Here is a 144179-nt window from a genome sequence, read left to right as displayed (position 1 = left end):
AAGGGAAGAAGATAAAACTTCTCCCTCAAATCCCATCAGTTGCCTTTCCACAGGCACTACAGAATAGTAAGATGAGACTGGGTTCACCCTTTGCTGGGGAGGGCCCTCAGATTGAGATGACCAAGAAAGGTAAAACAGAAAGGGACTACAGGAAGGAAGTCTGGAGTGAAATTTAGTCTTAGGAGAGAAACAAAGAGATGTCAGGAAATTTCCCCATTTTCACACTATCAGTTCAGTACAGTGGAAAGGAAGAAGGATTCTAGATATCAGACAAAGCTGGGTTCACTCAGTTTCAGTACAACTGGTGTCCTGGGTTTCTACTGAAACTTCTAGGGAAATTGAAACATGGTGCTGGGGTGGGATGTGCCCAATGGCAAGCCAGTAGGTCTAGATACATGACCAACAAGCATGGCATCCATGAAAATCCACAGGGTGGTAAGAAGTAACATCACTAAATGTCACTAACAACTTAACGCAGAGTGCAACACGTGTGTCTGCAAAAAGCTACCCACCCCTCCATGGAAGATAGCCAAGACAACAATGGGAAGGAAAATTATTACTTGAAATAAATTTAATAACCATAGAAAAAAAGAAAAATATGGTCCCAATATATTTATTAGTAATTTAGAAAAGAAGCAATAAGCTAGATAGCATCTGAATTAAAAAGGAGACAAAATAAATAAGAAGACATTGGAATCAATAAACTAAATGAAAAACTAGTGCATTAGATGCTCCAGAGAAACAGAGCCAAGGATATGTACATATATATGCGTGTGTGTGTGTACATATATGTGTGTGTGTACATATGTGTGTGTGTGTGTATGTGGGGGTGTGTGTACATATATGTATGTATATATATATATATATATAGAGAGAGAGAGAGAGAGAGAGAGAGAGAGATTGAGATTTATTTTAAGCAATTGGGTTGACAAATTCAAAATTTGCAGGGTAGGCTGGCAGCCTGGAGACCCAGGGAAGATTTCCAGTTCAAGTCTGAAGGAATTCTGCTGGCAGAATTCCTTCTTGCTCAGTGGAGTCAGTCTTTGTTCTATGAAGACCTTCAACTGATTGGATGAGACCACCTACATCATGGCGGGCAATCTGCTTTATTCCAAGTCTGTCTATTTAAATATTCATCTTATTTTAAAAACACCTTCACAAAAACATCCAGAATAATGTTTGACCAAATATCTGGGCACTATGGCCTAGCCAAGTTGATACACAAAATTAATCATGACAACTAGTTTATAGAACTAATCTTTATTTTGTGCTTTATAGTTTAGTATACATTTACAGCTATTATTTCCTTTAATCCACTCAACTTTTTTTAATGGATTAGCAAACTGAGGCTGAAATGCTGAATAACTCTCCAAGCACACACAAGTAGGAATTGTCTTGAACAGGTTTACCTGAATCCCCTCTGCCACCCTCATGGCAACAGCAACACGAACAAACTCAAAGCCAGCATCTCACTTCACAGCTGTGCACTTCTGTGGTTTCAGGCACTTCTTTGAAAATAATAATACCAAAAAAAAGAGATCAATATGAACCTCTCAGCAGAAATAATGTAATTCCCTCACTGGGGGTGACAGGGAGGTAGGTATAGGACTGAGGAATGCCTTTCATAGTTTTCTTTTTTAAAAAGTTACCTATTAGCAATGGTTTCGCTGATGGCTTTGCTTTTCTTATTAGAGAACATCTGTTTCTGGCCCTGAAAGTCTTTTCTTTTAAATAGATGTTCTTTCGAAAATCAGCTACATAAATGGAGCCTTTACACATTCATTTTACTGAATATGTGTTCAGTGCCCATCATATGTCAAAGAAGAAGGTGAATTCCCAGCAGAAAAACTTGAAAAACCAGGCACAAAACTGTATATCCTGTATGATTCCATTTACATGAAGCTCAAAAGCAAGTAAAACCAAACTGAGAATAACAATTACCTTTGACGGAAGGTGCTGCTGGGCTGGAGGCATGCAGGAAGCTGGGTGCTAGAATGTTCCATGTCTTAATTAGAGCGATTCTTGCACAAGTGTGTGTGTGTATGCAAAAATCACTAAGCCATTCACCTGAAATTTGTGTACTTTATTGCATATATATTATATCTCAATCAGGAAAAGAAATAAGTTATACTAGAAATAAAAATAAAAGGAAGAAAAAGCATTGAGAACTGCTTGTTTCCATTGTGGGACTTGAAAGTGAATGTGAGCAAAATAAGAAGGGACCTAGTGGACTTTTGTGGCAGAAGAGAAAATAGTCAAGACTCATTGGAGGCAAGGCCATAGAAGGAGGACCTTCTGTTCAGAAGAAGTTTGCAGAGCCAAGCCCAACTCCAGGATGAGATTGTGGGTGAAAGGGAAGTTAGGAAATTTTGCTCACCATAAGCAAACCACAAATACAGTATTTCATGAACATCCTTCAGAAGCAGGGACTGCAAAGCCCCTATATTTTCTTAGAAGATTTTTAAGTAAAAAAAAGTAAAGTGAAACGTGGCCTACAGTACTAGCAAGGCTTGAAAAGCTAAACTGCATTTTATCCAAAACCACAATGTTCAAAAATCTGGAGCTATCATGTGTGAATGAACCAGTGGTGTCTCCTGTGACTTCCTTAAGGAAATGGTATTTGGTATAGTGAGGGATTCAAAGCAGTTACCTAACTTGTTGGTAGAATGTTCTGGTAAGATAAAACCTCCTTTGTGAACTCATATGTCCTTGACCTCAAAGCCCTTTCCAGGGTAGGAGCAGATTTCTGTTTTGTCTAGGAACAAAAGAATTAAAGAAAGATGGTGTTCCCTCCAGAGCCGGTTCTGAGACAAAGGAAAACTTTGCTGCAGGCATGGATTTCTGGATGGTTTCTAAGAATTTCTTGGGTTTTGGTAAAAAGGATTCTCCCAAATAAGATTGTCTGAGATTTTCCAATTACACGCTCTAATTACAGCAGAGATCCCAGGCTCTAAGTCATTCTGCCAGCTGCAGGTTGTGCTTGACTCACTCAACACACAAGCCTGCCACGGCCCACAGCCCAGCAACTGCCTTTGATTGGGCTCTGCTGCCAGACCAAGGGTGGAGGGGCCTGTCCAGGGCCCCTAAAGTCTGTGAGAGGCAACAATTCTGACTAAGAAGGACACATGGTTTCTGGAGAAGCATGCTCTGGGTCACTGGGGCCACTGGCCAATGGAGCCAGCAGGGACCTCACCAGGTTTCTTCTGAGCAGTTCTTATGGGGCTGGGTCCATCTTGGTCACAGATTCCTGGATGCCAGGGCTTCCTGGTGAGATGAAGAGTGTGGAATTTTTCTACTCCCTTCTATCCCCCAACTACCACCACCAATCTAGGGACAATGACCCTGTCTCCAACATCCAGCATCCTCTAGGGATCCTAGATGAGTGTAGGAGGAGCCTGTGCAAATTTTACCTAGTTCTACCTCTGTCAGAATGTCCCCTGACCCTGTCTTATCCCATTTAGTCACCCTGCCTCTAATCTCTAATTCCCGTTTTCTCTCTCTCTCTCTATCCCCTTTCTGTGTTTAATCATAAGCTTATTTCCCTTCTCCTCTAAAGTAGCTAATTCTTGACATTTTAGCTGAATTTCTCCTTTTAAATATGGAACTTTATTTCAAGGAAATCCTTGAAACCACCATGACAGCAGGGGAAATGACCATCCAAGCTGTCATATGACATTCCACACAACACAACATGGTTTTAGTTCAACAATATTTACTGCCTCTCTGCCAGGCATCAGGTAGGAGGCTTCAGAAGACTGAGGTGGAGAGAGGGAATAAAAAAATGAATGAAGAACTGATAACAGACATTTACTGAGCACACTCTGTCAAGCTCTGTGCTGAGCTCTTCGTATCTATTAGCTCCTTCAATCCTCTCAAAACCTTATGAGAAGGAACCTGTTGGTTCTTCTATATTACAGAAGAGAAAACTGAAGCTTAGAAGGTTAAATAACTTGACCAGGCTGAGCAGCTAGTTAGTGGGGAGGCTGTGTGATCCCACAGCACTAACCTGTGTGGCCAAGCCCTTCATTCATGGTATCTTACTCTATCATCACAACTAACTTGCAAAGTAGGTTGTATTATCCATGTATCATAGATGATGAAATCAATTCAGAAAGGTTGAGTAACTTATATAATGTCACACACTTAACCAATGACAGAAAAACTTAAACCCAAACATCTGTCTCCAGAGCATTGTTTTTTCCACCAAACAAAATTACTATGGTCTCCAAAATCAAGTAGTTATTAATTTACTAAGAGTACTAGGACACATAAACAGCTATGATAATGTTATTTAGAAAAAACAAGATGTGAAGGAGGAAAGGCCACCTCTGTTGAGGGGCAAAGAAATGTCTCCTCAGAAAGGAGGCACTGAGATGGGTTGAAATGGATCTAAAAACATGGCCTGTCAACAGTTCTACATCTCAGGACTAAGGATTTGCCTTATTCTACTTCAGCCTGAGTTGATGTATAGGGTTGCTAGTTTTAATTTTCCTTGGTTGAGCCCTTTCTCCTGGTAGAAATTTTTAAGGACATCCAAATAGAAAAAGGAAATGGAAAAAATATGGAGTGAAAATGACTTTCCAAGAATATTACGCAATAATTTCCATACCATAAAAAAGCAAAAGAAAAAATTGATAGTAATAATGAAAACAATAATAACCACTGTGAGCTGTGATGGCATCTTTCACCAAACGCCTACTGCTAGTCAGCCTCATTATCAATAATGAGCCTCCCTCCTCTGTCCTGATTACTATCTTAAGATGGGGAAATGGCCTTTCAGGCAGCCAGGATGGGTTTCTGCAAATGGGTCATTAAGTATTGTAGAGAAGATTGGGAAAGCTCATGGGATCCTCTGCTCACTGAGCTTGTTTTATCATCTCCCTGAAACAGCAGATCTGTGTTGAGTGCTTGCTTTGAACCAGGAATTCTACTGGGGCTGGGAGATATGATGGTTTTGGTGGAAATGAAGCAGAGGTGCTGTCACACCAGAAATAGCCTCCAAAACTCTGCTCACAGTGAGGTCCTCCTGCCCATTGCACCATGCAAACAAAGCTTACATAACTCTCATTTGAGCAATCAAGAATCTTGCTTCAAATTGCAGGTTTCACAACTGCATAGCTGATTTCTAGCCGCCTGCATTGCATTTGGTCTGACTGTCAGAGGCTGGAGAAGAAACCAGGTCAACTCCAAGAATTTGAGAAAACAATAATCATTTCTTGAGAACTCATTAAATGGGCCACGTCCTGAGATTTGAAGCCAAGTCTGTTGATGGAATAGAGAGAGGGTAAAAATTAGGAATGTCTTCACCGAGGGACTTTGAGATGAGGTTTTAAAGGATGAATAGGGAAGTGCAGGAAAGCAGGAGGAGGAATAATTCCTCTAAGCAGAGGGAAAACATGTTCAAAGGTGGAGCGGCATGAAACTGTATGATGAATTCATGAAACTATGGTAGTTTGGCCTGACTAAGCCCTGGTGGGTTCTATTACATTACTGTAGCATAGGGGAATTCCTGCAACCCCCTTGAAAAACTCTGGAACATCTGAGATGCTCTTCAAGAGTCTATTTGCAAAAACATGCTATGGCCTCCTGGGAGAAATGTTGACGCCAACTCCCAACCCTTCAGAGTGACTCAGGACTCCAAGACTACTAGAATTAAAACGCTGGTTTGTGGAGATTATGAAGTTTTCCCAGGTTTTGTGATGCTTCCTCAAGAGATCCTGGAACCCATCTTGGGCTCTACGACTCAAAAGTAATTGGCCTCACATGGGGTTTCTGGATGATTGCTGGTGAGGAGTTTTCCTGAGAATGGCCATCAGTTCTGCTGTTGATATGCTCTCCTCCTCAATCGCTGAAATGGAGAGAGATCCAGTCAACTGAGAAAGAGACCAAGTGGGATCTACCATGGATCAGAAGCCCTGCTGATGTTGCTCATGGGAACTTAAGAAAGCCCATTCCCAGGCCTTCTCTCTGTGCCATAGTCTCCGCTGCCATTATTCAAAAGAAAGTCAGAATCCTTCGATCTGCTCCTGATTAGGTGGGGGACTTATTTATAAATCTTTCCAGTGATCAGTGCTATTCTAGAGCCTGTGAAATGTGTTAATGTTGATGCTGCAATCCCTCAGTCCAGAACACCAGCCCCAGAGACATCACACAGGGAGTGGTGTCATGGCTGGTGATTACTCAATAGTAATGAAAATAATCAATAATAACTAACATGTGGATATCATTTTACCCTTTAACAAATGCTTTTAATGCGTAATATTTCCTTTATTACCTGTAACATCAATTTCAGGTAGGTATCTCTAACAATATCTCCAGTTTACAAATCTAGCCTCAAAGAGATTAAGCAAATTACACACTGACCTATAGTTAGTGAGGGACAAGGCAAAGATGCCGGGCTAGCTCTCTATGATTCCAAAGCCCACTGGCTTTTTCAATGTGTTTGCTACTAAAGTCTTCTAATGTTTTGTAAAATAATACCCTTCAGTCCTAGGCCTGGTGCTGCTAAATTTCCCATAGTTAGACTATCGTTTGCTCAAGTTCAACTGCTCATCTTAAGGTGGAAGAGAAGCACACTAATATTTTTTTTTCAGCAACCATGTGCCATGCTACATGTGTGCTCAATATCGCTGAATACGCACAGCAACAACCCTGAAATGCCTCTGTCTCTGAGGGGGGCAATTGTGTTTTTTTTATCCATCATTGTATCTCCAGCAAAGTGTCTGACACTTGGAAAAAATCGGTATGTATTAATTGAATTGAGGTGAGCATCTTTATCTTCATTTCTTATTAAAGGAACCTGAGACTCAGAGGAACTAGGTAGCATACCTGAGATTACCGAGCTTGAGAGAGGTGGATATGAGCTCAGATGCAGGTTCCCTGTGGTCATGGCTCCCATTCTCCACTCTTCCTTTTTCCAGGAGCCAAGGCTGCCCAGCAGTCTTTCCAGCTATAAACTTTTTCTTTCTCTGAACTGAAGAGAGCTGATGTGTTGCCCAGCTTGCAGGTCAAAGGTGCGCATGTGCGCGTGTGCACGCGTGTGCATGTGCTCATGTATGCATGCATGTACTTGTCTGTTTGGGGTGGGGTGGGGTGGGCGGATTTATACATGATAAAGCAGTCTCTTCTAAATTGTATTTGTTTATTGTCAGGAGGCATTACATTCCTGAGAATCCGTTGCTAGGAACACTTCTAGAAGCCTGGTCATTTCCAGGTAACTCAATAAATCCTTTCATGCTCACTTGGATATTTACCTTAGAGTTAACTAAGACTATCTCCTTTATAATTCCAAGACATGTCCTTTCCCCACCAACTTGACAGTCCTTGAATGCCAAGCAAAGTTAATGTCTTAGTGTATGTAAGCCCCAACTCTCTGAAATTGTCATGTAAAAAACACGGATTTTACCACGTTGACGGGTCTTTCATCCTTGGGGGTAGAGTGGGGGTGCCTGCTCCATCTCAGAGGCAGCAGACGTCTATGATTAACTACACAAAAATGCCAGTTTGATGATAAAAGCTGTACTTAGCATTGACTCCTCTGCTACAGCAGGAGTCTGGGGGATGCAGCTTATGAGAATTTTTTTTTAATGGAAGCTTTTGTTAACATCAGATATCTAATTAACTTAGGTTTTAAAGCTACAGAGGTGCTGCGTCCTCAAGAAAGATGGTTATCAAAATAGTTTCATCTAACATAATTACCCTAAATCTACTATGGAAGAAAGAATTAAAATGTTTCTTTTTTAAGAAAAGCCAATGTACTGGATAACATGAAGGCATTTTGTTGTGGGATCCCTGTCTATGCAGTTGAGGCTAGATCAACTTACTAACCAGCATAATTATCATATCCAGAGTTTGTCTCAGGAAATGGCTTCCAGAATGAGGGAAAACACAGCATCTGTGCCCACAAGGATGGTTTGGGCCCCCCGACGATGAAAGGCTCCAGCTGCTCTGCAGTTATAATCAAACTGGCTCTCCCCCAGCCTCCTCCGCCTCATCCTCCACACAGTAATAACAGAGTTGCTGGCTGCTCATCCCCAAAATGGTGTTTAGGACATCAAATGCTTCAACTACCACCTATGTGCATAATGACTCCCAAGTGTCTCCAAACCAGGTCTTCCGCCCCCACCCCGAGACTCCAAATCATGCTCTTCAGCTGCTTATCAGACATCTGGACTTCCTAGCAGACCCTCCAAGGCAATATCTCTAAAACCAAACTTGCCATCTTCCTCGCTTTGTCACCCACCACAATGGCCTCTTTTGCTTAGATTCCCTACCTTATCAGCCCCACCAACCTGCCAGTCACCCACGACCCTTATTTTTTAGTAGATTTTATATTTTAGAACAGTTTTTAATTTATAGAAAACAATTGAGAGGATCTTACAGAGAGTTCCCATATACTCCATAATCAGTTTTCCAGTTAATATCTTATATTACTATGGGACGTGTTACAATTAATAAACCAGTATTAATACATTATTGTAAACTAAAGTCCATACTTTATTCAGATTTCCTTATATTTTACCTAATAGACTTTTCTGTTCCAGATCCCATCTAGGACACCATATTACATTTAATCATTGTATCTCCTTGGCTGTGACAATTTCTTGGGCTTTTCTTATTTTTTGATGACCTTGACAGTTCAGAGGTACAGTGGTCAGGTATATTCTAGAATACTCTTCCACTGGAATGTGCTGATATTTTCTCATGATTAAACAGGGGAGATAGGTTATTAGGAGGAAGATTGTAGAAGTTAGGTGCAGAGATTATTTTTAAGACATTGTTTGGACATTGGGCAGGATTGGTCACAGCCTTCATTTGACAGAGGAAGGGCTAATTACTAATTCTGATATCACCTTAGCATATATAGCACTGGGTATGAAATTGAGTCAGGGCTTGATGAATATTTGAAGCCTTGGTGTGTCTCCTTATCAGCAGAGTAGGGTAATAAAATTTACAGGAGTTTCAAGATGATTTAAATCAAAATATTAAAATCCTTGGGTCAGGGCCTTGCACATAGTATAGTAAGCACTCAAATATTTCGGCTACTACCATTTTTGTCACCATGATTAGGATCTACATGTTATACAAGATATACTGGAAGGCCAGGCGCGGTGGTTCACACCTGTAATCCCAGCACTTTGGGAGGCTGAGGCAGGTAGATCACCAGGTCAGGAGATCGAGACCATCTTGGCTAACACGGTGAAACCCCGTCTCTACTAAAAATACAAAAAATTAGCTGGGCGCAGTGGCGGGTGCCTGTAGTCCCAGCTACTCGGGAGGCTGAGGCAGGAGAATGGCGTGAACCCAGAAGGCGGAGCTTGCAGTGAGCTGAGATCACGCCACTGCACTCCAGCCTGGGCGACACAGCGAGACTCCGTCTCAAAAAAAAAAAAAAAAAAAAAAAAAAGATATACTGGAAACCCAAAAATTTGACTTTGACCACTCCACATGTGAAGAAGTAAATTTAGTGATTAGATGGAAACTAGAGAGGCCAAGCTCAGCTTTACACTTTTACACTTTAAAGAACAGTCTCCTGTAAAATTAATGTTGCATTTAGTTCACTTTGATAAGACTTCAAGGGCCATCAATTTTGTTCTTAACAATGATGCAGATCCAAAAGAAACATAAGACATGGCTCCTAGTTTCAAGATGTGATAAATTTACTGTCAGATAATAATACAGGACAGCATTTGATGAGGAGCCAAGCAGAGGAGATGTAGGTGTGGGAAGTTCAGAACAGCGACTGTGTCCATGTGGGCTATATTGTTGCTAAGGTCTCGAGAGGTGGGTATTGAATGATGGATGGTCAGAGAGAAAGGTAGAAAGTCATAAACAAGGATCTAGAAAGAATCAGTATACAGAAATCCACTGATCCAGTGCCTGAGAGAGTCCAACCTCCCTGGCATTAGGCTTTACGCAGGAAACAGTAGGAGGTGACATTGAACAAAACATCACAATAGTGGGGTGGTTGTGGTCTGAAGCTCTCCTCAAGAGTAATATGGAGCCAGTTACATTTTTGAGCCAGGGAGTAAGAGGATGAAGATGGAATTTTCAGGAGGTAGGTATGCTTGCAGCAGACATGACTAGCTAGAGAGGGAAAAACTGGTGGCAGAAAGATCAGCATGCTAGTTCATTCATTCATGTATACATTTATTGGTCATGTAAACACAGGAAATATTATGGAGCTCCTATCAGACTCTGGGGCATATGGAGGCACATAATTATTGGTACCTGCCCTAAAGAAGCTCACAGACTAGAGGGAGAGAAATTAGGTTTCTGTTATCATCCAGAATAGATCACAGTGAAACCAGAAAGAAAAGGATGGAATAATATGTGTGTGAGAGAGAGAGAGAGAGAGAGAGAGAGAGAGAGAGAGTGAGATACATAGATAGATGACAAATAATAGACATAATATATGTATCACAAAAAACAAATGTGTCTATATATATACACATAGGCTATGTATATTATATATTATAATAATTAGGTTAGTATATATTGTATACATATATATTATAAGCACACATATTACATATATAATATATATACATATTACATATACACGTTTGTTTCTATAATAGAAATTTGAAGAACTAATTGTTAGAATCAACATAGGGAAGAAAGCAAACTGCTAGGAAAGGATAATCCCAAATTGTAAACCTGAGTGAGCTGCACAAAGGTTGCCACTGACAAAAAGGGACTCCTGCAGGTTGGAGCTGATAAGGCAAGAAGATGAATGTATTTGGAAGCAGTTGAATGTTATAAGAGATATTCATACAGTCTAATTATTATCATCTGGAAACAGTGGGAGGGAGGGCTGGGCTCAAGGGACAGGCTTGGAAAGTATCATCATGCTACAGTAAGGGCGGAAGAGCACCCAGGGGAAAAGAGTGGGCAGAGAAAACCAGAGCTAATCCACGAGTCCTCAGAAATCTCCACCCCATCATGGGTTCAGAGAAGAGAAAAAGCCAAGAGGTGGTATCAGAGGAGAAAACAGAGAAGTTGGAGTCCAATAAGTAGGAGAACTTCATAGGAGGGAAGTCTAAGAAGGGATGTCAATGATATTGAATCCAACTGGCACAAGATAGCAAACCTACCCAGGAACTATGATACCCAACAGCAACAACAAGAACAATAAACGATTTAAATAATAGTAATAATAATCACATTTTTAAACAGTTACTATGAGTCAGATCCTGGCGCTGTTCTAAGGCACTTAAGACATGTTTTCTCATTTTTCTTTGTGCCCAACCTAGCATAAGCCACATAGTAGTTCTCAATAAATGACTAATGTTCTAAGCCAAACTTGAGAGCCCTTAGGAATCTGGATGTTTTGATACTTTAGCTGGTGCTGGAATGGGTTGACAGAATAGTAATTTCTTTCCTCGGGTCATACTGTCTAGGTTAAATCATTGGTTTATTCCTGGCCAGTAAAATCCTGTCTGATAAGATTCCTTTCCTCCTGTTCTGTATGAGAGTGCACTGTTTACCCATGTGGGGTTGGGTGGAGCCCAGAATATTCTTCAAGTCAACCTCGCTAGTAAACGGAACATCTGAGCAATAGCTTTGACCTTTGGGGGAGAAGCCATTCTTTTTCCAATGACTTACGAAGGAAAGGGTGTTCTGAACATGGGCTAGATTCAGACATAGGAGTATGGGGGGGTGGGTGGGAGTTGCCTGTACACACAAGGAAAGTTGGCCAACAGACTTGTTCTTGCTTCTTTCCACGGCATCCTTGAAGTTGCTTTACATTCATCTGAAGGCCAACCTCAAATTAGAAAAATGGGAGGAGATTGCTGCCTGAGTGGCTTTCAGTTTAAGGAACTAAATCTCAATTCAAATGCAAGAGGAGCATCGCACTAGGAGGAGACTGTCAGCATTAGAGAACCTTCAATTCAGACTAGGACTCACTGTCTCATTTGTTCAGTAAACCTCATGGAATGGCTTTCCACATATATGAGTTTCCTACACAACAAATGCCCTTAGATTCTTCAGACATGCAATTGGTATATTGAAAGTTAAAGAATACAAATAAGAAAAACAAATGAAGGTGTTTTTATTTAAAATCCAATTTTTTAAAGGAGCAGCAGAAATTCTGATGCTAAAATAAACCTTAACAATTTCTTTAAGGCAGGAACCCTACATCCTACTCATAGGGCCTGCTCCAACATAAAACAGGCTTCCAAGTCTCTCTAAGTCACAGTTCTCCTTGCTCTGATTTTCATCTGCATCTGCAAGGCAGAGAGCACCACATAGGTATTTTTCAGAGTGGAAGATTTCATCAAAGGTCACTCATGCAGAGGAGGGAGGAGTCAGGATTCAAGCCTGGTTTTGCATTTTCCCAAGCTCTTCTTATCCACCTGGTGGACTTCTGTAAGCTGACATTGGTCCCATGATCAATCAAAGGTCAAGGGCAAAATCAGATTCCTTCAGAAAGCATGAACCACTTTGGAAGTGAGATGTGGGGCAGTGGCTGGGGGAATAGAAGGGTTAAGCAATGAAGATCAACACTAATGGGTACTTTGGTTAGGATGAGGGAAACGACTAGTCCCTTAGAGCTGTTTTCCTTCTCACTTTCAAGGCCTTCTCTTTACCCTGAGTTTCCTATATGAACATCCTCTTGTACATGATATGTTGAAATCACATGTCTACCAGGTGTATGATTTGTTTCAAATTTTACTTTCTAAAAATGTGTCAGGACATGAGTGATATAAGAAAGGTGGTCAGAGGCCATGCCTGCAGAGGTTACAAGAGCAAGCTTGATGGGTGTGTTCTGCTCCAGCCCTTGGAACACTTGACTCTTCACAAACAGAAGAATATTTTAATACCGGCCGGAAGGAGGTGTGGAAGAAAATGCGTGGATGAGGCTGGGAGCAGTGGCTCATGCCTGTAATCTCAGCACTTAACCCTTTCTCTACTAAAAATACAAAAAATTAGCTGGGCATGGTGGCAGGCGCCTGTAATCCCAGCTACTTGGGAGGCTGAGGCAGGAGAATCGCTTGAACCCGGGAGGCCGAGGTTGCACTGAGCCGAGATTGTACCACTGTACTCCAGCCTGGGTGACAGAGCAAGACTCCATCTCAAAAAAAAAAAAAAGAAAGGAAAAGAAAAGAAAAGAAAATGCACAGATGAGCTGCTGCAGATGAGAAAGCATAGCAAGGAGAATAAAAACCTATGTGGTCAAAGTAGCTGAACAGCCCTCAGGAAGCTGCCTCCAGGGCCAGGGCTGTGAGGAGACTCTTGGAGTTTTGGCTACCTGAGCCTGGGAAGACTGTCTCAGCAGTAAGATATGTGCCTGGTTCAGCATGGGCCTAGCTTAATTTTAGTTACATATCTTCATGCAAATCCTGAGTGAATGGTAGAAATGGAATGGGGTCCCATCAGCAGCAGGTTCTCACAAATGGGAGTCCCAAGCCCTTTTTGCTTACTTGATAGTACTTTTGGATTTCCATAAACTTCTAGTATCACACATGCAAATGCACACACGCACAAATTTTCCTGAACCTCACCCCTCTCTAATATCAATACAAAACTTGAGAATGTCCCTCAAATGCATTGTCCTTAAAATAATAGCAGAGTCATTAAAAATGTAACGAGATGGATGGGAGGAAAAATTGGGCCACAACTTAGTAATTCAATTTGGAAAAACTCAAAGATTTTTCAATTTAACTCAGATGTTTATGGAGCAACCAAGCAGGTCTTGGTATAGTAAAGCAGACAAGGTTTCTACCCTCAAGGAACCACAGCCAAATTGACAACCCCCAAGCCAATGTTTCTTTCAATGTAGCAGTTAGATCATCAACCTGAGATTCATCTTGGAAGTTTACTAAAATACAGATTTCTTCATTGCATCCTGACTTCCTGAATTAGAATTTCTAGGTTAGCAGGGCCCAGAGATCTGTGTTTTAAAAAGCCACCCCAGTGATTCTTATGCACCAGAAACTTTGAGGTCCTTTGCCTTAGACTCATGACTAGCCATATTTTTATTTCCAGATCTCAACACAAAGAACGTTCTAGTGGCCCACCTGGTGATGATGAGGGACAGATTAAGGGGCAAGTTTTGTCATCACTACACATTTCCTGGGCCTCTAACATGCAGGAAATTATAGCTGACTTCACCTGAAATTGCAGAGCAAAAATGCATTCAATCAAAAGCTCCTCTCAGCTCCCATACCACAGAAGCAACCTATAGAGGAAAAGACAGGAGTGTGACTTGAGGAGAGGATCAGAAATGGTCCCAGATTCACATGAAGACGTCTTTGTTGCAGATTGAACCCATCTCTTCTACCTCCCATAGCACCTCGTTTTGAAACAAGTATTTGGACTATGTGTGTTGAACTGAATGAGGATGCTTGCTCAGCGATGTTGAGTGACCTGCTCATGCTACAAGAATTTTAGTCTAAGATACCTTAACTCCAAGTCCAAGGTTGTTAGAAGTTTCCAATTTTAGAAGAACTTTTTCATGAGGCCCATATGCAAGGACGTAATATCTCAACTGGAGCAGAAGGATTTCAAGCCCTGCCACTGGGAAGAGCTGTGATGTGTTACAGGTCATCACCCAAACCTTGGGTCACAGGCCTGACCCTCCTGGTTACTAACTAGGTGGCCTCAAGCATGTTACCATTGTCCCCACAACTCCCCAAGCTAGACATCCAGGCATTGTCCTTGATACCTTTTTCTCTGTCACCCTCTACATGTAAGCCATTCTTGTATCTGAATATCTTCAAATTGGTACATCTCTCTCTGCCTCCACTGCTATCATCCTAGTCCTGAACTACTGAAAGAACTTTTAACTGATCACTGCCCTTCCATTTTTGCCATTCATCCCAATGCATTCTCCCCACAACAGCCTAAGTCATAGCATGTCACTCCTTTACTTAAAACCTTCAACAGTTTGCCATTTGTCTTAGGACAAAACAAAATCTCCTACTGCTGTCTACAATATCATACCTGGCTTAGGTCCAGTTTACCTATCCAGACTCATCCTCAGCCACTCTACACCTTGATTTCCAGGCTCCAGGCACATTGGTGTTTTTGTCTTTGCAAAACTCCATGCTCAGAAGCCTTCATATAGTTTGGTCCTTCCCAGGAGAGCACTTTTCACATCCTAATTCACTCACTTAACTCCACTCATTCTTCAGATCTCAGTTCATTATCATTGCCCTCGGGAACCTTCCTCATCACTCCTGCCTCTTCCTCTCCACCACTAAATCATTTCCTCCTGCTACACACTCTCATAACTCCCCACACTTACTGCAGTTTGCAATTATATATTGCATGGTGATTTCCTGTCTTATCCACTAGAGTGTGAACTACATTAGGGTGGAAACCACATCATTTTTATCTACCACCATCTTACCTGCAGCATCTGAGCACAGATTCTGGGACAGTCCAAAAACAATAACAACAATGGTGCTATTGCTGCTGCTTGTGGCTATATTGAGTGCCCAGAATGTGTCAGTCAATAAGAGCCAAGTGACATCCCTGGGAGTTACAACATTCCATTGTAGACTTAAGGTCCATCTTAAGATTTCTTTTGAAGTATGTATTCTAGCTCATATGATGGACTGATTTGTTTCACCTTGAAAATATATTATTTACTATTTTTCCATGATGTTAAGTGGTATAGATAGTTGTAGATTCTCCATACCTGACCAGCACTTTTGCCTACTCTCTCACCCAGGGGTACCCATGCTCTGTTTGAGATATAGAAGTAGAAAAAGTGACACAGAATTGGGTGTTTGAGAAATTAAAATGAGAATTCTTATCCTGCCACATACTAGCTGTGTGACCTTGAACAAGTATCTCGAGCTCTCTGATCCTTGGTTTCTTAACAGTAAGAGGGGGCTCCTACATCTGATTTCCATTGTGAAGATCGAATGAGATAAAATATATAAAGTACATAACAGATTCTTAACAGATAGTAGCTTACTTTATTTGGAGTGAGGGAAGGAAGAAAAAGAGATGTATAGAGGAAGAGAAGTGGTGGCTGATGTATTAGGAACAACCTTGGCAGTTCAATATTTTGAAGCTTGAGGAAGGTGGCATTCCAAGAATAAAATAACTTTGAACATTATCAACTGGTTCAAAGAGTGGGGACAAAGGCATCTGAGAAACATCTGGAATGGTATTTCAGTTGTTTAGCTGTGACCTGGAAGAGCAGTGGGAGGAGGCTGATGACGATGGAGTCCAACTAACCAGCAAGTGGAGAGTGAATTGGAGGTGGGGGGAAACCGAGACCGTTGGTAAGGAAGAAAAATGCCATGGTATGGCAAACAGCAAGGCTGGAGAAAGTCATGAGAATGAACTTACAACTGACTACCCAAAATTCAGAAAGATCTCGAAGAGCTAACGGCAATAGAACCTGAACGAAAAATCCATTCACAGGTCATTTTATTGGTTATAGTCATGTGCCTTGCAGTTTTTTTTTTTTTAGTGAAACCTTAGAGAATCATTATTGCAGATTTCTTACATTGTTGCACACACATACACACATGCACACTATGATTCTGTGGTCAATAAAAGTGTAACAAATGCTGTGTTTATATAGAATTGGACAGAACAGAGTTTCTTTATTGTATTGTAAATCTCCAAAACAAAAATATGTGCCATATTCTAGAATTAGTATACAATGGAAATTTTTTGCCTCAAAATATTTCCTATAACTTGTGTTTGGAATATACTTTTAAACACTTCCACCTTAAGCAACTAGCTGCAATCATTTTAAGACATCTAGTGTACTGCAACAATTCTTCAGCATACTGAAATCCTCCAGCATCATAGCTCACATATTCACAAACATGGTAAGGTCCATGGAATCCTTAAGCTGGTAAAAGATCTCTATGTCTAAAAACATCTGCAGCTCTCTACAAATGTGTTATTTTGGATAAAATTACAGTATACAACCAAGTTGATGACAGCGAAGTTTTGTTGTAATAACTATACTGATAGCAATTATATTTTTAATCATTGGGATCAAGAGTTGAAATAAGGTTAATATCAGGTCTTCCAGGTAGGTGCTTACTGGAAAAAAAAACATAATCTTTTAAAACCTAGCAGGGAACATTGAGAACATATCACTTCCAGCTAGTCATCTTATAAACGCCTAGATTTTGTCCTTTCAGGACAAAAAGTCTTTCAGACTTTGCCATGGAGAACAATTTGGGATGCCAGTAAGCACCTGTGAAAATGTTCAGATGAGGAGAGGTAAGAGAAGTTGAATGAAGGACAATTTCCATTTGCTACCAGGACAACAACTGAGGACATTTTGACCACAGCTGGCTCCCATTGGGTCTTCATTATAGAAGACAACTCTTTTGTAGAGTTGGAGTGGAATTCTTTTTATTTAGGATTTCTTTCTTATGCAAAATTTATTGTGATCGATTTATTTAAAATCAATGAATTTATTTAAAATTCAAAAGCCAAAACCTTCTTTCTACTGATTTTGAGTACTATGGGAAAAACTTAGGGGTCCTGTTCTTTCTGGAGGCGAGGACTTGCTACTGATCTTTTCTTTGATTATTTCCATTTATCAATTCTAGAGCATGGAAATTCCCATGCTCTCTTGTTTAAATACTGAAGAGCTCATCTCCTCTAGTCAATCACAAGAGTGATAAAATGATAATAATCCACCAAACAAGTTAACACATTCTCTGTGACCTCAGCTTGTTTTTAAAGCCTGTTTTGAAAGAACTCTGAGATAGGCAGGACAGAAAGGCATTGACATCACTTCTGTGCTTGGCTGAGGCACAGCCCTTACCAAGAGGACAGCAGCCTTTTCCTATCAAAGCCTGAAGCCACAGCAGTGGTGAAGAGGCTATGTCGGAGTCCTCCCAACAGCTGGCTGGAGTCAAAGGGTGGGGCAGCTATACAGAGGCCAGGGCAACTGTGCTGACTTCCTTGGTGGCTGGGGAAATGGCCCATACCCGCCTTCAGCAAACACCCTGAGTTTACCCCAGGTGACTGCCCTCTCTCTCCTTCCACACACAGCATTAGACCACCAGGGGCACCTCTCTCACCCCTAGGAGACAGGGGCCACGAGGCCCCATGAGTCCTCAGCATCTCCTGCCTGGATCACTGCAAGAACTTTTTAAATTGTCTCCTTTTGACTTCTCTCCCCTTCTCCCATCCACCTTTTATGTGACCTTTCTAAAGCAAACTTAGAATGTGTCATTCATTGGCTTAAATATCTCCAGTTGCTCCCCATTGCCAAGGGTGTAAAACTCATTCTTAATCTGCAATAGAAGAAACTTCTCATCACGGCCCCTGCATTTCTCTATAATTTTACCTTGCATCTCTTCTTTACTACTCATGGTGTGCCAGCCCCACCAAATCCCACAAGGTTTCCAAGACAATGATGCCCCTTTGCAACTCAGTGGCTCTGCTCAGCTATTCTCTCTACCTTGGGTACCCCTACAACATGTCCCTATGGGGAACACCATCTCAACCTGCAAGTACCAAGCTCAAAGGTCATTTCCATAGTAAATTCTTCACTGAATCTCCCTCGCCACCAAGGACAGAGAGAATTTTTCCTTCTTGTGTCCCCAAATCAATTCCTGCATGCCTGTAGGAGAGAGGCAGCAGAGCATCATGCTGAGGGAACATGCTCCCCAATACCCTATCAGGATGCAAAGCCCAGCTCTGCACATGCTCTCTTTGATCTTGTGCAAATTACCTAAACTATAACTTAGTTTCCTCAACTGCAGAATGAGGGGAAGAGTAGTATATACAACATAGAAATAAACGTGCCAAGGTACTTTAAGTCCTCAGAAGAGTGCCCCATTGCTAAGTGCTCAGTAAGCACTGGCTATTATGACCACTAAAATGTTAATACTGTCACCATATGCTTAGATGTCTCTATCCTTGTCTACAGAAGAGGGTGAGATTTTATCTTGTTCATGTTTATATTCCTGGCGCCTAACTTCCACGTAATAGGCCCTCAATAAATGTTTATTGAATAAGTAGATTATTTTCTAGGCAGTAAAATATTCCCGTAACTCTACAGGTTATATCTCTAGTAACTTTATTTCGTTTCTTTGCTCAATGGGAAGGAAGTCATTACATAGATCCATAAAACGCTGTGTCCTGAACAGAGACTCTAGAAGTCAATTCATGAGTCCTTCATTGACGTGGGAGTTTGGCAGCCTGGTTCTGCCAGGGCTAAGTGTCTTTGAAAGAGTTACTTTCAATTCATGTGTTCAGTAAATACCCATTGAATGTTAATCATGTGCTGGGAATTGTTCTAGGAGCTGGGGAAAAGCATTGCACAAGACAGGAAAGATTCCTGTTCTCATGGACTTTGATGGGAGGAAGATAGTGCATTAAATGGTAAGAAATAAAAGAAAAGTAAGTGTTAGATAATAGGTATTTGAATTAAAAGGAGGAAATATGCTACAAAGTGCCTGCGAAGGCAACATTTGAAAAGGAAATCAAGGAAAGTTTTTTTTGGAGGCCAGAAGTAATATTTAGACTTGAGTTTGAGACCTAAGAGAAAAACATTCCAGGCAGAGGCAGCATCTCTTACAAGAGCCTGATGTAAAACCAAGCTTGGGATGTTCCAGGAATCAGAAGAAAGCCTGTGTGCCTGGAGCTCGGGGAGTGAATGTAGGAGTCATTCCACGTGAGGTGAGGAAGGCAGGGGCTCCACAGGCCTGGGGAAGAATGGTGGTTTTATTATATATGCAACAGGTGGCTGAAAGGTTTTTGAGCAGGAGAATAATATTATTTGATTTACATATTTAAAAGCATAGGGAGAATGGATTATGAGGGAAGTGGAGACCGGAATACAAGCAATGAGACCTGTTAAGAGGCTATTCATTGATGTAGGTGAAAAACAGATAGCACAAGTTCAGATAGTGTCTGTAGACCAGGACTTGATATATGTTTATGAACTAGAGTCCTGGTGCTGATGGGTTAAATGTAGGGGTGAGAGAAAGAAATTCTAACTTTTCGCCTAGCTTCAGGGGCAGTCCTGTTGGCAACATATTCAACACACAGGACTATTACTGCAGTTCATATGCCAGGCAACAGGGAAGGTCGTCAGTTACTGGGCAGGGACAGCTGGACAAGGTATAGATAGGGTTGGGGGAGGAGGGAGACCAAGATTTCCACCTTCAAAATGTCTAGTTTGAGACACTCAAGTGGGGAAGACATAAAGTTCATATACGAGTCTTGAGTCCAGTTAGAGGAGATCAGAAGTGTGGTTATGCAAGTAGGAATCATTTGTATGATGACAGAATTTAAAGCTATCAGAGTAGATGTGATTCCTAGGGAGAGCATATAGTTGAAGAGGAGACAAAGTCTCAGTGCAGAGCCCTGGAAAGGCCAGCATTTGGAGTTGGAGTATTGGGGGCCAGGAAAAAGACTGAGAGGAATCAGACAGTACTGGAAGACAAACTCTAGGAGAGTACATTGTCATGGAAGCCAAGAGAAGAAAACAACTCAAGATGGAGGGAGTGATAAACTGGGATCAAATGCTGCCAAGAGGTTGAGTAGAAAAAGGGTTGACTTTGGCAACATGGAAGTCTTTGTTAAAGGGATTAGTTTCACTTTTCATCTCTTGGACCCAATTTGCCTTTAAAAAAAAAAAAAAAAAGGGGTGGTGGTGGGGGAAGAATTCTTTTTAAATACTTTTATTAGGCAGACGTACTCTTTCCTTAAAATAAATCATTCAAAGAATCCCAAGATATAAAAGAGAACAAAATCAGAGTTTCCATATGGAAACAGAAATCCCAAGAACTTACTTAGCCCCATTTTCTTGCCCCTAAGGTTGATTCTAAGGCAGCTTGGGGTAATTCTAGGACTGCCTTGAAGAGAAGACAAAAAACACTGGACTGGAAGCTCTGTAAAGGGCTCTCTGGCCAAGAGAATCTAAGTGGAAAGATGTGAGTAGTTCTTAGCCTGCTGAACAATAGGCCATCTTCCGGTTAGCAGCTTCCTTACATGTGGCTAGATTTTCTGTTGTGAAGAATACAGCATCTCTGCCTTATAGGTAGGAAAGCTTAGGAACTTCTGTAATCATGGTTCCTTCTGGTTTCAGAACTCAATTCCTTCCAGAGTAGGCCACTGGTTGCTTAGGGGTGCACCCATTCAACTGGTTTGCCCAGATCCTGTCACTCAGACACACCTCCAAGAAGTATCCAAAGCCCTTCCTTTGTTGCAAAATGATTCAGTGTCATTTCCATAAAATGTGGGGACCTGAGCAGGTGTTCACACACGCAACCTGTATATTAGGAGATGTAAAAGGAGACATTCTTTAAGGGATCAGGCTTGCCATAATAAATTTCTGATTGACTTAAAGGAGTCACCAAGCATATCACAGTTTGCATAGTCTATGTTCATTCAAAGGTGAGCTATATTGCTGCTCTAAGTAATCACAAAAGGGATATTTGAGTGTGGTTAGTGGGAGAAGAGGAATAAAAGAGAATGTGAGAGATCATTAGGAAGTACCCAATAAACTGATACGATACAATAAGATTCTTAATTCATGAGATGCCTACTTTGTGTGAGGCACTCTACTGGGCCTGGGAAAAGGTAGGTTAGATCCAAAAAGATAAAGTCTCAGGGACATCCTTTTTGCTTATCTGAACGGAGTCGTCTTCCTTCAGTCAGTTCTAAAACAGCTTAAAATCAAGCTATCCATTAGATTTTCAAGGTTTTCCCAAGAAGTACATTAAGTACATTTTTTCAGGTCCCCAAATATGAGACCAAGAGTGCCTACCTCACAATGGCCATCTGCACCTATGACATCTATGTGCACAGGCACTTTACAATTTACAAAACTCTCATACACATTAAAAGGTGGAATGTTCCTTTAACTTTGGGTTTGCGGAGACTGTGTTTTCCTATCATTTTCTCATTTGCTGCTATTGTGACTGTTAGCTTTCTTAGGGCTATTTTGTTGTTGTTGTTTGTCTCTCAGCTGCACATGGCCTGACTCAAAAACAAAGACCTGACATAAGAAAGTGTCATCGTGGGGTAGATGTAAGAGTGGTTATCCCAAGACTCTTTGCAAAATCACTAAAGTTCATTGGGCCCTGTCTGATATCTGCCCTAAAGAAGAATGAGAGCAGTCAGGGAAACTTTTAATGGGAGATTTCGTAGAGGTATATAAATAATTTGATCAAGATAGTAAAAGTCAAATAATCGTCATTAGGAAAGACCCCTAGAGTGTGAACTACCTGACTTCCTCACTAGATCACCCACCCAGGGGAGCCCAAACTCCAGGCTAGACCGTATCTCCCCAGCCTAGCCTCTCAGCGTGATTGTATTCTTGGGGTAAGGGAAGCTGTGCAATAGAATCTTGGGAGGAGGTATTTTCTGCTGGTTCCTGGGAGCCAGAAAAGTGGGCAGAGATGACAGAGCTTATAAGTGTGATGTATTCATTCTCTGTACCTTCACTCTGTGCTCACAGACAGCTCACATTTGTGAGACAACTTCCTTCCAATTTATACCCAATGATTATAAAAGTACTGTTATCTCACAATCACCCTAGGAAGAAGATACATATATATATATATATATATATATACATTCATATTCTCATTTTACAGAGGGGCACAGGGAAACTAACTTATATGAGCAAGGTTACAGATCTCTTAACCTCAGTGTGCTTGTTTCCAAATCCTATGGTCCTAGCTACCATATCCCCAGGTCATACACAAAGCAAGAGCAGGGCTGAAATTAGAACCCAAATCTCCCTTACTAACCTCACAGCTGCTTAAAGCAGTCCCCTGACATCCTTTTGCTCTGTGTTTAGATCTTGAGTTCAAGCCTAAAGTTTTGATGTTTGCATGCCCTCCCCCAGCCTTTTCTTTCATCTTTTACAAATTTTGTTGTCAAGATATTAGTTTTGGAAAGTATCTTGTTTGGCAAGTTTCCATGGCCACTGGGGATTCAACTTGAAGGGAAACACTTGGAAAACATTTTGGATGACTCCGGAATCAAGGGAAAGTCCATTCTAGCTAGATTTCACCCAGAAAAGCTTCCTCAAGTCTCAAGTTTTGTGGGAGCCAGAGCAGGGGGCACGGAAGTAGTGCATAGAGCCCATGGGTAAAATGTGTATATTTGAGGTTACCTATGGTCATTTGTAGCCTGAGATTAATGGGCCATGGATCCTAACGTGACAATGATAGAGATCACACCCAGATTTTCATCTTAACCCATGGAGCTGAGCAAACATCAAAAACTCAGCAGGTTGGTTTAGATAATTATGATAATAATTAATAACACGCTTGTTGACAGAACTTCTATCTGCATGGCTTGCTGTTGTTTTTATGGAGAACACGGTTGCATGAAGGTAAAAACAGCAACAATACTGGTAACAGAATGAGTTTCCCCAAAGTAATCAATCTGTCCGTGCTTGTACACCAACTCCAGTCCTGAGAACCCGTACGGCTTAACGTCCTTTTACTCCATTGATTCAAAAGCCAGTTTATCCATGTGCATGAATACATGGAGAATATTTCATAGAATAATGGATGGTAGAGACTTCTAACATAGCATACACATTGTGTTAACACCATCCGTATCTGCTTTTCCCTCTAGTTTCTGAAAACTCAGAAGATACCACTAGTTGTGATTCACCTTTTCATTTGCAGCATTTAATTCAATGTCTTAAACATAGTAGATGCTCAATAAATGTTTTCTGTATTGCCAAACTTCTAATAACATAACTATGAGGAAACTTCTGGCATAAGCCCTTCATTTTACAGAGAAGAAAACCGGAGTCCAGAAGTGGACAGGAATTATCCAAGGTTACTTAGCTAGTCACTAAGTCTAGAAGCACTGTTACTTGACTAACCTCTCACTGCTCTTTCCACACTATTAAAGCCTGGAAATGACAGGCCAATCAAAGATACCAGCCTCCCAGGAAATCTGCTATCAGAAAGGTCTGAATAATATGACCTAGTGTAACCTCGTTGCCAAATCTCCAAGCCTCTCCCAGAGCCTCCCAAGGAAAAGTTCAACAGCACTGGGTTATTCCTGAGATGGAATTGTATTAGTCAGGCTTTAAACTGTTGAGCCAGGAGCAGCAAGAACATATTCTCCTTGTATTCTAACTCACTAAGAATTGAAATGGAGAGAAATAAAAATGAAATCTCATCGTTTCTTTTTAAACATTGCATACAAATAGAAGTATTTCTAAATAAGGATAGAGATTAGCATTGCTTATCACATTAGGAAGTAATGAGCAAAGTGCCAGTAATTCTTGGTGCTACTCATTCAGTAACAAAAGGAAAGTCTCAGGTGGAAAAAAAAAAAGAATGTCTGGGCAATTACTTATTCATTCAAAGAGCTTAAAGAAAAACTCTTACCCTTCTAACACAATCAAAGCAAAAACAGCTTCAATTGTTTCTAACCCCAAAGGGGCCGAGGAATACCAAGTTTTACCTTGGAAATCTGCAGCCTTGAGGACTGGCCAGATGGTCTGTCTCTCCGTCTCAGACCATTAGGCCTGTGCTGGGTTCTGATATGCTGGTCATTGACCCCAAACTTGGAATGCTTACTCTTGTAGACGGATGCATTTGTGTTTAACAGTACACCTTCTCTCTAGCCTCTCTGTTGCAAGCTGTCAAGGGAAGAATATGGTGAAGCTAAATGGATTAGGAGAAGATCAGGCTCATGAATTTGGTCTTATTAGCCCTAGAGCATACTCAGCAGAGGATGCACAACAGGTCTCATTTCTGAAGGCTGACATTTATCAGCACTGTGGATCCAGCCAGCTGGCATGACATGTATTCTTCGGGTTCTTGTGGAAGGAAAGCAATAACACGTACACCGACTATTCTTCCATTGCTCTGGTCTGCATCTCAACCAGGTCCATGATTGATTTATTCGATGAAAATAAAAGTTGATTAATTTGATAAAATATGTAAAATGTATTTGATAAAAAGTACTGTAATTGTCCTCCTCCATTTTTATCATTATTATCGGAAGAAAAAGCAGCTGTTTATTGCATGATTCAGTCCTTGATCTACACTGTGGGTGACCTTGATTAGTTGTTTAACCTCCCTGAGCCTCCATGTCTTCACCTTTAAAATGAAAATAGGAATTTAGCCACCACAAGTGTTGCTCAGAAAGTTAGCTTTAAAATAATATTAAGCACACAGAACACCAAGAGGATGTAATAAATGTTTCTTTTCTTCTCCTCCTGAAATCTTTGGTTTCCTATTCTTAAAAACAAAAGAATCAAAAGTCCTCAAATAAATGGATTCAAGTGCGTGCCTTTCTTTTTAACATCTTAGCCAAAGCGAAGGATGATTCAATTATTAATGAAAGCCTGTGATTGTAAGTATGGCATATTCATCAGTGAGGCAATCCATCAGCTAGCAATGATTGATCACCCCACTCATATTAGGGGAAAACTTCCTTTGCTGCTAATGAGCCCCAGATTAAACTTGTGTTGTAAGATGCGGGTGTGTTCCTGAGGGCACCTGGGTCATTTTCTCTGTGTGTAAAAGGGTACGTATCCATTTGGTTGCTGCCACACCCAACAGGAGCACCTGTGTGCATGTGGGGAGAGGAGGTTGTGACCACGTGTGTGGTGTGTGTCCGGGTCTGAGTGTGTGAAGTCTGTGTAATTGCCTCCATATTTTCATGTGGATTCCCCAAAATACAGTACTTGGATTCTGACCCCCTTTCTGGGAGAAGGGTTTGGGGATGGTCCTAATATGACCAACAAGGCTTATCTTATTACTGGCCCCTGTTTCCCAGAGCCTCTTCACAACCTCTGCCCACCTGCTTGTGTATATGTACATGTATAGGTATACATCATTTTAAAATCACAGTGAAGTATTCATAACTTCCTGATTATAGGTATGATCCTGATGATATGCAAGATATGATGATATGTAGAGTTCTTTCACTCTGTCACATCTTTGCACATGCTGGTCCCTCTGCTCAGAACAGAACACCCCACAGCCTTTCACACCTACTCATCTTTCTAGAATCAGTCACGTGGTACCTCCCCTCAGAACCTTATCTGACTTCTCCAAGGTAAGCTGGGACACTCCTTTGTCGGCTCCTCCTGAACATTTTTTTATTACAGTACTTTCACATTGTAGGTTAATCACCTGCTTGTGAGCCCAACCTCCCAAACTAACAGTGAGTTTCTTGAAGACATAGAATATATTTATTTATCTCAGCCTCTACCATGCTCAGCACAGCACCTGGCACACTAAAAATCTCAATATATATTGAATGAATGTATGAATGAGTAAATAAATGGGTTCAGGGCCAGGGCCAGACCTCAGTGCTGGGTTATAGCCAAAAAGGACTGAGAGTTTTATAAGGCAGGGTGGGATTTCACTTAGTAACCCCTACAGCATTAAAACTTCAGAAAGAAAACAGCTTCCTATGGCAGGTGCACTGACTTACATAACACTGTGATCATGGAATGGCTAGTAAATCAGGTAATTTGTCCACTTTCCTGGAGTGAAGTTTTCAGCTTGGGCTCATCTCAACTCGGAAAGCTGAGTGCGTGATGCTGCATGCCTCCTTCAATGGAGTTCAATTAAGCTTAATATCTTATGACTCAAGAGTTTGCACAGCAAGGCTTGGCACTTAATATTATAATTACCCCCTTTTGATTACAACTGCCTTTCATAAGCAAATCGACGCAGTGGTTTGACAAGCTTGAGGAATTGTTTTTGGAGCTCACCCTACAAGTTCCACAGGGAATTATAATCATGGTAATTACTATTGAAGCGAGATTCCAGTTCTAGATGTACTGGGAGGTAAGTGAATAAGAGTCACACGCTGCACCCTTTCCCATCTGAAAACAAGGAACAGAGGTGGAAGTAAACACGATATGATCACCAATTGGCCCACAGGCTGCGATGTTTCTCCTTTGCTAGGGCTCAGCCTCTGGGGGCTCAGTTCATTGAAAAGAATTCTTTTACTGCCAAGTGCTCTCCCGCTCCCTCCATCTGGACACATAGTTGGTGGTACCTACTCTTCTGGTCTCTGCTAGCTTTTGGCAATACATCGATAAGGCAGATGGGAATCCACAGGATGTCCTTTGAAGAACTCAGAAACTAATATTAGGGTAAATGTGGGAACCTAATCCTGTGAGAAGCAGGGTCTGTAATGACCCAGGACTGGGCTTGGCTCGGAAGCTTTGGAGTCTCAATTTATAGATAAAACCGCTCCCTGAAGAATGAGTTCAGAGCGCCACTGGAGATGCTCAGAGTGTTCTGGGCTGGTTTGTAAAGGACAAATGCTTCACCAGGGACAAGCACCTAATTCCAAACCACAAAGACTTGTAGCCACAAAGATATTTCACTTACAAATGAGCAAAGCTGCCCTTCTGTTTCCCGGCCACATGGCTTCCCAGGGAGGGTGGAACAAGTTGCAAATGTCAGAGAGGACCCTTTCCCCATGGGACTCAAGAGGGGACTCCAGGAAATGATTGTTTCTTTTTTCTTAGAGAAATTGTTTACGTTTGGGGGCCCTGCTCTCAGGAAACGTGATCTCCTGTGCCTAAACTCTGTAATTGTGGCTCCCTTCTGTCCACGCTTTACAGAGTTCCTCCCCCACCCTTTGCTTTTTCCTCCATCATCCACAGCCCGAAAATTCATTTAAAATTAACAGCACAAGGAGAAAAATGCCACAAGACCCAGATTGCTAGCAGATGCTCTGGAGATGCTGGCCAGAGGAAAAGGCAAGTGGAATAGGCATTGTGTGGCCAGGGTTCCCATTGCTACTTTTTTGAAAGGCTTCACAGAAACAGGTGAGGGTCTTTAGAACACACCTTCGGCCACCTACTTCCTCACTCATTCTTTCAACAAACACCCTGTGAGTAACAGAATGTGCCAGGTCTGCCACTGGGTTCTGCAGCCGCAAGAATAATAATAATAAACATTTATTGAGTGCTTGCTACATGCAAGACACTATTCTAAACATTTCCTATTTAATAATATGTTAACCCAGTTTTCATAACAGCCCTAAATTAATCCTCAGATGAGGAAACAGTGACACAGAGAGGTATTTTGCCCAACGTCACGAAGGTAGGAGGAAGAGGGTTTGGCATTTGATCCTAGGTAGCCTGATTCTACAGCCTAAGCTAGGGGTTGATGAACTTTTTCTGTTGAAAGCCAGATAATAAATATTTTGAGTTTCATGGGCCTGATTTTCTCTGTCACAATGACTCAAGTCTGCTGCTATAGCTCAAAAGCAGAGTCACTGATAATACATAAATGAATGGCACAGCTGGCTTCCAATAAAACGATATTGATGCACACTGCAATTTAGTTGCATGACATTTTTGTTTCTTAAAATATTATTCTTCTGTTGATTTTTTTCCCAACTATTTAAAAATATAAAACCACTCCTACCTCATAGACCATACAAAAGTAGTCATCAGGCTGGATTTGTTCCATAGACCATGGTTTGTCCATCCCTGGCCTAAGCTATGCTATCTCTCCATAAACAGACAAGGAAGCACTGTTATTCTGAAGACTCTCACAGCCTAGTGGAGGACACAGTGCAGTGGCAGAGACATGTGAACATGAACCCTTCTGAGAATCCTTTCATCCACATACGTTGCCTGCTTTGCCTGAAATACTCCATCTCTCATTCTTACCCTCCTCCTGGCTAATTCCTAAGTGCCTTTCTAACTCCAGCTTAGCATCAGCCTCTTTCAGGAAGCTTTCCTTGACATCCACCCTCTGCCCAGCCCTCCTCTGTCCTCCCAGTAGCCTATTCTCTCCTCCATCATCACATCCTTGCAGGTCTCTAATTATGTGTCTGCTCCAGGAAGGCAGCCATGTCCTCCTGCTTCCCTGGGTCCTGACCTGGTCCCTGACACTGGTGGGCACACAACACATATTTGTGACATTCACCTATAGATGTTAAAGGTGAAGGGTGAAGGGAGAAGGAGACTTTCAGACTTCAGGTTGAGTAAGAGAATACTCCAAGCCAATAAGATGGGAAAGAACAGTGTTCTGGGGATAAAATGAACATGACAAGGCAAGAGGCTGGGACAGAGGAAACAGAATGTGCAGAGAACTCCTAGGGATTGGCAGAAATGCCCATGTCAAGAAAAGAAGCAGGGCCATGCACGGTGGCTCATGCCTGTAATCCCAGTGCTTTGAGAAGCCAAGACAGGAGGACTGCTTGAGCTCAGGAGTTTGAGACTAGCCTGGGCAACAAAATGAAACCTCATCTTTACAAAAAATAAAAGCCATTTGATGGGCATGGTGGCACACATCTGTAGTCCCAGCTACTCGGGAGGCTGAGGTAGAAGAATGGCTGGAACCTAGGAGTTGGAGGGTGCAGTGAGCTATGATCATGCCACTGCACTCCAGCCTGGGCAACAGAGCAAGACTCTGTCAATAAATAAATAAATAAATAAGACATGAGGTAGACAAGGTTCATATTGACAAGGGTCTGATGCCTGCAGGAAGTAGCATTAAGCATGAATGCAACAGGCTCAGATTTGTGCTTTAGAATAGAAGTCAGCAAATGAGACCCCATGGGTCAAATCCAGCCCAAGATCATACAGTTACAAAGGGATGGAGCTGGGGGTGGAACCCAAGGATGTGCACCCCATTCTGTACTCATTCGGTGCACTAAGCTGCTTCCCTAGTGTGGGGATCTGGTCCTGGATTGGGACTGGCTGGATGTATTTAGGAGCCCTTCCGTCCTAGGCCCAGTTCCAGCTCACACACCAATGAAGCTGACCTTGGAAGGAGTAAAGGACAGGTTGTATGAGTCTTTCCAGCCTCGCTCCTAAATGCAGGGATGATGTGTAACTTGAGGCTCATGGCCACCTTGCCACTGTTCTCTGGCCATGTCCCTGCTTCTCCTGGGTCTGTGTCTTCACCTGTGCAATTAAGAGTTCGATTAGATACTCTTTAAGGGCCCTCATTAAGCTAGGATTCTAAACATTATAAGGATTCCATAGGCTATATTAAAATACCATGGCTAGTATTTGAAAGTCCTGGAAGTGGAAGACAAGAAAGCTAATGGTGTGGATCTTCCTCTTCCATCCTAAATCCCTAGAGAGCTGCTCAAGATACAGAGGTGAGCAACTCACAGGGGATTTAGGATGGAAGAGGAAGATCCACACCAGATTAACTCCAAGGGGAGGGAGCTTGTTAAGGGGATTTAAAGTCTACTGTTTTAATAACCCCTTGTAGCTCTTTGGAGCCTCTGTTTTCTTGAAGCTCAAAGTATTTTGCAAACATTAGCTCTTTAATCCTGCCAGCAGCCTTGTGAAGTGGGTAGGTGTGAATGTCTTATCCCCACTTGAGAACCATGGATTTGAGGAGAAAGGAGTTCCAAATGGTGATGACTGCAGGGTGGGAGACAGGTTCCAGGGGATGGACTAAGTTAACTTGTCATTTTTTTTCTTCATCATTCTACCAGAGGAGCAGTGGATGGTGAGAGAAGCATGAGCTCTGGAGCCAGTCAAATCTGGAGACAAGGTCTAGCTTGGCTATTCTATAGCTATGAGACTTTGAGTAAGTCCTTCAACTTCTGTGAAATTCAGCTTTCCTTTGGGAAAGGGGGTTAATGATATCTACCGTATCACCAACTTACAGGATGAGAATATAAATGTAATATGCATGTTAAAGACATTTGAATATTGAAATTCTTAATAAACATATTTAAACATTTTTAAAATTAAAACTCATCAGACATTTGGCACAATAGTCTGTGGGATTTTGTGTTCTTGGAGTGAAGCTCAAGACACTTACCTTAGATCAGGAGTTGGAAAGAGGGCACAGTTGGGGATGGCTTTCCAGATTCAGGAACTAAGTCCTAGAGACTACACTGGACTGAGCTTGCTAGAGAAACCAGCCAATTACCATGAGCAGAGTTGTCTTGAGATACAGATTTTAAAAAGCAGCTCAAATCCCACTATTTGGGGAAGGTATTAGGACTATATTCTACCTGGGGATCTTGGAAGGCTTGAGTAGGAAACCAACATGGTCACATCAGCAGTGTGAAGATAGTTCTGGTTCAGCATAGAGAACCAATGAGAGCAATGGTCTTGCAACCCATGGACAAGATAATCTATTGTGGTATGGAAAGAAAAATCTCAAAACATCTCCTTACATCTTCTCAATATCATTCTTTTAAAAATTATTTTTGTGTATATATCCCAAAGGCAAATAATATATTTTAGTAGTATATTTATCTACCTAATAAGTGAAATATATTACATATATATATGTAAATATTGGGAGTGTGTATTCAAATTTGTTATTGGTTGGGATACATAATTCAAAGTTCAGAGACCACTCACCAGATTAGAAGGGAAGAAATTAAATACAGAATCCCATTCAAAAGTTCTTGCTCCTTCCACCATCTTTCCCCACTGCCACAGTGATGCACATGAATGTCCTGGCCGAGCTCTCAAGATCACCAACAATGCTGAAAAGAGAGGCAAATGCCAGGTTCTTACTAGGCGGTATTCCAAATTGGGAAATTTGAAATCACTGATGATCACAGAGCTGGGTGAACTGTGAACCTCTCAGTCAGGTAATACAAGTGTGGAGTGATCAGCCCCACATTTGATGTGCAACTCACAGATCTAGAAAAATGGCAGAATAATCTGCTCCCATCCCACCTGTTTGGTTTCATAGTACTGACAATCTCAGCTGGGATCATGGACCACGAAGAAGCAAGACAAAAACACACAGGAGGGAAAATCCTAGGATTCTTTTTCCAGGGATGTAATATATATTTACAAATAAAATGCCCCAATGGAAAAAAAAAAAAAAGTTCTCCAAGGCATCTGAGAGAGCTAATGCAGGCCTCGATAGAACAGTGGTTTGTGTGGGAATAAGGAAGGAACAATATAAAGAACCTGAGAAAAGGAGGAGAAAGGGCTGGAAGTGGTCATTTTTGGGCATGAAGAGCAAGTGACTAGAGAAGAAAGAAGGTGAAGTTTCAATCATTGGCCAAGAGAAGATTGTGAAATTCAGCTTTCAAGTTTCCCTGCCACCATGGAAAATGAGGAAGGTCAGAGAGGACATGGGTTCAAGGGAAAGATTATGAAATCCCCCTTGGCCAAGTAGGATTTTGGGTAAAGACAAGAGAGACTAGGGAGTTGGAGATATAAGGCTGGGGCTTGGAAGAGATGTCTGGTTCAAGGTGGAGGAGATAGATGCCTCCTATGGAGAAGAATCCCAGATAGAAAGAGGGGGCACAGCAGGAACCAGCTAAATGGGAAGAGGTGTTCTTATCCCTAACCAATATTCAATCTTAAGAGATTCCCCTGTCAGAGTGGTTCCAGAGGTCAGCTGCCATTTCGTGTGGTCTTTGGCATCTGGCTAATAGTTTATTTCCACAAGTTAATGAACTCAGAGAACATCAGAATTTGAACGGCTCTTTAGAGACTATCTAGTTTATGGTTGGCTTAGTTTAAGTGACTTTTTAACATCACAGTCTTCATATATCCGTATGTATGAGTTAGGGTTCTTAGCTGCAAACACAATTCATTCTGGCTAATCTAAGCAGAAAATGGGTTTACAAAAAGATAAGTAAAAGGATATCAGAGAATCCTTAAGAAGGCTAAAAAACAGACTCAAGGCTGTGCCCACAAAACAAAAATTTTCTTTCTGTTGTTACTCAGCAACAAAAAAAAATGAAGTATGATCTATGCTACAACATTGATGAACCTTGAAGATATCATCCTAAATGAAAGAAGCCAGTCATGAAGGACCACATACTGTATGATCTTATTTATATGAGATGTCCAAAATAGGCAAATAGGCAGAAAGATGATTCATAGCTACCTAGAGCTGGAGAGAAGAGTGGATAGAAAGCTGGGAGTTGGCAGCTACGGTAGGAGATTTCTCTGGGAAGTAATAAAAATATTCTAAAATCCATTGTAATGATGAATATGCAACTCTGTCAATAGACTAAAAAAAAATTAGATTGTATCCTTGAAATGGATTTATTGTATGGATGCAAATGTATCTCAATAAAGTTCTTTAAAAAAAAAAAACACACAATGAAAGGCTGTTGAGAAGGGGGTCATGACAGTCACTGCTACCAATATCAAACAGAAAATGCTAAGAATTTAGCTTTAATGCAACCTCCACGATCACATCCCTGATGCCAGCTCTGCCTCAAACACTCAGCTGGGCAACCACCGGTACCGAAGAAAACCTCACATCTCTGCCACCACTTATGTAAGCACATGGGGTGTCTGAGACTATCTGATTTTCTCAAAATTCTCACTTTCAGTTTTTGTCCTGTGTGGACATATCCCACTGATGAAACCTAGAACGCACTGTGTGAATTAACCATAAAAGACTGAAAATTTTAGTTCGGATCACTGCACTTGGAATCAGGGGGATGTCTCGGGAGAAACGCAGCCATAGATACACAAACATCTAGTAGTAGAATATATTAGAGAACGTCAAAATAAAACTTAGTAGAACTTGATAGTTTTAACAGCCCCTCTGAGATGATTTTTTTTTTTTTTTTAACTCTAGAAGTAAAAAAGCAGCCAAGTAGAGCATGAGGAGAAGAGGCTTCAGAGCCCACCAAACCTGGCTTTGAATTCCAGGGCTCCCAGCTATTTGATGTACATAGGTCACTTAATGTCACTGAGTCTCACCTGGAAAATGACAGCACCAAAGTCTACTTCGGATGATTATTTCCAGCACTGAGATAATGAATGTTAAACAAATCTTGGTTTCTACCAAGAAAAAAAAAGAAAAACAAATCTTATTGTATTTTTTCTGTTGATTTTTATCAGACTCAACTGTTATCCTGATTTTCATGTTTTCATAATTTTTAAAAGATATGTTATTGATTTATTTTATTCCTACATTGAGCTTTTTCTTTATAGGTGCCCTCTTGTTTCTTGTAAGAGATTTATAAGCTCAATTGTATAAAAATCACACAGAAAAAATGCAGGAAGTAAAACACTCTGAAATGTCACCATGATTGTCTCTGGTGTGTGAAAGTATGAACAACTTTTTTTAATTTCTTTCTGCTTTTATTACTTTCCATTTTCTTTTGTTCTTTCGCAATAGTGAGCATGTACTTCTAAAATTAGCTACAAATAAATAATCAAACAAAGAATAAAGTGAAGTTGAAAGCTCCATGAGATTAGCATATAAAAGAAAAACTAACAGCAACTTCTCCATTAAGTAGCCACTGATGTGCAGAAGTGAGCTTTAATTAGTAGCCTGTAACATCATGTGATGGACTAGCTCCAGTCTGATGCTAGACATCTGATCGACTCATCCTGTCATGGCATTCCAGATACTACTCTGTTCAGAAACTAGGGGAACTCTTCACACATTTTCCAGGAGCTTTTAGGATTTAGCAAACTTTCAAGACTTTGTCTCTTAACACCTGGGGTCCAAGTCCCATGTTACTCATGGGTTATTTAGAGCAGGATGATAACTCTAACCCCCTGTATCCTTAGCATTCTCCTTCTCCCTTGTCAAATCTGACCCTCAGGGAACTCCTTTACCATAGACTGTAAATAACCAATCAATGTCTCCCATGCTAGATCCTTCAGGGACCCCCATGAATAGTGACACAACTCTCCTGATTCCAGTACTGTGCCTTTTTTTTTTTTTTTTTTTCCCCCTTTTTTTGAGATGGAGATCTTGCCCTTTCGCCCAGGCTGGAGTGCAATGGTGTGATCTCGGCTCACTGCAACCTCCGCCTCCCAGGTTCAAGTGATTTTCCTACCTCAGCCTCCCAAGTAGCTGGGATTACAGGTGCCCACCACCACGCCTGGCTAATTTTTTGTATCTTTAGTAGAGACGGGGTTTCACCATGTTGGCCAGGCTGGTCTCAAACTCCTGACCTCATGATTTGCCCACCTCAGCCTCTCAAAGTGCTGGGATTACAGGTGAGAGCAACCGCGCCTGGTCGTTCTGTGCCTTTTTGATGCACAGTCCTTTCTTAGTTTCTGATGGCCTAATTAGCAGATCTTCTTATGAATAATCATAAGAATATTTGATATTTAAGAATATTTAAGTAAGAATATGTAATAATCACGATGACCTTGATATTTTGGTAGTATTTGATGGTGCAAGGGCCAGGATGTGGAAGGCTAAAGTTTTAGGAACCAAAGTTATCTAAGTAGCCATAAAGGTCAAAACACTATACCACAATGTCATGGAGTAACTTCCCATGTTTCTATCTGACTTACACACAACTTCTCAGAAATACGTCTTACTGTATTTGACCATGTCCTTGACCTTCTTGCTGTCTTCTCTTGACTCTATTTCCTTTAAGATTCACACTTCTTAGCATGTCAATGAAGTCCTTTTATGTCTGCTTCTCTTGGTCTATTTCCTGCTTCCTCTCAGTCTCATTTGTCTTCTCCTTCAACCACATCAAAATTTTGGCCTTTGTCAAGTACACATACTCTTATCTCTCTACCTATGGCCACAGCTCCCTCTGTGTAAAATGCTTTTTCCTTCTTCTTCACACTCTAACTCACTCAATTCCAACTATTCTGGAAGACTTCCTGACTCCTCCAGAGAAAGGCAGAGGCTCTCTCCTGTTTGTTTCCAAAGCACAGAGGCTTCATTCAATAGTCAATCCACAGATATCTGTCTAGGGCCCTAGTGTAAATTCTGCACTGTGCTTCCATGATCCCTTGCATATTTGTCTATTACAACAAGTGACACACTGGGTATTGTGTGTTTACCTGTCTTCAAGATACAGTCTGGTGACAGGCAGCCATGTGGAATGTTTGGTTAAGACAATGACACTGTTTCCTCTCTTCTCCAGATGCACCCAGCTAGAGTTACCCATGCCCTCTGTCTCTAAGTACAGCCCAGGACATGGAGAGCATGCTACCTCAGATCCAGCCTCACAGAGCCCTGGGGAAGACCACACGTCCCCATGCCCATCACCCATCACCCATCAGTCTTTCCCACATCCCTTGTGTGTTAGTGCAAACCATATGATTGGGTTTCTATCTCAGTTTCTCTGTCAAGCACACTGCTTCCCTGCTGCCACTGGACTCTAACTTGCTGGGTAGATCTTTCCAATCTACTTGCTCATGCCAGACTCTCACTGCAGCAAGAGAGCAGAAGTGAGCTTTTGTCTTGTTCCAGGTAGACCAAGGGGTGGCTGGGGTTCCGCTTGCCACATGTTGGGGATTAGGGGCCTCCCAAGTAATGTTGTAATTGCCTGCTCCAAGGGCTCTTTTGACTGTGCACTCAATGAAGCATCACACTGGAGCATGCTCATCTCTCCTTCTCCACCCTGAACTGGGTGTTTCTCCAAAAGTAGCATGCCTCTTTGGACCATAGACTCTTAGGTATTTCTTCTGCCTAGGAAGGTTTACTGTCCCCTGGCTTCTAAACTGCCCAAGAAGCTGCCTTGCTCACAGCAACTTCACTAAACAAGTGCAAATAAAAAGGTTAAAGCTGAATAATTTTTTTTTTTTTTTTTGAGACAGGGTCTCACTGTGTTGCTGTGGCAGGAGTGAAGTAGCTATTCACAGACGCAATTGTAGCTCATTACAGCCTCAAACTCCTGGACTCAAGTGATTCTCCCACCTCAGCCTCCTAAGTAGCTGGGACTACAGGCACATGGCATCATGCCCAGCTCAAATGGAATATCTGTCATGTTCCAGGGAGAAGCCAAGATGACAGGAAAAGTGGGTGATTAAAATAGTCCCAGGGAAAGACTTCTATGGAGTTTATCTGAAGGAAAGGGGAGCATAAGAGGGAAGGAAGATGTAGTTGGTATGAAAAGTTTAAGAGAGCAAAAATGTCAAGGTCTTTTCATGTTTAAATCTGAAAAAGGATTGTCCACACTAGTAAAGCATTTTATGAAAGATAATTATAGTATCTAATATTTATTGAGCACTTAGGATGTGTCAGGAATTCTGTTTTAGATAATTTTCTTATTTAATCCTTACAGCAGCATTATGAAACAGGTTCTGTTTGTAACCCATCTTTTTAGAAGAAGAAATGGCTTAAAAAAATGAAGATGTGACCAGGCATGGTGGCTCACACCTGTAATCCTAGCATTCCAAGAGGCTGAGGCTAGTGGATCACTTGAGCCCAGGAGTTAGAGACCAGCCTAGGCAACATGACAAAACTCTGTCTCTACCAAAAAATACAAAAACTGAGGTGAGACGGTCACCTGAGCCTGGGGTAATCGCACCACTGCAGTCCAGCATGGGTGACAGAGTGACATCCCGTCTCAAAAAAAAAATAAAAATTAGAAAATATCTTAAGGTTAAAAAAAAGAAAAAAAGAAAAATTAAGATGTTGCCTTGCAATTAGTCGTCAAAAAGAATAAATTCCAACTACCCATACTGACTTAAGAAAGAATTTTCTAAGGTAATGTTGAGTGAGAAAAGCCAGATTCAGATAAGTGCATAAAATATGATCCCACATTAGTTTGTGAACTTAATAAACCTCTTATCTGTATGTATGCGTACATATTTAAGTACATAGTATACAGAGTAACATGCACACTAGGATTGTATTCAGAAAAGATTGAACCTTATGTATGTTCCTTTTATTTGATTATGCATGAATGAGAGGAGAAAACAATGGAAGGATCCACACTGATCTGTTGACTTCACTAGCTGGGAGACCAGAGACAGAATAGGGTAGGAAAAGAGAGCTTTGGGGTTATATACATTTGCATTCATTGGTCTTCTTATGACAAGCATATATTGCTTTCTTAATTTGAAACCACCCAATGAAATGGATGATTTATAATAAATACATATTTTTCCCAAAGTTACACGTTTTTCAGTTTGAACAGTAAAAAATGGTCTGTGCTCTAGTGATTCCCCTTCACCCAGGACTTCCCAAGATGGTTTGGAAATTCATAAAGCACCTTCAGAGTCCATTCACATCTGACATATTCTCAGCTTCACTGGCACATAAAGCCATTTATATTTTAATTTTAACTTTTTAGAGTTTATGTCTAAGGTCACACAACAGACACTAAGACAGAAGACTAAATTGTGGCCCAGAGCTTTGGACTACAAATCTAGTGGCCTTGTGTTAAACATGTAAAATTGTGTAATATAGAAACACTTTTTAAAATATCAATTTTTGGCCAGGTGCAGTGGCTCACACCTGTAATCCCAGCACTTTGGGAGGCTGAGGTGGGAGGATCACGAGGTCCGGAGATCGAGACCATCCTGGCCAACATGGTGAAACCTCGTCTCTACTAAAATACAAACAAAATTAGTCAGGCGTGGTGGTGCATGCCTATAGTCCCAGCTACTCAGGAGGCTGAGGCAGGGGAATCCCTTGAACCCAGGAGGCGGAGGTTGCAGTGAGCCGAGATGGTGCCACTGCACTCCAGCCTGGCAACAGAGCAGAACTCCATCTCAAAAAATAAATAAATAAGTAAATAAATAAATAAATAAATAAATAAATTTTTAAAATGGTAGCTGCACATGCTGGCTCACGCTTGTAATCCCAGCATTCTGGGAGGCCAAGGCGGGCGGATCACCTGAGGTCAGGAATTCAAGACCAGCCTGGCCAACATGGTGAAACCCTGTCTCTACTAAAAATACAAAAATTAGCTGGGTGTGGTGGCGAGTGCCTGTAATCCCAGCTACTCAGGAGGCTGAGTCAGGTGAATCACTTGAATCCAGGAGCAGAGGTTGCAGTGAGCCAAGATCATGCCACTGCACTCCAACCTAGGCGACAGAGAGATTCCATCTCAATCAATCAAAAAAATAAAACAAAATGGTGCATGAATCAATCTAGTTAGCCCATTGAAAAGTTTTAGTTATATAAAATCTTAAGACATATCATTAGTAAAATTAACCCTTAATTTCCTCTTCGGCTATCACTAAGGCAAGATGTCATTAGTTACCTGGGTAGTGGATCCTTAATCACAGCCTCACACATACTCATTCAACAAACACTTGTTGAGCACCTAACATATGCCCAGCACTCAGTTAGGTGCTGGGTCAGCCTTATAAACTAAACAAACAAACTTCCCTCAGGCATTTGGCCAAGAGCTGTTAATACATGCCTCCAACATTTGTCCTTTTAAAATTAAAAAGGCTATTTAATTAAACATGAAGTTTAGTAACCACAAAAGACTTTTTAATTTCAGAATCATGAATCAGAAAATGCTGAAAAGAAACATGAGTTACAGAAACACAGACTATAAATGAGGGATGGTGACTAGAACTAGCATTTTGGAGTCCTCCTATGTGTGAGATACTTTATAGGTATTATTGTAATAAGTGCTCCTGATAACCCTATACGGAGGAAATTATTAGTATTCAGCTTACAGTGGGGGGACTGTACCTTAGTGGGTGCAAAAGGGTTTTCCCAGATCATGGAGGAACATTTGGAGCCAAGAGTTGATTGAGTATAGACTCATCAAACTATGGAAATCACGGACTGATTTTACTACTTGTCCCCGTTTGCAAAGAAGACTATTTCTCTAAATGGCACATCAAGTGTACATGGCCAAGGTGAAATGGTGGTTGAGCATGTCTGTCATCTGGGCCATGCATACCAAGTGAAGAAAAAGCAAGGGGGCCCCTTAGCCAGTGATCTACAGCACTTGCTGTAGATCATTTCCACCTTACTGGCTAAGTGACCTCCTTGCTTCTTCTTTACTTGTCTTCCTACAGCCTCCTGCAATGCAACAACTACAGGAGCTTCTTCACATTTAAGTCCTATCAGTTCCCTCCTCTGCTCAAAATGCTCAAGTGGCTTTCAATTTTACTGAGAATGTACACAACGACTTTATAGTGTCCTACGGGTTCTACATATCCTGCCCCCACCTCCTTGACCGCAGGTCCTACTGCTGTTCTCTCACTCCTTGATTCTGACCCTTTCCTTGCACGAACTTGAGTGTCCTAATTGGCACATTCTTAAATTTTTAATTAAATTTGTAATATATAATTATACATTCATATGCAGTTATAAACCTCCCTGCAGTTCCACAAACATACCAGGCCTGCTCCAGCCCTGAGGCTTTGTGCTGGCTAGTCCCTCTGGCCGGAAGCTGCCCCCCCAGGTATCCAAGGTATCCAAGGGGCACATCCCCTTACCAACTTCAAGTCTTTGCTCCAATGTCATCTTCTCAGCAAGGTCCCCCCGACCACTACATTTAACCCCACTTACCCCCACTTAGCACCGGGTATCCCCGACTGCCATAATTTTCTCCAGGATCATGTGTCACCTTTGAATCTATTCACTGACATATTTCCATCACTGACAGAAGTGTCTGGCCCATAGCACACAGTCAATAAACACTTGCTGAATTGATGAATAAACCCTCTCCTCAACCCCATAAGAATGACCATTATTATTCCCATTTTAAAGCTTCAGAAGATCCAACTTCCATGTGCAAAGCCAACAAGCAGAGAGTGACAGAGCTAGCACTCAAAACCATGGTGTTCCCTCATGGAGGAAGAGAGGAAAGAGGAGGAAGGAGGGGATATCTCTCTCATATTGGACTCCTTGTTCCACTGTCCCCACTAGCAACTCCAACCAGTGGGGCATTTGTCTTCTGCAGTGACATCAGGTAAGTGGGTGGAGACATCCTCTGTCATTGCTTTTGGTCTCTAGGAGCCCAAGCTGGGAAACATGCTGTAATCTGTTTTTATGAAAATAAATAAAAAAGAAGTGCTAATGATACATGAGAATAATATAGGGGTGAGCCCAGAAATCGGAGTGTTTTGAGTCTTTCACGTGAAATGTTCCTTATATGTACTTAATGCCAAAACAAAAATTAACAGATGTCATGAGAGAGGATCAGCTCTACCAGAAAAGTTCCTGATTGCCCAACACAAAGTGGCTATGGTTGGAACAGTCAAACTTCCCTGTCACCCTCTGACATCAAACACTTGCCTGGACAGTGAGTACTGAGCACTGACCACTCTAAGCTAAAAATCAGCACAGACTCCAGAGGTCATGCATGTGCTTGTCTGTTTATTAATTTATTTTTAAGCATGGTTGTGTGTCTTTTCTAGGCCCTGTACTAGGTCCTGAGAACACGGTATCAAAGCAGATTACTGCTTTCGGGAAATTGATGTTATAAAGGGAGACAGACACATAGATAATCGCAATGAAGACCAGGTGAGCTTGGCTTGAGAAAGAGAGGGGAGCAAACAGCTGATGGATCCCAGCTCTAGAAGGTTTCTGAAGAAGATGATATTTAATTTAGCAAGGTTCCCTTAGGAGGACATGGGTTGCAAGGTCTTAAGAACTGCTACATTCATCTCCGAGGCTGAGACCTTTAAAAAGGATATAAGGAGTATCCTGCACTGCAGGTACCTCAAATGGATCTTTGAGAAGCAAGTGGTCTACAGGTACCTGTTGTGAACCAGCGGTTAATGATTAACTAGAGCCAAAGTGTCCACTCTGCCCTATCCTAAGCTCAAAGAATCCCTAACAACATCCATATTTATTGGACTATGGACTAAGCCCTATGCTAGTTACTTTTCATTTATCACCTAATTTAATTGTTACAACCACTATTTCACAAATGAAGGAACCGAGGCTCATAGAAATGAAAGGCTTTATGCAAAAGCCTCAAAGCTAAAGACGAGATAAGAGTCCAGGATTTAGATCTCAAATCTAGTGCTCTTTGCTCAATACAAAGTCCTTCCTCCTCCCACTTAATGCTGACATTGCTCATAGACCTGCTCTTATTCTTAGCTCTGAAATAAATGTACTGGAGAACTTGGAGCAACACTTGCTGCTATGGGGTAAAAACAAGACAGAATTTTGTGACTGGAGTGACTCAGGTTCAAATTCCAGCTCTCTTTAACTCCCACTTGCAACCTCAGAGAAGTTGTTTTACTTTCCTAAAACCCGAGATTTTCCTTCTGGAAAACTGACATCTCTGTATTGTGAGGCTCCAGTGGAATAAAGTCTATGTTATTTCTACTCTTAGTGGGAAGTCAACGTAAGTGAGCAGTGCCTTTCTCCTGGAGAACTTTATGCTAACTTGCTTCTCCCATGGGTCCCTTTTGGGAGACAAATGAAGATAGACAACGACCATATCCCAAACAGTTGTCATCACATCATTCTTGAGTTGGCTTTTGTTGTTGTTGTTGTTTTGGTAATAAATAGGGAAATCAAGCACTATTTTGAAGCTATTATCCTTGAAAACAAACCACAAACTTATTGTTAGAACATTCCTCACAATTTTCCCAGATATCTTGCTAATGGTCATGATAAACCCAAAAGAGATTGTAGACTGCTACCCAATCCTGCCTGCAAATTAAGCTGATTTCTTTATTTCTTAACAGCTTGTCAGCCATCAATTGCAAGCCATCCACTGCCATAGGTGCTTGCTTCTGAGTAATTACTAAGGGAATGTGATGATTTCCGGCATGAGAAGTATAGTGTGAGTCCCACTGTAATTACTATGGAATCCATGGGGTATAATTACCCAACTGGCTGCACAAGTGGCATCTGCTGGCACTGCCAGATCATTCTGTCTACTTGCTATGAAGCAGCAGTAGTCAACCCTTTTTATTGCATGAACTTGAGTAGCCTGTGTTTTTTTTTAATTCAACTTTTTTTTAGATAATTGTAGATTCACATGTAATTGTGAGAATAATACAGGTACATACAATGTACCTTTTCAGGAGTTCCTCCCAATGGTAACATCTTGCAAAACTGTAGTACAGTATCACAACTAGGATACTGACATTGATACAGTCAAGATATAGAACATTTCCAACATGACAAGGATCCTTCATGATGCCCTTTTGTAGCCATACCCATTTCCTTCTTGCCCCCAACCCCCATGCTCTGCCAACTACTAATCTGCTCTCCCTTTCCATAATTTTGTCATTTCAAGAATATTAAATAAATAGAATAAACAGCATGTAATCTTTAGTGGTTGTCTTTTCCACTCAGCGTGATTCTCTGGAGATTCACCTACATTGCTGGATGTATTTGTAATTCCTTCATTTTTGTTGTTATAATCCTACAGTTCTCTGGGTTTTGGGTGATTTATTTATTTATTTATTTATTTATTATTATTATTTTGACAAAGTCTTGCTCTGTTGCCCAGGCTGGAGTGCAGTGGCACGATCTCAGCTCACTGCAACCTCTGCCTCCCAGGTTCAAGCCACTCTCCTGCCTCAGCATTCTGAGTAGTTGGGACTACAGGCATGCACCACCACGCCCAGCTAATTTTTGTATTTTTAGTGGAGATGGGGTTTCACCATGTTGACCAGGCTGGTCTTGAACTCCTGACCTCAGGTGATCCGCCCACCTCGGCCTCCCAAAATGTTGGAATTACAGGCATGAACCCCCACACCCGGCCAGTGATTTTTTTTTTCAGGCTCCTTTCTCTTTGTTGTTTAGGACAAAGATAATTTTACTTCTTCTTTTACAATTTGGATGTCCTTTCTTTTCTTTTTCTTGCCTAATTGCTCTGCTAGGACTTCTAATATGAGCTGTTGAGAAATGACAGAATATTCTTATAAGGGATTGAATAAAGGTGGAAACTCCTAGAGGCTGATAGAGCCCTGGGGCTGGCTCCCACATCCGTAGCATTTGCCAAGCCTGATGAATATGACCATCATCTTGCTGCCTTGTGGTGTTTGAGTGACAGAAGCCTACAGTTCTGAGGAGTCTAATAGGAATCCATAAAGCTGGGCCCTCTGAGTCTATACCCTCATTGTAAAGATAAGCTGGAAGTCAACTTTGCCTCAGGAAGTCCCTTGCCTCAGAAAAAACTGCATGGAAAACTGCATCTCTCACACACTGGTACAGAGTGAAGTGGGGGCAATCTGCCATAAGAATTTACAATCTTAACAAATTTGCAAAGTTAGGGGGGAAGAAAGGAATCAACAATCACAAACCACCCATTCATGGCTGTTTGGCCTAAATTCATACTTACTTGGTGGTCTCAATAACCACAAGTAAAAATTTATTTTTAAGCACCTATTTTAAAATTTATTTTAAAGCCAGTAGTGCCATCAGACACCTGACAAAAGCAAATACAAATCCTTTCTTCAAGAACTCATATTTGTTCCAAATCTTAAAGAATTTACACAGATAAATTTCCAAAGTAAATGAGCAAATCACATTAAAAACTCACTAAACGTTTAAGCAATCCAGGCACCATGAATGAGAGTCTTCAGTAACAGCAGACAGCAGAATCAGACTTCAAGTACTAGAAGTATAAGACAGAATATATAAAATAAATGTTATTTAATTATTTCAATTAAAAACAGGCTTGAAAATGTGTACATTTGATATTAAGACAATTTTTAAAGAACAAAGCAGAACTTCTAGAAGTAAAAAATATAATAACAAATGACTGTAATATAGATTACACATATTATGTATTGAATTACATGTAACATATAATTTAATTTTGTATTGTATATTTTTTCAGAAAAAAGAGACTATTAAAAGTATAATAAAATGATAAGAGACTACAAATTTGGCTAGGTAGTTATAAAAGAACCAAATAGAACTTCTAGAAATAAAAAATACAGTCATTAAAATTAGATACTCAATGTATGGGTTAAACATTAGATTTAACAGAGCAGAAGAGAGAATTAGTGAACTGGAAAATGGACCTAGGAAATCACTCAGAATGCATTCCACAATGACAAAAAGTAAAAAGTTATGAAAGAGGGGTTAGGGGATACAGATTATAGAGTGAGGGAGTTGTAAAGATTAGAGATAATGGATATAAAGTATCTAGCCTTTAATTGGCACCTGAAGATGGTCAAGAAATTGTAGCTATGATTATTATTCAAGTTTTGGAATGGTTTCAGAGAGTCATACCTCTTATGACATAGAGATTCAAATATGTCCAAAAATGTAAAAAAAAAAAAAAAAAAAGAAAGAAGAGAAAGATAGTTGTGAATGATTTTCTGAAAATAAAAAAAGAAACAAAAAAAAGTGCCCACTCAGACTTTAGTAGTTCATAAAGGAAAATGCCATTTTAGTATTGAGACTTGTCTTCTGAGACTCTCTTTATTCATTCCCCATGCCTAGCAAATCTGTTTGGTGGTTCAATAATTTATTTAATGGGCATTAGTAAGTCTGTCAGTCTGCTCTCAAAACACACACACACACACACACACACACACACACACAACTATATAGTCAATTCTTAACTCTCTTGTAACCAGAAAATTACATATGAACTTACATGGACAAATTTCTACATGGAGTTGTATTCAGTAACAGCTTTGACCTCTAAAATCCTTAAGAATTTTTATGGACCTGTATTCTCAGTTTGTTTGTATGTTTTTACAAAGGAATCAATTCAAGGATTTGGAAGAATCAAACAAATAGAAACAAAATTCTCTCGACATCATTCACTACTCTCCATCTTTCTTATTCTTTCTTCTATTTTCCCCTGTTTCTCTCAGTGCTGTGCTGTATTCATTTCTTCATCTTTATCTTTGCCCTTGGGCCACCCCATCCTGCCCCTTGACCAGCTGTGACTACCAGAATTTCTTTCACCACACACAGCCCATTTTGAACCAATCCGTGATGACTAGAGATTCCCAAAGCTCCATCTTCCTGATCCTCTGTCATTCCCTTTAAATGGCAGACACAGGGCCCCCAGTAAAGTAAAATTCTTTGTATGATTCACCACTTCTCATGTTGAATACAATCTTTACTTTGTTCTACCACAAAATCTAATCTACCATGTTAATTAAATAACCCACATACACCAGCAGCCATACAGACAGAACCACAGTTTCCAACATTCAGCACCATTCAAGTGCATCCCTGTGTAGCCTGTTAAGGGAAACTAAGGCTTACAATCCTAAAAGAAGGGGGAAGTTACCAGAGTTCTTGTGTAGGAGAAAGATACACATATCATTGTAAGACCAAAAAAGACCATTATGTGTACCATAAAAGTATACCATGAAATATAAACGTCCAAAAGGTATTCCAACCATTGCTACTTTGTGTGAATTCAAGAATGCTAGGAAATATTATGTCTAGGAATACCTGCAATTATAAAGGACAGTAATTATCCCTGCAACAGTCACCAGATGTTTCATCCTCAGAATTGCCAAAGTTCTTATTGCCACACTCAATTAGCTATGCAGTGACATGGGTGCACTCCCTCATGTGTTTCCTTTCTCTGGGGTATGCTAAGGTGACCTAATACAAAGTGTAATTTTGTCACAAAAACATCACACAGAACATGACCTAAATATCACATTCAAATGCAGTCACATATATTGAGAGTCTACTCACATCCAATCCTTACAACAGCTACGTGAGTTGCCTGCATTTTTTAAAATATTTTATAAGTAAACTAAGGCTCTGACAGTCTAAGTAACTTGTCCCAACCCAGACATACAGTAAGTGTACCTGAAACCTTAGACCTTGTCTCTCTGGCTTTAACTACTGTACTGTTTTGACTGACCAACCTGGAAATTAAAGCGGGAGAATTAGACCATCTACAAATAGAAAAATTGTGTAGTGTCAAGAGAACCATGCCATTGTGGTCAAGGTCATAGACCTGGGCTGGGTCAATTAGCTTTTCTCTTTCCCAGTGGTTTACACTTTAAATCCTGCCAGAGTTAAAGCAGATTAGTCACAATAGCAACTGAGTAGGAATTTGTGGATGGCTGACAAAATTAATCATTTCTTACGTGTATGTGTCATTTCTGCATTTTAAATTTTCCTTTCATATTTACTATCTACATTAAACCTCCAAAATAGGATAAAATAGGTTTTACCATCCTTAATGTACAGATAAGGCTCAGAAGAAGAGTGTACTGTGACCACCCTGGGCCACATAAGTGGTAAGTGAAGGGGACTGGAACTAAAATCCAGGGTCTCTGACTGCAAGCTCAGTGCTCTTCCCACTGGGCCAGAAGTGCCATGGATAAGCCCAGACTCTGCCTAGTGCTCAAAACATTGTTTCAAAGCCCAAAGCTTTGAAAGGCAATCTAGGAGAAGAAGACCATGCATTTATATCTTCCCAGTTGATTCCATGTTGCTCACCGTGGCCCTGGGGCTCATCTGACTTCCTATGCATTCCCTCCCACCAAAGAAATGCCAAATAAATGATGTCATTTAAATGCCTGATTTCTCAAGTAAGATGTAAAGGCTGGAGCCCCACTCATGCAGCATGTGTGGACATTTGGTGGTTGTCCTCATCATCCCATGCTCCTTCCCCTCTTCCTAACTCTAATTGACTTCCATAGTAAGGTATTTTGAGTAGAATTAATGCTGAATGCAGACTCCATGAAAATATCATCAAAATAGCCAGTTGATAAGACAAAGCTGAGTATATTCTTATCAAAATAAGGGGGAACACTACCATAATAAAGTCTTAGTAGCATCACAGGACAAAGTTGAGATATTTATAAGATTTTGGAGTCTGACCTAAGATGAACTTTCAATGGGAGAGGCCTAATTAGGATTGGATAAGTATCACAATATAATACTTTAGGATTGGTAGACAATCAAAGGCTTCAAGCTATGATTCAAAAAGTCTTAGAGAGTAAACAGTCATTTGATGCTGTTTATTAAAAATTTCAAGTGTGGTGTTTATATAAATTATTTTTGTTTATTTGTTTTGTTTCTTCAGTGGAGACTGGGGAGAAAATTCCTGAAATGAACAATAAAGTAATCTGCAACTTTTATCTTCCTGGGGAAGAGTTCCCTGGAGGAGTAATGCTACATTGATGAAGACAGTGGAATAGCAAAGTTATGTTAGTGAAGACAGTCAAATAGTAAAGTCAGGTTAATGTGGATAATAAGCTGTGTGAGTGTAGATGGATTCAGTCCTGAATTCCATTGCAATTCCCTGCAGTGGGCCCTGATTGACTTAAATGAATCAACACAGTCCATCCCCCTGGTCCCAGTGATTGACCCAGCAATTGGTGCAAGAAGGAATTGAGGCCAATGGACCCTCATCATTCAGCTGTATGCAAGGCAGAGTTTCTAATATCTACTCAGTTTGAACCTGAGTCTGTAGCCCCACTAGTTGTTGGCAGCAACCTTGCAACTGTAATTTTAAGTCTTTGAAGAGGGCCAGTGTTAATGAAGAGAGGCTGAGAAGGAAGTGAGAGAAGCTTTGTTTCAGTCTAATCACTTGAGCCACCAAATCAAACCTTAAGCCAGCCCTACTGGGACCATATATATATTTCCTTTATAAACTAAGCCATTTAAAGATGAATCTTCTTTTATTTACAATGCATGGCATTCTAATAGATACAGAGCATACATGAGAATTTCTTTTCACATTTCCTACATGTATGACTTTAGAAAAGTTATTTATTTGCTGCCAATCTTGTTTTCTACATCCATGGGTAACAGGATTCACCAATGAATCAGATTGTGAGAACGAAGATAATGTATGCCAAGTGCCCAATGCCTAGGACATAGCTGTTAATAAATGGTAACCCTAGCCATGGCAACTCTGGCTATGACTCTGCAACTAATCAGCTAAGTGACCCAGGAAAGTCACTAATCCTATCTGGGAAGCTGATCATTTCTCTATAATGCTTCAGGATCTTTAGCTGGGTTTTGAATCCCCAACTAACTCTCAGATTTCATTATTTTGTGCATTATCTTTCTATACACTAGAATAAATTAAACTGGAAATCCCCCTCCAGGCCCTGCCACATGATTCAATAAGCCAGTCCTCGAGACATGATATATTGGCATTTGATACCAGCCTGGGTTCTTGGCTGTGAGAACAAACAGGGCACTGAGATAACTAACGCTTGATCACCACTGAGCAGATTCCAAATAGCAGGTTGGATTTGGGAAGCTGGCTGAATAAATATTAGCCTTTATCACAGCTCAAACAACCCCAACTGCCAAACCAAAGAGTTCTTGGGAAGGAATTGTGTTCCCTCTTCCGCTTTGGAGAACCAGAAATCACAATGTAATTTTGTCACACTGCCCAGCAGATAACTCTTTTCTAGCTAGTAAATAAAGGCAGGCACTGCCCTATGTGTTTAAAGGCATCATATGCCTACATTTACTCTCTCTTTCAGATAAAGAGGAGTAGGGCTGGCTTAACAAGAGATACTTCCAAGAAACTGGAGGTGGGTTTTGCCTTTGACCGGTTGAGAACTTTGGTCATAGGAAGAATCCATCCAGTCTGAAGAATCTGAAGAATTATTAAAAGATACTGCAAAAAGCCACGTCCAAGACAAAGAAGTTTCCAATTTCATGTTCATGGAGGATCTCCTTTTCAAATTCCAAAAGCTGTGTCAACACAACCAATGGGAGTTGGAGAGCCTAAGCAAACATCTGGGTGATTCGAGTTAAAAATATTTGTCCCTAAATCACTTAGTTGAGGCAAGAATAATCTTCTCTATGAATTAAATAAGCAATCACCTTAACTGTAATTAGAATATTATATTTGGACAGTACTTTATACTTTTCAAGGTACTTTCACTTATTTCACAATTATCTCATTTTCTAGGAAGGTGAAGAGCAGAGAAGTGAAGGGACATGTCCAAAGACACAACCATGAGATTGTAGCTGGGATCCAAGGGGTGGATGATGTGAGAGGAATCAGAGAGTGTTTAAAGTTATTTCTAAGAGTCAGAGCCAGGATTAGAGCCTAAGTGCCTGCCATCTTGTCTCTCTAGTGCCATGCTGCATCTCACCTCTCTCCTCTAGAGATGCCATATAGTCAATTACATTACGGACATCAAGATTTATCAGCGGCACCCAGAAATTGACATCAGGGAGAAGATAATGAAGCAACTTAGTCACAGAAAGGAAATACTGTTTACTGAGCACTTTTTATATGCTGGGCCTCTTGCTAAGCCCTTTAAATATATTAGTGTATTTCATACTGTCAACAGGTTGATGAGGTAGAAATTATTATCTTAATTTAAGCCTTTGCAGGCTTAGGAGAATTTGGTGACTCTGCAACTTCAGTACAATGCTGAGGGTATCATTGCTCTCCAACTTCCAGTTAAAGGTCTCATACTTCCCAACAGGAGCTTGACTAATTAGTAAGGCCAGTTTCTCGCTGGATCCCTCTCATATGCACCTTTTGGTTGTTGGAATCAGCTGCACCCTGAGCAGTAAGGATGCTGAGACCACTGAGGAAAGGAGTATCTTTGCCTGCCCAAGTATCTAAGTGGAAGGTCTTGCCCTCGGGGATACTAGTGGAACCAGCACAGCTTAAACTCTCTAATGTGATCAACCAAAGGTTTGGTGTCAAAATCCAATTTATGGATACCATCTCCAACTTCAAAGGCAAAAGAGCTTATGGTTGGTTCCTGGTTATTTCTTTAAATATTTAGATGTGTATTGCAAATCTCCTAAACCTCTTTTTGCCACTAAATCTCCTGTTATCCCTTTCTCCATCCCTCTGCCATACTTCTTGCTAATGTTATCTTCATTTTCTTACTTCCCACTCACTGTTTAGCCCATATTAATCTAGTTTCAGACATAACTCTACCAGCCTGGTGCTCTCCAAGTTCACTGGTAAACTTCCTAATTGGCTAATTCAGTTGGCCCTTTCCATTGGTATCTTCTGGGCCTTTCTGCAGCATAGACGCTGCTAATCAACCTTCTTGACTTTCTTACTGTCATTACCTTCCATCCCACAAGCTCTCTCTGGAATTCACTCTTGGTTCTTATTCCTTCTTCACTTATTTTTAATCTCTTTTTTTTTTGTGATGACCCCTTAAATGCCGGAGTTTCTTAGGTTGTGTGCCTTGTCCTGCTCACTCTTGTTTCTACCCAGTCTCATAGAGCTACCATGCCTTCTAGAAGTTTCACTTACCACCTGTCTCCGGAGGCCCTGTAGATGTTTTTTAGTTTCATTTGGTTTGGGGTTGTTTTTTTTTTTTTTTTCTGAGACAGATTCTCACTCTGTCACCCAGGCTAGAGTGCAGTGGTGCGATCTCAGCTCACAGCAACATCTGCTTCCAGGCTCAAGTGATTCTCCTGCCTCAGCCTCCCGAGTAGCTGGGAATACAGGTGCGTGCCACCACACCTGGCTAATTTTTGTATTTTTAATACGGGGGGCTTCACCATATTAGCCAGGCTGGTCTTGAACTCCACCTGAAGTGATCCACCCGTCTCAGCCTCCCAAAGTGCTGGGATTACAAGCCCAGCCTATGGACGTTTATCTCCTTCACAAACTTTTTCATGTGCTCCAGGTGCCCCTCAAAATGCCTCAACTTCCATATGTTTCATATTAAACTCCTCGTGATTGCCCAAGATCTGTTCCTCCTCCTGTGATCTCACTCTCCATGAGCACAATCCACCCACCCACTTTCCCAAGCCAGACCCTTGGGAGTCGTTCTTAATATCCTTTTTCCCCTCAGTGCCTGGTCTGCTGTCACATACAATCAATTATCAAGTTTTCCATATTTTTTCCTCTTAAATGTGTCTATAATTGGTCCTCTTTTCCGCATTATATCTGTCCCCATCATGACTTGAACCCTCATCATTTTTGCCTAAATCAATACGACAACCTTCTAAATGAAACTGGAGCCTCTATCCTCTGTTCACCTCAACTCCATCATTCACACAACATCTAGAGTGATTCAAGCATCTAGATATAGTTCGAACACACATTATGTGATAGACATTTTTTCAGTACCAGAAAAACAACAGTGGAAAAAATATATATACACACACACATACATATATACATATATGTTATCTTTCTCTATATCTCTTTCTAAATATTCTCTCTATATCAAATATTTTCCATATATATTTCTCTCTAAACATGTATTTTGTATATATAGATATTTTTCTCTAAATTTTTTCTATATATATATATGTAACTGTTTTCTATATATATTTCCTCTCTCTATACATATGTGTGTGTGTGTATATGTATATATTCTCAAGAGAGAAAAATATATATTTTTTTGAGAGAGAGAGAATGTCCTGGTTTCATTGATCTATGTTCTATGGATCTATCTGGAGTGAAAATTTAACCATGCAACACCCTTCTAAGATGTTAGTCAAGGCCTTCCATCCTCTCTTCTCTTCCATGTCCCTCATCTCCTCCATCAATGCTACCTGCTTGACACTTAACTCCAGCTCATCAAACTACATGCAGTTTCCTGAACAAACTGTGGTATTTTATAATACCATGTCTTTTCTCATATTACCTTCCTTTCCTCATCACCTCTTCCGAATGACCCTTTAAGTTTCAGTTCAGTTATCATCTCATTTGAGGAGCTGTTGCAGTAACAATGCTATGTGATTATCAAACCTATTGTATTTTCCTCTTTCTAGGCACCTAAGAAGACTACATTTCCCAGCATCCCTTGCAATTGAGCTCACGTGATTAGCTCTGGCCAAGAGGTGGCAAGCAGAAGATACTCGAGTCTCTTCCTGGTGAAATAGAATCAAAGCACTGAACACAGATGTGAAGTCTCTGTGCTTTTACTTCTGTCACTGTGGTGAACTGGCATCCAAATGTTGAAATAACATCACAAGACAGAAACAATTAGGGTCACTAAGTCACTGCAAGAAAGAGAGCTGCCCTGGAGAGTCATCTAGAATCACAGCACTCTTCTGTATATTCAAGAAACAGTGCACCAGCATGGCACATGTATACATATGTAACTTACCTGCACATTGCGCACATGTACCATAAAACCTAAAGTGTAATAATAATAATAATAAAAATAAAAATAAAAATAAAGTTTTTATTCAAAATAAAATAAATAAATAAATAAATAAATAAAATAAAATAAAATAAAATAAAGGAAACAAAGCTTTGTTTGTACTGAGATCAGAGGTTGTTACTGTAGCAGAGTACAGCCTATCCTAACCATTGCAGAAAATATGGTAGGCAAAATAAGGGCACCCAAAAAAATGCTCATTTCCTAATCTCCAGGACCTGTAAACAAGTTATATCATATGGCAAAGATGAATCAAAGTTGCAGATGGAATTAAGGTTGCTAATCAGCTAATCTGGAGATGGAGAGATTGTTCTAGATTATCTGAGTAAACCCTATGTAATTACAAAGGATCTTAAAAGCAGAAGAGAGAATCAAAAGAATCAGAAAGATGGCAGTATGAGTAGGACTTGGCCCAATGTTGCTGGCTTTGAAGATGAAGGAATGAGGCCATGAGTCATCGAGTATGGTAGCCTCTATAAGCAGGAAAAGGCAAGGAAATGGTTCTACCCTAGAATATTCAGAAAGGAATGCACCCTACCAACATCAGTCTTTGCCTGGGTAAGGTATATGTTCCACTCCTAAGCTACAGAACTATGAATAATAAATCTGTGTTGTTTTAAGCCACTAAGTTTGGGATAATTTGTTGCAGCACTAATAGAAGACTAATACAGAGGCATTTGTAGACCTCAGGCTCATTCAAGAATTCTCATCTGTTTCCCCATAATGCTCTAAATATATTTTATTAATGTACTTCCCATATCATATCTTGATGATCTCTGTGTGTATGTGTCATTTTCTTCCCTAGAGTGAAAGTTTTCTTGAGGGCAAGAATTAAGTCTTCTTCACTTTTATATCTTTTGGCAATGATCTCAGAGACAATCTCCTTGACCAAATGTATGTGCAATACAATATAAAAAGTGTTGCGGTTGCAATATATGCACAGTGGCATAAGAGCAGAAGGAGAGAATATTCTACCTGGTAGGGAGTAAAGAGGCTTCTTAGAAGAGTTAACAATGGGGCTTGTTGTGAAGCCCACAGAGAACAGAAATCACTGTGAAAAGCCTTCAAGCACGCAAGGTGGAGACTGAAATGCACTAAAGTGTCATGCTGTTCTAAAATGGACAATTGCTACTCAGCCCCTATAGATAATTACTTTGCACAAAGGCACAGTTGCCTAATCTACTTTTTCAAGACAGGCTGAGAATCTGGACTCTCATGTGAAATGTAAGAAACAAGGTAAAACACTGTGAAAACACACACGTGCACACACACACACACATACACACACACAAACCTGGTAAGTTTTTGGGCAAGATTTAGCACAATTCCTAAAATAGATCTCTAGGTGAAGAAAACTGAGAGTGGTATTCTAGGGAGAGGGATCAGAATACACGAAAGGACAATGCTGTAAATGACAAAAGAAGGCATGCTCAGGGAAGAGCTGAGGAACCTCAACTCCTAGTCTCAACTGGCCTAGGCTGCCTGGGGAGAAGCAGAAAGAGCTGAGCCTGGTGAGGTTGGCAGGAGTCCTGAACCACGTGCTGCAGATCTCGAATTTCATCATGTGAGCAGTAGATTTTGGGGTCATGAAAAGGTGTTAAGGAGAGAAACAGTAAGATTTGTGTCCTGGAATAATCATTCTGGCAATAGGTGGAGGAGAGAACGAGGTAAGGGACTGCATGGAAGTGGAGAATGAGAACAGAATTGTAACATTCATTTTTTTATAATGTGCAGCACCAAGTAATACTTTTCTATGGGAGCAGCCCAGAACGCTTGTTCAAAACACCAAAAAAAAACTGTAGTAGTCTTTCCAAGTGAGATGAATTCCAATGCCACACTGGCATCATGGGCCACAGCAAGTCTGTAGCCTAATGGAGGAGCTCATTACTAGGTTTGAAAGAGGGAGAGAAAGAGCAAGAGAGAGGGTGAGGGACAGAGAGAAAATGCGCATATGTGGATGTGTTTGTGTGTCCCACAAACTCACTTTTCAGGCCCAGAGTGTCTCATAATCCTTTTGGATGGGAGTCAATTTTGGACCATAAATCACAAGGGTTATCATTTCTGTAGGGAGATGTCTGCAATGGGTCTTGGGTTAGAAGGAATGTAAATTTTCTGGAAAAAGATGAATAAGCATTTCTCCTCTGGTTATTCATGTAGAGTGCATGGTCCCTCTCCCTCCTGAAATAAAACAGGACTGTCAACTTCACATGCTTCACTCTAGGTTTCTGGAAAGTGTAACATATCAGGGCCCAGGGAGATATGCCCCCCAACTGCCTCTCCCTATATGATCAGTGACAATTGGCTATTCCGAGGCACAGACTGTTGGACACAGGAGAGCAAATCTGAGCCACGTAGAGCTCAGTGTGGTAGGAGAAAGGACCACTTTAGCCACGTGCCTCTCCATCCAGGACATCTTGAGGCACAGGGGATGAATGGGTAGAAAGTGAGAGGTTTCAGACATGAGAAGGCATAAATGTTCTTAAAGCAGACGTTGGCCTAGGGGCTCCAGACCCAGCTCTGCTATTGCTAGCTCTGAGCCTCCAGGCAAGTTACTTGTCTCTGTGTTCAGAAGTCTTCATACATAAGACAACGAACTGAACTGGTTCAGCTTAGAGATTCCTTCCATTGGGAAACCTCTATAATCAATGAACCAACCAATCAGCCAGTCAATCAAACCAATGCACAGTCAGTGAGCACTTCCTGAGAGCTGGGCTCTGGCTGAGTGCTAGAACTGTGCTTGGACATTAAATCCAGGGCCTGACCTCAAAGAGCTTTCACTCCAGTGCCTAAAAGAGACCAAACAATGCCTTACAGTTGTCAAAAGTGGCAACAGACACATGGAAAAGGGAAGGGATGGGAAAAAAGAAGTTATTAACATTGTCTGAAGAGTAGAGAAGGGAAAGCCTGGAAAGAACTTCTCAGGGAGGAAAGATATGAACTGGACTTCGAAGGACTAAGCAGAATGACCAGTGTGAACAAAACCTGGAGAGAGAAGAGTGCTGAATGTGTAAAATAAGGGAAGATGTCCAGCTGTAGCTCGAGCATTCGAGGGGATGCTCCCCTCCAGGGCTGCCCCTTCCAGCCCCACGTGTCCTCACAGTGTCCACTCAGCTAGGGGAGAGTGCATGGAAGAGGAGGCCATAGGAGCTTTCTATGCTGGATTTGGGGACAGCATGTGAGGCAAAAAGAAGGAGTGAGCATAGAGAGCAAAGCCTCTTCTGGTGTCGCTACTGAGGGGAATTTTTTTTTTTTTTAATTCTCTTTTTTTTTTTTTTTTTTCTCAGACATGGTCTGTCTCTGCCACTTGGGCTAGAGTGCAGTGGCACGGTCTCAGCTCACTGCAACATTCGGCTCCTGGGCCCAAGCCTCCTCCCACCTCAGACTCCCAAGTAGCTGGAACTATAGGCCCATGCCACCATGCCTGGATAATTTTTGTATCTTTTGTAGAGATGAGGTTTTGCCATGTTGCCAGGCTGGTCTCAAACTCCTGAGCTCAAGTGATCCACCTGCCTCTGCTTCCCAAAGTGCTGGTATTACAGGTGTGAGCCACCATGCCTGACCGGTCCTCTCCGTTTTAAAAAATTTTATTTAATTTCATCCCATTCATGTCCATGCATATACATACATTTATTCGACTTCATAGGTCAATTTTTTCTGTTTTGGCATGGCTCCCCAGTCTCCCCTCTTCTCCCCTCTATCACTGTCTCTCACCTCCACAGTCCCTCCCCGAGAGATAACACATTAACAACCCTATCAGACAGGGTCATTGCAGGAAACAGATGGTGTGGTGCACTCAGACAGCGCTCAAGGAGATTTTAATAGAGACAATTTTCAAAGTGAGCACAGGTTAAGAAAAACTAGCAAAAGATGGTGAAGCCACAGCAAATCGCCCTTTAGACTTGAAGGGCCAAATATAAAGATTATACAACAGGGAGAGAGTGGTCATATGGAGGCCCCCCCGATCTGGAGCTGTGGACTTCAGTAAAGGAGAGGCAGCTACCTGGTGCCACGGTCACTGGCAGGAAGGAATAAGAGGAAAACACCCTGTTCCCATGCCCTTCCCTCCTTCTCATCTCCTACTGGTAATTCCATTCATGAAACCAACCAGAAACCAAAGGGTATATTGGGCTATGAATGCAGCACATAAAGGTCAGGTTCTGGGCACACCACGGGCTAGGGCAGGGCAGGGAGTGAATTTGGGAGGCAAAAAGAAAATATCCAACACAACCTATGTGCATACTTCTTTGGATTTCTTTAGATACCTGTATATTCATATATATATATATATATATTCATATATGTCATACATATTTTTATTGTTGTTTTACCAAAAAAAGCAGCATATTGCACGTTTGCTTATCTTACTTTTCTCATTCACCAATAGCTCACAGACAACTCCTCCAAGTTATCTTACAAAGCTTCATTCACTCTTTTATTTTCTTTTAAATAGCTGCAAAATATCCCCTAAGATGAATCTATGATACGTTATTTGGAAATTACCTTATTTGCCAGTTTTTGTGACACTACAAACAGTGGTTTAGGAGTATATTTAAGAGTACATGTATGTGTATTTTTAGTAAAAAATGTCAGAATGCAAGTATACCATAACTATTTCTCAAGTGCTCAAGAAGAACAGACAAGAAGAGGAACCAGGAGCCTAACACCTGCACTCATGGTCACCTGTTCTAGGAGGCCACCTCATCCCCCATACTGTTATTGCTCATTGTCTAGCATCCCTCGTTCACACCCCCACCCCATCCCAAAGACCATGAACTTTCAGAGGTTACAGATTGTATCTGACCCATGTATGGGCCTCTGCCATCTAGCATAGAACCTGACATATATTAGGCTTCTCATGTTTATTAAATAAAAGAATAAATAAAGCCAACGAAGTTGCCCAGAACTTTCTGGTTTTCTTCTCTGCCTTCCCAGAGTGGGGAAAGCAGGAGGGACTCAGGACTGAGTCTCTGTGTCAGAGCAAACAGCTTGCTTTTGGGTGGGACCTTCTCCATGCTCCACTTCTCAGGTCCTGAACTGGACAGACAAGGTATCAATGGTGAAGAGCCACTCAGACATGGAGGAAGGACATGAACTCACCAAACAGCATAGACTAGATGCTTCTCAGATACACAGTGGCTGCCTCATTTACTCTCAGGAGGGGAAAATAAAAGCAAGACTCTGGCTCTGAAAAACCTTTGGAAAGAAGTCTTGTAACAGAACATATTTCCCAGTAACAAAAAAAGGCTTTCTCTCAGGGCCGTGGACTCAAATCCTTCCGTTTGGGTCCATGGCTCCCTCCCTCCCTCCCTCCGGATCACCCCATGTAGCATAGGCCTGTCATGTCTGTCCCCTAGGTGAGGTGGTTTTTGGCAAAAGTCATTCTTCTCAGAGTTAATGCTTTCAGAAGAAATAAAAAGAAATGACAAAAGTAACAATGATGTCTCTGCTCTTCCAGAAACACAAATAAAAAGAGGTTGTTTTTAGTGTTCCTATTAGTATGTGTTTCCTTTTTTTTTTTTTTTTTTTTTTTTAGCATTCTGATATTTGTCTTTCTGGTGTCTCCAGAAAACCTGCCTCCATTGTGTTCTTCCAGAAAATGTATTTGTCCTTATCCAAAACTGTCAGCAGATTTCTCAGTAGGGCTGAGTTGTTGCCACTGTGATGCGTGGGACTAAGTGAAAACAGACCTTCGCAAAGGGACTGACCTTTGATGGACTAACTCATAGACTGGGGCGTGGCCTCCACCACTCTGTGCCCCTGAGATCCCAAGAAAGACAGAAAAAGAGGAGGGACTGCGTGGAACAGGCAATATCGGCGACACTGGTCAGAGATGATGCCCTTGTGGAGCCAGGCTGTCTAGCGGGGGTTGGCTTAGTCCCTTTGGGCTGCTATGACAAAAATACCATAAACTGAGTGGCTTATAAATGACAGAAATTCTCATAGTTCTGCAGGTTGGGAAGTCAAGATCAAGGTGCCAGCAGATTTGGGGTCTGGCGAAGGCCTGCTTCCTTGTTTATAGATGGTGCCTTCTCATGAGTGGAAGGGGTGAAAGGGGCAAGAGTGGAAGAGATAACGGAGCTCTCCAGGACCTCTTATAAGATACTAATCTTAGTCATTAAGCCTTTACCTCATGACCTAATCACCTCCAGAAAGCCTGACCTCCTAATACCATCACGCTAGGGATTAGGTGTCAACATATGAATTTCAGGGAATACATTCAGTCTATAGCAGGGATGGTGCATGTGTTTGAAAGTGTGAGGGTAGGGTGTGCTAAATGGCATGGATGGTTCATCCAAGTGGCTTCAAGCAGAAAAGTCAGAGGAAACATCTGGAATCTGATCAATCAGGGAGACCAGGGGAATAACCAGGGAAGACCAACTTCTAGTCCAGAGTTCCTCAACATCGGCACTTCCACGTTTTGGACTGTAAACTAATCTCAGAATCCCATCACTTTTCACTTTTCCCATATTTTTTTGTTAGAAGCAAATCACTATGTCCAGTCCGTTCTCAAGGAGAGGAATTTACACAAAGCTTGAATACCAGGAGGCGGGGATCACTGGGAGCCATTTCAGAAGCTGCCAACCCCAAGGAATTATCAGAGTACCCTGATCTTCAGAACCATTGCCACCACGGAAAATATACTCTTTTGTGTTAACGTGTGGACTATGCGGGCAACTACGCACACTGGCTGCACAAAGAGGAGTTACAGAGTCTTGTTTCTCCAATGTTATCTGTTTATTTGATAACTGTATTTCGAGGTTTATTCGTATGCGTTCACCCTCCCTGGCTTACCTCCATCATGTAACAATCTGTTTACTCACCTGGCTCTCCTGTTTGGCAGTGTCTCATTCACCTCCATATGCCCAGTGGCCAGCTCAGGCCTTAAAATAGAGTTGGTGCTCAGGGTCTGCTGTAAATGAAACTGAATGTACATTTGCCATCTATTGTTCCAGTAAGGAGATGGAACTACCACTTTTCCCACTGGACACATCTTTTTTTAATAAGAAAATTTCCTACTAGAAATAGTGGCATTGGACATCAGCTGGGTGGAGTTCAAACAGAGGAAGGAACTGAACCCTAAGTTGGACACACTTGGCTCAGCCCTTTCTGAATGGAACAAAGAGAATATAAATCCCTGAAGATGAATGCCTCCATTATTGGGATAACCTCTACTCCTAATGGTGTAAAAAGAATATTAAGTGGTCTTGTTTTGTTTTACTTTGCTTTTTTGGAGGAAGTTCTTCTACACTTGGAGTTTTAAGTAATGCTAGAAAAGAATCTCTGTGAAGAATGAGTTTTCTCCATTTCAGTAGATACTTGCATTGACCACCTCGACCTTCATTTTCACCATTCTTATAAATGAAGAGGTTGGAGACCCAATTTGATGCATTCAATTGTTGAAAAAAAGAAGTAAGGCAGAGGCAGTCACCTTGACTTCTGGTTGTCACTACTGCTTGGGGGAAAGTTGTGTTTTTCTTGCAGCACACTGCAGTGTTCATTTCCCAGGGTCCTGTGTATTGACAAACAGTGGTGGTAGTGCTGGCTTCTTGATCTGACTTCCTGATCCATGAATTACAGCTTGGAGTACCATCCTCCTGCTGCCTGCTGTCCAGGGGTTGCAATGGTGGTGCCTTCCATTCAAAATCTACCCAGTGCTAGTGGCACACTCAGAAGTAGTAGCTCCCCTGGTAGGTCAGTTCTGTATTTCTTGGAAAGCACCCAAGAAGCCTATCCTAGAACCTGTTCCTTCAGGCTTTACAACTATTTTATAAGCATTCAGTTATCAATATTAAACTCTATCCTGCTTAAAATTCCCAGAGTGTTTTCTCTTTCCTTCATTGAAACTTATTGCTATGTATTTAGTCATCTGAAGTCTAGCATTTTAAAGCCTTCTCTCTGGAACTCAAAGCCATTAACTTGCCACTGTCTCTTACTTACACATGTATTTAAAGAATGCTAAGAAGTGCAGAGTTTCAGGTGATAGACCAGCACCATTGCTAACTTACTTTCTTGGGACCTGACTGCCTGACTTGTGAATGATTCTCTTTTGGGCATTCCTACACTTCTACCAGGTTATCTATGCCTGAAAGGCAGGGTAGAGATTGTGATGGACTCCAAACTTTAGAGCCATCTCCAACATATGCTTCTTCTGATGTACAAGCATCCTGGAGAACCTGATCTCATGCCCCAGGGGTTCCATCAGCCACTCTGTTCTGCCCATGCAGAGAACTGTGTGTAGCTCCACTCTCAGGGTAGGAAGGTGTATTAGTTCATTCTTCCCCTGCTATAAAGAAATACCTGAACCTGGGTAATTTAAAAAGAAAAGAGGTTTAATTGGCTCATGGTTCTGCAGGCATGCAGGATGCATGATGCTAGCATCTGCTCAGCTTCTAGGGAAGCCTCAGGAAACTTACAATCATGGAAGAAGGTGAAGAGGAAGCCAGCACTTCACATGGCCAGAGTAGGAAAAAGAAAGAGATGGGGGGGATGCTGCACGCTTTTAAACCACCAGATCTTGTGAGAACTCACTCACCATCATGAGAACAGCACCAAAGGGATGGTGCTAAAACATTCATGAAGGATCCACTCCCAAGATCCAATCACATCCCACTAGGCCCAACCTCCAGCACTGGGGATTACAATTCAGCATGAGATTTGGGCGGGGCACAGATCAAAACCATACCAGAAGGAATCTGTCCTGATTAGAGAAAGCAGCTAAATCAATCAGAGAGCACAATCCAATCTCCATTTTTACTGGAAAACAAAGTTGTGTCCCAAGTTTCTTGTTTGAAAATACTAAGAATGGACATAAAATTCGGTTATTCTAGGGAGTCAGCGAGTCCTAGAGAAAGAACCAGGCAGACCTAAGTTTCAGGCCAGGCTCTACCACCTAGAAGAAATGCAACCTCCTGTATGTCCTTCAACCTCTGAGCTCATTTACTCCTTTACAAAATGGAGCTACTACTCTGCAGAGGTAGTGAAAAAATCAAATAAAATAATCTTTCTGACTCCTAGAATCATACCCCCTTTCTGTCAAATCCATCCTGGAAGAATGTAACCCATCATCAGCCTGGATTTTTATAACATGTAAGAATTGGAAAGGACCAGCATGATGCCTGGCAGAGTTGCCAGGCAATAAATATGTATTAAACTAATGAATTAATCATCGAAAAATGTAATTTAATAATTTTACAACCCCCTATGAAACTCAAAGTCTTGGGGCAACTTGCCAAAATCGTGTGACTACTTGGTGACAGGACCAGGGATCAACATATAAGCCTCGATTTCCAATCAGTATTCCCTGCTCTGACTCATATTTTATAAAGCTGTAACATTTTCCAAAATGATTTGTAGGCAAAATAGCACTGATTTATGAAAAGTAAATCATAAATTACACTCAAATACTAATTTCTCGGCATCTGAGACCCATTTTACATGGAGCAGGAATTCAGATTTCCTATTGAAAATCACTTCAGGGACCAAGGATTACAGAGCTTATTTCCCAAAAGCATATGTTCCCCCAACTTTAAATAAGATGCTGAGAATGAAGCAAAGGGAAAAACACTGGATGCTGGAATGAGGGGGGCGGGGCAGGGGGAGAAGAGGCCTTTTGTGGTGAGTGCTCTAATAGTTCTTTAGAAACTTTCTTTTTTCGGGAAGTGAGAAGAGTCAATCTGAGATCTGGACAAGGACATCCTTAGCGATAGAAAAATATTATGAGTCGGCAACCTGAACTGCCATGATTCACAGCAGAAAGTCCCATTGGAAGCAGCTCTGCAAACACTCTAAAGGAGAAACTGCCAGGTTCAGAGAGGGGATAACTTTAGAGAAAACTGCCATTGATTTAAGTGAAAACAGTCCAGAACTTTAGGAATAATAGAATCATTGGACTGGCTTATTTTTCTGGTCTGTACTTCACAGAGATCTTCTCCCCGCAACTCCCACGGCAGATTCTCCCTGTGGATGAATTAGGCTGAGTGAGGAGAACAGGATTCTTGCCCATAATTTTTTCAACATATCTAGTTAATTTATCTGTTGATACCACTGTATTGTGGCAGTTAAAACACTGCAACACTAGAACAAGCTGGAACAGACTTCACGCATTCATAAAAGCCATGCGAAGACTACATGCAGGAGGCGGTGGGAGAACCGGTCCAGATAAGAAAATGGATGCGAATATTTGCAATTCTTTGCTTAAAGCTGAAGAACACTGAGTGCTTTGGCTGCAGAATCGTAAACATTGCAATGGAATTTGGGAATTATCACCTTGTAGAAGCCTTAAGATGGAGATGGCTCAGACAGGTGAATGGCCAAAGCAAATCATTTTGTGTTCCTGCTAGGAGGACCCCCATTGATGGAGAGGAAATTTGTCACATTCCTCATCTCTGATTCTACCCATTTTGAATCCATGCTCCTCTAGATCTTTTAGGGAGAAATCAGAGCTGTTTAGTCACCCTCTGGCTAAAAACCTGAATTTCTCATTTTCTTAGCAGGTTACCTGGATGGATGTCACAAGGCATGGTTTGAAGCTGGAATTGGTGAGTTCCTAGGTTTGTGAGCTTGGGTACAAATCTAAACCTCTCTTCAGATTCCTCATCTGCAAAATGATTGTAATAATCACTCACAGACTTCAAGGAGAGAATGCAGAAATGTTTCTACAACTCATTAGGGAAGCTGTGAATCACAGCTCAGAGTTCTTCAAACTTGTGTAATATATAAACTTTTTCATATGGAAAAAAAGCCTCATAGAACCCTAGAAAGTGACCTCAGACATGAGACACAGTCTCCATCCACTTTAGGATTTGCAAACTGAAACAAGGACTATCTTGTTTTATGCATTTAAAAGAAGTCTTTCCATTTCAAATTATTAACCAACATTTTTTAAAGTAGTTGTTAATGTATAATAGGCAAAATGAGATTAAAGATTGTTATCAAAATAAAAATGCAAATTTTTGAAACTTTGTAACATGTGGCTCTCTGGGAATGGATCATGATAATCCTTGTTTGAGAAACACCGACATAGCAATTAAGAACTGAGATGCAGAAATCAGGATTTTAATCCTGGATTTACTGTTTACTAGCTGTGTGGTTTGGGGCAGGGAATGTAATCTCTCTAAAGCCTCAACTTCCCATTTTAGATTACCAGGTCCAAGAGTACTGATTAAAGGTGAGAAAACCTCCTGGAATTATATTCTGTGAACAAAATCATGAGAGGAAGAAATTCTAGTCCAGGGGTCTTATAGCAGGAGGTCAGATCTAGCTGTGCAAGCTCCAACAAAGCCCTGGCCCTCACTGAGCCTCAGTTTCCTCTTGGAGAAAATCAAGAGGTAATCTCTGACAAGCTTATCTACCTTGCAGAGCTGCCAGGAGGGTCAAAGTGTTTATGTGAAGGAGCCTGCTGTGCAAACAGGGAAGCACCACGCAGCCTTGACCACTGCAACCTTGAACAAAACTTCTCCTGGAAACAGGGGTGCTTAACACTGCTCAAGGCTTAGAAACCACCATTCGTATCTCGCAAATAGAATCCATCTTGAGGTTAGAGTTCTGGTTTATGATCCTCTGCTTCTGGTGCCAGAAATGAGCTCAGCTGAAAGTGCCATTTAACTACCCAGTGCTGGGGTGGGTTTGCTATCAAGATCCTTTTTATCAGTCAGCTGGCTGTGAAAAGCCAGATACATACTTAAATACACCCACTACCCAGAAGGCCCAGGGGTTCTGCTTCCCAAGGCTCTGGCAAAGCCCACCCTTCTCTGGACGAGGGCAAAATGCTGACAAAGCTGTGAATGAATTCTCTTCTCCCTCCACGGCTGCTGTGCAAACCACTGCACAAAGAAGAAATAAACGAGAAGCAACGACAGCCCTGAGTGGTTTACTTGCTCCTTCTCTAACCTTCTTCCACTTACCTTATCCTTTTCCACCCCTATCACAGAGTTACATGTGATGAGGAATTAGGGCCCATCGAGTAGAGCCCAAAGCAGTCTCTTTTCAATGTTCCAGAAATGATCAGGGTACACATTTGATGATAGTCACCTAATATTGAAACCCATGCTAGCTAAAGTATTTTCCTATAGGCCAGGAGCTGGGCTGGGGCTTTTTTTGTTTGTTTGTTTTGGGTTTTTTTGAGCTAGGCCGGGACTTTTGCTTGTTTGTTTGTTTTTTGAGACAGGGTCTCCCTCTGGTTGCCCTGGTTGGAGTGCAGTGTTGCCATCTCTGTCCACTGCAGCCTTGACCTCCTGGGCTCAGCAGATCCTCCCACTTCAGCTTCCCAAGTAGCTGGGACTATTGACACACACCACTGTGCCTGGCTAATTATTTGTATTTTTAGTAGAGACGGGGTTTCGCTATTTTGCCCAGGCTGGCCTCAAACTCCTGGACTCAAGCAATCTGCCCGCCTTGGCCTTTCAGAGTGCTAGGATTACAGGGGTGAGCCACCACACCTGGCCTGGGCTGGGGCTTTGATGCAACATTATGCTTATTTCATCTTTACAATCATCATGAACTATTAGAATTATTATTCCCATTTCACAGCCAAGGAGTAGAGGAGAAACTGATACTCTTGCATAGGCCCTCCCACATATCATTGTCTGGGTCTACATCCTCTGTTCTGGCTTTTATCATTGTGACTGTGATGATTCAGAGGGTCCCTAGATAGTGGAAGGATTTTCTTATCCCAGCATCACCCCCAAACAACTGTGTGTCCTTGAACTCTTGCCTTAGCTCTGAGCCACAATTTCCTCCTGTTTAACTTCTGCCTGCATTTAATGTGGTTATGGGGCTTAACTGAGATAATATATATGTAGTCTCTGTATCCCATCAGGCACTGAACACCTGGGAAGATTGTCACTAAAGTCATAGTAAACATGGTAAGCTCTCCACTCAGACTCTAAGTCACAGTCTGAAAGAGGCAGGCACCCCACTGATGATGGGGTAGAACTGATGGGATGCCCAGTGGGTGACCAGTTTCAGGATTCCAGCCTGACCACATCCACTGGCCTAACAGAGGACAAATTTGAGTCCAGAATGTACTAATGGTCCACCAAGGTCACATGAGCTATGATGTAGGGTTCATGCATCTCTCCAGCTGGTGTACCTTCTAATCTGTGGGACTCGGGTGCTAGCTCTTTGAATCTCAGTCTCTTTTTATCTATTAAAATAGAGCTAGTAATTGCTACCTTACAGGGCTGTTGTAAAGATTAAGTAGAAGAAAGCATGCGAACACACTGGCATAGTGCCCAGCATGTTGGGGAAGTTCCATGGGTGTTTGTTCCTTCATGTATTGGTCCTGAAAGCTTGGTTAGGTTTGCACACATTCATGCAGCTGCTGTTCACAAGGCAGGATTTCACAAGGGCATAGAACAAGTAGGGCTTCCCTTCCCATGTGTAGATCTGTGGGAATGCTTTCATCATCAGAAATGCTGCTGAAAAGAACCTCCTAAGAAAAGTCTTAAGAGAACAGTCACCAGAGTATCTGACCCCAGAAGTATAAGACACCCAGGAACACTGCCTACTTTAACAAACTGCTTAAACACCAGATCAGGCTATGCTCCATAACCAAGTTTCAGATGAATGGTGTCTTGGTGCATTTGGGCTGTTATAACAAAATACCTTAGACTAAGTAGCTTACTTATAAAAAATAGAAATTTATTTCCCAGAGTTCTGAAGGCTGGGAAATTCAAGATCAGTGTGGCAGCATGGGCAGGTTCTGGTGAGGGCCCACTTTCTGGGTCATAGGTGGTAGCTTCTCATTTTGTCCTCATGTGATGGAAGAGACAAATTAGCTCACATTGGCTACTTCTATAAGGGCATTAATCCCATTCGTGAGTGCTCCACCCTCATGATCTGATCACCCCCTAAAGGCCCCACCTCTTATTACTATTGCCTTGGGATTTAAGATTTCAACATTTGAATTTAGGAGGGACAAAAACATTCAGACCACTGCAGACAGTTAAGCAACAGCACTTTCAAAAGGGAATTTTGCCATTGCCAGGAGCTGCTACCTTGATGCAGACCCAGGTTTCGCCGTTTGGCCCAGCAGCTGCCAGTTGTCCCTTGTCTCAGGCACAGAACAGACAGACAGCCAGCGAGACAAATTGACTGACCTGAGGAGGTAATGCCATCATTAATTCCAGGGAGAGATTCTCCTGAGGAGGTTTGGGGAAGCCATACTTGCATCTCTGCTCTTACTCTTCTTGATTTCCAGCCAAATTTTGTGAGTTCAGAGGGCAGGCCAAATTTCAAGCATGTGAAGAACACAATTGTACTTCCTGATCCTCAGAATGAAGATTGTGACTGTGATTCCAAGTTTCACAAGTTGCTCTTAGTACTCTGAATTTGGTTCACTCACATGTTTGAACACAAACTTAGGGGTTAAAAATAAACGTGCCAGAGGATCTCAGGAAATTAATAACATACTATAGAAGAGATAAAAATAAATAAATAAATAAACACAGCAGGAGATAAAGAAAGAGGAGGTGGGAGGTGGCATTTAAGATGAAACATTGAAAAATGGGTAAAATTTGGAAATATAGAAATAGAAGGGAAGTATACTCTAGGACAATGAAACAACATGAACAAAAACATGGAGGCAGAACACTCAAAAGATTTTAAAGAGTAAGGAGTCTTGATGTATATGGACTGTGAAGCATGTCCCATGTATAGACAACCTTGCTGTACCCTTGTCCATGTAAGACAGCCCATTTATGGCAGAGGTTCAGTGGAGAACCACAGTCTGGCAGACACTTCTGGTGCTCACCCATATTTAGCTTGTTTTTTCTTCTGGGCACGAGAAAGGACTCTATTTCCCCACCACTCCTGTAGCTAGGCAGCACCGTCTAATTCTAACCAATGCATTGTGTGCAGAAATGGTAAGTGTTAATTCCTGGCCAAAGCAATTGCCAAATCATAATCTCCAGGACCTCTTTGCCTATCATTTCAACTGAACAGATTGTATTTTCCAAACAGTTTAGCTCCAGGACAGAGGAAGCTGCTCACACATGGACCACTGAATCACTACTTGGAGAGCCAGTGGCTTTGAAAGTCTCCTAGATCTTCAGTAAACTTTTTGTAAGCAAGACATAAACCTCTGGTGTTAAGCCATTTAAGGAATGTTTGTTATGGCCACATAACCTAGTTTATCCTCACTAATATAAAGAGTTTCTAAAAAGTGCCCATGAGTCTTATGAAGACCATACTGGACCCACTATGTTTACTTGTTCCTCAGAGAATACAAATCTTAAGCATCATTATGACCAGAGAAAGACACAACTATCCCACTTGTACCAGGCCTCTGGCATATATAGATACATTCCTAGTTCTAGGCAGGTTCTGTTCAAGATAGCAACACTACCAAGGGCTTTGTGGCTTCATTTTAAAGCAATGATGAAAGAAGATATTGTTGACAATCTCTAAAGCTACACTGAGATTTGAATAACTTGAACGATGACCTCATAGCAGCTTTGCATGGTAATAATTACTAGTAAATTACTGAGATTCCAACATGTTAGTGGACATCTTTCAACCTTGGCCTTACGCCAATCCTGCAACATCTGGATTATTATCTCCCATTCACATATAAGAAAACAGGCCCAGAGAAGAGATATGACTTGCTTAAGTTCACCTAAATCATTTAGAGGAGAGTTAAGAGTCAAACCCAGATATGTCTGACACCAAACCCAAGCTCTTTTTATGAAGCTAATCTGTCTCTTAAAGCTCACAAGAAGGATAGGTAAAAATAGAATCTTACCTAGAATTGTTCATCTTTACTCTAACAAGGAAAATAAAAAATAAAAGAAGTGTTGCAGGGACAGATAGTGCTTGCTAAATCTTCATTTCCTCCTCTGCATTACCCAATTTCTCCAGCAAATAGTCTGGGGCCATATAGCTAGTTTTGGCCAATGAACTATGAGCAGAAATGACATTTGTTATTTGCAGGTTGAGGTAGTTAAAAGTCAATGTGTTTCTTCTGTCTTCTTTGCCCCCGCTTACCCGACATGACACATAATCCAGTTGGCACATCTATAGGACAGAAGAGGACCTCTGGGCCTTCATGATATTGTATGTGAGAAATAAGTCCTATTATATTAAGCCAGGTGCAGCTGTCTTTTAGAGACCTATATTGTTGTTGTTGCTGTTTTTTACTTACTGGACTACAGGTTAACAGAACACAATTAATCCTAATGGTTCATTACATATTTTGATCATTAGTTTTTGCATGACTCACTTTTACTTATTTTAGTAGCCATTTAGTTAGTTATTTTTTTTAAATGTATGCATTCACATTTAAAACCACCTCTAACAACTAAAATTAGAACTTCCATAATAACCTTCATCTAACTCCATGGTTCCTCTACAAACTCTTTCTCCTCTCTTCTCTCACACAGAGTAATCATCACCCTAAATCCTATATTCTTCATTCCCTTGATTCTCTTAGTATATGGTTTTATTGTATCTATGTGTATTCCTAAGAAGTATGTGTACTTATTAGATTTTGTTTCTAAATTTATAAAAATAGTGTCACGTCATAATTATTTGAAATCTAATTATATTTAATATTACATTACTAAGATGTATCACTTTATTTATTTTGACTTGTATACATTAAACTTTATTATTTTTCTTTTCTTAGACATGTCCTGATGATTCTCCTTTCCAAGTCTTAAGTAAATTTATTTAGTTGCCTATACACTTACCATCAGAGGAGCAAAATCTAGAAATATTGCAAATATGAAGTGGACAGGACTGAAATTTAGACTGGCTTGTGAACCCAAGCTTTATTCTTTCTGAGAATGAATTTGGGGCACAGTTTCCTCCACTATAAAATTACCACATTTATGCTATCCTTACTGGACTATGGCAAGGATTCAACAAGACAGAGAATGAATAAAGCACTTTATGAATTCTAATATGTCCCATCAACATTATTATGAGTAAGAAGAATCTTTCAATCTACTTTCTAAAGCACGTGCGTGCGCGCGTGCGTATACACACACACACACACACACACACTGTTCCCTGTTGCAACTAAAATCAACAAATTCAAGCTTGTATCCATGTTTCTGTTCTGGCTGCCCCCTGAGCAATCATCACCAGAATAACTAGCAAATTGGAATCATCCCTCTTCTCTGCCAGATGTCTCCCCCTCTTCTTGCTCTTTGGCAATTCAGATGATATTCATTATCCATCTTCGAACAAACTGCAGGTGAAGAAGATTTGGAGCTGGACGTCTTTTACTTGACACACTCACTTTTTTTCCCAGTGTGTATGTGTGTAGATGGGATATTGTTCGCATGAGCCATGGTGTTGCTCCATACAGGATGACTTCCTGCCATAGGTTCTTCTTACAACAGTTGAAAGATAAAGGGCTTTGGAGACAACCAACATGGGTTTTTATCCAACAGTGGCATTTATAGGCTTATCTCAAAAGAGGTGCATACATTCTCTGAGTCTCTGTTCTCCCATCTGCAAAACGTATTTATAAAAATTAAATCAGATAATGCAAGTTGAGTGCTAAGAACTGGCCCTGAAGAAAAGTAGATGCTCATCTAAGTGCTAGTTTTCTTGATTATTATTGTTATTATTATTATTGTTTTGATGGAAAGTCTCCCTCTGTCATCCAGGCTGGAGTGCAGTGGCACAATTTTGGCTCACTGCAACCTCTGCCTCCTGGGCTCAAGTGATCCTCCCACCTCAGCCCAAGTAGCTGGGACTACAGGTGCATGCCAGCACCCCTGGCTAATTTTTGTTTGTTTGTTTGTTTGTTTGTAGAGGCTAGGTTTCGGCATGTTGCCCACGCTGGTCTCCAACTCCTGAGCTCAAACAATCCTTCTGCCTTGTCCTCCAAAGTACTGGGATTACTACAGAGAGGCGTGAGCCACCACACCCAGCCTAGTTTTCTTTTTTATTTCCCTTTCCTTAGTAGTCAGTTTTCTCACAGACATTTTGGTATAGGAGCAGTGTCACAGTATGATTTAAAATACCTGAAATTATGTGACTTACCAAAACAATATGATACAATGGCAGAATCCACATCAGAAGAAAAATCACTTCAGATCTAAGAAACGTTTTGGCTCACTAGATGTTTGTGCTGGCAGAAGTAGAAACGGACAATTTCTTTCCTGTTCCTAGAGCAGAAGCACACAGGGGACTGACACTGAATCTCCCGGATAGTCAAGCTTGGTCAGTGACGTCCAGTAGGCAAGGCCTTGGTGGAGAGAAGACCTTACCCAGGTCAACATTCGTGATACTCCAGGAAAAGAAGTCAGCTTCAGATTAAAAGGAGACACTTGTTTTTGTTTGTTTGTTTGCTTTTTGGGACAGAGTCTCACTCTGTGGCCCAGGCTGGAGTGCAATAGCGTGATCTCGGCTCAATGCAACTTCCACCTCCTGGGTTCAAGCAATTATTCTGCCTCAGGGTCCTGAGTAGCTGGGATTACAGGTGTGCACCACCATGCCCAGCTAATTTTTTTTTTTTTTTTTTTTGGTATTTTTAGAAGAGACGGCTGTGTTGGCCAGACTGGTCTCGAACTCCTGACCTCAGGTGATCTGCCCACCTTGACCTCCCAAAGTGCTGGGATTACAGGTGTGAGCCACCACACCTGGCCAAAAGAAGACACATTTTTAAATGCAGGAAAGGAGATGCTACAAGAGAAGGTAGCTCAAATAGAAGGAAGACTGCTTCAGGCCAGGAATGGTGGCTCATGCCTGTAATCCCAGCTCTTTGGGAGGCTGAGGCAGGGGGATCACTTGAGGTCAGGAGTTTGACACCAGCCTGGCCAACATGGCGAAACCCTGTCTCTACTAAAACACAAAAGTTAGCTGGGCATGGTGGTTTGCAGCTACTCAGGAGGCTGAGGCATGAGAATCACTTAAAACTGGGACGCGGAGGTTGCGGTGAACAGAAGAGAACTGCCAAAGATGAGAGAACAGATTAGATGGGTGGGGCCCATGCAAGGATGGCTTGAGCTTCTGAATGCTAAGCCAGGATCTGTGCCACCAGTCTGTAGAGTGACCCAGGTGAGTTTCAAACAGTGGCTTAGGGGAAAGAAAAGTAGGTCAGTAGGTGGGTTTCTTTCAGTCATGGAAAAACATCAGGCTATAGCTACACAATGTCTAATACGGTAGCACTAGCCACCTGTGGTTATTTTCATTAAAAGTAATTAAAATGTAAAATTAAAAACTCAGTTCTTCAGTCACACAATCCACACAAGTGCTCAGTAGCTATGTGTGCTAATGGCCACCATATTGGACAGCACAGAGAGGGAATATTCCACTCATCCCAGAAAGTTCTATTAGAGAGAATAGGGCATCAACAAGCCCAGGGCACAAGCCTGAAGCAGGTGCTGGATGCAAATAGTGTCAGCACTGAAAAGGAGCACCTGAGGCAATGCAGCTGTTATCTGAACCTGCCCTAGCCAAGCCACACTGGGTCATGTGTAGACCCAATAAGGAAAGTCTGTGTGTTAAACAGAAAAGTGAAGGAGATGCAGACATTATACTTTCACCTCTGCAACAAGCCACCAAGCAGTCCATCCCCAGAGCATCAGTGATCCAAAGGAGATACTTTGTTTCAGTGCTTCACCCATAACTTTCAGAGGAGAACTTTGGCCTCCCTGGTGGGTCAATGTTGGAAGCTGCACAATCATGGTGGATCTTCCAGCTATGAATGTTTTAGATCTCCACTACATATTCACATTCACCTGGGCATTTTTCTTAGTCATTGCTTGCAGTGGGAGAAATAGTCTTAATATTTTTTGTTCTTATTACTATGAGACCAACATCTTAGGGTGCCTGTGTACCAGAATTACTCCCAGCCTGTCTAGTTCCTGGTCTGCATGAAGAGAAATGACAACTCAGCCTTGTAAATAATTTTCCACAGCAATGCTACCCCAGGAGCATTTCCACATAGCTGTCATTGCTACCAAATACTTATTCTCCCTTCAGAGCCATCCACAATTTTTCAGCTGTGGGATGGCAGAGCTTGAAAGGGCTTTAAAACTAATTTGGTCAGAACCCTTCATTTTCAAAGGGGTAAATCTGGGAACTGGATTTACCAGCCAGTAAGGCCAGAGTTAGATGCCAGGTCTAAGTCCCTTATTAATCTCTTAAATCACAGTGCTGATGTTAGAAGAACACAAATATCTTCTTGGAGATTCCTCCTTCTCATCTTCAAAACTAGATTAGAATGAAAGCCAAAGATAGAAGAGGTGAGAATAGCTAGAGCTCACGGGCCACCTGAAGTCAGCACCCTCAACTGGACTGGCCAAAAGCTGCATTTTCAGTCCAACTGAACAAGCTTCCAGGGAGTGCCTTCTGCATGTGCTGAGGATACAGGATAAACTAGATGCGGTTGCTGCCTGTGAGGATCTTAAAATCCGGTACAAACAGAAATATACAAGGGCCTCTCTCCTCCCCTTACGTGGCACACATACCAGACTCTGTTTTGATTATGGATGTTTATGGGCCAGCAAGAATCTGAGAAAACATTTTTCCATTTTGCATTAGGGTTTGACATCAGACTGCAAGACTAGGGTGAAGGGCCTCCAGGCAGAGTAAAAAGGAAATTTCAGTTCTTGGCAGTTCTGCACTGTTCAGCCTTGTCAGTTACTTCACTTCCAGGGTTGTTGGATTTAGCAAATGCAAATACAGAGCCCAGTTAAATTCAAACTTTTCAGATAAATAGTGAAACTTTTTTTATATAAGTATGTCCCAAATATTCTATGGAACATACTTATACAAAAAATTATGTTTTGTTTATCTGAAATTCAAAGTTAACTCTATGTCCTGCCTTTTTTTTTTTTTTTTTTTTTTTGGAGACAGAGTCTCACTGTGCTGCCCAGACTGCAGTGCAGTGGCATGATCTCAGCTCACTGCAACCTTTGCTTCCTGGGTTCAAGTGATTCTCCTGCCTCAGCCTCCTGAGTAGCTGGGATTACAGGCGTGCACCACCTCGCCTGGCTAATTTTCAGTATTTTCACTAGAGATGGGGTTTCACCATGTTGGCCAGGCTAGTTTTGAACTTCTGATCTCAGGTGATCCATCCATCTCAGCCTTCCAAAGTGCTGGGATTACAGGCATGAGCCACCATGCCCAGCTTATGTCCTGCATTTTTTACCTGGCAATCCTATTCAATTTCTCTTTGTCTGATTATTTACCTGTAAAATGGGGATATGAAAACCCTTGCCTGTATAATGAGAATTAAATTAGCTAGGGTATGGGAAACCTTGGCATATAGCACATAATATATAAGAGCCCTCCCACTTTTCTATTGATTCACAACATACATCAAATAGGAAAATGGACATGGACAAATGGCTTTCTGGGAACTAGATCAGCCAGGTTTGTAAGAGAAAACAGAAATCCTTTGGCCCAGCTCCTTCACCTACGTGGGGCTCTCCAGTAAAATCTGGAGTGTGCGCATAGAAATGAATGCTGAGGTTATATACTGACTGCCTAGAGTAGTGTATGAGGGTCTAGATATGAACATGGAGGTGAGACTTCTGTACCAAAAAGAATAGTACTTAAATCGTTGGCTCTTAAGTCTCTGCTGTGAAAAATCAACCCCCTGGCAACTTGGTGACACCAAAAGATCAGAAACGAAGGGACGAAGGAATGATAAATGGGGCAAAGATGGGAAATATAATAAATGGTAGGTCCTGGAGACTACTATTCCTACAGAGATAGGCAGTGAACCAAGGGAAGGAGATCTGGTCTGAAGGGAGCATATCTGGGTTGTGCCCTTCTCAAACTCTGCCACAAAAACTTTGATCAGCAAAACTCACAAAGAAGTTTGGGCTCATGCCCATCTTGAGAGATGGATAGGTGTTGTAGAGAGAGCTGGAGCTGCAGAGGAGGGAGAAGTGCTGCCCTTCCTGCCCCTGAGGGACTTTGGTTCTGTGAGCTCATACCATGATGGCAGAATGTGCACAAGTCAGTGTCACAGCTTATACTGAGTTACCAGGCAAAAAAAAAAAAAAAGGCCACACTCCTATGTTTCAGATGCAGTTCACCAGTTAACATTTTGGAAAGTGGGAGTTGTATTTTGTCAGGTCTGTGTTGTCTTCTTGGGGTCGTGTTCTTTTTACAATAGGTATTGATGTATCTTTCTCAAGTACCCAAGGTCATATACTACATAAAGGCACAATGCCAGCTGGAAGAAAATTCTGAGATATGACCAATTCAATCTCTACCTGAAAGACATCAGGCTGGGAGTCACATTTTTGTCTTGAAATCCATTCTGTAATAGTAAGCAGAATTAAAGAAAAGAAGTAGGTGGGAGACAGGGAGGAAGGGCTCCTGTTCCCATTTCTGAAAAGTTGCCACTGGAACAAACCTAAAGTTGTAAGACTCATGGCTTTAGGCTGCACTTCTCGAAATGTGATCTGAAGATCCCTAAGGTTCCCAAGACCCTTTCTGGGGTTCCATGAGGTCAAAATAATTTTATAACAATACCTGGAAATTATTTACCTTTTTAAACTCTCCATGGGTATTTACCTTTTTAAATTTCCATGGGTGTACAGAGGTTTCTTGAGATTACATGTCACATCTGCAATGATCTAAAAAGGCTACTAAAATACTACCCACTTTTCACTTTTCCCACTTTATATCATGTAAGAACCCCGTTGTCTTCTATTAAGCTAGGTATTAAAGAAAGCTGCAAAAATGCAAAGCCATCATTCCCACCAAATATTTTTTAGACTCCATTGTTATTTTTTATAAAAGTTTTTATTTACGTTAACATACAATGAACTTACTAATTTTATTCTTAACTGAATTAATATTTTTCTAGATTTCTTGGTTTTGATTTCTAATCAGGTAAATATCAGTAACTATATATACACAAAAAACAGAGATGTTTGGGGGCCTCAAGGTTTTTAAGAGTATAAAGGAGTTCAGGGACTAATAAGCTTGATAATCCCTAGTTTAGGGGAAATAAAAAAGGTGCATGTAATTTATAAAGAAAATTGGATTGATCTTACCAAGTTGGAGAATGCATTTGTTGGAATTGTTCTGGGTGAAAAGGAGGGATGAAAATAAGACTTGTATATGAAAGATCAACATGTGGATTTCAGCCCAGTAAGAACTTTCCAGTGGTCAGAGCTAAGCAAAGACAAGAGGGATGTTTTTGGACAAGGAGTGAGCTTCCTATCCCTGAAAGTATGTAAGCAGAGTCTGGCAAACCATCTGGCAGAGATGTTGCAGAGAGGAAGCTAAATGCCAAAGAAAGCTGGCATAGGGGTGGGATGGAATGTCTAAAGGGCTTTAAAGATTCCTTACAACCTAATATCTAGGTAAGGAAAGACCTAAACTGATTTTTATAGAAGTCAAAAGCCGAGCTTTGTTGGCCCAGTGCTAACCAGAGAGTGGCTCCCTTGTCAATACAGGGCACTAAGAAGAATGATTCTCACAAGCTGCCTTGTAATAACCCCTCGCGTTTGCAGAGGGCTTTGCAGTTGGCAAAATTCTTCATTTGCTTTATTTAATGTGATTCTCTCAACTGCCCCATGAGTTAGTTCACAGAGGACGCTCCAAGAGGCAATGTGTGAATTGTCCAAAAGACACAGCTGGTAAGTGACAGATCCTCCTGGCATCAAGCACTGGTATTCTTTCCAGTGTACCTCAGCTGCCTCCATACTGGCTCAGCTCTGACATCTCTCATTCCTCATGTGGCATATGTGTAATGAGACTGTTTACCTCGCTTGGCTCTTGCCAAGGTACCTAGTGCAATGCTGTTGGTCACGTAAAGGAGTCTCTTACCCCAGCCCTACCACCACCCCAGTAAATTCCTTCCCAGAGAAACACTGGACTTTTGAGAAGCCTGAACTGTTCAACTCTCCCCAGGCATGCTAACGAGTTGTTTTAAGCAGTGTGTGAGTTTCATGTTCAGGAAACCCAGGAGCTCAGTGATCATAGCTCAGGTGTACGGAAAGCGAGGTGCCACCCATCTCTCTGCAGCCTGCTCTCTACTGACATGTTACCACCTCTTCTGAGTGGCACTTCCACCCGCTGGCAGCCATGCCTCCTTGGGCAGAGATCCCATCAGATTTTACAAGCCAGGCAGGGTCAGGCTTGGTGAAAACGTGAATGGGAATGCCCAGAACAACAAAGGCAGCAGGCGGTTTTCCTCAGGAGACGGGGGAGAGCCAAGCCACGTGCTGGCAGCCACGGGGCACCCATGGGGAAGCCATGAGCAGGACAGTAGCTGACGCCAGTAACTGGGACTAACTGGGACAGACCTATTGCGATTAGCCCACAGCTTATAAAGACAATTTTTTAAGAAATACATTAGTTCTGATGACTTTCAAATAGCTCCAGACTGGATTATGAGGATGTGATCCACGCGAGTAGTAACCATTCTAGAGCAGGGTGCATACAGTTTTTCTGTAAAGGACCAGATAGTAAATATTTTAGGCTTTGTGGGTGCAGTGGTCTTTGTTGCAACTACTCAACTCTGCCACTGTTGTAGGAAAGCGGCATTCAGCAATATGTTAATGAATGAGCCCAGCTGTGTTCCAGTGAGATTTTATTTATGGACACTGAAATCTGAATTTTATATAATCTTCACATGCCACAAAATAGTCTTCTCTATTTTTTTTAACTATTTAAAATTATAAAAACCATTTTTAGCTCATAGGTTGCAGAAAAACAGATGAGTTAGGTTTGGCCTGTGGGCTGTAGTTTCTCAGCCTCTGTTTTGTGGCAATGGTTCTCAAACTATAAATGGTCCCCTTTACTATGGTAAATGGGCCGTTGTTTAAAAAATATTTTTATGCTTTCTCTGTTAAATACGTCTGCAAATTTATATCAAAATTGATCACTACAAAAGGGGAAAAAGGAAAAATAAAAGCTATAAAATGTAAGTCCACTGATGAAATTGCTACCATTATTTCTCATGTTCTCAAGGTATGAACTTATGTCACTAGGGACTGGACTCACACTTAGGGTGAACCTGTAAATCTAACGTAACTGCTTTCTTGATCTGAAATCAATGACCACATCAGTTATGTACATTATCACCTAGCATGTTGAAGTGCGTAAGGTTTTTCGTTTGCTTACAGAGGCAAACAACTCCCCTTCCTGTCTTGTTTACCTGTTCTAAGCAAATCTTCTGTTGCCTGCATCATGGGTTGGCAAAGACATACTCAATTAAGAGCCATAAGGCTACCATGATAACTATTATGAATAAGTATTTCTCTGGTTCTACCCCAAGTCTTTCAGTCCCCTTGAAATTCCTACCCACTCACCTGGGAGGCCTCATGTGCATCTTACAGGGCTCTGTGGTCTGCTCTTTGCTTCCCTGCCTGCGCTGGTGCCTAGGTCCAGACATCAATCACAGCTTCTATCATTGCCATACCCATGACAGCATGATGCTTGTTCTTCCTTCCTTTCTGGAGATGGCCATTCTGTTCTGCTCTTATGCCACAATGTCCATGCTGCTTTGTACTGTTTCTGACTTGTCTACCAGCCCTCTCAAGCACAGAAAGCCATACACACTAATGCCCTGTGGCTCATTCTCCTGTAGGAATCACAGAAGACCACGGCGTTTTTACCCCCTTGTATTTCAGCTCCATCTCCGTAGGGGGCAGGCTGCACCAAAAGTGATCTAAGTGGCAGAGCCCAAGCTGTGACCAAACCCCTCAGACTACTCAATGTGTACAAAGCTTGGATGGCCTACTCTATCCTTTCTGATGGTACATTCTTCCACAGGAGCCTCTGGGGTTCCTTGTGACAAAATACCTAGTTGGACCCCAAAGGCATGCCCAGGCATTTCTAAATATACTTGAGTGACTATAACTGAGGATAATGCAGGAGTCCACTCAGGACATTGGATTATCCCAGTGGCAAAGAGATCATTTAGTTTGTAAGCTTCCTCATTGGATCCCAGGGAGCACTTACTGGTATACAGAGAGATCTGTGGGGAACAGCAGGCTTGATATTATTTAATCAAATTCTGAAAGTATAATTTACATACAATAAAATGCATTCTTTTTAAGTGTACAGTTTGATGTGTTTTGACAAAATGCATACACCTATATACCTAGTAGTCACAACCCCAATCAAGATAAAAAAAAAAACACTTCCATCAACCCAGAAAGCTTCTCATGCCCCTTTGCAGTCAGTTTCCACCTTCAGTCCCAGCCCATGAAACTAAGGATCTGATTTCTCCTGATATAGATTACTTTTTTCAGCTCTAGAGTTTAAGGTAAATGGAATCATAGATCATATACTGTATTGTGTAAAGTTTCTTTCACTCAGCTTGTTTTTCAGATCCATTCATGTTCTTGCTTCCATCAGTAGTTTGTTTCTTTTCATGTTGAATAGAATTTCATTGTATGGATATATCACAATCTGTTTACTTATACAACAGTTGATTGGCATTTGAATAGTTTCCACTTTGGGGGTCGTATGAATAAAATTGCTGTGCATATTCATTTACAAGTCTGAGATAAGAATATGTTTTTCTTTCTTTTTAGATAAAAACCTAGGAGTGCAATTGCTGAGTTTTATGGTAAATGTATGTTCAACTTTATAAAAGAATTGCCAGAGTTTTTCAATGTTCTTTTACCATTTTACATTTCTACCAGCAATGTTTGAGAATACTGATTGCTCCCAATATCTCACCAACACTTAATATTGTCAGTCCTTTTAGCTTTAGCCATTATAGTGGATATGTAGTGGTATCTCATTGAAATTTTAATTTGCATTTATCTGATGGTTAATGTTGCTATGTGCTTATTAGTTATTCCTATATCTTTTGTGAATTGTTTCTCAAAATTGTTTGCACTTTAAAAAAAATCAGAGCTATTTGTCTTCTTACTATTGAGTTGTACGATGGGTAGGTAGATAGGTAGAAAGATAGGCAGGTAGATACACATACATACACACACACACACATCCTGGATATAATGCTTAATTTTATATGTCAACTTGACCAGATTATGGGCCACATATTTGGCTAAATGATTTCTGGATGTGTCTTTGAGGATGTTTTTGGATGAGATTAGCATTTGAATTCATCTCTGTAGAGCAGATTGCCCTTCCCAATGTAGGTGGGCACCATCCAATCCACTGAGCACCAAATAGAACAAAAGGCAGAGGAGGCCGGGCATGGTGGCTCACGCCTGTAATCTCAGCACTTTGAGAGGCCCAGGTGGGTGGATCACAAGGTCAGGAGTTCAAGACCAGCCTGGCCAAGATGATGAAACCCCATCGCCACTAAAAATACAAAAATTAGCCAGGCGTGGAGGCAGGTGCCAGTAAGCCCAGCTACTCAGGAGGCTGAGGCGGAGAATTGCTTGAACCCCAGAGGCGGAGGCTGCAGTGAGCCAAGATTGTGCCACTGCACTCCACCCTGGGCAACAGAGTGAGACTCCGTCTCAAAAAAAAAAAAAAAGCAGAGAAAAAGAGAATTCACTCATTCTGCCTGACTGAGCTGACACACTGGTCTTAACCTGCCCTTGGACTATGACTTACACCACCAGGTCCTTTGCTTCATAGACCTTCAGACTCATACTGAACTACGCCACCAACTTTCCCAGGTTTCCAGCTTGCAGACGGCAGACTGTGGGGCTACTCAGACTCCATAATCACAGGAGCCAATTCCTCATAATAAATCTCAGAATAACAAATAGTATATATTATTAGACATATCTATATCTTTATCTATATATGTATATGTATTTTATTACTTCTGTTTATCTAGAGAACCCTGACAAATACATTGGATATAGGTCCTTCATCAGATGTATGTCACATGATTTTTTTTCTAGTATGTGGCTTGTGTTGTCATTTTTAAATGGTGTCTTATAAAGGACAAAACATTTTAATTTTGATGAGGTAGATATTTTTTCTTTATGGTTAATGCTTTTTTTGTCTAAGAAAGAGTTGCCTAGGCCAGTGTTGAGATGGTTGCTCTTATTATTTTTTTTTCTAAAAGATTTAAAGCTTCACCTCCTATGTTTATGTCTATAACCTATTTTACATTAATTTGTATTTGTTGGGTGACACAAAGACCAAGGATTTCTTTTTTCATTTTATTCAATTGTTTTAGTCCAATTTATTGAGAAGATTATCTTCTCCTCATTGAATTGCCTTGGCTCCTTTGTTGAAATCAATCAACGATGTATTCTGAACTGCCTAGTCTATTTCATTGATCTTTATGTCTATCCTTATGCCAATATCATATGATCCTGATTATAACTCTATATTAAGTCTTGAAATGAGATAGAATATATTCTTCTCAAAGAATATATTCTTTCTCAAAATTGTTTTTGCTAATCTAAGTTATTACATTTTCAAATGATTACATTGGCTCAATAGATCAGTTTTAGGAGAATTAAAATCTCATATCAATTTTTAAAAATAAGGAACATGGTATATCTTTTTTTATGTATCTTCTTTAATTTCTATCAGCAATGCCTAGTAGTATTGAATGTAGAAGTCATTACATATTTTGCTATATTTATTATTTATTCTTATAGTTATTGTTATATATTTATAAAAGACTGTCTGTACAAGATTGAACAGTCGTGGTAATATCTTTGCCTTATTTCTCATCTTAGAGGAAAAAAAATCTAATCTTTTACCGTTAATTATTATATAAGTAGTAGGTTTTTATACATGGTTATTATCAGATTAAGGAAGTTGCCTTCTGTTCCTAGTTTGCTGAGAGGTTTTTTTTTTTTCATTATAAATGAGTTTTGAATTTTGTCAAATATTTCTTCTGCAAATATTGAAAAAAATTATCTTTTCCCTTTATTCTGTTAATATGTTAAAAGTCTTTACTTAATTTTTGAACTTTAAAGCAATATTATGTTCCTGAAATAAGTCCCACTGGGACATATTGTACTATATTTGTTACATATTGCTTGTTGAATTCAATGTCCTAATACTTTGCTAAGAATTTTTGTGTCTGTGTCTATTAGGAGTATTATATAAGGTGCCTGGCACTGAAATAAGATTTTCAGTGCTAAAGCTGGGATAATGCCCAGGAAAACCTAGATTTTTGGTCATCCTAGATATTAGTCTCAAAATACCAGTCCCTTTTCTCATTATATATTTGACTGGTTTTGGTATCAAAACAATGCTGGACTTATAAAACAAGTTAGAAAGGCTTCCTTTACCTCTTATTTAAAGCATTTTGTACAATTGATATTTTTTTCCTCAATTGTTTGATGGAATTCACTAGAAAAAGCCATTTCTGCCCAGACTTTTCTTTGTGAACAGATTTTTAGTCTCTATTTTAATTTTTAGTAAATGTAGGGCTATTTATATTTTCTACTTCTTCTTGTTTCATTTCAGGTAACATGTGAATGGTAGGCATAATGATTGCTTCCCAAAGATGTTAACATCCTGATCTCCAGTACCCGAGAGTGTGCTATGTTACATGGCAAAGGGAAATAAAATTGCAGATGAAATTAAAGTTGCTAATGAACTGACTTTGAGATGGCTAAATGATCCCGGATTATCTGGGTAGGCCCAATTCAATCACAGGTGTTCTTACAAATGAAAGAGGAAAACAAAAGAGAGAAAACCAGAGAGATGGCAGCAAGAAAAAGACTCAGCTCAATATTGCTGGCTTTGACTATGGAGAAATTGGGCCATGAGGCAAAGAATATAGGTGGCCTCTAGAAGCTGGAAAAGGCAAGGAAGAAAGTAGATCCTTCCCTAGAACCTCCAGAAGGAAGGCAGGCCTGCTGATACCCTGATTTTAACCAAGTGAAGAACAGTTCAGATTTCAGATCTTCAGAACTCTAAGATAATAAATCTGTATACTGTTTTAAGCCATTAAGTTTGTCATAATTTATTACAACAACAATAAAAACTTAATTTGGTGCATTATTAAAGAAATTTATCCATTCTATGTAAGGTGACAGATTTATTTCTATAAAATGGTTTATAATACAAATTTATTGGTATGAATGTTTGTAGAATCTGTACAGTCTTTTTTATTCCTGATATTATTTCTGTCTTCCTATTTTTACCTTGATCATTTATGCTTAAAGTTTATTAATTTTCTTGATCTTTTCAAAGAACAATCTTTTGTCTATGCTTACACCATTTCTATTTTATTTATTTCTGTTCTTGCCTTATTTCCTTCCTTCAACTTATTTTGGGTTAATTTTACTCTTCTTTTTCTGGCTTCACAAAATGGAAGTTTAGTTCATTGGTGTAGACTCTGTTGAAGACAAATCATGATCTCTCACGTTTCTGCACATCTTGCAAGAAGAAGCACTGACTGCCTTGGTTCTACACTATCCTTTTGAGAATGAATGTAGGGAAAACCACCTTGAAAGATAAAGATGGTGAATCCCACCAGAGCAAAAGGCAGGTGTGTCCACTGTTCAATGTAATAAATATAATGTCTCCTTCTGGGGCAAAGTCAGAGAGGCTACTGTCCATTATAAAAGGTCCACGTTTCCTGAACTTGAGGTTCTTCTCCTATAAGACAACCCACTGCATATTTAGATGTCATTTGGCCCTCTTATTATCACCCTCTGTGAATTCGGATTCAGGGAATCAGTATGAATGCTGGTACTCTGGCTATTGCTTTTGCTGTATATAATCAAGTCCTTTGTCTCTGACCCAGGAGTCTCATGTCTTCTGCCACCATTCAGGAAACTGTGCCAGCTAATTTGTTAGCTTGCAAGTAAAAAAAAAAAAAAAAATCTCACAACTTTCACAGAACTTACAGATCTTTCTTTTTCTTTAATATAAACGTTTAAAACTATGAATTTCCCTATAGGTATTGCCTTAGCTGTATCCCACAAATGTTGTTTTTTAAATTATAATTCAGTTCAACATATTTTCTAATTTCTTTGTGATTATTGACCCATGAGTTATCTACAAGCATGTTGCTTATTTTTTTTTAAATTGTTGAATTTTCTAGATATCTTCCTGTTACTCATTGATAATTTAATTTTGTTGAGTACAGAGAATACTCTATGGGACTGAAATCCCTTTATATTTATTGAGACTTGTTTTGTGGCCCAAAATATGGCCTAATCAGTGAATGTTCAATGTGTAATTAAAGGGAAAGTGTATTCTTCCATTGTTGAGTGTAATGTTCTATGAGTTTTATCTATACAAATTTATAGTGTTGTTTAGTATTTTATAATGTAACTAATTTTTTCATGTATCTCACCAATTACTTAGATAGGAGTGTTCAATACCACAATAACTATGGAGTTATTTATACTTTAAAGAATTCTGTAAGTTTTTGCTTCATAAAGTTCTGTAATTAGGTGCATATACATTTGCAAATATTAGCTCTTCCTGACAAATTTACTCTTTTATCCTTATGAAACATTCCTTTTAATCTTTGGTAATATTCTATGGCATTTTATAGTTAGAGTTTGCATGACACATTTTTTTCATCAATGCCCCTGAGTTAGATTTTGTCCTTCATTAGAGTCAAGAGACAGGAAAGAATCGACCAAATCACAGTGGTTCCATAGCCCTTTCTGAGATTCCTCACATGACAAAGCAATCTACTATGTTTTCTTGAGAAGCTGTGTTCAACTCAATAAGCTGCCATCTTATATTTGCTTTTTATCTTTCTATATCTCATTTCCCTTTCTTCCCTCACTTTTGCTTCTCTGAGATTACAATTCCCAAGAATACATCATTATACGATCTTTGCCTCTGACTCAATCTCCTAAGAAATCCAAATCAATTTCGTAAGACCTAAGTTGGGTACATACTAGATGCTCAGTTGTTCCCTCTCTTCCGTCTTGGTCACATATTTCTTTCTTCTTACACCTCACAGGTTTGTGTGAGGCTCAGTTGAGATAATACATGAAGAAGTATTCTGTGAATTCTTTTTGGGAATAGCAATTATGCTGTGTAAAGCATCATTACAAATTAACTGACCCAATTGGGCTAACCAAACAAGGTACTTTGCTTTCACATGGTGGACAGGTATCTTTGTTCTTATTCACTGTGAAGGAATGATTGATGTCACAGTTTTTTGTTTTTTGTTTTTTTTTTAAACTAGTTGGGCTACCTTGGGAAAGTGGCTTTTCTATTCTAAGCCCCAGTTTCCTCATGTTTAAAATGAGGTAATAAAATCTAACTCATCTCATTGTTATGAGGTTTTAATACAATCATGGGTGTGAACTTGCTTTGTAAATTCTTAAGAGCTATGGAAATGAAAGGAATTATTGTTACTACCAGAAATATAGAAGCTCAATAAATACTTGTTGAATAAATGACTGCTTCTGAAACATAGAACACTAATCCAAATAGTGCCCAGGGTCTTGATGTAAATTAGTCATGCATCCTGATTCTCAATTTATAAATCTCTCTTAGAATTTAAAGAAAGAAAATGGAAAGTAGAGGCCTTATTCTTTGTGAATGCATTTACCATTGCTTCTCTTGACATTGCAAATGAAATCCAAATATAAGGTAGCAATAACAATGTTTTTGGAGTGGCAAAATATAATAGAGCTATCTATTGAGTAGGAATAGGAGTGAGTTGTCAACCACTTCATGAATTCCTACTTATAATGACTTATATTTGTTGTTTTTATACCTTTTGTATCATTTATATTGATATATCATTTAATTTGCCCAACAATCTTTTAGGGTAGGTATGAATTTCCTCATTTTCAGTTAAAGAAACAGAGATTTAGAGAAGCCTGGCAACTTCCATCAAATGCCAAAGCTAATAGTTTTGTGGAACGAATATTTGAAACAAAATCTGTCTTGTTCCCAAATATGTACTTGTTTCTCTATATGAGGCTGTATCTGAAAGTATCGTAGTCTCTTTTACAACTTTTCTGTTCCATTTCAAATTGTGCTTTCCAAAATGTGCTTGACAAAAGTAAATTCCTAGAACCCAAGGACAACTACAAAACCAAAATTTAAAAAGACACATTGATTACCCAACACCCAGTGGCTCTCAAGGAAAAAAATAAGGCATTTTCTTATAGGGTTTGCCCATTTCCATGGTGTAAATATTTCCACTGTGGCTGATTGAAGCTACTGGGCTGGCATCACTGAGTGCAAAGTTAGAAAGTGATGCACGCAACTGTTACAACTGGTACCTGCTGGTTCTAGCACACCACTGCTATCAGGTATGAACTCAGCACTCTATGAAGCACTATGGGGGTAAGCAAACAATAATGACAGTCTTTGTTTGCTTAGCATTTATTTGGAAGACATAATGCCTATTTAATAGGACATTCTTTCATCCTCTTTTATAGCTAGGGAAAAAGGTAGAAGTGTACAGATAAAATCTAAATAGTAATATCTAAGTAGTAATAGTAAATATAAATAGTAATAGTAAAATCTAACTAGTAATAGCAATAGCAAATAGTAATAGTAAAATCTTAGTAGTAATATAAACAGGCGTAACCCTTTGGGGAAGCAATAGAGTACTACAAATCAAGTTGTAAAGATTTTCATAATTTTGACCCAGTAATTCCACCTGTAGGAATTTATCTAACCAACTAGTCCAACTAAAGCAAAAACTAACTATTGGAAGCATTCCTTGCAGTGTTATTTACAAAAGCAAACAAACAAACAAACAAAACACTACAAACTGTCTCAATATCCAACAACAGGTAATGATTAAGCTTTTGTGGTGAACAGAATAATGACCTTCTCAAACATGTCCATGTCCTAATCCCCAAAATCTGTGAATATGTTACATAAAATGACAAGAGGAACTTTGCAGAGATAATTAAAGTTATGAACTTTAAAATAGAAAGATTATCAGCCAGGCGCGGTGGCTCATGCCTGTAATCCCAGCACTTTGGGAGGCCAAAGTGGGCGGATCATGAGGTCAGGAGATCAAGACCACGGTGAAACCCCGTCTCTATTAAAAAATACAAAAAATTAGCCAGGTGTGGTGGTGGGCACCTGTAGTCCCAGCTACTCGGGAGGCTGAGGCAGGAGAATGGTGTGAACCTGGGAGGCGGAGCTTGCAGTGAGCCGAGATCACGCCACTGCACTCCAGCTTGGGCGACAGAGCGAGACTCCGTCTCAAAAAAAAAAAAAAATTGACAGATTATCCTGGCATTATCCAGATAGACCCAATATAATATGTGCGACCTTAAAAGCAGAAAACTTTCTCTGGCTGGAGCAGACAAATGTGTCAGAGGAGAAATTGGAGGGATTCCAAGTAGGAAGGATTTGATGCACCATTGCTGGTTTTGAGGTGTAGGGACCTGCATGCAAGAACCAGAATGAGGCCGCTAGTTCAGGGCTGGCTCCAGCTGACAACTAGAAAGGACACAGTGGACCTCAGCTCTACAACAGCACACAACTGCATTCTGCTATAATCTGAATACACATACAAGCAAATTCTCTCCCAGGGCCTTCGGATAAGAACCCGAGCCACTGACACTTGCTCTCAGCCTTGAGAGGTCCAGATTTCTGACCAATAGAACTGTGAGACAGTATATTTAAGTTGCTTTAAACCACTAAATTTACGGTAATTCTTACAGCAGCAATAGGAACCTAATACAGTACTATTCATCCATTGTAAAGATCTTGTAGTAATACAGAGAGCTCTTTGTGATATGACGGTAAGTGAAAAAACAAAGATTACTACATGAAACCCTCATGATCTCACACGAAAAATGTATGCACATGGAGAACAAAACAAAAAGAGAATATACAAAGATGGAAATAATTAGAATTTGGAGTGGGATACTTCTTTCCTTATGGGTCTAAGCACCATTGCTTTGAAGAACTTGCATAGGTCTCCCTGCCCGGAGGATTTTCATTTTTTTCCCAGAGAATTGGCATTCCTCAAGAGGATCGAGGCATTTAAGAGCTGCAGCTGAATCGCTGACATCATCTCTCCACGTGCAGAAACAGTGACAATCAATGGAGAGAATCTGCTCAATGCTACATTGTTCTATGATCTTTTCTTTCTTAAACCTATGGCACCTGCTATCACCCAGCAAACACAGGTGCCAAATAAGTCTACAAGTTCAAATGAATATGAGAGGAAAAATTGGAAGAGGATGATCAGGTCGCTCTTGGCAATTCTTTTCTTCATTTGCAGCTGTGATTTTTCTATCGTCTGCTGATTATGTTGTGTGACTCAGCAGCTCGCCTTGGAATCCTGATTGCCACACAAACACTGGTGAGGTCCCTCACCCTGGAATGGTGGATGCAAACTGTTTTGGGAATTTTATGTTCCCAGGTGAATAGAATTGAGTCTAATAAAAGGGAAATTTTTCTTTACACAAAATAGTTGAAAGATCACATGTGCTTATTGGTACAGTATATCCAAAATGAGGAAGCCAAATAGTGTCTGCTACTGGGATCCAGTGCAGGCTTCCTGGAAGTGGCCAGTTACACTTCCAAACCACACTTTGAAGTGATGTCAGCAAATCATTCATATCCAGAATAGCATAGTCAGGAAAGCAAAAATTAACAACTTATGATGGGCAAGGCACTATTCCCGGTACTTGGCTTATTGCATTGACACCCCCATTGTACTGATGAAAAAACTCATGCCTGTAATCCCAGCATTTTGGGAGGCCGAGATGGGTGAATCATCTGAGGTCAGGAGTTCGAGACCAGCCTGGCCAACATGGTGAAACTCTGTCTCTACTCAAAATACAAAAATTAGCCAGGCATGGTAGTGGGCGCCTGTAATTCCAGCTACTCAGGGGGCTGAGGCAGGAGAATTGCTTGAGCCCAGGAGGTGGAGATTGCAGTGAGCCAATATCACACCATTGCACTCCAGCCTGGGTGACGAGAGCGAAACTCTGTCTCAAAAAAAAGGGGCCGGGTGCAGTGGCTCACACCTGTAATCCCAGAACTTTGGGAGACTGAGGCGGGCAGATCACCTGAGACTGGAAGTTCGAAACCAGACCGACCAACATGGAGAAACCCTGTCTCTATTAAAAATACAAAATTAGCCGGGCATGGTGGTGCATGCCTGTAATCCCAGCTACTCCGGAGGCTGAGCCAGGAGAATCGCTTAAACCCTGGAGGTGGAGGTTGCAGTGAGCCAAGTTCATGCCACTGCACTCCAGCCTGGGCAACAAGAGCGAAACTCCTTCTCAAAAAAAAAAAAAAGAGAGAGAGAGAAAAGAAAGAAAAAGCTGAGACACAGAGAAGTGACTTAGGCAGAGTCACTCACAGCTTTCTTCACAGGGTTCTGTCTCTGTCTGATATTTCCATTGCATCATGTTACTTTTCAGACAACAGGAAAGTGAGGGGCCAGGAAATCAAGTCATCTAAGACATGATTCAGCACATGGGGGATGCTTAATGCAGAGAAAGGACACCAAAAAGTCACAGAAAGTGGCCTCGGATTTTAGAAGGGCTGTAACAAGGAGAAACAGGCAGAACTCTTCTGTGTGGCTCTAGAAAACTAATAATGATTGGGTGATAGGGCTGGGGAAGTAGAAGTAATGAGAAAGAAAAATACCTCCTAGCAATGACAGCTAATCAAAAATGCAAGCAGTGAAGGCCTGAGTTCCCAGGTGGTGGCTGGGTCAAGCAGAGACTGCACCTGCAGCTCCTAGGGCCGCCTCATAGCAGGTGGATTTCTGTGTTAAGTAAGAGGCTTTTCCCACCTCAAAGATGCTGTGAGCTGGCAATTTGTGATTCCTCATTATTTCTATAATTTAAAGGAAAGAAAATTAACATTTCTTAAGATCTGCTTTATTTTGAGTAACATGCCAGAATCTCATTATATGTCATCACTTCTCATCCTCACTGTACCTGACTCTCACCTTGCCAGATGAGTGGCAAGGAAGACCTCACTCATCTCTATGTCTACAGATTTAAGTGAATTGCAATCAATATTTGCAATGCCTATTTCGATGGCAAGGGTCAAACAAAGAGAACTGGGCACTGAAGCAATGGTCCTTTTCACCAGCTTTCCTAAATGACCTGTCTCCTGGCTGGTGCTCAATGAAGGGCCATTCTCTCTTCCAAGAGAACATCTGCTGAACCCAGCAGGGGGACAAAGAGAGGGAGGGAAAGAAGCCAAGATGTGAGAATTATTTTTTTCTAATCTGGGGGATAGAGATACTGAAGTTTTCTTTTTGTTTGTGTTTTTAGAATTTGTATTTTATTTTGTTTGTGTGTCAATTAATTGATTGTCTAAGATAGGAGTCATCTTCCCCAATAGGTAGGTCATGCTCTGGCCCAAATGGACACAGAGGGATACACAGTTACAGAATTTCCATGACAATTCTGCTCTCTCTGGCAGGCTGTCAGACCCTTAGCCTGGTTCCCCTTTCCTGTCTTCATTCTTGACTCTCCCACTGGCAACTGGCCTGGTGGCAGCCTGCAGATGCAGCCAGATGGCCAAAGAAAATGGAGAGAAAGCATCTGTGTAGAAAACACTTCTGTCCAAATGTGCAGAGTCATGCGAAAGCAGAGAATGGGGGCAGACAGAAAAGAAAGGGAGAGGTAGAAAGAGAGGAGAAAGAGAGAAACTATAGTAGTGGAAAGACAGGGAGAGAAAAGAATGAGATGGCAATGGGAAGGGAGGAGAGAGCAACAGGAGATAAACAAGGAGGCCAACCACAGAGGGGGCTAGGGATCAAATGGACAGGGAGAAGCATGGAAATCAAGATAAGGGGAAACCCAAACTAGTAGGAAGTGAGAACAGGAGTCTTTGAGGAGAGTCAGGGCTCTGGAAATTAAGGGGAGGTACAGCAGAAAATTTAGAGGGAAGAGGAAGAAGCAAAAGAACCTTACCGAGTGCATGTCACAGGCACTATCTTATTTTATCCTCACTCTAGTTCCATGTGGTAGAGAAAACAAGGCACAGTTATTAAGTCTTGTGTTCAAAATTAGACTACACAGCAGGAACATGAACCAGGGAGTTGGAATTCCAAGTCCAGACTCTGCCACTCCAGTGCCCTCCTTCCAAGCATTCTTCCAGGGAGTGGAACCAGTGCAAACCTGAGCTCATGGGAAGGGCCCATGTCTCAGTCTGTCCACCCACCCTCCCCCTTAAGTCCAGGATTTCTCCCTGGGACCAGATGGACCTGCCACAAAGGCTGGTGTGAAGAGGTTCTGTTAGCATCTCACTTCTAGGCACCCTTCACCAGAGTTTTCAACTTCTCCATTTAAACCCAGCACCTGATGAGAAAAGCATTACAAGTGAGCAGAATGCTTACTTCATTTTGCACCTGAGCAGTCCGATTCCTGTTTAGTCAAAGTGGCAAGCATTACTGGCCATGGAGTTATATCCTGGCCTTTGTCCTCAACTCAATAAGTCATTTTGTCTAAGCTGGGGACCCCCTTGCTCATGCAAGAGAGTGAGATTGCTACATGGGTACCTCCTTTTATTGAGCATCTACTAAGTGCCTGGCATGGTCTCATTTAAAACTCAGAAGTTTCTTGTAAGGTATTCACTGTTATTTTCTACACTTTAGATATCAGATAAGAAATTAAGGCTTAGAAAGTTCAAATTACCTGCCCAGGTGGCTTATCATCCAAATGGAGTGATCCCTCGATGTGACTCTAAATTGGACAAAGCAGTAGAGGGTAACTGCTTTTACCTGATGAACAGATTCTAAAGGATTTATGCAAAAAATAGTTGTATTCCTTTCCATCGTTCTCCATTAATAAGCCTCATTGAGAAGTTCTTTCCCTCCCTTGGAATGGGACACTCAGATTGGTCTCATAACTTTTCCAGACATTCCTCCTAGATAGTAAGTCTTCCAGTCATTTTAGTTTACAAAACAGTGGGGTTTTTTGTTGTTTGTTTGTTTGTTTTGAGATGGAGTCTCACTCTGTCACCCAGGCTGCAGTGCAATGGCGTAATCGCAGCTCACTGCAACCTCTACCTCCTGGGTTCAAGTGATTCTCCTGCCTCAGCCTCCCAAGCAGCTGGGATTATAGGCGCATGCCACCGTGCCCAGCTAATTTTTGTATTTTTAGTAGAGACTGGGTTTTGCCATGTTAGCCAGGCCAGTCTCGAACTCCTGACCTCAAGCAAAACTCTCATTTTAATAATTAAAAAGTTTTATCTAGAATAAGAACCAACTTTACAGCCAAGTCTAATGTAAAACCTCTCCCCTCTACCTGAAGTTCAGGCCTGCTTCTGCAGAGGACACCTATAGTGGGAAGGGGGCACAGGTGCCTTCTCTTGTCATTCTGGCACCAGGCAAGGGGACTTTAGCCCTATCATTTCTACACCTGTGGAAGTCACAAACTGGCCTCCCATTGAAGGAACACACACTGAACCCTCCACAGGCTATCTCTGAAGCTGCACTTATTGGCTGAGGTCTCTAATGCCAGCAGTCTCTTAACATATGCTGCATGGATGACCCCTGGCTTTAAGATACTTGATGCCTATTACCTACCCAGCACAGAGACTGAAGAGTTCTACTCTCACATCTATTGTATAATCACTGAAAAGTACTGAAAGACATCCAGCTTTGAAGACATGACATTCATGACTGTAACAATATTATCCATTAGGCAAGTCTGTCATTATTCTACTTAATAAAAATTAGAGCTCATGACAAAATAAGAGCTGGCATATTCCTCCATAGGAAGATACATGTATGGGCCACTTGATAAGAGCATTGACTCAAGGCCCAGAGGATCAAGATAAATTTCTTACTAACTCTCAGGCCCTGAGACAGGCCTAAGAATTAACAAGAAATTGGTTGTACTCATTCCAGTGCTTTCCAGGGCAAAGATCATTTCAGCCAATGGACCTCAAGCATTATGGCCTCAGTCTCAAGGCTAGCCACATTGGGTGTTGAGGTTGGGGGGAATGCATCAGGCTATCTTAGCTAAAGAAAATATCTTAAAATCATCCATCCAACCATCCTTGCTCTCCGATGTCATGCTCAACAAGTAGACTTCTGATTATTTACTTATCTATCATCTCATTCCAAAACAGCAGTCACCAATATGGCTGACCAAAAAAAAAATTTTTTCAAAGAGCACAACAATGTGTTTCATTCTGCAGTGGTAACTTAGGTAAGCTGGAACTAGATTTCTCAGAATCCCCTTCACTGTATGGTTCCAGGAGAAATTTGACCAGAAGAGGAACTTGCATGGGATGTGGAAGCCCAAGGTGAAGAAGCAGCTATCAATTTCAGAGGTTAGTCATGACCAAACAGGTGCCTCAAAGGCACCCACCCATTCTTACTCTCCTTGGCTAAGCATCCACCTCTTCTGCATCTTGTGGCCCCAGGCTCACCAAAGATGTTTGGCTGCAGATGCACAGAGGTGGTGGCTGCATAGAGGCAACAGTTCCCATCACCCACACCACACTCACAGCATATATAAGACAGAGGCAGTTAGCCAGATAACAGGAATACCGTGACTGGAGAAAAACATAGGGTTCCAAGTTTATGAAAACAAAGAAAGAAGAGCCATTCTTGATTAGATGTAGCATGCAATAGATATTTTTCAGAGTACTCAGAGGAAAAAGACTTTAGGAATACTGAAATGGGCTGAAAGCATATATGCCCCCATCTCTGAATTCATATTCTGAAATCTAATCCCTAATATGATGGTATGAGAAGATGGGGCCTTTGGGAGGTGATTAGGTGATGAGGGTGGAGCCCTCATGAATGGGAGCAGTTCCATTATAAAAGAATCTCCAGTGTGATCCCTCACCCCTTCTACTGTGTGAGGACATGGGGACACAGAGAGAAGATGACAAGCAAACGGGTCCTCACCAGACACCCAATCTGTTGGTGTTTTGATCTTGGACTTCCCAGCCTCCAGAACTATCAGAAATAGATTTCTGTTGTTTACAAGCCACATAGTTATGGTCTTTTGTTAAAGAAGTCTGAATGGACTCAGGAAAATGCTATTTATAACTGTTCTAGTATTTGGAGTGAATTGTGAGCAGATGCATTAGCAAAGCTGCCAATTTTCTAAAGTTAATAATAAAGATCCTAACACAAAGGCAGTGTACACACAATATAATAAGAATGAGGAGGCTCAGAGAGGAGGGCCAACCAGCTTTGTGCAACAAAGAAGGAAAACCTGCATGCAACCTGTATAAATTCTAAACATCTAGGTTTACCTAGTTAAGACTTTTTATCCATCCCTTACTGAGGAAGAATTTGGAAAACAGTATTTAAACCTCATTTTAAAAATGATGCACATATGTCTATCACGTGCAAGAAGAAGCACAATGCAGTGACTAGCTGCATGGATTCTCGGGCAGATTTCCTGGGTTCAGAGGCCACCTCTGCCACTCATGAGCTACGTAAAATCAAATGCTCTGTGCCTCAGTTTCCTCATCTGCAAAATGAGGACATAATATTCATATCTCATAGAGACGTTTTGAAGATTAAGTAAGTTAATATCTGTAAAGCACTTGGGAGAGTTCTTGGCATGTAGCAAGTGCTATATAGGTCTGTTTGTTCTAGACAAACATATTTAGTTTTCATTCCACAGTGTGAATCCAACCTTCCTAATGACAACCTTGCTTCTGTCTTCCCAGGTGTAGTTAGAGCCTCTTCTCCACCTCCACACCTAAGATTGTTACAAATAGGTTTTGCCCTACTCACAATTACATGAAGGGGACGGCGCTGAGGAAAAGCAAACCCAGGAGAGCAACCACCTTACACAATTCTGCTTTGTAAGTGCTGATCCCCATCCTTCTTGGTTGGAGTTAAGTTCAAGTGGAACTACTAAGTGTCTCCAAATAATCTCTCTGGCTGTTCTGCCAAGGCCTGGTTTATACGATCTCTTGTCCTGCTAGTATGTTCCACAACTTGGTCCCACACAGTTAGCAGGCATTGCCGGCACATTGCTGCCACTTGCTGTCTATCTCCCTGCCTATTCTCCTGGGAATCTCAGTGATTCAATCCACCTTCCCTTTCCTGCTGTGAGGCATGGGCAGACTATTCCTCTTGGCTTGGGAATATCTGTCTTCACTTTATATTCTGTCACCCAGACTGGGATGCACTGTTGCGATCTTAGTTCACTGTAACCTCAAACCCCAGGGCTCAAGCATCCTCCAGCCTCAGCCTCCTGAGTAGCTGGGACAAGTGTGAGCCACTGCCCCCAGGCTGTTTTCACTTTATGATCCCATCCTTGTTGCCTTAACATCCTTTCTCTGTCACCATAGCAGAAGATGCTATGCCTTCCAAACCGCAAGGATGCTCGCCCACCGCCTTGGTCTCTCTGATTTGTATTAAGTCCTGCAGGAAAGTGCAGAGGTGGTTAAGCCATAATGAATGTGTAATCAGAGAGGCCCTGCCCTTCTCTCAGCCCACCACCCCTTGGCAAGCCCTCTACCATGGCTCTGTGCACCCATAGTGGTATTTGGAAAGAGGGGGGAAGAAGGAGGGGATGCAGGTCACATTTTCACTCGTCTCCTTGTCACAGAAAAGCAGCTGGAGGTTGTCAGAGTTCCCATGTGACAACTTTAATTTTACAAATTTGCTAAAATCACACTCTGACATGTACTCATTTGCAAGTTTGAGATGCCCTCTTCGTGGCACTGCTCTTCTCAGAGCCCTAACTGATGAAGACACTTGGGCCTAGAAGAATTCACTGAGCACCTACTTCACCAAGCCTTGACGTGGCACTGTGGAGATGGGCACAGATCAACCACAGGACGGTTGTCCTGTGGTTCGATGCTATAAGGGTGGTGCCCAGTATGATGGGAAGTGGAAGGAGCCAATGTCTGCAGGATTCAGGGGAGGCTTCCCAGTGGGGGCAGCAGATGAAGGTCCCCAAGGGGCTTCCAAGAAGAGATTCCCAGGAGGCTGATGGATCTATCAGCTTGCTGCTCCACGAAGAGGTCTTGGCTGGATAGAAAGATGAGGGAGTTATCTGCATGATGATAGCCATTGGAGTTAGAGGAACTAAGGCCTGGGCAGCTTTAGTCAAAATGAGAGGATAAGATGGCTGGGCGTGGGGGTTGTTGGGGGAGATCCTTGAGTCCAAACACAGTAGTGCCCAAGAGATGTCTGTGGAGTGATCATGGGCATGCTTGACAATGGTGGGAAGGAGAGCTCACGGGGAAGCCAAGGCCCTGCTGGGTGTGTCAGCACTTCTCATGAGCCCAGCCTGGGACAGGACATGGCCTATTCCCCTCAGGCTGCCCTTTAGCCAGCCCCTTTCCCTAGGCAGTTACAATGGCTTGGAGCCAGGCACCCCCATTAGCAATCCCTGCACTCCCTTTTCAGATTCTCCACCACCTAAAAATGTACTGTCTGTCTCACACACACACACACACACACACACACAGAGAGTTTGGCCTCGGGTTTGGCCCTGTGACAGAAACCTCTGTACCTTGATCCCTGCACTCCAGTGGAGCTCAGAGCTCAGCTCTTCCCAGAACTTCAGAGGGAAAAAGAACAATTTCACTCCAAGCCACCCCTTGAGGCTTAATTCCTTGTCACAGAAAAGAGAAAGAGCAGGCTCAGGCTCTCTAGAGAGTCTGTTCTCCCACCTACCCCGCCAGGCTGTGGCCCCCAGGGGTAGGAAACTTCACCATTTATCCCTGGATCCCCAGGGTTCAACAGGAATGCTCAATGGATGTGAAGTAGGAGCTCTTTGCTATTGGTAACAACAATGATAGAACGATACAAGTTGTGAGCTTCACAGACATGAGGATGTGGGAGTTGGGGAACTATGCCCCGTTCCCCAATAAAATGATTTTTTTTTTTCCTGGAGTGACTTTGGAGATACATTTGCAGTATGTGATGCTTAAAACAGAACACTCGAAGAGTATAAATATTAACACACACCTGCCTTTCGAAGGACATAAAATAGCTTTTAGAATGACACAAAGCCTCCTTTCTGTGCATATTTTGCTCCATAGAGAGCTTCCTAAATGAGCTGATGAATCCAGGTCCAGAAATTCTATCATGTGGCTTAACCACCTTTTTATTTTTTTCTTCCATCTACCCTGATTAAAGCTGAAACATTCCAGGGAAACTTGCTTTCCAAAACTTACACTTCTCCAGAGAGACAGCTTGCTTTCAAATCCACTGTAAAGCTTGCTTTCAAATCCACTGTAAAGATATCACTTAAAAAAATAAAATAAAATAGAACCAAAAGCTCCTGGCGTCTAATCTGACTACAAATTGAAAACTATACTGGTGTTTACGTGGTTTTGGATTTTATTAGCAAAGAGTTGCCCAGCATTAAAAACATGATGTTTAGCTGGAATGGAATTCCAACTCCCCATCTTTCTAGACTCTGGGGAAATGAGAACACCCTGTTTATGCTCTGGGCTGCCATAGGCTTATTCAAGGAGGAGGTGCCTAATGAGGGGACCCAGTGAGAATCACAGCTGCCATAAATTTGACAACATGAATTTACATACATAAAACCTAGGTGGTTTCCTGCAACCCCTGTTACATAGATATTATCAATCCCACTGTACAGATAAGGAAACTGAGGCTCAGATAAACTAAGTTTCTTGCCTAATAAGACCACACAGGCAGTAAGCAAGGGAAAAAGAATTTACCTCTCAATTTTTCTTCACTCATTTGTTAGATGCTTTGATTCATGCAAATTGCTCAGTGGTTCCCAGCAGTGGGGAAGAGGTAAGATTTTGCTTCCCCGGGGGACATTTGACCATGTCGGCAGATATCTATGATTTTCATAACGTCAGGGTTGGGGGGTGCATTGCAGGTACTACTGACATTTAATAGGTAGAGGCCAGGTATTAAGCTAAATAACATACATTGTAGGCCAGGCGCAGTGGCTCACATCTGTAATCCCAGCACTTTGAGAGGCAGAGGCAGGTGGATCACTTGAGCTCAGGAGTTCAAGACCAGCCTGGGCAACACGGTGAAACCCTGTCTCTACAAAAAATAGAAAAATTAACTAGGCATGGTGGTGTGTCCCTGTAGTCCCAGCTACTCAGGAGGCTGAGGCAGGAGAATTGCTTGACCCCAGGAGGCAGAGGTTGCAGTGAGCCGAGATTGCGAGATAGCGCCACTGCACTCCACCCTGGACAACGGAGTGAAACCCTGTCTCAAAAATAAATAAATCTCATACATTGTATAGGATAGTCCCCTACAACAAAGTATCTGGCCCTAAATGTTAATAGTACCAAAACTGGAACCCTGAACATTACTGAACTCTAAGTGCCAGATGAACTTCCCAATGTGTGATTTTTTTTTTAATTTTAATTTTTAAAGTTCCAGGGTACATGTGCAGGAGTGATATTTACTTATTTATTTTTATTTATTTATTATTATTTTTTTTTAGACAGAGTCTCTCTCTGTCACCCAGGCTGGAGTGCAATGGCATAATCTCAGCTCACTGCAACCTCTGCCCCCCGGGTTCAAGCGATTCGCCTGCCTCAGCCTCCTGAGTAGCTGGGATTACAGGTGTGTGCCACCATGTCTGGCTAATTTTTCTATTTTTAGTAGAGACAGGGTTTCCCCGTGTTGGCCAGGCTGGTCTCGAACTCCTGACCTCAAGTGATCTGCCCCCCTCAGCCTCCCAAAGTGCTGGGATTGCAGGCGTGAGCCACTGTGCTCAGCATGGGAGTGATATTTTTGAAGGACACATACCGATTCTTGTTCTCACAGTCACACCAAGAAAATGAGAACTGCTTGATTGTAGACAAGTTCTGTCATCAATGGAAAACATTACTTACATTTCCTTAAAAATTATTTAAGGCAGAGGTGGTTAATTTAGATTAAAATATTTTAAGTAGAAATAACTAGAAAATGTTATTTTCCTTTCTCTGTATCAGGAGAGAAACTTATAATTCTGGCGACAATGTCATAGATGTCACAGAGCTTAACCCCAAAGGGTAAGACTGCCCTCTAGAAATTTTCTGGGGAGACCCCTTGAGCGGCAATGAGAAGTCAGGACCACTGATTCACGGTGTCACACTGAGGATGTCTGCAACTGAGTGAGAAAGGGTGAAAGTTTTCAAATGCTTCTTACTGGGATCACCTTTCAGAGGTCCCTGAAGCCAGAGCTTGATGAATTTGGGTATTTTGCAGGAGTGGGGTTGAGTGATTTATTTTAAAAAAGTGAGTAAGAATAGGATCATTGGAACCACATCCAAGAAGTTTCCAGAAATCAGAGATGTAAACAACAGGTGAGGAGCCAATAAATCATGGAAGTGGATAGAAAGGGAAAGACAGGCAAGAATGAAACAAGAGCTTGATGTGAACATGGCCAAGGCTTGTTGTGTGCTGATTTTAGAGGCACCAGGTGAGATAAGCATCAGATGAATAAAAGATAATCCTGCTTTGACTCTGGAGAAGTGTCTAGTAGGTGTCCTCCCTAAAACCCTGGCCTTCTCTGTAATCTGAAGGAGAAAGATCACCACAGTATGAGGCAGAATCCTTAGCATTGTTCTTTGCCACGCTGCCCGGGGGTATTAGTTCATTTTCATACTGCTATGAAATGAAATACCCGAGACTAGGTAATCGATAAAGAAAGAGGTCTAATGAACTCACAGTTCCACATGGCTGGGGAGTCCTCACAATCATGGCGGAAGGCAAAGGAAGAGCAAAGGCATGTCTGACATGGCGGCAGGCAAGACAGCATGTGCAGAGGAACTGCCCTTTATAAAAACATCAGATCTCATGAGACTTATTCACTATCACGAGAACAGCATGGGAAAAACCCACCCCCATGATTCAATTACCTCCCACTGGGTCCCTCCCATGACATGTGGGGATTATAGAAGCTACAGTTCAAGATGAGATTTGGATGGGGACACAGCCAAACCATATCACCAGGCAAGGTCATTATAGGGAGAAATCCATCCACGTGTTCACACTCACACAGCTTTGGTGAGCACTCCAGCTGTGAAAAGGTCAGTCTTCAGCTTCACGCCTACCCATGTGGAGGCCATGTACTGAATGCAGGCCTCTGAATGCAATACCGAATCAACACTGAACTGAATGCAGTACTGAAAGGACATGATGTGTCAGAGGCCGTGCATGCACAGACTCAACAAAGGTGCACTCCAACCCACGCAGGGCTTGCAGACCCTGGGCAGCAGCCAGTCTGTGCCACACTGTAGTTAGCCTGTGCTCTCCAATTTCATCATTTCTGGCTCAAGCTGGGCCTGCAATTTTCATTTCTTTATGGGCTTAAGTAATCTATTGCAAATGTCACCAGCAGGCTGTGATGCATTCTTGCCGAGGAAACTGTTCTTTTTCTTCAGCAACTTTCTGGTGGAGGATTTGCTGGGCCGGGCAACTGTTTTACATTAGCTATAATGATGTTTACATTGGATGCACCGATGTTTAAATCATTGGACATATTTGTTACTAGTAGGGAGGCAGTGGCATTGTTTAGTCCAAGTATGTGGGGTGGGGGGAATTTCTGTTAGTATTGATAATATTTTACAAGAGGCCTTGCAGGAATGTTTATAATAATAGCAATGCTGTTTATCTTAACGGGATTATATTGAAGCAACTTTAATTGTATTCATATTAAACATATCAATGTTAGAACTGATGTAATATGTTTAGCATGAATATGAAGGTTGCTAAGTTGGGGGGTTTTGAGATAGAATTAAAGGGCCAGGAAGACAATGGGACATATGGAAAGCATTTTGGGGGTTTCTGTTCTTGTCTAACAAGAAGGATTAGTGTGTTTGCAAAAATACAGTATAAGATGTACGGTGGGTTGTGGTGCTAGCATCTGTTCTCCTTACGATAGAGTTCTCTTGGCTCGTGTGTGTGCACGCGCATTTGCTCTCCATTCGCCGCATTCTCCCAAAACCCAAATGTCAGGGATACTTTAGATGCTTTGCAGCTGGCTGACGCACCCAGAGCTGTTTCAAAATGGATTTTGTTATGGCGTATGAGTCCTACATTGTGCACGGGCGGTTATTGAGTGTGATATAGTGTGCACAAGAATGTTCCCAATTCCCTCCTTGCTGTATCCATCAATCTGGCTCTATTAGGGTTGGCAGGATAATGGCTGGGCCTGAGGCTCTGGACTTTATCTCCAGCTGAAAGAAGTGTCCTAATTATCGACTCATCAGTGCTACCCCACTCCTGGCTCTGGGAGACCACTGCCAGCTCAGGCCCAGAAATTCTAAATCCTCACAGTCACCAGCCAGGCCCATGAAGACTGAGATGCAAGATTATGTCCAGCCCAGCTGGAGAATCACAGTCCTAACAAATCTTGGAAATCAATCTGACTATCCAGTTAGAGGCATTGCTCCAATATAACCCATCAAGGCTGAGTTTCCTGATTCTTCCCTTCCTGCCCAGTTCAATTCTCCCTGGGTCCCAATGACTTCCTGAAGCTGTATGGGAGAGGCTGGGACCTAGCTCAGGCATGTCAGAAGCCCTGGTTTTCTGTAACATGGGAATAACAACTGCACCACCTCCTTTCTAAGTCCATTGGGAGGATTAAATGAGGGACCACACCTAGCAGAGTAGCTGAAACACACCATGCACTTATTACAGTACTCCCCCATAATCCTCAGAAGATATGTTCCAAGACCCCCAGTGGATGACTGAAACCTGTATATACTGTGCACACATTTCTTTTTCCTCCTTCACAATTTTACAGATAGAAGTACTGTTTTTACCGTAGATCTTATCAACTTCAACATACAATTTTTTTTCTTTCTCTATTGAGAACTTTCATTGTTTCCCTTAAAGGAAGTTCTTTACAGCTTCTCTTTGTCATATCCAAATTGCCAACACCACTTGCCCTTTGGGGACATTATTAAGTAAAATAAGGTTTGCATGAACCCAAGCACTGTGATGCCTCAACAGGTGATCTGATAACAAATACAGCTCCTAAGTGGCTGATAGCAGGGTAGTGTCCACAGCATGAATATGCTGGACAAAGGGATGATTTGCATCCCAGGCAGGACAGAGAAGGATGGCATGAAATTTCATCACACTACTCTGAACAGTGCACAATTTAAAACTTATCAATTGCCTATTTCTGGAATTTTCCATTTAATATTTTGCTGCAGGTAGCCAAAATTGCAGAAAGTAAAACTATGGATAAGAAGGGACTACTATATTGGCTAAATTAGAAAATGTAGTGGAGTGTCATGGTTTTATAGGAAATGAGTAGTTTAGTTGATGGAGACATCACTAGTCTCTAGTAGAACACTCAAATAAAATTTATAAAGAATCTCTCCTTTGCAAAATACTTTTCATCAATATTATCTTATATGCTTGTATTCTTATCATTGTTTTTGTCTCTATCTCATTTTATTTTTTATTTTTTATTTATCTTTTTTGAGATGGAATCTCGCTCTGTCACCCAGTTTGGAGTGCAGTGGCACGATCTTGGCTCACTGCAACCTCCGCCTCCCAGGTTCAAGCAATTCTTCTGCCTCAGCCTCCCAAGTAGCTGAGTGCCACCATGTCTGGCAAGTGCCACCATGTCTGGCTAATTTTTGTATTTTTAGTAGAGACGGGGTTTCACCATACTGGCCAGGCTGGTCTTGAACTCATGACCTCGTGATCCACCCACCTTGGCCTCCCAAAGTGCTGGGATTACAGGCGTGAGCCACTGGGCCCAGCTACTTTTATTTTTTAAATGGGAGTTCACTATGAACTCCCAGGCTGGTTCACTATGCACAGCTGGTCTTGGACTCCTAGCCTCAAGTGATCCTCCCAACTTGGCCCCCCAAAGTGCTGGAATTATAGGCATAAGCGACCATGCTGGGTCCTTTTCCCCATTTTATCAATGAAGAAGCTAAGCCTCAGAGAGATGAAATGATTTGCCCACCTGCTTATAGATGATTTAGCTGAATTCCTATGTGCTGGCTACTCAAGCTTTAAGGGATAAGGGTCCCCATCCTACTGTGGTTAACAATTGGCTGACACAGGATTAGACACACAGGTTCTCTAGCTCTATGTGTCATTCCTTTTCTAAGCCACCATGCTGCTTCCCTGCCAGAAAGCACCCCATAGGTCTGCAAATGTGGGAGGGGTTTAAGGTGCAGCACACGCATAAATAACTACGCAGACCCTCGAACAACATGGGTTTAAACTGCATGGGTCCACTTATATGTGGATTTTCTTCTACCTCTGCCACCTCTAAGACAGCAAGATCAACCCCTTCTCTTCCTTCTCTTCCCCAGCCTAATTAATATGAAGACATTGAGAATAAATACATTTATGAGGATCCACTTCCACTTAAGAAATAAATACATTCTCTTCTTTATGATCTTTTTTTTTGTTTGTTTGTTTTTGAGACTGGGTATTGCTCTGTCACTCAGACTGGAGTACAGTAGAACAATCTTGGTTCACTGCAACCTCTGCCTCCTGGGTTCAGGCGAGCACATCTGGCTAATTTTTGTATTTTTGTATTTTTAATGGAGATGGGGTTTCACCACGTTGGCCAGGCTGGTATTGAGCTCCTGCCCTCAAGTAATACATTTTGGACTCCAAAAGTGCTAGGATTACAGGAGTGAGCCACCAGGCCCTGCCTCTTCTTTATGATTCTTAATAACATTTTATTTTCTCTAGCTTACTTTGGAATTAAGAATGTGATACATAATAATGTAACATATAAAATAGATATTAATTTACTGATCATGTTACCAAAAAGGCTTCTGGTCAATAGTAGGCTATTAGCAGTTAAGTTTTTAGAGACTCAAAAATTATATGGGAATTTTCAACTGCGTGGGGATTCGGTGCCCCTAGCCTCTGTGTTGTTCAAAGGTCAACGATATAATGTAAAGAACTTAGGAGCCATGAGAGATGATGTGGTGAGATCTGAGAAAAGGAAGAGATAACAGCCAGGGATGCAAAGGCCTCATGGAGGAAATGGAATTTCAGCTGTGCTTGGGAAATCAATAGGACTCAAACATGCAAAGGGAGAGAACGGCATTCTAGGAAGAGGGAACAGAGTGAGCAAAGGTATAGGGACAGGAAAGCAGTAGGAACATGAGAGGTATTGCAGGTGGTTGCCTTTGAACCCCAGTGATGGGTATGGAAAGAGATGGAGTGTCAGGTCCCACTGAATCCTGGATGTGTGGCAGATCAAAGCAAGCTGAGGAATTAGGTTTTGCTCTTTAAGAAATTGAGAGCCGGCCGGGCGCAGTGGCTCACACCTGTAATCCCAACACTTTGGGAGGCCGAGGCGGGTGGATCACGAGGTCAGGAGTTCAAGACCAGCCTGGCCAAGATGGTGAAACCCCATCTCTACTAAAAAAAAAATTAGCTGGGCATGGTGGCATGCGCCTGTAATCCCAGCTACTCTGGAGACTGAGGCAGAGAATTGCTTAAACCTGGAGGGGCGGAGCTTGCAGTGACCCGAGATCACGCCACTGAACTCCAGCCTGGGCGACAGAGCGATACTCCATCGAAAAAAAAAAGAAAAAAGAAAAAACAAAGAAATGGAGAGCCAAGAAAGGTTTTAGAGTAGGAGCATGACTTTCATGATTAGAGCTGTTTTCAGAAAATTAAACTGAAAGCTTTGAATGAAGTGCATGGCAGGGAGAAGGGCAAGCTGACCAATGGCACAGTCATCCAGGCAAAGGTAATGGGGACCTGACAAGGTTGATAGGGGTAGAAAGGGGCAGAGAATATGCATTCCAGGGAGATGAGGAAAGAAAACTGTGACCACAGATGACTGCTCCCTTGCTCCTTGGAGTCTCGGAGGGGCATTGGCTGCAGCTCTAATGAGAGAGGCTGAAGGAGCAAGCAATGTGTCAGCAAGTTTCAGCCCAAGTGTGTTTTCCAAGCATTTCTGTATCTCACTTGGATCTATGCTTTGGAGATTATATTAGTTTTCTAGGGCTGCCATAACAAAATATCACCGACTGGATGGCTTAAACAATGGTAATTATTTTCTCACAGCTCTGGAGGCTACAAGTCTGAGATCAAGGTGTCGGCAAGGTTGCTTCATTCTGAGACTTCTCTCTGTGGCTTGTAGATAGCTGTTGCTATGGTTTTTATTTGTATACCTCCCCCACCCCCAATTCATACGCTGAAATCCTAATTTTCAAGGTGATGGTATTTGGAAGTGGAGACTTTGGAAAGTGACTAGGTTATGAGGGTGGAGCCCTAGTGAATGGGATTAGTGCCCTTGTGAAAGAGGCTCCAGAGAGACTTCTCATCCTTTCTACTACATGAAGCCACAGCAAGAAGGTGCTGTCAGTGAACTAGAAAGTGGGCCCTCACGAGACACTGAATCTGCTGATGACTTGATCTTGGACTTCCCAGCCTCCAGAAATGTGAGAAATAAATTTCTGTTGTAAATACCAGTCTATGGTATTTTGTTATAGCAGCCCAAAGGGACTAAGATAGCCATCTTCTTCCTATGTCTTCACATGGTCTTCTCTCTGTACCTGTGTCCCAATTCTCTCTTCTTGTAAGGACACCAATCATATTGAATTGGAGCCCACCCTAATGGACTTATTTTAACTTAATTACCTATTTAAAGACTCTGTCTCCAAATACAGTCACATTCTGAGAAACTGAGGGTTAGGGCTTCAACATATAAATGTTAGGGGGCCACCATTCAACCTATAACAGAGGAGTTTACAGTTCCATCCTCAACATAGTTCATTTCATATAAACCCACCTCAAGCTAGAGTAAAATGAAGCAACTTCCCAGGCTTTCCTCAATGGCTTAAGGACTCATCTACCAGCAGCAGGAAGAGGCAGTAGTAGACAGAAAGTGGGCTCCAGAGCCAGACTGCCTGGGTTCCAACCTCAGCTATTCCATTTATTAACTATGTGACTCTGCAAGGATTACTTTTCTTTCTGTGCCCAAGTTTTCTCATCTGTGAAATGGGATTAATAGTAATAGCCATCTCATAAGTTTGTTATGAGGATTAACTGGGTAAATACAGTTGAGTTTCAGTATCCATGGGTTCTGTATCCCCGGATTGAACCAACTGCAGATCAAAAATATTTGAAAAAAAGTAAATAAAAAAATAACAATACAACAATAAAAAAAAAGAAAAAACAAAAGAACAAGTATTTACATGGCATGTACATTGCATTAGGTATTGTAAGTAATCTAGAGATGATTTACAGTATCCTGGAGGATGTGCATAGGTTGTATGCAAATACTACACCATCTTATACCAGGGATTTGAGCATCCATGAATTTTGGTATCCTTGAGGGGATCCTAGAACCAATCCCCCATGGATACCCCATGGATCTTTATATGTAAAGATCTTAGGTGGTACCTGTTACATAATGTGAGAAAACATTTAAAATGGTCTATTTTCAAGGCATGATAAATGTAAGTACTGGCAGCCAGCCTGCAAATGTGACAAACCGAATGGCTCATGCACCTAGGAAGTCACAATAAGCAAACAGAATGTAGAGGAGGGGTCAGTCCATAAAAGGGAAAAAAGTTTTGTTATTGGGAAATCAAAACTTAAGCGGGAAAGGGGATGGGGTCTAACCTTACAAGGGGTATAATGAAACTTAGGCAACGTCCAGGAAAATTGTAACCCCATAGTACTCAACCAATAAGGAACTGGGGGAGGGACTTGCATGCTAAAAGATAAATTATCTTCTGTAGCTGCCCTGTGTGTGCCTGTCTACCAGACACACGATCTTGCAAGACTATTATTAAAAGTCTCACTTTTGCTGTTCTTTGTGCCTCTAAGTCCATTCTTTGGGTTTCTCACAATAATAAGTGCTAAACACAGGCCAATTATAACATGCATTGATATTCCAGATCCCAGCTGGCACGAGGATAGTAGGCAACTGAAGGCAATAGGCCAGGAAGGATTGTGCCAAGGTGACATGAGGTCCAGAAGTTTTCCTCAGCATTTTACAAAGTCCAAAAGAATGTGTTCATTTATCCTCCAAAAGGCTGCATGGGCAAAAAAAAAAAAAGAAAGAAAGAAAAAAAAAGAAAGCCAAAGTCTTTGCCTTGGAGGACATTGGGGAGCATTACTCAACACACTTTTGGTGCTAAATAGCCCTGACCAGGCCCTGGGCAGAAGGAGAGGGCTGGGTACTGATCAGGGTTTCACAGAGCAGGGGAAGCCTGAACAAATTACTGAGAAGCAGAAAGGCCTGAGACGTGACCACGAAGTTTATTAATACAAACCCACACTGAGCTAGGGGAGCAGGCAGTGAGTGACTATGTTGCATATCAAGTCAAATCCTGCCTTGTATGGATGTCCTCACAGGGCCAGGACTAGGGAAACCAGGGTGAGACACTGGATTCAGGCACAAAATTTAAAGGAGTGCCAAAACTCAGCAATCAAGATAAAATAATCTTGTAATGCAGTGCTTTTAAAAATACAAATTGCCAGGCGCAGTGGCTCACGCCTGTAATCCCAGCACTTTGGGAGGCCGAGTGGGCAGATCACGAAGTCAAGAGGTCAAGTCCATCCTGGCCAACATGGTGAAATTCCGTCTCTATTAAAAATACAAAAATTAGCTGGGCATGGTGGTGCGCGCCTGTAGTCCCAGCTACTCAGGAGGCTGAGGCAGGAGAATCGCTTGAACCCAGGAGGCAGAGGTTGCAGTAAGCCGAGATCGTGCCACTGCACTCTAGCTTGGCAACAGAGTGAGACTCCATCTCAAAAAAAATAAAAATAAAAATAAAATAAATTTTTTAAAATGTAAATAATAAAAATTAAAGCAAAAAATCAGATGAAGAAAATATCAAAATTTTAAACAAAGACAAGATCTAACTCTGTATTTGCATAATGGCCTTATAGCCTAACGCTAATCCTGGGCCTGAATCCCCAAATTATTTCATGAGTCCAGGCTTGCTCTCTGTGATTGTGAGCTAAGTCTTTGCCTCAAGTTGCTTGCTCATCTCAGGGCAGAAACGGTCTTGTTGTTTCTGAGCTATGTAGCTTGAAGAATTTGTTTGGCCTCACCTGTAAAATAGGCCTAGCAGGATGTACAAGATTATAGTAGTGCTTAAGATAAAAGAGCCTGGGTATGCTCCTATTTCAGTTTCTGGAAGATAGTTAGCACTCAAAAAATGCTTGCTGGAGGTGAGGAAGGGCAGACGATATAGATAAAAAATAATTGTAGTTAAAGTTTATTGAACCCTTATAATGGGCCAGGCAAGTATTAGGTGCTAAACAAGTATTACTTCATTTACTAAAAGATAATTAAGATACAAAAAAATGATCATTAATGAACAGAGGGACTTTGCTACTGTGGGATACTGATATGGTTTGGCTGTATCCCCACCCAAATCTCATCTTGAATTTTAGCTCCCATAATTCCCACATGTAGTGGGAGGGACCCATGGGAGATAATTGAATAATGGGGGTGGGTCTTTCCAGTGCTGTTCTCGTGATAGTGAATAAGTCTCATGAGATCTGATGGTTTTATAAAGGGCAGTTCCCCTGCACACACTCTCTTGCCTGCCACCATGTAAGATGTGTCTTTGTTCCTCCTTTGTCTTCTGCCATGATTGTGAGGCCTCCCCAGCCATGTGGAACTGTGAGTCTATTAAACCTCTTTCCTTTATAAATTACCTAGTCTTAGTTATGTCTTTATTAGCAGTGTGAGAATAGACTAATAGAGACACAAAGGAGTTGCATCAACATAGCCTAGGAATTTGGGATCAATTCCCGGAGGAACTGGCATTGATTGGAGCTGAAGTGTGAAGTGGCTAGGAGAAGACAGCGCAATAGGGAGGAAGGATGTTCGGAAATGAAAAACATGCCAGAAGTCCAGGCCAAGAGGTATAAAGTGTATCAAATGATACTGAAGCTCTGGTTATCTCTCAGGTGAAAGGAACTCTGAGTGATGTGATTGATTTTTAAAGTAAAATCAACCATCATTCACTAAATATTATTTGTCTGGTGGTCAAACTCTTTTCAAAAACTGGATCTGTGGAGCAACAGTCACGCAACAGGCCCTTGCTGGTGAGGGGATGGGAAGTTGCCTCCAGGAAAGGTTTCTGATGTTTGGAAATGAGCAAAGTCAGGAGTGGATTGCATGAGATGAGATAATCAGCAATTGATTGGCAGGGTGCTTGTCTGTGGTGCTTTTCTGCTCTGAGCACAGAAAGGACCTGGTGACCCCCTGGACTGGGTGGGACATTTTCATACACTTCAACTCTGAGCCACTAAGAGGTCACCAGCTGTCCATGACTGAGCATGGCAGGAGTGCGGCAGAAAGATATCAGTTTGGATTCAGGTGATGGGAAACTGCTTTGCTGAGAAAATTGGCCTTGAAGAATGAAACATGCAGCTAAGTGGAGATGTGGGAGAGTTTGGAAGGGTTTGGAAGAGCCCTGGGTAAGTAGCCAGCCAGAGGCAGCTTATTTCCCTGAGTCGGTCAGGACTCAGGACTTGGGGCCAGAGAGATCTGGGCTAGAATTCCAGCTCTACAATTTACTCACTGCTGGTCTGCTTGCAACCTCAGTTGTCTTATATCCAAAATGAGCAAAATTAGTTGATTTTTTTTTTTAGTATTAAATGAGATCAAGAGAAAAATGCCTAGAACCCAGTCAGTCAATACTCCCTACCCACGGCTGCACATTGGAATCACCTGGGGAATTTTTAAAATACCAACCTGGGCCCCAGTCCCAGAGAATCTAATGGAATTGGTGTGGGGTGGGGCTTGACTGGGGGAAAGGCATTAAAAAACAAACAAACAAACAAACAAAAAACTTCCCAGATGTTTCTTTTATTCGGCCAGGATTGATTACTCTAACACTGCTAATTAAATCAGTTCCCTTGTCCTACCTCTAACTTTCTAAGATCCCTTAGAAGGGTCTCTCCTGTGCCTATGAAAATCAGAGTGCCTTTTAAACTTTAACAGATATTTTTAAAGATCTAGGGGTTTTGTTAAAATGCGGATTCTGATTCAGTAGGTGCAAAATAGGGCCTGAGGTTCTCCAGTTCTAACAAGCTGCCAGGTGATACCAATGTTAAGAGATTATTAGACTTTGCTATTTTATATTTTTTTGTCCATGGCATGGTGCTTTTATTAAGACAAGTGATTCTCTCTAGCATGTCAGCTTGATAAAGAATTTTGTAATGTACTTAAGTAAGTCCTTTCAAAATTATGATCTTTCTATTCTTGTCTCTTTTTTTTTTTTTTTTTTTGAGACGGAGCCTTGCTCTGTCACCCAAGCTGGAGAGCAGTGGCCCGATCTTGGCTCACTGCAAGCTCCACCTCCTGGGTTCACGCCATTCTCCTGCCTTAGCCTCCTGAGTAGCTGGGACTACAGGCACCCGCCACCACGCCTGGCTAATTTTTTTGTATTTTTAGTAGAGACAGGGTTTCACCGTGTTAGCCAGGATGGTCTCGATGTCCTGACCTCGTGATCTGCCCGCCTCAGCCTCCCAAAGTCCTGGGATTACAGGCGTGAGCCACCGCACCCGGCCCTTGTCTCTTGATTTTGTAGCTGTGAAGTCTTGGATCAGGTGCCTGATAGGGAGTCAGAAGACCCAGCCTTGCTGTCTGCAGTGTGTATCTTGGGGAAGTTGTTTTACCTCATCTGTAAAATGAGCTTAATATCATTTACATCATAAGGTCATTGTGAGGCTTAAGATAAAAAATGTTAAATAGACGCAATACAATTTTTTTTTAAATGGATAAAAGAAGGCCTGGGTGCAGTGGTTCATGCCTGTAATCCCAGCACTTTGGGAGGCTGAGGTGGGCAGATCACTTAAGGCCAGGAGTTCAGGACCAGCCTGGCTAACATGAAGAAACCTCGTCTTTACTAAGAATATAAAAATTAGCCAGGCGTGGTGGCACATGCTTGTAATCCCAGCTACTCGGGAGGCTGAGGCACAAGAATCACTTGAACCCGGGAGGCGGAGGTTGCAGTGACCTGAGATGGAGGCACTGCACTCCTGCCTGGGTGACAGAGTGAGATCTGTCTCAAAAATACGTAAATTAATGTATTAATTAATTAAAATTTAAAAAGATAAAAGAGCTTGAAAGTGCTAGAGCACCTAGTTCACTGCCTGGAACGTAGCACTCAAGAAATGTTTGTTGGAACCAGAGAAATGATTTTAGGTCAGTTTTAGTGATGCTCACACATCATTGTGTGTAGGCATTAAGTGGGAGAAATTGATGTCCAAATTCAGTAGGACATCTTCACAAAAGGCACAGTATAATAATAATGCAGGCATTTAACTTTGACCTTAAGAGGAGAAAAGATGTCTACCGAAAACCAGCGTAAATGGACCCTCCAGATCCAACAAATTTCTATAAAATTGGAGTACCATTTAATGGATGAAAGAGATGAGGATCCAAGAAATTTTGTAACATGCCCAGTGTTGCACACTCAGAATATGAAGGAGAGATGGGACGGCGGCCAAGAAAGAAGCCTGGGCATTACACTTGAGGGTCAGAACCACAGCTGAGTCCTCACAGGAGTGGCATGGTACTCTGTATGGGGTGGGACATGCTGCCTCCCGCTAACTACGATGGCTGCTAATTCTAAAAGCTGGTATGGGGTGAAGTGTGGTACATACGAGGGAGCCTCAGAGGGGCAACACACAAAGTGGGGTTTAGCCCTAGGTTGTGGGCTAAACCACTACTAGCCAACACTGCAGGCTCTGCACAGCATGGCGATGATAGCCATGCTTCCAGTTGAGTCTTCCCGGAGAATCTCACTTGATGCCTGTTTTCTTAGCATAACTGTTAGTAGCTCACACTTTTGCTATCAAACATGTCCTGCTCTGTGTATAAACCTAAAAGATTGCTTTAATGATAGCACCTTTCAGGCAGAAGTCATTGATCTATGATTTTTCTCCTCCACCAGCAAATATCTTCCACCTGACCATAAGCTTCCTAAAGGCCAGGTCTGTGTGTCCTCTCTGTTTTCCCAGTGTGACTGGCCCAAATTCTGATGCAGAGTAGGCACAGTAGAAATATTTGTTAAATGGTACTATATCAAGTAAGCCAAACAAATTCCCTGGTGCAGAGTTCACCTTCACTATGCCCTCCATAAAGTCATTAATTCTAAATCTCTGACTCTTCCAAGGAAAAGGACAACTGTCCTCAGAGCCACCGTGCTGTGTGTGAGTCAGAGGGGAAGGCAGAAGTGAAAGCAAGACAGAAATCAAAGAGGTCATCCTCGCTGCACTGAGGTGGAACAACTGCAGAACAGGGACACGAATCTCCTCTTTCTACTGCAAGGGGAAACCCCGGCCTTGTTTCTCAGACCACCACAGCAGCCCAGAGCCCCCTGCACAAAGTGTGTCACATTCACCATCAGCCACTTAGCTGAGAAAACTGCTCTAAGTGCCCTAAGTGTAGCCAAGAGGCAACGGCAGGTTCCTAGGTGAGGAAGAGGACCAGTTGGCATCATTCTGTGTGAAGTCTGACCTTTCTAGATCTTGCTTTCATTCCCCTTGAGTACTCCCCTTGTGTGTGTTGTCTGTTCCTTAGGGAAAGTCCTTCCAGGTTGCTGTCTCTGCAACCTGGTGGGAGCCTGCCTCACTCCCTTGCGTCACCATTACATTGCTTTCCTCCCCAGCTTCTCATAAAGGCCACCTTTCCTTACATCAGTCATTATCAAACTTTAGTCCGTGAGGAGCACCTGGAGGGCCTATTAAATGCAGATTGCTGGGCCTCCCTATCCCTAGATTTCTGATTCGGCAGGTCTGGGGTGGAACCCAGGAATATGCATTTCTAACAAGTTCCCAAGTGATATTGATGCCGTTGGTCTGGGGAACAGACTTTGAGAACCAGGGCCCTGGAATCCTCTTCAGGAAAAATACCTCTCCTAGCTGCTGGACCATTTCCTAAGCAGCAACCTTCCACCTGGCTGTTCTCTGTAATCAACTGGGGAGCTTGTACACAACCCATACCCAGTCTACAAGCCATCAGCAGCCTTAGCGACTACTCATACGATTCCAAAGTGCAGGCAAGGTAAACAAGCACCACTCTGCAGCCTGCTTTCCCAAACTTGATCTTCTTCAGCCCTTCTGCCAATCACAGCTGCCCCCTCTAACCGGAAATGAGCAAGCTAGCTTTCTCTTCCATGTGTTCTCACCTCATTGAAAAATCCGTTAGGATTAAATTCATCTTCTTGGGGTAGGGGGTAAGGACTGGCAAGACTACAATTTGTGACACCATCAAACAATTTTCTTCAAATGCCCTTTCAACATTTTTTTTAAAGACACGTTCTCATTCTGTCACTCAAGGTGGAGTGCAGTGGCACAATCAGAGCTCATTGCAGCCTCAATCTCCCAAGCAATCCTTCCACCTCAGCCTCCCAAGTAGATGGGACCACAGGTACACGCCACCACACCCAGCTAAGTTTTTTATTATTATTATTTTTAGTAGAATCGAGGTCTCGCAATGTTGCCTAGGCTGGTCTTGAACTCCTGAGCTCAAGCAACCCTCCTGCCTCGGTTTCCCAAACTGCTGGGATTACAGGTGTGACCCACCATACCCAGCCAATGTTCAACATTTTTTTAAGGGGGATGAAAAAAAATTATTTTCTTTTAATACAAATTATATTCAATAAGAGTCTCCTGATAATTCACTCCCAAGACCAAAAGAGATTCTATGTTCATTTAAAAAAATAAAAGAAAAGAAAAAAAAGAGGGGAGGACCAGGAAAGGTGGCCCTCACTTGCAGTCCCAGCACATTGCGAGGCTTCAGTGAGAGGACTGCTTGAGCCCAGAAGTTGGAGGCTGCAGTGAGCTATGATTGTCCCACTGCACTGTAGCCTGGGTGAGAAAGCAAGACCCAGTCTCTAAAAAAAGAAAGATATTTCCTATTTTTCTATGGTTCTGAAACTACCTCCAGTTGTCTTTTGTGATTTTCTGAAGCAAACTAACTTTTTGAGAGAATTACTAAAGGGCTTAAATTGAAATAATGAAATGAATCACTAAAATAAAGAACACTACATCAACATACTCTTTGATTCCAGAGTCTCAGCTGACTGCTTTTGCCTGAGCATGTCAAAAAAAATATATGCAGCTATGCAGCTGAAATAGGCAATTGCTAGCAGGGCCTTTTTTTTTTTTTTTAAACTTCCACTCAAAGACATTTTGTCTTGGGTGAGAAAAGGACCAATTTACACTTTGCCAATTAAGTAAAGTGTTGCACCCAGATTTCTAAATAAATGATCTCCATATTTCCAATTCATGCCCTGGAAATTTGGCCCATGGATTGGTGCCCTGGGAGGTAGTCCAGCTGGCCTTCCCTTCAACCTTTGTTGGCTTCCAAGTCATTCACTCCATAACAAGCATTCACAGAGGTGGATTCGATAACTGTGTCTGCTCACCAGAGGAGCGGAAGTTAAAAAAAAAAAAAGGTCCTGCCAGCAATTGCCTATTTCAGCTGCATAGCTGCATTTTTTTTTGGGGGGGGGGGGGTGGGGCAAAAGAAGCCATTTGTATATAATCATATTTACAGGAAGTTTAATAACAGGAGACTTAGTCTGCAGTGATTGAAGTCCAAACAGGGGTTATGGGGAGTGGAGTGTTGACTGGGAGGAGGCATAAGAGAGCCTTTGAGGGTATTGGGAGTGTTCTATATCTTGATCTGGTGGTAGGAATGTGAGTGTATTCATATGTGAAAATTCAACAGCAGTGAGATTAGTGCACTTTACTTAATGTATGTTTTAACTCAAAAAAGTAAAATAAAACCAGCGATTATTTTTAAAGCTACTCTAAACAGAATTTTTACAAGTCCGTGTTCTAGAATGTTCATAGCACCTTGTTCATAAGAGCTCCAAACCAGAAGCAACCATCTGTCTATCAATTAAAGAACAAATAAATTGCAGTATATTCATACAAGAGAATATTTTAACAGCAATAACAAATGAAATCATGATTAAATCAGGTTAAGATGACCTGATGGCCGGGTGCAGTGGCTCATGCCTATAATCCCAGCAAGCACTTTGGGAGGCTGAGGCAGGCAGGTCACCTGAGGTCAGGAGCTCAAGACCAGCCTGGCCATCACGGTGAAACCCCATCTCTACTAAAAATACAAAAAAAAGAAAAAGAAAAACAAAATTAGCCAGGCATGGTGGGTGGCTCATGCCCGTAAACTCAGCTACTCAGGAGACTGAGGCAGGAGGACTGCTTGAACCCAGGACAGACAGGCTGCAGTGAGCCAAGATCACGCCATTGCACTCCAGCCTGGGCTATAGAGTGAGACTCCATCTCAAAAAAACAAAACAAAACAAAACAAAAACACACACCAAAAAACAAACAAAAAAAAGATGATGTGGTTATGAGACAGTGATCTCCTGCAAAGTAGGGCATGTGTCTTGGTCATCTCTGTTCTCAAGTTACACATGGGGCCTCAAACTAGGAAGGGGCTTAATAAATATATATCAGGTTTATGAATAAACTAAATTTTAAATAAACAGAAGGGATGGCCTATTTTTTTTTCTCCCTAGAGAAATAGCAATTAGAGGTGAACCATCTAGTTCTGTAACATTTCAAGGGTAATTGCTTGTCATATCTGCAACAAATAGGAAAGATGAAAGTGAACAAGAGACAGAAGTGGGACTACTGGTGACAATTTTCTTCTCTTTTCAAAGGAATGCATTTCCCAAATTCTAAAAGACATACTGGTGACTCAGACATTGTCTATGTCCCATAATACTAAACTCTGAGATACAAAGTATTATTTTACTTTTCTTTGGTAAACTGTCCAGATATTTTCAAATATCCAGATGTTCTTCCTGAAATGACCCAAACAATGCTGTATCTTTGTCACACTGTATTAAGATATTTGGTATTATGGAGACAGAGCTTGGATTGAGTTGTAAATTCAGTAAAGATGGAGGCAAGAGCAGAAACTTTGATCTACTCACAGTACCCTAAACAATGCCTGAGAGATATGGCCCAGAGATGAATCCAGAAGTTAGAGCTGAGATGTATGAAGTTATCAAAACCCAGCCATTCTGGAGAGCTCCCTGGTCAGCATGCTTCCACTGATCACCCAGTTATGTGGTGAAGGAGTCATCCTCCCTCATTATTCTAGCCCTTCTTGGACATGATGGATAACCAGCAACCTTTCCCAAAACATGCTAAGCACTTCACACCTCTAACCCTGAGCTTATGCTAACTCCATTGCTTAAAACGCCTTTTCCCAATTCCTACCCAGCCTATTCTTTCCATCTCAATTCCCCAGATGCCCCTACCTAGAAGTGTTCTTTTTTTTTCCTCTTTCTCAATTTCCTCTCTCTCTGTCCAAATCCTTCCAAGAGTCAGCTCAAACGCCTGCTCCCTAACAAAAGTGATGTTGAGCTACCCAGATGCCAAGTTGTTCCAACAGTCTCTGCTTCTTATAGGGGTCACATGGCATTTTCTACAATTTAGTGTAACTTTTTATGTATATCTTACTGCCTTCTACAAATAATAAGGGCTTTAAGGGCAGAATCTATATCTTATATATATTTGTGTTCTCAAAGAAAATCACAGTCAAATAAAATACTGGTTGATTGAATGTGATGATTCTTACTTATGACCTGTGGCCATAATCAGGAATTCTTAAGTTTGAGGGAACAGTGGAAAGAGTTCTGGATTAGGAGTCAGACCAACCTGATTCCACACTGGATCTGCTACCTCCTAGCTCTTTGTCTTTAGACAAGTTCCCTCAACCCTCTGGGTCTCAGTTTCCCCATCTATTAATTAACAGAGTTGAACTAGAGTCAGTGTCCCCAAATCTGATGTAACAGAATAGAGGGGCTCAATTATGTCAACATTTTCCTTTCCTATTTGGGGCTAGCGATGAGTAATTACTTTGGGATATACCTTCTTTGTTCAGGGAAATGAACCATCAGTATGCAAATTTCACAGAGACGGAAGTTACAACAAAATTTATTGTGCCTTTTTGACTTTGAACAAAGATGGTACTCCTTGAGAAACTTATTGCCAAAACAGATCCAGTCTTCTAGAAGGAGATGGATCAATTTGCATAAAGAAGCCAGGGCCAAGATAGGCGTGGTGGCAGGTGCCTGTAATCCCAGCTACTCGGGAGGCTGAAGCAGGAAAATCGCTTAAACCCAAGAGGTGGGGGCTGCACTGAGCCAAGATTGCACCACCGCACTCCAGCCTGGGTGACAGAGTGAGACTCTGTCTCAAAAAAAAAAAAAAAAAAGAATCCAAAAAACAATCCAGGGCCTGCTTCCCAAAATTTAAGGTAGGGAAGACCTGTTGGAGTGGGCAGGATGGCCTCAGCCATGACTTGATGGCAAAGCAGAACAACTTGATTCCTCAAATGAAATCATCTTAGAGTAATAAGGTGTCCATGCCATGAGCAGAGTGGCTCAGCAGAACCTAAGTGTCTATGGGAAGGGCTGGTCTTGTCCTGGTGTGCTCTCAGTGCAGGCAGCTTCCCTGGACCCAGAGCCCCAGACATAGCTGTTCTGCTCTGGGGAACAATGACTGAGCATGAGAGAATCAGAACAAAAAGACTAGTAAAAGCAGAAGTCACCTTGAAAGGGACTTAGGATGGGACTAACAATGGCATGCCAGAATGGGCAGGCCGGTATTCTCAAGAGCAACTTGGAGGCAGGGAAATACAGTACAGCAATGGTCCTGGGTAGCCACAGTGCTCCTGGATAATTCCAGGGAATGGAATGGGACTCTCTGCTAACAGGGCATTTGGGGCTCAAGCAATCAGTTGAAGAACTAGGAAAGATCTGATTATAATCTACTGACTAGGCAATGCACGGTAGCTCATGCCTGTAATCCCAAAACTCTGGGAGGCCGAGGCAGGTGGATCACCTGAGGTCAGGAGTTTGAAGCCAGCCTGGGCAACATGGCAGAACTCCCTCTCTACTAAAAATACAAAAATTACCTGGGCATGGTGGCAGGTACCTGTAATCCCAGCTACCTGGGAGGCTGAAGCATGACAATCACTTGAACCCAGGAGGCGGGGGTTGCAGTGAGCCAAGATCGCCCCACTGCATTCCAGCCTGGGCAACAAAGCAAGGATCCATCTCAAATAATAATAATAATCTACTGGCTAAATATTGGCTTAATATAAAACTCAGATCTGTGTGCTACTCTGTCTCACCTCAGAACAAAAATTCCATTGTCAAATAACTTTTATAATCATAGTTAACTACCTGCTCCTCTTAGAGATCTACCACAGATTTGAGGCATTTGAAAGTCTGAGAACTCTTACAGTAAAGACACCTGTTTAACTTTATTTAAAGTCAGCATTCCAGAAATTTATTTGAACTTACAGGTCTCCATCATATCCCTGCCCCTTTTCTCATGTAATCCTCAGAATCCTGTAGAACTTGGTTCCCTGGAACACACTTCACAAAATATTAGACAGTGGGATGGCTAAAAGACTTTTTAATGTAACCTAATAAGGATTCTGGGTTCTAGTTTTAAAATTTTTTAAAGGAATGCTAATGCTACAGAAAACCCTTCCTTCTAGTCCCCATTGTCTATTTCTGGAGCAAACGGCAGTGTCAACAGCAGAGAGAATTGAGCTAGAGTCTGAAATGGCACCTGGGAAATGCTTTCAAGGCATGAGTTTGGAAGCCCAAAAGGAAATCTAAATGATGGCAAAGGCAGCATCTCCACCTGAAGCAGTGAGTGGTTGTTTTCAGAACCCATGAGGGGCAGGTCCCCAACAGCTCCCAACCCACACCTTCAGGAGTAGAGTGCTATTCCTACAACAGCTCCTGGACCCTGGCCAACGGAAGACGAAGAATTACTTTCTAGATACAAAGATGATTTCCTCAGTAACATTTCTTGGGTGTTTTTTGTTTGTTTGTTTTGAAGCAGAGTCTCATTCTGTCTCCCAGGCTGGAGTGCAGTGGTGCGATCTTGGCTCACTGCAACCTTCTCCTTCCAGGTTCAAGTGATTCTTGTGCCTCAGCCTCCCTAGTAGCTGGGATTACAGGCCTGAGCCACCACGGCCTGGCTAATTTTTGTAGTTTTACTAGAGACAGGGTTTCGCCATCTTGGCCAGGCTGGTCTCAAACTCCTGGCCTCCAGTGATCCACCTGCCTTGGCCTCCCAAAGTGCTCAGATTACAAGTGTGAGCCACCACTCCGGCCCTAAGTAAGATTTCTTCTCAGTGTTTCTTGTCATGTTGTGGAGTACCTGTAAGTCCTTGAAGATTCCCATTGGAACACAAATTGTTCTTTATTTGCCAGACAAACAATTCACCAAGTATTGATAATTCTATTGCATATTCATGTTACCTCAAAAGGCTAATGAGCTTTTGAGATTTGGGCTTTTAATTTTAAGCCCTTAACTGGGGGTATTGAGGAGCAACTATCAGAAATCTCTTTATTTGCATGTCCCCCGTTTCTTGCCCCCATTTCTCTATATTGTACTTGCAGCACCACGCTTTCCTGGGAAATTGATTCTCTCCAACCAGGGGATGTTGATGGGATGGTGGTTCCCAGTTTGCTTGTAACAACGGGGTCTGGTTAAAACAAGATTGGTAGCTTCGTGAAGAGTCTTGGCTCTTCTCTAGCCTACAAGTGACTGCAGGGCTGACTTATTTCTACATCCCCAATATCCTTCCTGGCCTGATATGTAAAGGCCCTTGGTCAATGTTTAGTGAACAAAAAAAGGTTTTATCCAGCTGAGACATGAACTCAGGGAAAGGCAAGGACATTTTTTCTAGAACTGGGGACAGGAAAGCCTTTTAGAACTGAGCAGCCAATCAAAGAATACCTATCAGCCAGACTAAGAAGCTGAGTAACTGGAGAATTGAACTTGAGCTGCTTCAGTCATGCTCCGGCTCAGATTAGGGTTTCTTCTCAAGCCTGGGGTAAGGCTGAGCCTCTCACTGGGAGTCAAGAGGCTCCAGCTGTCAGGAAAGGAAGGTTGTACTATTAGGAAGCCAGGCAGTGCCTGACATTGAATGGGGTCCCTCTTAAGGGTGAGTCACCTACAGATTTTTCTATGGGCTCTTTGAGCTCTAAAGCTTCCTTGGTCCTCTGCCTGTCTGCTGAGGGGGGCTTCCTGACCTCTCTCCCTTCATCCATTCTCTCCCCCCTCTTTCTCTGTTACCTCCTTGACCATACAATGGCAGGTTACAAAAAAGCCGCAAATTCCAAGCTATATGTAGCATAGAGTGGCTGTTTGTCCCAAAATACCACGTCGCTGACTACAGCAAACACAAATTACAAGCTTTATCTAATCACCATTATGTGACCAGTCATTTTTGGTTTCCAAAAATGACAGCGAGTGGCGTGCTTCTGCAGCTGGTGGTGGCACCGACTTGGGTTTCAGATCTCAAGTGCACACAGATGCGCATGGAGCCCAGCATTCCAAGTGACCAATTCAGAAAGGGAAATAGGAGAGGGAAGAGAGGAAGTACAACTCGCCAGATACACAGACACTACTGCTTTGGACCTCACAAATAAATTATTTAAAATCATCCAATTGCTTTGCCACTGTACCAAAGAGTATGAACACTCATCTGCCAGGCACGCAGCTGACTAAGGGAGAGCTAATACCAAAGTGGTCATCCAAAGGCTGCACAGAGACTGGAGAAAATAAAGCTTGTTTGGAAATCATTGATTTAATTTGGGGTTGGGAGTTGTTTGCTTCCTTTGCTTTTCTTTTCACCAAGAGTAGATGGCAGTGGTATCAAGGAAGTGGTGCTAGGCTTGGCTGGAGTCTGGAACCTGGGTTGTCTTATGACCATGATCCTAGCACGTCAGCCCACTTCTCCGAGTGGCCTTGTGAACAGAGCAGGCTGATAATATCGTCCTCCTCCCCAGGTGGATGGGAGGGGAAGATGAGGGTGCGTGTGAAAGTGTGAGCCATACATTTGGCACAAAGTGGCCTGGATACAAGGAATTTAACCACGTGCTAGGAGCTGGATTCTCTTTCTACATCATTTCATCATAACCATTCTGACTGCTTCGTACATGCATGTGGGCTTTCAATTGCTAGGAAAAGGCAGAGAGGAGCCCGTGACGAACTTGGCCTGTGATTCAGAGTGTCAAATACCGCCAGTCAAAATAAACCGGTGCTCTGCCTAGATTCCAGGGCACATGTGCACACGCAGAAGGCATTCCTCTGTAAGTTTTAAAAAGCCCAAAGATGTGCTCAAGTGGGACTCTCTGTCAAAGTATAAAATCATTTAGGAAAACACGACCCTTTAAATACCTACATTCCTTCATATCAGATAGAAATCGCACAAGACCTGTTTCCAGGGGATCTGACTTGCCAGGGCCAGCAGAGGAAAGAAGAAGGATGGACAACTGCACTGCACTGAAAGTAATAACAATGAAACAATGAACGGTCCGAACTCAAGCTGACTTTCACTTCCCTAAACTATAAATAAGTCAGCATTTTTTTTTCTTTACTTCAAATCCACGTTTGTCACCTCCCATCCATGGGTACTTTAAGAGAAAGAACTGGAATTTGAGCATTTATCTGTGTAATGCTAGAAAACTCAACTCTCCCCCTCCCTCTGAAAAGAGAGGAGGTTGAGCTGTGGAGGCTTCCTTTAAGCTCTAGCATTTGCTTCTATTGAGGCCACTTCTTGGCCAGTGGGTTGGAATACGTGGGACATCTATCCCATCTAATTGGTATCGTTCCTTTGTGTCCTATGACACAAAGTGACATCGCTGTCCTTACCTGTCATCATACCTCTTGGAAGCAGATTAATTTCTCACACCTCACATTTATATCAGTGGTATAGTTAACTTCACATCATTTCTCAGACTGCACCACGCTGAAAAGGGGACAGGACCTCTGGAGCTGAGTCAACCTATGCACCAGCTACAGTGCTGATGTCTAACCCCAAAGCAGCTGCTAACAGAAATAACAGTAACAACAACAAACTAGCAATTGTGGGGTCCCTACTCTGTGTTACACATTTGTACCTAAGGGTTTTGCATCCCTTATTTCATGTCATCTTCAGAACAATCTTCTGATGGGGGTGTTTCTATTTCCATTTTGTCAACGATCAAACCGAGATTTAGAGATAAACTAATTTGCCCAAAACATTTCTGTTTCTTCGGACTGTTAGGAAACTCAAGGTCAAATGTGGTCAAATACAAGTGCACAGGGGTTCATACTTGTGTTTCTGTCATTTCTGACTCCATTTTTTTTCTCCAGTCCCTACTTTCCTATTTTATTCCTCCTCATTTTATGATTTCTACTTTTTCCTGTAGTTGTAAAGCAATTTCAAATACTTTTTGGAAAAGAGAGAGATGTAAATAAATGAATGAGATACAGCCATATTCATGTTACCTCAAAAGGCTAATGAGCTTTTGAGATTTGGGCTTTTAATTTCAAGCCCTTAACAGGGGGTATTGAGGAGCAACTATCAGAAATCTCTTGATTTGCATGTCCCCCGTTTCTTGCCCCCATTTCTCTATATTGTACTTGCAGCACCACACTTTCCTGGGAAATTGATTCTCTCCAACCAGGGGATGTTGATGGGATGGTGGTTCCCAGTTTGCTTGTAACAACGGGGTCTGGTTAAAACAAGATTGGTAGCTTCGTGAAGAGTCTTGGCTCTTCTCTAGCCTATAAGTGACTGCAGGGCTGACTTATTTCTACATCCCCAATATCCTTCCTGGCAGTGGCAGAACCAAGATGAGAACCCCATTCTCAGATGCCTGAGTCGGCTACATCACATGTTACCTTGCTCTGGAGTGGACTACTTGCTTGGTGGATGTGCATTTGCAATAGTGAAAAGTCCACAGGAGGCCAAAAGGAGACTCCTAATCTGAAAATACCATAGGTTGTGTGGGTTCTGGCTGAGGACAGGGTGAGAGTGAGGCAGAGGTGGAAATCAGACCTGAAATCCTCCTATGGAAGAACTTAGCTCTTTTGGTGAGAGGTTCAAAGATTTGATACCCAAGAGTATAGTCCTCAAGGGAGCGAACCAAGAATAGCTCCTGAATTTTGGTAGAGGCCACCCTTAACATGGCTCAAGGAACTGACAGTTTCTAGCCTCTGTTTAGGAACACAGCCATGACTTTCAGAAGCCTTGAGCCAAAAGGTAGCTCTGCATCTATCTAAAAAATCCATAAGAGCCTGAAAAGAACCATGGACCACCCACATTGTTACAAGAGCTTCACAAAGGGGCAGGGAACAAAAGAAAAAGACAACAATCTGCAACATCCTTGAGTGTCAGTCAGAAACAGCTCTGCACATGTAAAGAGACAGAGGAATCCATTTCAAACACATCCACATTTGGAGGGAGCTTAAGAAGTTCAAATGAAGCTACAAATTGTGATTGGGAGAAAATAAAAAGGAAATGAAAATTAGCTGCTGATATTGTGGCAGACATTATGCTGAATGTTTCACATGCCTTTTTCTCTCATTTAATTAGAATGACCCCCTTCTGAGAGAGATGTAAGGAAATGATTGAGCGACAGGCAGGCAGTGGCAGAGCCAAGATAACAACTCCACCTGAGGTGGGCTGTGCTACCCCTATGTGGTTAAGAGGGGAGTTAGGCTCTGGGTGGTTACTCGGCCTGGAAAAGCTAGCCGGTGGTAGGATGGGGCTCATCCCTAGACATATCCAATTGTAAAGCCCAGCTCTTTCCATCCAACCACACCACTTAGAACAAACTGCTCCAGGCCATTCTATCCTAACCCACCCAATAATGGATGCAAGCTTATGTAGGCCCTAACCCAAATATCAAATGATCTCCTTTTAGAACTGCACAGATTAATCTAAAACTCTTAAGAAAAACAAACACATGGGAACACACGCAAAAATAATAATGCTAAAAAAAGCAATAATAGAAGCAGACCATATCACAAAGCAACAATAATAAAAATGTATAATACTTACAGAATAAAGAACATAAATTTTTATAACGCAAAAAGTCCATGGCATAATTTAGCATGTGATCAAGTCAGCATCAAAACTAACTGGGATAATTAACACATAGAAGTACTTATTTTATGTAACTGGATCATAATTTAGAGATAAATTAATTTAGATTAGAGCTTATATAAAAAAACTCCAAATGGGTTGAAAATAAACGATTATAATGAGCCACATGAATAACAGAACTGAGTATTTAATCATAATTTTAGAGGAATGTTTATTTGGTAAATAGCAAATAAATAGTGTAAGTGTCAAAAGAACAAAAAATTCAACCCTCTAACAACTTCCTGTGAGTAAAATGTAACTCTCTTTAATGAAAACAAGTGCCATTGAAGCAAAAAGAGAAACTGTTTTCAAAAACATGGCACAGATAGCTTGACTTAGTGTCTGTGATGTATAAACAGCCAGTATAATTAGGACCCAAGTTGGTAAATATCAATTAACACAAGGACAGTCCTACAGAAGAAATACATACATTTTAATCCAGAAAATAAAAATGCAAAGTGTAAGGAAGCACAGTTTGATACATACTTTCTGGTAGCCCTGTATTTTTTTAGTTTGTTAAACTATTTTCAAAAAATAGTTTAATAAAATATGTAGAATAAACAAGTCTAAAGAGCTAATGTACAACATGAGGACTATAGGCAATAAAATTGTACTTATGTGGAATCCATGCTAAGTGAGTAGATTTTAGCTGCACTTATCATAAAAACAAAACAAAAACAATAGGTAACTATGGGAGATAATGAGTACGTGAATTTGTTTCACTATAGTAACCTTTTTGCTATGTGTTTTGCGTAACATGTTGTATACCTTAAATAAACACAATATAATTTATTTTTAAAGGATAAAAATAAAAAGTACCAGTCTGGGCAACACGGTGAAATCTCATCTCTAGAAAAAATACAAAAATTAGTAGGGCGTGGTGGCACACTCTTGTAGACCCAGCTACTCGGGAGGCCATTTAATAAACTATTAAAATGAGTCAACTATTGAAATGGGAAGATCACTTGAGCCTAGGAGGTCGAAGCTGCAGTGAGCCATGATCGGGCCACTGCACCCCAGCCTAGGCAACAGAGCGAGACCTTGTCTCAAAAAAAAAAAAGAAAGAAAGAAAATTTAAAAAAAAAAAAAAAGTGTAACAAAATCCTTGACACTCTGTGTACTCTTTGAGCCAGTAAATGGATCCTAGAAATGGATCCAAAAGAAATAATCCAAAAGAATAAAATGTTTATACACGCAAAATGTTCTTTGTAATATTATCTAAATGAGTAAAAAAGAAAAAAACGTTCAAATTAATGACCGACAAGAGTGTAATGGTGAAATAATTGTGGTATAACGACCGGATGGAATATTAGGCAGACATTATAAGATGATGTAACAATATCATGCAGGGAAAAGAGGAGACTTCACAAAGATGAATGTGGACTAAGGTTGCAAGTACACATGTATGTGTGCAAATGGCAGAGAACTGGCAGAGGCCGCAGAAAATGTAAAGTTTTACAAAGAAAGAATATGATGAATATTTCCCATATTCTGAATTCCCGTCATCATTGTTCTAATGAAGGTTTAGCCATGACTTAAAATCTGGTTAAACTAAAGCATTGTTGAGCACCAGTTGGATGTAGCAATGTGATTGCAGGTACTTCAGAACACTCTTAAGAACTCACTGGACCTTGCTGCCCAGGAATACAGTCCACCTCGAATACAGGCAAGAGCACTGCTCCTGGGACAGGAAGATAAGATGGCTTTAAAGGCTCTCAGTCCCTTTTGGAATATGTGTGGGTATTAGTTTGTCAGGGCTGCTGTGACAGAGTGCCACGAATGGATGGCTTAAACCATGAACACGTATTCTCTGTCAATTCTGGAGGCTTGAACCCAGCCACTGATATTCTTTGCTGGAATTGCCTTGAAGAGGAGATATGAGGATTGACTTAAGAAATAATCTCAATGAGGATTTTTAAAGGAGCTCTCTGAATTGGAGGTTGAGAGCTATTGAGTTCTATGATGCTCTGTTAGCCCCTCGGTGCCCTGGCCTCAGCAACATTGAAATAAAATGACCATGGAATTCCCCAAGACTTACAGCTCCCATGACTGATTCTATCCCCCCTTAGCTTTTTGGACTTTGGAGGCTACAGTGTGGGGGAAAAGGTGGCAGAGAGGCATCAGTGTGGGCCAGCATCAGCAGAGGCAGAAACAAAAGCGGGGCATATCCACATTTGGAAAGCCTAAAGTGTCCAGCAGAAATACAGCATTGTTTAGGGGTGACAAAGAAATATTAAAGTCAACTCAAGAATGTTTTAGACAAACTTGAAAAGGCTTCTAGAAGGATATATTTTTTTTTCTTTTTTCTTTTTTGAGACAGAGTCTCACTCTGTTGCCCAGGCTGGAGTGCAGTGGTGCAATCTCGACTCACTGCAACCTCTGCCTCCCTGGTTCAAGCAATTCTCCTGCCTCAGCCTCCCAAGTAGCTGGGATTACAGGCCCACACCACTATGCCCGGCTAATTTTTTTTATATTTTTAATAGAGACGGGGTTTTACTATGTTGGCCAGGCTCATCTCAAACTCCTGACCTCAAGTGATCTGCCCGCCTCGAGCTCCCAGAGTGCTAGGATTACAGGTGGGAGCCACTGTACCTGGCCTAGAAGGAGATTCTTGAGCTCCAATGGAAATAAAGTTCTTACACTATCTATATAGTTTCTTTTTTCTTTTTTCTGATGAGATGAAATCTAAACTCTATTGCATGCTTTCATGACTTATCATCAGCCAGTCCCTCTAGGCTCATATTTCCCTAAAACCTGGGCACTAGCTTGACATTCCCTTAATGGATCTCATGACTTAGCATGTCCATGGCTTTGTACACGCTCTCTTTCCTGCTGGGGTGCCTCTCTGACTTCTGTGCCTACAGAAAGGAGAGCTGCTGAGGCCCTGAGCATCTAAGGCCGCAGCTCACATGCCATTCCAAAGAGCCCGCTGTTACACTTCATTATGATCACTTTCTGTATTTTCTTCATTTGTTTATTAAAGTCATTTGATTATTTATTCAGCCATTAAATATTTATTGACTGCTGACTATGGGCCAGGGACTGTGTATAACATGCAATGGCTGGAGACAATGAGTGGATGGATTGTTCTGTGAATTCTCAGGTGGAAGAGTGAGCTTGTGCGTAAAGGGCCAAAGGACCTAACCTGGGTTCCAGGGAAGTAAAACAAAGGACAATTACAGATGCCATGGCCACATTCCATGGCAGGGAGACTTTGAGGGCCCTTTGTCATGACAGCATGATAGCCGCTGGTTCCCTGGTCAGTCTTCCCTTTCTGCACGGACCACTGCAGCCGAGATATGCAGAGGCCCTCTTTGGGATGGGAGGCTCACATCCTCAGCACTGAGTCCAGGAACGGAACAGAAGGCATCTCTGGGCCCAGCCTATCCCCATCTGCAATAGTGGCCACACCAGGTGGCCTAAAGAGGAACACAAAACCTCTGGGAGCAACCTCCTTATCCTCCCATGGGAAGCCCCCCCTATATATTCCTTACTAAGGGATTCTGGAGCACCCACTGCTCTGCCTTTTGACATCAGGCAAGTGTCACAATGTGGCTGTGGCAGGTTCCCTTTCCTGAACCCAGTTCCATGTTAGAGACAGCTCAGGTCCAAAAGCACCAGGGAAAATTACTCATTCCTTGGCCTTGTCAGGCCCCTCTGTGTTTGTTAGATTAGAAGAACTTTTATTTCCTCCTTGCCCCTCTATTTTTGATAGCATATACTTCCTCTATTTGCTGCCCCAATAGTTCAAGCCACCTCCACCCCCACATATCACTTCCACAAGAGAAATAAGCAGAGGTAAATGCACCACTTCTTCCTCAGGTCCCCACAGGGCTCTGCCCTTCCTCCCACTATCACAAATCCCCAGCTCTTGGGATTGTCAGGGCCCCTTGGGACTGTGAGCTTCCCAGGACAGGGCTGCTGCCTGCTTTATTTCTATCCTATAAGCAGAGCGTGGTGCATATTAGATATGTGTTTATTAGATATGAATAGAATATAATGGAAGTTGGCTATGCCTTTGTGTTTTGATACTTACCTTGATTTCTTAAAGTGTCTCTGGGTGAATATGCATGGAAAAAGTATGTCCTATATATTCTGTTGCTGTTCTTCCTAAGCTGCAGAATTTCCTATTTCTAGACCTATGTTCGGATGAATGAACTGTTGCACAATAATGATGACAATAATAATAATTTTAAAAAGAATCACAGAAAGGCAAGCCTGGAACATCTCTTAGAAATCAGCTCAACCAAGCCCCATGACCAGGTGGATCTTTACACCAGAGGTCTTGTAGTAAGTTTCCAGTAGACATGCGAAGAAAGTACAAATCTCCAGTCCCTCAGGCACGGCCCTCCCTCCACACACCTCCTCTTTATATAATCCTCTGTGCAGGATGTACAGCATTTATAGGGGCTGGGTGGGGTGGAGGGGCTTTAGCTGGATGCTCAGCCAAATCCAGAGGTAAGGCCTGCATACAAGGCCCTTGCCACTTCTTTTATGGAGGGGCCATCACTGAAGTAATGCTGACACCCACTCTGGATCCAGCTCACTGTATATTTGCCTATCTGGTGGCTCCTAGCACAAACTTTCCCTCTGCACTGACCTCCTTCCTTGAAAAGCTCTCCTCCTCCCTCAAAGGACTGAGCCAATGTCAAGGCCACGTTTGCTACTCAGTTCTTGCTCTGGAGAGGCTCTCTGCCTAGGCTTAGGGTCCAGTCCCTCTATACCTTCTGACCTACAGGCTCGGCAGTGCGCAGATTTACCAGTGATTCTATGCAGGATGCATGCTATTCCCATTAGGACCAAATAATGTTTGCAAAAGACATCTGAAAAAATGTCAGGAGCACATTATCAGAAGGCTTGGTTTTGACAGCCTCTTTGCTTCGCTACCCCAGGCCCACCCCAAGTGAGTGCTTCCTTCTGCCCAAGGAGGCAGAAAGAAACCTGAAGTTCCTGAGGGGAGTTTAGCCACAAATGCAGGAGGAACACTTTCTTCACTGATATTTCAAGATGATTTCACAATCAGTAAACCACTGGCCACATGCAATCACTGGTTGAGAAGCAAAAAGTGCAAGAGTTTGGATTGGAGGAGCATGTATGTGTGAGCATGCGTGTGTGTGCATATTAAAACAAAAAGTAATAGAATTTGAAGGAAATTCAGACAGCCAATAAAATTCCTTGTGATGGCAGTACGGGTTTAGGCCAAAAGAACATGTCTGGGGCAGGGAGAAGAGAGGCTTGTTCAAGTCAAGAGCTGTTGTTAAATCATCAGATATGAAAAAAAAGATATCCCCAGTGCAAGCACAAAATGTTATATGCAGGCACAGAATTGTGTTTCTTAAACTCAAAAAGTAAATTAATTAATAAGTAAATTAAAAATAAGTAAAAAATTTGTAAAAATTTGTAAAAAATTTGTAAAAAGTAAGAAAAAATTTGTAAAAAAATAAATTAATTAAATTAAAGGAAACTCTGGGAATGGTACTGTTAGTTATCACCTTCTACGTTTAATACTTTTGGGTGCTATGATGTCACAAATTGAAAGAGGAAGATTTTACCAAGGCAAAAGACCATAATTAACAAAGAGTTTTTTATTTGTTAGTTTGTTTGCTTATTTATATCAACTCTTTGCTAAAGGAAACAATATACTTCTAAAGTAGAATTGCAAATAAAATATAGAACACTCAGACACAATTTGAATTTCAGATATACAACAAATATTCTAAGTATGTCCCAAATATTGCATGGGATATACTTACACTAAAAAAAAAAAACCAAACGAAATAAAAAGACTTTGTTGTGTATCTAAAATTCAAATTTAAATGAGAGTGCTGCATTTTCACTTGCTAAATCTGGCAACCTTATTGGCAGGCCTCCAGCCAGTACACGAGTACTTTATTTTGGAAGACTGCAACAATCTCCACCCCTCCCTCAACATTAACAGAACGCCAGCCTGGAAGCTTATCCAGTTCAGTGTTCTCATTATTTTATTTATTTATTTATTTAGCCAGAGTCTTGCTCTGTCGCCAGGCTGGAGTGCAGTGGTGCGATCTCAGCTCACTGCAACCTCCACCTCCTGGGTTCAAGCAATTCTCCTGCCACAGCCTCCCGAGTATCTGGGACTACAGGTGCACCCCACCACACCCAGCTAATTTTTGTATTTTTAGTAGAGATGGGGTTTCACCATGTTGGCCAGGATGGTCTTGATCTCTTGACCTCATGATCTGCCCACCTCAGACTTCCAAAGTGTTGGGATTACAGGCGTGAGCCACTGCGCCCGGCCAGTGTCCTCATTTTATAGATTAAAAAAACTGAAGTCAGAGAGAAGTAACTTGCTCAAAGTCACACAAGGATTCAGTGGTACAATAAGAATAAAAACTCATTCTCATTGCCCCAGTTGGGTTTGCCGTGAATGACAAAGAGGCCCAAGTTACTATAAGGGCCTTCACCCAGGATGATTCAAAGTTCAAACAACTCCATAGTTGGATATAGATGGATATAGATCTAAGGTGCTTGGGCCTATTCACTTGAAAGTGTTAGTTAAAAGTTCAGGAATCATGAATTGCAATAATGAAATAATACATGAAATCCACCGTATAAAATAAATTAAAACTGTAACTGCTTTGGTTGAATCAAGGTTAGGGTGCAGGCCTCTTGGCCTTCTCTTTCTCTACTAAAGCATCCCAAAATTATCTTCATGGGTTCTCTTGAGTTTCATCAAGTATCATGGAACCGCCACTAATGTGATAGAACAAGCAGCAGCTTTGGATACAGAAACTCAAATACTAACTTCTCTGAGTCTCAATTTCCTCATCACTCAGAGAAAATAACAATTACTAATATCAACATGAAATGGCATGCAATAATATATAAGTAAGTGCTCTGGATGCTGCAGTGCAAGGTAGCAGCAGGAGTTCATCCAGGTGTTTACTTTTGTGCAAATGAAAAAGAATTATTCAATTCTACTGAGAAACCAATTTCTCTTTCATTTTTTATTATTACTCTTCTTGATCTTAAGGGTGAATTGCGACAGGTCCACTGAAGCTTCTGGTAACGGATTCTAAAGTGCTGAGCAGTCAGATTATGACCAAAGCGTCCATGAAGGCTGCTCAGGGAGAAAAAGTTACAGCAAATCTTTGGCCTTCTTTCCAGGTAGCTGGGACTATATTCCTTGACCAGAAACCTCAGTTGCTGTAACCTCTGGAACCTCCAGTATCTCAGAAGAGGCTGAGAAAAGTCTAAAGCCCTTGGTTTCTGGGAAGACATTTAGATGTCCTAAAAACACCTGATATATAACTGAAGTCTGGGCCCGTTCTAAGGCTACCCTCTGGCCAATCTGTCAGGGGTGGGCTTGCCCACAGCCATGTCGGAAGTTCCGTGCTTACTGCAATTATCCCCTCCCCAGATCACTGTCTGGCCATGCTCTCCTTTTGCACTGCCCCATGTTGAGATCTTAGGGATGTTTTCCTCCTTCATTTCAAATTCAACATTTGTCATCCCCAAGTAGTCTAGATTCTAGGTTCTTGCTTCCTAGAAACACAACCCATGGCCCTAGGGAAAACCTGAGAAGCAGGAACCTGGGGGAGTTGACATGGACTCATAGGTAGACTATTTGTACATCCTCTGTAAGTCAAGTCTCCTCTTTGATCTTTGGTTTCTATGAAAGAGTATAGACTCTCAAGGAGATTGGGGGAACTGAAAGATGATGGGCAAATACAGAACCTGTAAAACACCACTCAGATGTGAGATGTATATTTCTACCAGTAGTGCTGGGCTTTAATCAACTCTGTATTCTCCCATCCTTATGCCTAATACAAAGTGACTGATCAATAAACACTTGGTCTTATTAAAGTGAATTCCTGATACTCTTCGGAAGAAAGCATTTATCAGCATACACAAAAAAATTACTGGCATTTCAAATCTTCTGCCTGTTTGATACCTTGAATAATGAGATCCATCCTCTTGCAAGAGCCTAGGAGACACGTTCTTCTAAATGGAAGGTTTACCTGGTTAGAAGTCCTTCTCTGGTGCTGGTTTTCTGGTACACGTGAGTAAAACATGAAGGACTGTATTTTACTTGGCAGCATAAATGATAAGGACAGGACCAGTGTAGCTCGGTCTTCAGTGTGACTGGGAGGAGCTGTAAATTTGCATGGATTTATTCCTCCTCAACAGATCAATTAGCCAGAACTTTGTCAGGCTGAGAAGCAAATAAATAAATCTAGAAGCCTCTATAGAAAACACGATGCCCTGGTCCCTTAAGTCTTAAATGTCTAATGAAGCCATTCCTTATATACAAAGAATCCTTAAGTGTTATTCTCAGAGGAACATTTGTACTCAAGGGTAAGTATAAATAATGCTGCTTTGGCATTTAAAATTTTCCAGTGCACCAAAGGACCCAAAGATCTGCTCTTTATAGACATACTTTTAGACGTGGGATGGAAGCATTCACGAGGAAACTTTGAGGCAGGGCCACATGAGATAACTATTTGCAAATTCCTCGAATTTTGAGGTTGAGGAACTAGACTGGCAAGAAATATCACTCCTTTAGAAAAAGTTGTGAAAGAAAAGGAGAAATAAAGAACACGGAGAAACCTTGGTCTTGTGCAAGCATTTCAATTCAAGACTCCTCTTAAACTGTGCTAAGGGAGTCTGTATTCCCCTAGTTCCATCTGACGGGCCTTCCTTGAGTATCACCCCATTCTCTCCAGAGATCCCTGGCTAATCCTGACCAAAAGGCACTTGGCCTCCTAGAACTGAACGCCTGTCCAGGACCACTGCTGGTCATGCCGCCTCCTTGCATTTTTCTGGGAGTCTGGAGAGAGTTTTCTCATCCATGAGCTCAATTGCTTCTCTCTGTCACCCTGGGAAAAAATATATTACCATGCCCATACCACCAAAAAGAAGACCAGCCATAGCCTGCCTGTGCAAGAAGCGGGGAAAAGCCCATTTGCAATTATGAAATAATATTTAAACTACTAGGGATAAACGGAGTGAAGAAATTTCCTGTCACATTTATGCTTTTGGAAAACAGACTTTCCAGAGAGTAAGCAGAACCAAAACTAAGTATTAATTGCCTAATAGCCACAGTTTTAACTGGATGGAATTTTATGAGTTGCCCAAATTGAGCATGCCATTTTTTTAGGCAAAAGGACTGAAAATTGTTATTTTGTTTCTCAACCAATTCTAGTCTTTTCATTAATCTTTATTAATGGGATGGGTAGGAAATGGAAATGGAAAGCAAAGAGGATGCTTAAATTCCTTAGAATTAGAGAAATGTGACATGTAAATAAAAGTTCCCCCACTATCCATCTCAATTCCTACTAAAGTCTGTCTTGTTTAGGCAATAGAGTCGTTTTTCTCTATTAAGCCGGGCTGCATCGAAAATGTCAGCATGGAATTAGAGCCACTGTGGGCAAAGCTGCATTGTGAGTACCTGCAAATAAATTGCTTTGACCTCAGGTGCCTTTTTTTCTACTTAGAATAGAATGGAGAGGCCGTGCCATTTGCTGTACCAATGTGGGCACGTATTCATGGTGTACACTTCCCCAGAACTTCAGAATAACTGAAGTGCTTACCCAACCCCTGCTTTTACAGATGAGGAAATGTGACTTGAGAGGGTGGAAGGTCTTGACTGGGGTCATTCAGACCATGGCAACTGTGGGCCAGAATTTGAGGCTGCACTTCTAGCTCATATTGTGGTGTGTATGGTGTGGCGGGGTGTGTGTGTGTGAGTGTCAAGGTGAGGCTGAAGCCGGAAAAGGATTCCTCAGGGGGTGACACCTAAGCTGGGTGTCAAATGGTGAGCAGGAATTACAAAGGTACGGCAGGGTCGGGGTAGGAAATTTACTGCAAGAGAACAGCAGTGGCAAAGAGCGAGAAGGCTAGGGTTTGAAAGAATTGCAAGTTCAGTTTGGAAATGACTAGAGATTGGGAGGGAGGAGGGCAGAAGCCAGATCATAAACCTTCACATGTATTCTAACCACCTCTACCTCCTTCATGCAAGCTTCTGGCTCCTGAAGAGTGTAGACAAATCCCCACCAGCTGTCCATCCTCATGCTGGGAAACTCACTGCCCACTCCCTTGGAGTCAGCTGCCTCCTGGCACCCACACCTCTCAGATCTCTAGCTCCATCTGAACCGAATCTCCTTCTTGAGGTCTCCACCCACTTCTCTCCATCTGCTCTTTTGTAAGAGAAGAAGGACATGCTACCAGATATCTAGGGGCAAAGAGGACAGGGAAGAGAAAAAGAAGAAAATGGGGAGGGAGACACTGGGGAGACCAGTGGGGCAAGAAGGAGGTCTGTGCACTCCCACCTGGTTAAGTGAGTCACGCCTTGGAGGAGCGGTCCCAGCAGACACTGGGGACCCTCTTCCCCTTCAATGTTTTCCTTACTCACCAGGAGGGTGGGAGCCAAGGGAACCAAATAAGCTTCAGGCCTATCAAAACTGACTTGGGGAGCAAGACTGAAGTTTGTGGGATTCTTTTCCAGGCTTGTCGGCTGCTCCAACTCAGCCCTATAATACTGCCCTCCACCCCCACGCCAATGCAAGCAAGATGGTCACACCACACTAAGATATCTGTTCAGTACTTGTATCACTGGGGTTGTGTTACTGGTGAAAGATAAAAGGAGCTCTCTAGAGTGGATGGCTGCTTCAGAGTGTGACCCTTTATAGAAGCAAAAATAGTCCTGTCCTCACATGCGAATAGCAGCAGTGTCTTTTTTCACTGTCTTCAATAATTTGAAAAATGTGAATGGAAGACATTTGATTGCTTTGGAAGAAACAGTTACAAAACACCTGTAATTGCACTGGCTTCATCCATTGCTAGAAGGGGCTAGTGCTGGCTCTCAAAAGCTCAATGTGCCTATCTCTTCTCAACTTAATGGTGAATGACATCAACTTAGTCGCTTGAAGACAGCCGTGACAGGAGCATTTACACCATGAGTGTAAAATGGCAAATACTTCAAATCATTTTTGGAGGGTTGGGGAAGGGTGGGAGGGTATAAGCCATCATGACATTTGTTTCATTTTCACTCCTGGGAAGAAGTACACAAAGCCAACACTCAGAACAGAAAACTAAATTCTTTGCACAGATGAAGTGAATTATATTACTTTGGAAGGAACTAAAAAGTAAGAAACACCACACCTTTAATGAGCACTCTTCTGATGACTTTAGAACAAACACAAATCTTTTTTTTTTTTTTTTTTTTTTTTTGGTCCAGGAGAGGGATTCTTTCCAGAGTACAGTGATAAGAGAGACCTGAATTTAGAATCAGAAACCATGGGGTTATGTCTGAGCTTTACCATTGATTAGATAAATGTGCTCTTGGTTAGTGTTTTTGTTTTTGTTTTTGAGATGGAGTCTCACTCTGCTGTCCAGGCTGGAACGCAGTGGCACAATCTCAGCTCACTGCAACCTCCGCCTCCCGGGTTGAAGTGATTCTCCTGCCTCAGCCTCCCGTAGCTGAGATTACAAGTGTGCACCACCATACCCAGCTAATTTTCTATTTTTGGTAAAGACGGGGTTTCACCATGTTGGCCGGGCTGGTCTTGAACTCCTGACCTCAGGTGATCCGCCTGCCTCGGCCTCCCAAAGTGCTAGGATTACAGGCGTGAGCAACCGCACCCAGCCTGGGTTAGTCTTTGAATCTTAGTTTCTACATCTCTAAAATGAGGTTGACAAACGACTTCCCACTTTGATTGTGAGACTAGAACTAAATAATAGACATGAAATATAGAGCTCTAACAAAATATCAGACAGTAAGATGAATCACAGAAGCTGAAAAATGTGAGAACCATCTCACAAACCAAATGAAGAGCTCCTCTCTTCTTTTAAGGGGAATTGCATTCCTCCAGGTGGATTTAACATTTCTCCATTATTAACGTGGTACTTTCATCTGCACCAGCTGTTGCAATCTGGGCCAGCTCCACAGAAGAGCTGTGAAACAGTCTTGGGCAGGTGAGGAGGCTGCATCACCCTCATTGCCCTCTCTGCTGGTGATGCTGGTGATCACTCTCTTAGGCACCATCACCGCCTTATGTTGGCAAGGATGGCAGCTCTAAAAACTTCCAGCTGCAACATGCTTAATCACTGGGGATTCCTTAGATTCATTAAGAAACAAATCTAACTATGCTATGAACACATTTTCTTTCTCTAAGATCTCTAGAGAAAGAAGTGTCTGTTGCAGTGTTCCGGTTTTATTGCTGCATAGCAAATCACTCCAACACTTAGTGACTTGGAATAACCATTTTTACATGCTCACTAATTCGGTGGGTTGGAGATTTGCAAAGGGAACAGATTTTACCCTATTCCTCAATGTCTGAAGCCTCTTCTGGGAAAACTCAAAGACTAGGGAAGACAAAGCAGACAGGGAGTGGAGGCATCTGGAACTATATTCACTCACATATCTGGCTGCCAGGAGGGACCTCATTCCACAGCTGAGGTTGTCATCCAGAGAACCTGCACATGGACTCTCTATGTGGCCTGGGCTTCCCCACAGCATGGCAGCCTCAGGCTTCTTCAGTGTCAGCTCTGAGCTCCAAAGGCAAATGTTGCAGCCACAAAGGCAGAAGCCCCCTCCAACCCCTATTCCTGATCTTGATGACCTAGCCTCAGAAGTCACTCAGTGTTACTTTCACAACATTCCGTTTCTTCCAAGCAAGCTGGGAGCCCTGCTCAGGTTCAAGAGGAGAGAATTAGACTCCACTTCTTGATGGGAAAGTGCCAAGGTTCCAGAAAAACATGTAGAATGGGTGGTATTATTGCTGCCATTCTTGGAAAATACAGTCTCCCACAGGTAGCAGCAGATATTTCTCACTCGAGGCCTTCACCTTTCTACCCATATAAAGAGGATAGATACAGCTGCTATGTCTGGCCCAGGCCTTTTTCATAGAGGTTTGCTCTTTTCTAAGCCCAAGATTGGATCAGGTAAATTATTCCTTCATGTTTTTCCCAATAAAAACATTTTGTAAGCACCCTGGGGGCCAAAGTCAGGACTTGCTTATCTGGAGCCTCCCATCCATATGCTGCTCCTGGCACAGAACGAGACTCAGAAATATGGAATTATTGAATGGGATTATTAGGTTATTCAGATTCTTATAGAATATAATGATGATTTGAATTAGCATTTGTATAGTGCTTATTAATGCAGGTACTGTTTTAAGTGTTTAGAGCTATTAACTTGTTTAATCCTCCAAGGAGCATTAGGAGGTGGGAGCTAATATTATCCTCACTTTACAGACAAAAAAGTCAAAGCAGACAGGTTTAATAACTTGTCCAACATCAGGTAACTAATGTTAAATTACGTTTTGACTAAAGCTGCCTCCTTACATATTTTAAGTTCAGCGCTAAGGTCCATATATCCTGAACTGTATAGAACTGGATGTGGGCTGGGCATGGTGGCTCACGCCTGTAATCCCAGCACTTTGGGAGGCCGAGGCGCACGGATCACGAGGTCAAGAGTTTGAGACCAGCCTGACCAACATGGTGAAACCCCATCTCTACTAAAAATACAAAAATTAGCTGGGTGTGGTGGCGAGTGCCTTTAATTCCAGCTACTCAGGAGGCTGAGACAGGAGAATTGCTTAAACCAGGGAGTCGGAGGTTGCAGTGAGCCGAGATCGTGCCACCGTACTCTAGGCCTAGGCGACAGGGCAAGACTCCATCTCAAAAACAAACAAACAAACAAAAAAAACAGATGCATAAACAGACTGTAACCTATTCTTGTACCAATTAATTACAGAGTTTCAGCCAATCCAAGGCAGCCAACTGTTTAAACTGTGTTCAAATAAGACAGACATCCAGCTGTAACCCATCCAGCTGTTTCTGTACCTTACTTCCATTTTCTGTGCATAGCTTTCCTTCTTCTGTCCATAAATATTATCCAACCATGGGGCAGCCCCAGAGTTACTCTGAACTTACTCTGATTCTGGTAACTTCTCAATTCATGAATTCTTCTTTGCTCAATTAAACTATGCTAAATTTAATTTGTCTAAAGTTTTTCTTTCAACAGATGGCATCAGAAGTAGGGTTTGAAGTAGAACTTCCAGCGACCCCTAAGAGCATCAAGTGACCAAGCGAGGTGCTCACTGGGCCCACTGTGTCCATCACTCTCTCACAGCAGCTGGGAATGGTGGGTAAGTTCTCTCTTGTATTTTGAGGCGCCATAGATTTGTGTTTTGAGCTATTTGAGTTTGTTTAAGCAAATTTTGTATCCAAACCGGGTTCAGTATTCCCAGCAGAAATTGGCCTGGCTCTAGGATGAGATTGGATCTGGTAATTAACTAGACTGGATCCAGTTAGAGGCCTAGGTGTCAGACTGTGTCACACAAAAACTGGCAGTAAATGACAATCCTGCAGAAAATGCCTTGGGAACTCCAGCATTCAGAAATTTGCAGAGATTTTGTCTCCATACATCCCAAACTGTACATAACTGAATGTGTAAACCTAAGTGTCCATCAATGAATAAATGAATTAAAAAATATATACAGGCTGGGTGCGGTGGCCCATGCCTGTAATCCTAGCACTTTGGGAGGCCAAGGGGGGCAGATCACAAGGTCAGGAGATAGAGACCATCCTGGCCAACATGGTGAAACCCCATCTCTTCTAAAAATACAAAAATTAGCTGGGTGTGATGGTGCATGCCTATAATCCCAGCTACTCAGGATGCTGAGGCAGGAGAATCGCTTGAACCAGGGAGTTGGAGGTTGCGGTGAGCCGAGATCGTGCCACTGCATTCCAGCCTGGCGACAGAGTGAGACTGTCTTAAAAAATATATACAGACACATATATATATCTTTCTAATATATATTAAGATATATACTAATATGGCTTTGGCTTGGTAGTTTGGGAAGGCAAGCAATGAAGGCATTGACTCATTTTATCTTCACAGTCACCCCTCAAGGCCAGAACTATTAATATTCCCATTTTGCTGATATGGGAAGTGAGGCATACTGAGTTTTAAGTAAGTTTTTCAAAGTCACACACAAAGTAACCTATTCTTGTACCAATTATAGAGTTTCAGCCAATTCAAGGCAGCCAACTGTTTAAACTGTGTTCAAATAAGGCAGACATCCAGCTGTTACCAATCCTTTTTCTTGTGCGCTTAGGTAGGAATGAATTATTGGCTAAGTTGATCAAAGAGATCTGAAAGCCAAAGCCAAGATTCAATGTAAAAATAATGAGACAGCCAGGTGGGAAGGAGTCCTCAGAGAAACTCCAGCCGGCCTGCACACTGGGAGGAGTGCACACTGAGTTGGAGCCACAGAAGTTCACACAGTTTGCAGCCGGGAGGAGCCTGGCCCCTCCTCTTCCTGTATGGAACCTGGGATTCAAACTGCAAGGCAGGAAGCACACCAGCAGGGACTCTGGCTTTGCTGAGGGCCCCTGTTTCCCATTCTTTCCCTTTTCACCCAATAAAACCCTGCCTTACTCATCCTTCAAATTGTCTGCAAGCCTAATCTTTTGTGGCCATGAAACAAGAACTCCATCTATAGCTGAGCTAAGGAAAAGTACCGCAACAATAGGACCCTTAATTTTTGAAGAACTGAGCTCCCCATCTTCCAGCGATAAAAGCAGAAAACACTTAACAAAGTTGGCGAAATCTTACTAAAGATAATTTAAAATTACAGTAGAACTTTCCAAATGAACAACGCTGCACTTTAAGAAAGGCATTTAAAAGTGAGGGCTCCTGAAATTAGGCTTATCCAGGGATACCTAGTGATGGGCAGAAGCTTCTAAAAAGATTCTAATATTTTTCTTATATTTTTAAAAAGGCTTTTTGAAAGGCAAATAGAAAGCTTAAGCAATTAATTCATAAGAAAAACTGAATCTGCTAACTTTTTGGCTGAGTTTCTATTCTGCCTTGAAGGTGAAAAGAAAGTTGGCTGCAGTATTTACAAAACGTAGGCCCTCAGGTAAAGTGGGCTTAATTCTTTTTCAGAGCTATCCATGCTGAGTTCAGGCATAGAGAATGCTTTCCCTGCCCTATTCTTTAATGGGTTTCACCCTGTACTCTGTAATTTTAGCTAAGAAACAGACACTAAGTTTAAAAGTCCACCTATTGAACTAAGTTGGTCTCCAAAATACATCTTTCTGGCATTTAGCTAGCTATTTTAAAACCATTTTATATTTTAAAAAATACATCTATAAAGGAAATCTTAGATTTTAAGATTGACTCCTCTGTGCACTGGGAAGAGAGGGAGGACTGAGCCACTAGAAACTCTGAAAGGTAGATTAGATTTACATTAACGTGTTACCTATAAGGTGATTTTCCTGGCCATATTAACTGGGCCCTTACCTACACTCTCCTTTGTTGATTTGAGCAAGTGATGTTATGATGATTAGGCCTGAAGTCTCTGCTTTCGAGATACACATTTTCTCCTTTGTTTCACCTAAAAGGCATCCCTTTGAAAGTGTAAATGTAGGGTTACGTAACTAACAATTACTTAGGACAATGAAATAGGTAATTGGAAAATAGTCTGAAAAGAGGAAAGAAAAATTATTTGTAAACTGGCCAATGCAAAACCTTCATGAAAGCTATAAGATGTGCTTCTGTCTGTGTGTCTGTATATCTATGTGTCTATATATGTTATGTGTATGTGATATTTCTATATGCTCTAAAATGATACTTAGTAGATAAAGCTAGTTTTTAAATTGTTGGTATAATAAAATAGGAATATCTCCAGAATTGTCAGTATTAAATACAATTCAAACATTTTTGCCTGGATCTACTGATCAGACAGGTTTATGCTGTCTCTAATACATGTTTTAAGGTAGCAAAACTGCTGCTTCTGTAACATTTTTGATTACTTACTTGATTTATCTGTAAGCTAAAGCTATAAGGGCTGGCTACTGGGCTCCCCTGAAGGCTTGCACACATCTTACTGTGAGCTTACATAAGTATTTGGTTTTGAGCCTCTGGATACTGGGGCCTGGCCAAGTGGCTATTGTGGGCTTGGGGACACATCCTGTGTTCTCAATGCCTGAGCCACCAGCTCCAAGGCAGAGCCAGGCCCAATACGGCCCAGCTTTGCTTCTTGGTTATACTAGGAAGAGTCAGATCCTCCAGGCATTCTCTTTACAGCTACGTCCTGTGTTCTGACCTCTACATCTGCTGTGTAAATTCAGGATTCAGAAGGTCCCTGCCTTTCATAGCTGTCCTGGGTGCCATGAGGTATTTGAGACACAGTATGACAGAAGAAGACATTATGTAGTGTACCTGTGTCATAGTTTGAACATTCTTTTCAGTAATTTAAAAATCTTAAAGACACATTTGTTAAATTAAACACTATGTTAAATTTAATATTATGTTAAAAAAGATACATTATGTTAAAAGATAATCATAAAATGTTTGAGTCATTTCTAAGTTATTATAAAATACTAAAACATTAATTATTAAACATAAGCTTAAGTTTCTATACTTTATCTTATTTTATATCATATAGAAAAGCTAAATATATTTAGATCTGTTAGTAAATAAAAAAAATTGAGGAAACATATGTCTTTTATTTTATTTTTATTTTTTGAAATGAGAGTCTTGTGTTGCCCAAGCTGGTCTTGAATTCCTGGGCTCAAGTGATCCTCTTGCCTTGGCTTCCCAAAGTGCTGGGATTACAGATGTGAGCCACCATGCCCAGCTGGGAACATATCTTTCTAAAAAATTATGAAATGGTTTTTATCTATAAATACTGATATAAAACAGTTCAGATTACTTCCTAGGTTTTTCACTGGAAATTAGGGTTACTAAGGGTTGAAATTGTAGTTAATTTTAATTGTAATAGTTAATTGTAGTTCAAAGTACAAGATAAAAAAGAAACAATTCTGTATACGGAGAGTATGAAGTGAGATACGGACAGAAAGAGGGGACACAACAGAGGCAGGTAAGAGCTGCTGCCCTGCCGTAGCCATGACTGTGGTGAACTTGCCCACCAGAAGAATATGAAAAAGCAGAATGACTTGGTTAAGGAGAAGCACCAAGGTGATGATGGGCTTTCTGTTGCCTGCTGCAAGCAGAGGGACTTGGAGACCATTCAGCAGAAGCAGAAAAAGGCAAATGAGAAGGAGGAGAACCCAGACCGGCACGATGGCTCACACCTGTAATCCCAGCACTTTGGAAGGGCGAGGCAAGTGGATTCTGAGGTCAGGAGTTCGAGACCAGCCTGGGCAACATGGCAAAACCTCATCTCTACTAAAAATACAAAAAAAATTAGCCAGGTATGGTGGCACATGCCTGTAATCCCAGCTACTCGGGAGGCTGAGGCAGGAGAATCACTGGAACCCAGGAGGCGGAGGTTGCAGTGAGCTGACATCATGCCACTGCGTTCCAGCCTAGGGAACAGAGAGAGATTCCGTCTCAAAAATAAAAATAAAAAAGAAGGAGGAGGACCCAAGTAGATTTGTGGCTTTGTGTCCAGCCCTCTTGCCCTTTGCCAGTGTGCCTGAAGCCAGTTCAACCGTACTCGCATTTCCTCCTGTAGTGCTCACAGGTCCCAGCACCGATGGCATTCCCTTTGCCCTGAGCCCACAGGGCATCTCTTTTGTACTTCCTTCCCCTCAGGTAGCCTCTCTCCCCCTGGGCCACTCCTCAAGGTCAAGTGGTTTTCCCTTCCCAGTGTTTTTTATTCCTGTGGGGCTCACTCCAAAGTATGAAAAGTCACATTGTAATTCAAATAAATAAATAAAGTGAGATGGGTGTTTTTTGGTGAAGAACGTTATAAAAAAGACATGAGGATGAGGATGAGTATGTTGTTAAACGAAAAGTAATTTTGTCTCTTTTTGAGGTTATGTAAAAGTTGTTTCAAAATGAAGGAAAATATGCTATAGATAAAACTGAATATAATGTTAGGGAAAAAAGATAAAAAGAATTATACAAGAGATTATAATCTTATAAGATTATAAGATATTATGTAAGAGGTTAAAAGAGATTATTTTATAAAATATAAGGTATCCATTGTACGGAAATCTTATTTTTGTGTTCAAAAGCTGGCTGAGATTAGATGTATTTGTTTATGAGGGGGTTTTTTTGTTTTTTTTTAAGAGATGGGATCTTGCTCTGTCACCCAGGCTGGAATGCAGTGGTGTAACCTTAGCTCACTGCTGCCTCCAACTCCTGGGCTTGAGGGATTTTCCTGTTGCAGCCTCCTGAGTACCTAGAACTACAGGTGTATGCCACCACTCCTGGCTATTTTAATTTTTTTATTATTATTATTATTTTTGTAGACATAAGGGTCTTGCTACGTTACCCAGGCTGGTCTCAAACTCTTGGCCTCAAGTGATCCTCCTGCCTCAGCCTCCCAAAGTGCTGGGATTACAAGTGAGAGACACCATACCCACCCTCTGTTTATAAAACTTTCTTAAAATTAATTTTAGTATTGATAATACACTAATACAAAAGTAAAATTTGGAAGGAGTTTGTGAAGTATTAATATGCGAGAGAGCAAAAGAAATATTCTTCACCCTTTAAGTAAACTGCAAAAAAAAAAAAAAAAAAAAAAACAGGGAAGAGAATGAGAGACAGATTGTATTTCACGCTGTCTTTATTAGGTCTTTTGATTATTTGGAAAACTGACCCTCCTCTCCTTCAAAGAATAAATGTTTTTGCTTTTTAAAACCTTTTAATGGCCAGGCATGGTGGCTCACACCTGTAATCCCAGCACTTTGGAAGGCTGAGGCAGGCGGATCACGAGGTCAGGAGATAGAGACCATCCTGGCCAACATGGTGAAACCCCGTCTCTACTAAAAATACAAAAAAATTAGCTGGGCATGCTGTCACGTGCCTGTAGTCCCAGCAACTCTGGAGGCTGAGGCAGGAGAATTGCTTGAACCTGAGAGGCGGAGGTTGCAGTGAGCTGAGATTGCACCACTGCACTCCAGCCTGGGTGACAGAGTTTGTCTCAAATAAAATAAAATTCTGATGTATTATCAGTCATAATTGTGCTTATTATGTTAAATTATTGTAAGCCACACAAATAAGCAAATTTTCTTGTCAATTGCATCTTTAACCATGACCATTTTAAGTCTTGTCCACAGTTAATTGCTTAATGCTTATGCATTTTCTGAAAGCTCTTTACAAGCAAGTAAAATTCTAAAGTATTGTATCTTTAAGCAGGTCAGCTCCTGGAAAGGATGGAAAGGATGCTGACAAAAATTCTTAAATACAGATTTCTGATTACTTTAGGATCATTTGGACAAAGAAAGAATTCCCAGAACTCTAATGAAAAGATTGACTGGTTTAAAAAACTGCTAACTCAAGCAAGATATTAATTAAATGCCAAAGAAATACTTTGCCAGATTTTCATGTTAAAGCAGCCAGTACCAAAATTATTAAGATATGCAATTTGAATGAGCTCCACAGTCCAAGGCAAATTACCTATGATAACCCATTTAATAAGCAATGCTATGTACCTGAATTGAAGAAACAAAGTTGGTATTTAAGAGAATATAAATCCAATGTTAAGCATGGATTAAGTGCAAATCGTTCTTTGCTCAATTAAACCCTGTTAAATTTGTCTGAAGTTTCTCTTTTAACACTAATAAGTAGCCAAGCCAGGATTTGAACCTGGTGGTCAAGTACCTAAAACCCACTCTCTTAACCACTATACCAGTGTCCCTGAGTTATTACGAGCACCTGTTAAATACACAGGCTGTTAAGAGTCCAGTGGTGATTATGTCACCTTCTTGCACTTATTTAAGTTCTTGCCCCTTTCTGAGTGTCCCTGTCTTCATCTGTAATGCAAAGGAGATGAACTAGATTTTTAGGGACCCTCCAGTCCTCCTGTGTGTGCTATATCTTCACAAGTGGACTAAACCAAAAACTAAACCTTTTATGATGCAAGCTTTTATTGTCTGTTAGGAAGAACTTAATGGAGGCTTTCAAAGGTTATTGAGGACCCAACGTCCTGGGACAAAAAGGTGTAAACTAGAATACAACATTCATTTCAAGTCATTCATCCTAGGAATGTATGCTGAGCACCAACTGGTGCTAGATGCGGTGTTATCCACTGGATATCACAGTGCACAGGAGCCACACAGGACCTTCCTCATGGAGCTAATAGCCTGGGGGTGAGAGT

The sequence above is a fragment of the Pongo abelii genome, chromosome 13, assembly GCF_028885655.2.
Source record: "Pongo abelii isolate AG06213 chromosome 13, NHGRI_mPonAbe1-v2.0_pri, whole genome shotgun sequence".
In the NCBI taxonomy this organism is placed as follows: domain Eukaryota; kingdom Metazoa; phylum Chordata; class Mammalia; order Primates; family Hominidae; genus Pongo; species Pongo abelii.
The sequence above is the reverse complement of the archived record's forward strand: the minus strand, read 5'-3'. Positions refer to the sequence as shown.